The 131,834-nt window shown below is 34.1% G+C and overlaps 8 protein-coding genes and 2 long non-coding RNA genes across 14 annotated transcripts; 4 read left to right on the forward strand and 6 right to left on the reverse strand.

Moving 5' to 3' along the window:
- The first annotated feature begins 8,454 nt into the window (after window positions 1–8,454).
- LOC110804432 (ADP-ribosylation factor-like protein 8c) lies at window positions 8,455–13,930 on the forward strand. Its single transcript, XM_022010027.2, has 6 exons — window positions 8,455–8,688; window positions 12,161–12,242; window positions 12,330–12,362; window positions 12,438–12,559; window positions 13,223–13,384; window positions 13,504–13,930. The coding sequence occupies exons 1-6, from the start codon at window positions 8,651–8,653 to the stop codon at window positions 13,619–13,621; spliced, it is 555 nt and encodes a 184-aa protein (XP_021865719.1). The 5' UTR covers window positions 8,455–8,650; the 3' UTR covers window positions 13,622–13,930.
- A 2,529-nt stretch (window positions 13,931–16,459) lies between these two features.
- Window positions 16,460–19,606, reverse strand: LOC110804421 (probable inactive receptor kinase At3g02880). Its single transcript, XM_022010012.2, has 2 exons — window positions 18,069–19,606; window positions 16,460–17,443 (listed from the first exon to the last, which is right to left on the reverse strand). Exons 1-2 carry the CDS (start codon window positions 19,435–19,437, stop codon window positions 16,812–16,814), a joined length of 2,001 nt encoding a protein of 666 aa, XP_021865704.2. The 5' UTR covers window positions 19,438–19,606; the 3' UTR covers window positions 16,460–16,811.
- A 16,638-nt stretch (window positions 19,607–36,244) lies between these two features.
- On the reverse strand, window positions 36,245–37,636 carry LOC110804426 (15.7 kDa heat shock protein, peroxisomal). Of its 2 annotated transcripts, XR_008928514.1 has the most exons (3): window positions 37,324–37,636; window positions 36,475–36,860; window positions 36,245–36,410 (listed from the first exon to the last, which is right to left on the reverse strand). XR_008928514.1 is itself a non-coding variant. In XM_022010021.2 (2 exons), the coding sequence occupies exons 1-2, from the start codon at window positions 37,487–37,489 to the stop codon at window positions 36,577–36,579; spliced, it is 450 nt and encodes a 149-aa protein (XP_021865713.1). In that variant the 5' UTR covers window positions 37,490–37,636; the 3' UTR covers window positions 36,245–36,576. The 2 variants fall into 2 exon arrangements, 1 of the variants encoding a protein (XP_021865713.1); XM_022010021.2 differs by having other exon boundaries at window positions 36,245–36,860.
- Window positions 37,637–37,754: 118 nt separating this feature from the next.
- LOC110804425 (uncharacterized) lies at window positions 37,755–43,054 on the reverse strand (the record flags this gene model as incomplete). The annotated part of the gene is made up of 4 exons (XM_022010020.2): window positions 37,755–38,405; window positions 40,923–41,141; window positions 42,408–42,530; window positions 42,623–43,054. Coding segments are annotated over 4 exons (1,212 nt in total), but the record flags the coding sequence as incomplete, so codon positions are not given.
- Window positions 43,055–45,682: 2,628 nt separating this feature from the next.
- Window positions 45,683–48,990, reverse strand: LOC130466081 (uncharacterized). 2 transcript variants are annotated; one of them, XR_008926101.1, is made up of 8 exons: window positions 48,699–48,990; window positions 48,179–48,308; window positions 47,360–47,461; window positions 47,113–47,242; window positions 46,900–47,022; window positions 46,713–46,789; window positions 46,371–46,450; window positions 45,683–46,040 (listed from the first exon to the last, which is right to left on the reverse strand). It is a non-coding gene; the product is annotated as an uncharacterized lncRNA (long non-coding RNA). The 2 variants fall into 2 exon arrangements; XR_008926100.1 differs by having other exon boundaries at window positions 46,371–46,789.
- A 7,241-nt stretch (window positions 48,991–56,231) lies between these two features.
- Window positions 56,232–67,853, reverse strand: LOC110804429 (probable inactive purple acid phosphatase 29). Its single transcript, XM_056837835.1, has 3 exons — window positions 67,618–67,853; window positions 65,395–65,764; window positions 56,232–56,587 (listed from the first exon to the last, which is right to left on the reverse strand). The coding sequence occupies exons 2-3, from the start codon at window positions 65,702–65,704 to the stop codon at window positions 56,553–56,555; spliced, it is 345 nt and encodes a 114-aa protein (XP_056693813.1). The 5' UTR covers window positions 65,705–65,764; window positions 67,618–67,853; the 3' UTR covers window positions 56,232–56,552.
- Window positions 67,854–69,270: 1,417 nt separating this feature from the next.
- LOC110804422 (uncharacterized) lies at window positions 69,271–80,126 on the reverse strand. Of its 2 annotated transcripts, none has more exons than XM_022010013.2 (12): window positions 79,654–80,126; window positions 75,731–75,934; window positions 75,479–75,624; window positions 74,804–75,072; window positions 74,448–74,542; window positions 73,282–73,429; window positions 72,778–73,217; window positions 72,160–72,671; window positions 72,003–72,063; window positions 71,625–71,906; window positions 70,918–71,179; window positions 69,271–69,807 (listed from the first exon to the last, which is right to left on the reverse strand). In XM_022010013.2, the coding sequence occupies exons 1-12, from the start codon at window positions 80,014–80,016 to the stop codon at window positions 69,449–69,451; spliced, it is 3,141 nt and encodes a 1,046-aa protein (XP_021865705.1). In that variant the 5' UTR covers window positions 80,017–80,126; the 3' UTR covers window positions 69,271–69,448. The 2 variants fall into 2 exon arrangements, with proteins under 2 accessions (XP_021865705.1, XP_021865706.1); XM_022010014.2 differs by lacking the exon at window positions 79,654–80,126 and adding an exon at window positions 77,128–77,640.
- Window positions 80,127–91,934: 11,808 nt separating this feature from the next.
- Window positions 91,935–94,018, forward strand: LOC110794289 (protein SLOW WALKER 1). Its single transcript, XM_021999232.2, has one exon. It carries the CDS (start codon window positions 92,066–92,068, stop codon window positions 93,644–93,646), a length of 1,581 nt encoding a protein of 526 aa, XP_021854924.2. The 5' UTR covers window positions 91,935–92,065; the 3' UTR covers window positions 93,647–94,018.
- A 3,188-nt stretch (window positions 94,019–97,206) lies between these two features.
- Window positions 97,207–100,534, forward strand: LOC110794335 (uncharacterized). The gene is made up of 2 exons (XR_002534985.2): window positions 97,207–98,588; window positions 99,964–100,534. It is a non-coding gene; the product is annotated as an uncharacterized lncRNA (long non-coding RNA).
- A 2,983-nt stretch (window positions 100,535–103,517) lies between these two features.
- On the forward strand, window positions 103,518–118,494 carry LOC110794290 (dihydrolipoyllysine-residue acetyltransferase component 1 of pyruvate dehydrogenase complex, mitochondrial). 2 transcript variants are annotated; one of them, XM_021999234.2, is made up of 24 exons: window positions 103,518–103,711; window positions 104,707–104,867; window positions 107,992–108,042; window positions 108,782–108,836; window positions 108,949–108,982; window positions 109,885–109,934; window positions 110,038–110,082; window positions 110,489–110,562; window positions 111,094–111,163; window positions 111,497–111,685; window positions 111,832–111,876; window positions 111,951–112,024; window positions 112,993–113,062; window positions 113,286–113,663; window positions 114,122–114,182; window positions 114,281–114,325; window positions 114,408–114,491; window positions 114,726–114,802; window positions 114,879–114,941; window positions 116,932–117,002; window positions 117,108–117,168; window positions 117,305–117,365; window positions 117,453–117,533; window positions 118,185–118,494. In XM_021999234.2, exons 2-24 carry the CDS (start codon window positions 104,767–104,769, stop codon window positions 118,241–118,243), a joined length of 1,899 nt encoding a protein of 632 aa, XP_021854926.2. In that variant the 5' UTR covers window positions 103,518–103,711; window positions 104,707–104,766; the 3' UTR covers window positions 118,244–118,494. The 2 variants fall into 2 exon arrangements, with proteins under 2 accessions (XP_021854926.2, XP_021854925.2); XM_021999233.2 differs by having other exon boundaries at window positions 103,519–103,711; window positions 104,733–104,867.
- Window positions 118,495–131,834: the final 13,340 nt, after the last annotated feature.

The raw sequence follows: 131,834 nt of genomic DNA on the forward strand, positions 1-131,834 counted from the left end.
ATAATTCCTTTGGATCATAAGATCAAACATCCTTTCTTTCCTGGTTTCTTAAAAACAGCATTTTATAAGAAATTCAATCAATCATCATAGCATTTTATAATCAATCATAAAATAAGGAATAATTCCATCAAATCATATTATAATAAATTATTCAATAAAATCATATTTCATTTCCCGCAATTCATAAAACATGTCAAAACATTCATTTAATAAATCAATCATACGTTGTAATTTCATAATCACATTTATAAGGGAATTGCGGGTACTAGCAATAGCCGTTACCTCAACCGTAGTTTTATATTTCCCGTCTGATGGATCGTTCTTCCTGAGCTCCAAGTCCGCTTTCTTTCAAAATATTAAATTTGTTGAATTAGTATTACGACGATAAATAATTTAAAATCAATATTTTATAAATCATAAATTTATAAATAAAGAATTTAATTAACGAATTTTAATAAAAAGTATAATTCCGAAATTTAATGAAAATATTATTATTGAATGAAATTTTAATCGAAATATATATATTTATATTTCATAAAACCGGTTTTCATGAAAATATTATTTAAATTCCGTTTTTAATAAATAAAACTAGTAACTTATTTTCGTAAAATCGATAATAAAACCTGAAAAATAATAAACATTTTATTAGTAATTAATCATTTTATTAAATCATAGGCATTGATATGTTAAAATCTGATAATTATAAATCAACCTTAAATCACCCAAAAAGCCCAAATTGAGAAATGGCCCAACCTAAAATTGGGTTTGAGGGAAGATAAAAGTCAAGGCTATAAAATTAGGAATTGGATTCCTCTTTCTTTTTTTTTTTTTTTGTTCTCGGTTTCCTGGGAAAACAGGCAAGAACAGGGGAGGGAGTGCGAAGCAGGGGCACGAAGGAGAGGAGGAGAGAAGGGAGGGAAGGATGACTGAGCTGGGCGGCGCAGCAGCGCAAATCCGCGCCGGAGGCGACGGTTATGGTGGTTTGTGCGGTGGTGGTACAGGCGAGGGAAGGGGGAGGGAGTGCGAAGCAAAGGGAGGAAGCAGGGGAGGTTGAGGGGAGAGGAGGGTGGCACTGGGTTCGGGTCTTGGGAGGATATAAGGGCGGAGCACCGAGGTTTTGAGACGGAGGTTGGCCGGAGAGAGGAGGAGGGTGACTGGAGGTGGTGGAGCGCGACGGTGGTGGTGCAACGAGGCAGAGGAGGAGGGGAAAGGAACAGGGGAGTGCGGTGCTTCGAGGAGGGGGAAAGGGAAGTGCGGTGAGGTGCGGTGGTGTTTCTGGCTGGCCGAGTGGTGCTGGGGTGGTGGTCGAACAGTGGTGGGAATGGTGGTGGTCGGTGGCTGTTGTGGTGGTTAATGGTGGTGATGGTTCGAAGCAGAGAGGAGGAGGAGAATTGAAAATCAGAATTTGTTTTTGATTGAATTTCCTGAAATGGAAATGCAATTTGTATATCAATATTGAAAAGTTTACTTGGGGTCCAAGGGGTTGAATTTGGACAGAATTGAGGGAAGGAGGGAAGGAAATTTCCTTCCTGGTTTATACGTGGAGAGCAAGGGAAGAGGGAAAAGTGAATTTTTGGTTCCTTGAGGGCATTTTCGTAATTTCACAATATTAGGCAAAAAAATTCAGAAATTGTTGTAATTTTCAGAAATTTATAAAAATAGAAATGTTTAATTAAAATCAAGTTTTAAAATAATTCTTTATAAAAAAAAAATATCCTTAACGAAAAATAAATTTAGTTTCCGAATATAATAAGAACGTTTCGAAATTATTCGATTTTCAAAATAAATTACGAAATAATTAATATTTAAAGAATAGCTCAAGCTCGTAAATTTGAAATTAAATTATAAACTGAAAAAGAAATCGTGTAACAATATTAAAAATTCAAGCGAAATAAAACTTCGTTAATTAAAATAAAGTTCGAATTTAGGACTTAAAATGATTTTAAGTTAAATAAAAATAATTAAGCATAATTAATCGAGTTTTAAAAATTCGGGGTATTACAAAAAATATTATGATCACGTTCAATTAGGTAAACTATTCCCAGAAGTGAATGAGAAATTGTATGACTAAAGATAGCGAAGATAATCTCAATAGTCATGATCGAGTATGTGAAAGTAAAATATAGTATAATCATGGGTGAATAAATGAGTACAAATGTAATTTCAAAATACATATATACACACCAGAAGTGAGATTGTAAATGATGAAAAGCATGTGAAAGTTAATGATGAGAAAATACAAATTCTATATTTTTGGTTGGTTGCAGAGGAAAAATGAACAAATGTTTGGCCCATTACACCAAAGCCTCTTGTTGAGCTTTATTAGCACCCATCAACGGAGAATAAATTGTAGATAAACATGGTGTATGAAGATATTGAAAGAATAAGTCTAGTAGACATTGTAGCGCGCTCTCCGAACTAAATTTATACAGAAATACATGCAAGGATTAGGGGGAGATAGCTTTCAACATAATAAAATTAGTAGTATATGATCAAGATTATAATTCAATTATCTTGAATTTGGTACAAATATGAAATATGTGTTCATATTTTACTCGCTTTATGAGCATGAGTACAAGCATACATTCTGGAGAAGATATTTTTGTTATGTACCAAAATTGTAATGGATACTCCTGAAGAGTACCATCTATCTTCCATAAGTTTTGTTTAGATTGTCTTGCCGTTAAAATTAAGACACCAGTTTGTGTCGTTATATCACATCACAATATGTTCAAATTATAGTATTTTATAACTACAGTGATCACTTTGAGAAGATAACCAGCAGTTATCGAATGAAATATTTTATATGACATTATATACGCATGATGTGATAATCCAGGCCATCCGGGTTTAAGAACACCCGTTATGAGAATTTGAAAATTCTTATCAAATAAAATTTTATGTGCTGACACTCCCTCATATGTTGTATATATATTAAAAGGCAGGACAAAATGATGAGGTTGAGTTGTATTTCAATCGAATAGTTATAATGAATCGATTGAGAAAATAAATACAAGAGATAATAATGATTTTGAAAAAAAAAATTGTATAATGATAGGTGATTTTGAAGTTCACCATGATAGTAAGTGACCTGAAGTTCACCAGAATGATAGTAGCTGATTTGAAGATCACCAATAAGTTTACAAGTATTTTGTGATTGATTTAAGTATCATAAATAAGCATCATAAATCTCTTGATCGGGGCAATCATACGTCAGCACGAAAAGAGAAAATATGAAGAAAACAACTGCATATTATATCTACTCCCCAAAATCAATGTTGATCTCCAGAAGAGAACAAAAGTATGTAATATTTATCAAAATACACGTTGAAAAGTGTATTATTTAGTTGGTGAAATTTTTTATGCCCCATAACATATTGAAAATATTTTCCCAACTTAGGGGGAGACGAGCAAGAATAAGTTGGCAAAATTGAAAGATAATAAATTGATCCCCATATGAGTAAGTGTACATGCCAGCTTTATGTCCTCGAAGTATGTTTGGACATAAATATCTATGACTTAATAATGTTAAGTTTTACAATGTCTAGAGACATAAAGTTGTATGATAGTCATAGTGCTCGATGTTACGTATAGTAAGTGTTGAGAAATATATATCTTGCCAACATTTATTTAAATCTCTACACCTGAAGTGTAGATTATATATACGGTTCCAACATAGTGATTATATGAAAATGATGGCAAGATAATGCAGTTGATGATATTTTTGAAAATAAAGATAACACTATTAATTATATAGTGTATGAAAAACCCTTGAAGTGGTATAGATATCTGAACAATAATAGATGGCCCGTGAGAAAAAATGAATGGTACCTATTGAATAAATATTCAGATATCATTGATGAATAGCATGCAAAATATATGTTGAAGAATTTTGATGATACCGGTAGATGGAACCGAAATATAATGCATATGCGAGAAATAATGGATTTTGAACAGGGGATCGTAAATCTATGTCTGTTTCAATGTACAAGTTATGGATTTGAAATATCCACACTGTACAGTGTTTTGCATTTGAGTGTTACATTCATGCACATGTGTAGTTAATAGTTAAATGCATCATTCATCATACATTTAGTTTGTTTTATGTATTATCATGGTATGATATAGAATTAGCTAGTTATAATTTCATATAACATGTTTCAAAACTATTATTATGTCGTATATGAATATGCATCCAAAGAATGGTGAGATAGATTTGCAACTTTATGAAAAATTTATAAGTGGAGATTCTTACTCCATTGGCTTAATAGTTGTGAAAGAAGTATATATATAATGTTGATTTAATAGCATGTTATGAATCATGCGAATAAGAAGAGTTTCTGAAGAACTATACATGATGTTCTTAAACATCTAGCCTTTTAAGTTTTGCACAATGAATATACAACATTGGTAAGATATTATCAAAACTCTAAAAGAGTATTTTGGAATGTCGTCTCAACCAGTAGTTTGAGTACTTGAGAGTTTTGAAATATACATATTAATTTATTCATGAAAGAATTCTTGTACAAATATGAATCATCTTAAAATATAAGATAAAGGTATGTAATGTCCTTCCAGTGGATATTATGTCATGGTCCAGAAGAACCATAAATAACATTATTATCTACATTATACCTCCAAGTTGGACGATGATATTGTTATTTATCATGTATTGCCATGAAAGTATGACCAAAAAGGGTTTGATCAATATTGATCAAAAACTACAATTTATGACCTCCAGAAGAAGGTATATATGTCCAATATGTATGGATAAGTCTTGTAATATCACATACAAGAAAATGTATCTATCTAAGGTGAAGCTAAAGTATTATGCATCGAGAAACTCGAAAACAAACGTATCGAATGAGATAGAGAAAAACAAATGATCTTACAGGTATTATTTTCGAAGCTTTGGTGATAAAGATATTCACTTCATCTGTTCAAGTAGAGAATTGAAGATTCAAGTTAAACTATGGAGAATCGAGTTTCAAGGAACTCCATGATGCTGCATTTGAAGAGTTACTCAACAATATTGGATTGATTGCACTTAAAGATCTCAAACATTGTATTCATCAGGGGGAGAAATACGCGTTGCACTATTTTTCCCTTAACCAAGGTTTTGTCCCACTGGGTTTTCCTGGTAAGGTTTTTAACGAGGCAACATCTCAAGCGTATTATGAAGAATGATGTACTCTTTTTCCTTCACTAGGTTTTTATCCCACAGGGTTTTCCTAGTAAGGTTTTAACGAGGCATAACCTCCAATAATGGACATCCAAGGGGGAGTGTTATGAATATTATGTGGATGCCCATTATACCCCTAGTATGTTTCCAGAATATTCTAGATCTTAGGGTTTATTGTTTCTCAAGCAAACCCTATTCTATTGTATGTATATATACCCTATTGTTCATGGAATAAGATACACAGTTGTTCTCTCCTAAATTCTCCTCTTTCTCTGTATTTCACAACAAAACTAGCATTGTTAAAAAGTTTTTTCTTCCATAGCTACAGGCCTACAGTCACAATTAAATTTGAATTTCAACTTTAGCATTGAGTAATATTGGGTTTGACGTTCGTAGCATCTTCTTTATCAGATATTTCGCAAAGATTAGTAATTTACCGATTTATATTGCAGAATGAGGAATTTCTAGATTGGTTTCTTGAAAGTTTATCTATAGATCTTTAAAAAATGGCAACAATAGTTAAATATTGTTCGTATTCTAGTCCTTTCTTTAGTCTTTCTCTTTAACTTTATGTACCAAAATTATTTCTACTGAAATATTTATGTAACATTACACACTATTGCTAAATATGAGAAACCATAATTATTCAAAGGGGAGTTTTACCTCATGTTGAAGCCTTTAGGGGCTCAAATAGAGGCGAAAAAATAGAGAGACTGTTATTTAAAATTGAATAAAATAGCAAAAACTAGCCCAAACGGTTAATTGAGCTTCGATCAATTGATTTGTTTTAATAAGAGCAACACTAATCAAATAAATCAACAATTAATTACTCAAGTCACTTTCATAGAGTATGTAACAATGTATTTGTAAAAATGAAGTTGAATAAGTAAAAATAAATTTTAACTAGTAAAATTAGATTTAGTTAATAAATTTATTTTTTGTTTGAAAAGTTAAACAAAATATGTATTAAACTGAGAAAAAAAAACTAAATCAGCTCTTAATAATTTTAGTGTCTACCTAAATACATTTTATTTTAAAATATTTTTTAAAACATTTTTTTTAAAAAAACCAGTAAACCGCGAATCATTTGACCAAACATAATGGACTAGACCATAATTTTGCAAATAGATTGAATTTGTGATCCACATATTGGCCCTGCTTGATTAGGAGTTGTTAGATGTTACCTGTTAGCTGATTAGCTGGTTTGACTAGATGTTAGCTGTTAGCTATTTGTATTAGCTGGTTTGACTAGCTGGTTGAATTAGCTGTTTGTGTAAAAGTGTTTGGTAAATTAGTTGTTAGCTATTTAATATGTGAAATTACCATTAAGGATACTTTATTGTTGGATAATTTATTTCTTATTAGTAATAGACAATTGTTTATTATGTTAATTATCTTCTCTTTATTTTTAAATAAGCATAGAATAAATAAATAAAAAATTATTTTCCCTTTTAAAAATTAAAATAAATAAAACTATTTTTTTTTAAAAAAAATTATTCTTAATTTCAAATTTCATATACATAAATTATTGATATACAAATAGAGAAATGTTAGTAATGACATTACAAGCATGATTGCCATAGTTTTAATTAAGTACTTCAACGTACTAATATAAATTTTATTACAACAAGTAACAAGTAGTAAATGGGGTAAATGAAATAATGTAGAATGCTAAGCTAAGTTGTTAAGTGTTGTAATTTTAGGCAATAGTAGGACAAAATAATAATTTTACATTAACTTTCTCAAACCTTTAATTGCAAAAAGCTCCTATATTGAGCTTCTTGAGAATTAACTTTTTTTTACTCCAAAACTCTCTTCCAAACTTCTCTTAACCAAACACTCCCAATTAGCTTTTTGAATAAGTCAAACCTCTAATTCACCTCATATTTTTTCCTCAAACCTCTCGTAACCAAACACCCCCATTGTCATAGTCTAGTGACTCTAGTCCCTCAAAGAAGAGGTGGTAACACGAGAAATTTCAAAATAATTCCCTTGATTGACATATCTAGTGTCATTCTCGTAATTATAATGAAAAAAATATACAATTTAAAAATTGCAATGTACAATATATTTGATATTTTTAAAAAATAAAAATAAAAGAAAATAATTTTAATATAAAAAGAGATTGTATATTTAAATACGCGTAAATTATATATTTTGACCATTTATTTACGAAAATACCCCTTAATATGTTTTACTTGTCAATCATGGAGATTGACTGAGCGGAGCTCGTGGTAACACACTAAGGGGCGTTTGGTTCGCAAACTGATATGGGGTTGGAATCAGAAATGATATCAAGGTGATATGAGTTTGGAACTTGATTCTTAGTACTTGTGTTTGGTTCGAATTAGGAATGAGTTTTTTTTTTTCTTCTTTTGCTTGATACCTAGAGTAAAGGTATGAGCCATACCCACCTCACCCTAGGTTTCTAAACCCATACCTTGGGGTTTGAGGTATGGGTTTAAAACTCTTAAAAACTCCATCCAATATAAGCCAAAAGGGGAGGGTAATTTTCGTAATCACGCTTTTGGTGTCACATGTAAAATTCTAAAATACCCTTCGTATTTCACACTTACATATTATTGTAAATCTGATTATTTATTATTTTAAAAAACTGATTAATTAGTTTTTTCACGGCAAATAATTACCTACATTAGCTATATAATCTTTGATTTTATTATGTAAATCAATCACGGCAAATAATTACCTTTATTAGCTATATAATCTTTGATTTTTTTATGTAAATCAATCATGACAAATAATTACCTATATTAGCTAGCTAATTATACTCCCGTATATTAGTTGTCAAAGATACTCCTAAAAATCAAGCTTCCATCAATGCGAAACACACAATTTCATTCATTTCTGAAATATGGCTTCATCTTTATGTCATTTTCTTTACGTTAGTACTACAATTTAGATTTTTCGTCATATAATACAATGTATTACATTGTTTCAATATGTAAATTCTTTTTTTATCTAGAAATTATTATAGCTAATTTTTATTCATATGAACATTTTGAACAATTTTTCTAACATATTATTTATTGTGATTAGTTATCATAACGCAATTTTTAATTTTTATATCTCGCACGCATATCGTGCATATAAGACTAGTACAAGATATGGAGTTAGACCATTCTAAACTCATACCTCGTGCCTAGAAACCACGACCCACACAGGCACACACCCCCTGGGTCACTAACACATACTCCGTACGAAGTACCTGGTACAATAATAAAATTAATAATGGCAAGATTGGGAAATGACATTTTTCATAAATGGAAAGCGCCAAATGTGCGAAGTTTCCATTGCTTCCCAACAACGTTTTCTTCCCTCTTTTGTTTTGTTTTTCTTGCTCTCTCCATAAAGTCCTAATTACCAGACTTCCTTTTTTCTGGATTTTATCTTGCTCCTCATCGTATTTCGGATTGCATTTGCTTCCACCAAACCCTAGATTTTGTGGAAATGGGTCTCTGGGATTCCCTCCTCAACTGGCTCCGAAGGTAATTTCTTCTTAATTTTTCTATTTCTTCAGATATTCTTTTGATTTATCATTTCATTCTTTTGTTTAAATTTACTTTAATGTATTTGGGTATTGGATTTGGGTTAGTTTAGTTGATGATATTGAAGTTTTATGCTCAATTTAAGCGTTCATCAATTTTTTGTACTTTTTTGTTTATTACTTATTTTACTGTTGCCGCTATTTGTGAATTGAGGGATTATTTGATTTCTGAAAAGTTTTCGATTTTAAAGAAATAGAAGTTCAATTATGACTGAGAGTAGATATAAGCTAAAAATTTATGTCAAATACTCCTTATGTTCTAAAGCTGTTTTCTTGCAATGTGTCTGATATCAAAATTGGGATAAATCTGTTCTAATAACCAATCCCTTTTTGTTGAGATGGTAATACCAACCTTGAATTCGAATAATTTGTTGCCTGAAATTAGTGTCTCTACACAGAATCAAATAATTCGAAAATGAACTTTTAGAATTCCAAAAGACCTATGGGGAAACTATTCCTGTTTTAGGATACAGAAGGAAAATAATGCTTCGTGTAAGATTACATGGTTACTTGTCTACCTTATTTGTGTGGCTAAAAAGGAATGATCAGAAATTTTTGGGATAGGATTTCAGCATTTATTTCCAGGTGTGATTTTAGGACAGTGTTTCATGACTGGCACATCTTTTTTGTTGATTTGATAGTCCTGAATCTGTAATCAAATGTTTTGCATCAAGAATGTATAGGCTGCCACATATAGTATTGTAGAAGGGGGTTTAATTCGTTGTGGCAGAGGCCTCAGCGATTACTTCAATAAGACATGGGATGGTTGTTGGTTGCGGTGTTGGTCTGTTGGACACTTGGACATGGTAATTGTTTCTGAAAGCTTGAACCTAATAAATGCCATTAATCTCAGGAAGGTTGTTAACTCATGATTAGAGACTTAGAGCTGTAATCTTCCTAATTTCCCATTTTAGTTCTTGTAATTTCCTTCTTGTGAGGAGGGAGGGTAATAGAGTGGATCACGAACTACGTCTTCCAAAGTAGGACTTCGATTACTAATATCTTTGATTATCATTTATCAGTAAATAAAATATTAAAAAAATTGTATTTGGAATACATTGACAGATTCGTACGAGATCGTAGCTATGTTTTACGCATAAATCATTAACGACGGTCAAAGTAGAATAAGTATGAACTGTTTAAATTAAGAAAAAAAAAGTATTTATTACTTATTTTGGAGGAGAGAGTTTGGATTGAGGAGGTCCCAGTATTTATGTCTATGTATTGCAAGACTTGATTCTGGTTAAAAGTTGACTCCTCCTTTGACGACAGGATTGTTTTTTTATTGTTTGTTAGTTCTGATACTCAAGTAACAAATTTAACCATAACTTTTCTTGGCTTAAAGAACTATGCTACTCCAGTAAGTCCATCTGAACTTGCTTGGTTTGTTTTCTTATCTAGCTAGGACTCCATATCTTATTTTCTTTATTTTTATAGATTAAGGTTTTTGTTTGCTTCTAGGAATATACTATAGCAGATTCTATTGAGCAAATTCTTTGGGGTGTTATTTTTATTATGGTTTGCATCATTGATTCGGTGATATCTTTTACTACTAGAAACATGTAGATAGACCTAGAAAATGGGTTGTCTTGATGGGGTTGATTACATTTAGTATGGTTTTGGTTTAGTTTGGGAACTTTCTGCTTGGTTCGAAGTATATATTTTTTGTGGGTAAATAGAGAATTTTTTTAAACCAAAAAATGACAGTTTGTTCAAAGGAAACAAACACAGCAGCCTACAAACACAACGGATAGGCAAAACCAAAAAAACAAAAAAAAAAACAAACACAGCAATGCACTAGACTAATCAACTTAGGAAGTTACAAGCATCTGGGACATCTGGCACAAACCATAATCTGAATATCCTTCACCACAGCATCAGGAGCATGGAGAACTTGATTGAACTTTCTCTGGTTCCTCTCTTTCCACACCAAGGAAATTGTAGTAGCAAACACCATATGATACAACTGATGTCTTCTAGAATTAGACCTGAACTGACAGGCCATTTGCAGCTCATTAACCCACCCAACTATCAGGCGTATCAGCCCTCTTGATACCAATCCACTGCAAAAATAGCCTTCCACACAGCGCTGCATAAACACACTTAAAATACAGATGAGATTACAATTCCCTGTTACAAAGACAGCATTTGAGATCACAATGATTCAACGAATACCTGTCTTATGTATATATTTTCACAAGTAACCATCCTGTTTAGCACAAGCCACATTATGAATGCATTTTGGATTTTTGGTAGTGCAGGATTGTTGCATATCAGCTTCTTCCAACTGATATTAGGAGTGTCTCCTCTCATTTGAACATACATTTTCCTGATGGAGAAATTATGATGATTTGGAACAGAGCTACCATCAGTAATACTACTCAAGTACTCAGGAACTCTAAAAATCTTCCTCACCAGTCACCACCCTTGAAGCTTGGTTCATATTTAGTTCTGATTTCATTCAACTTATTATGAGAAAATAAAGATTGTTATAATCATACTTCTTGGTTCTTCTATCCCTAAACAAACTTCTACTTTACTATCTATGGATGTCGTTAAATCAATTTTTTCTTTCCTTTTAAATAATAATTCAATGGTTAATCTTACATAGTATTTTCCCTTTATCACAAGCCGTCACAAGCATTTTTCTCTCTTTAGTTTTCTCTTACTTTTTATATCTCTCCATGCACTATCAATTATTCTATTTCCATATAATTACTATTCTAAATAAATTGTTCAGAAGTTAACCATGTAATTTATTTTAGGATGGATTGGTTCTTGTCAATATTGGATTATTTTGCATCGTAGTTTGGGTCTGATTTGGTTAATTTGGACTGAGTAATGAGGTAAGATAAGAAATTGCATATTGGTTGTGTGTGTTTACGTAATCTTATGATATATTGATATCTAGCAGATAGCAATGATATGGATCATTTTAAAAATGTTGGGGAAGTCTTATTTTTCTAATCCTTCCTTCTGTTAGGAAGAAGAGCTGTTAAAAAACAAAAACACTAAGGAAGAAAAATGGCACTGAAGTTGCCGATATCTGTAACTTTATCCTTACCAATCTTCAATTTTTTCTTGATATTGTATAAGCCTCGAGTGTTCTTTCTGTTCTACAAGAACTATCATTTGCATGTTTAATTTACATGAAAGTCATTTGCAATGCTAAAATTAAGCTGTCAAGCAGATGTTCTTTTTCTAAAACCCAAAAGTTAGTCACAAGGGGTTAGTTGCTTATAAGAAACCAAGGAAGAATATTTTAGTGTACTCGAGGCATAAAACTTAGATCTCTTTGTGATTTTACTCTACTCTGTTTAAATATTACCGAGAAAAATTGCTCTTGTAGTCTATGGTAAGGAGATATGACTTCTTGAGGCTCATAATTTGTCGTTATTGTGTTTGTTTGTCAGCTTATTTTTTAAACAGGAAATGGAGCTATCCCTTGTTGGCCTTCAAAATGCAGGAAAAACATCCCTTGTTAATACAATTGCTGTGAGTGTTGGCATAACTTTTTGCTTGCTTTTTTTCATTTCATTTTTAGGATTCCTCTGACCATTGTTGTTACTTGTCCGCCAACAGACAGGAGGATACAGTGAAGACATGATTCCAACTGTAGGTATCTTTACAAAGAGAAATTGTTATAAGTGTGTCTCGTCTTACAAATAACAGCTTACACCTTAAAACCAGGTGGGATTTAACATGCGCAAAGTTACTAAGGGCAATGTGACTATAAAGCTTTGGGATCTAGGAGGCCAGAAGAGGTTTCGCTCAATGTGGGAGCGATATTGCCGTGGCGTCACTGCAATTGTGTAATTCTTCTCACTCAATAAACTTGGTGCATAATTTTTCTCTAGCTTCTTTTTGGGATTAGATAATAGATATAGTGTGTGAAAATCAATGGTGGGGCTAGGATTATGCCTCAAGTAAGATATTAATTTGATGTGTAAGTGTTGCCTCAAATCAAATCTCTGCCAAGGGAACAACTTTTCAGGTACAGAGTGACCTTTCAGTCCACCAGTATCTCTAAATTCTCTCTTTCTACCTTGTCACAGCATCAGCGCTTCATCCACAGACATATGTGTATGTGCATGCTTATTTTAGTCCACGAGATTCTGATTGTTTTCTAATCTTTTAAATAACAAAATACTAAACCCTGTATATCCATCCATGTCTCCAAATGAAATGCCTCATTTTTGTGTTTAATGAAAACTTTTTTTTAGCTTTTAAGTTATTTTTTGTCACAGTTATTACACCTAATTAAGGTAATTAGGCATGTGAGCTAGATGAAGTTATTCTTTAATCGTGAGAAAGCTGATCCTTGTCTTCTTTGGTTGATCTTCTGGAATATTTGAGTCTTCCCCAGTTCTTTAATTTCTTTGTCACCAAATTACATTGCAGCCACTTATTTGCTCGGCATGTTCATACCTACTAATTAGCAGAACATTCAGTTTTCTGCTTTATATCTAATGCAGGTACGTAGTAGATGCAGCTGATAGAGACAGTATCCCGATATCCCAAAGTGAGCTACACGAACTTCTGGAAAAGCCATCGTTAACTGGGATTCCTTTGTTAGTTCTCGGCAACAAAATTGACAAATCAGAAGCTATTGCACAACAAGCATTGATGGATCAGCTGTAAGTTCAGTAAAATTGCACTCCTGTTATGGTTTTACTTACCTTAAACTTATTACAGTCTCTAGTTTGTATTAACTTCCTTATGATTGGTTTTCCTGTGTTTATTTTCTGGACCGAAGAGGCTTACAATCAATCACCGATAGAGAAGTTTGCTGTTACATGATCTCATGCAAGGAGTCGGTAAACATAGACATCGTCATAGATTGGCTAATCAAGCATTCAAAAATCGCCAAATGAGCACGATCGAGAAATTAGACAAACGTGGTTTAAACAGCTTAATTGGGATTATGTGAAGAGTGAGTACAATCTGAGGATGGAGGAAGTATGTATGATCCATTTTCCTGGCTGTAGAATCAATTTGCCAGCGTATAGGTAGCTAATGTATTATTATTGTTTTAAGTGTTAGGCTGTTATTTATACTTTAGTTAGTATCATATTTGATTTCTCATGTTCTTCAATAAATGCAATCTTGTACACAATCATTCTCCTTCAACCTTTTCATTATTGGATTAAAAAAAAAAATATATTATTGGATTTTTTTTTTAATTTATTGGATCTTTTAAGCTGTCAATCTATATTCTTCTTTTATATCATTGGATTTGTGATATTCCTTTCTTTAAATAATAAAAAATAAAAATAAAAAACAGTTAAAGATTTAACTTTTACTCCGTATTATATTCATTTATCAATATTCTAAATTAAGAAATTTTAAGGAAATCTTCAAAGGAAAATCTAGTCAATAGGAAGGATCTTATGGGCTTTGGGGAATTGCATAATAAAGTAGAAAATGAGGTACGTTTGCAATTAAATAATCTCATTATAATACTACATCAGAGCTTCTTAGAAGCGATTACTCATTCCTAAAAATAAGCACCAGAAGTCATTAATAAAGGAATCTAGGAGTTTGGTTACATATCAAGTCACCATAGTTATAAGTCCGTTTATGTCAGCATAAAAAAAGATAACTAGGGAGTATATGATTAGAAATTATATCGATTTGATAAGAAATTACAACCATCTAATTTGACTATTTGAGAGTATAGCATAACTATTTCACAATGTTTAATTATTTGATTAAAACGTACAAATTTTAGGTAAAAAAAGTTGGTCTTAAGTCATATATAAGTTTTACATAGTAATATTTAGGATTTTTTCAAAATTACCACCTTATAAAATCCATCATTTTTTAAACCTACCACCTTATAAAATTTTATTTAAAAATTACCACCTTATAAAATCACAAACCTTCAAAGTTATCACCATTTAACGGAAACTGTTAAGTTTTCCAGTAGGGAGGCCCACTTTTTTTTTTTTTTTTTTATATAGTTTTTTTTTGTATTTGCTCCAATTTTTTCACGATTCTTCGTCCTTCCTTCTTTGTTTAGACCTTAAATTTGTTTCCATTTTTTTATAACTATCAGGCATTTCTTTAGAACATATTAGCTCAATGACATTCACTTTTCACTCATTCATGAGGTTTGTGCTTGACTGTTTGATAATGGTACGTACTCATGGAACTAATTTACTACGGATGCCCTCACTTATGAATTTGTTGGACTCATTCTGTTTGTTTTTAAAAAGTGGACTTTAAAGATTTGTGATTTTATAAGGCAGTAATTTATAAATAAAATTTTATAATGTGGTAAGTTTTAAAAAGTGGACTTTATAAGTTGGTAATTTTGAAAAAAATTATAATATCTACACTATTAAGTATATGAACATTACATATTCTTAAACTAATACTTGGTACTTCTGTCGTCTCAATTTATAGTGCCTCTTATCATGACACATGGCTTTGAGTCGAGTTTTGGAGTATGGTTATCAAATACTACTTTATAACTAATTTTGAGCATTAATAATTTTCATCATTCCAAGCTTATGAAAAGTTGCTCTTCAATTCTGTAATGCGCTTACAATCCGCCTGTATATTTTGTTGATGCACATTATCACCAACAATACATTTTTAATTAATCTAACCCACCTAAATGAAATATCAACATTTTAATCAAAATAGATTTTGGGTTACAAATATTTGGATTAGTCCATATTACTCTAAATAACACAAATCAAATTGACCAGGTTAAAGACTCTTAGAATTTTATTAGCTCTCGTAAATGAGGAGAAAAGATGTATTCAATTTTTTTTGCTGTGAAAAGTGGGAGAAGAAAATCTATTAAGTCCATTCATGAATACGAGTACATCTTTTCTCCTCATTTACGAGAGCTAATAAAATTCTAAAAGAATTCTCTATAAAAATGTGGAGTAGTTAACAAGCGCATCAAATTTGCGTCGACAAATCAAACAAACTCAAAACATATTCGAGGTGGAAACATTCAAGAGATTCTATAACTGTTCTAGTAGGTTGTAGAACACTCTAGAGTAGAATATTTTATGGACTCGGGTGCCTATAAATAAGTTGGCTCATCCATTTATACATTCAATAAACATATTTGTAATCATTCTCAAGCGATACAAAAAGTATTCCGAACACTTTTTTTTAATTTGGGTATTAGGGCAAGGGAACGTTGTTAAAGAAGAAGAGAGCCAAAGAGAGGGCCCACAGTGAAGGGTCATATAATAAAGCTAAGTCATAATAATCAACAATAAACACGTTGTCTTAACGTGCAATTAAGTGGGTATCACATCTAAAACCGGCCCTCTTAACACCTGTTTGCAGCTAAACTGGGATCAAACACGGTCTATAACCCTATAAGTGGTAGTAGTTAAATACCACTATTTGTTGAAAAAGAAATCACAATTACTTTTACTTTAAACTATAACGACAACATTCCAGTTGTTCAAATAACTAAATCAACTCCCTTACTTCTTTCAACATCAAAAGAACAAAGTCTTATCTACTTTGTTTTCCCCTTTTGTTGCTACCAAATTAAACTTGCAACAAAAGCAAAAAAAACAACGTACTGGTTAACGCCCGATATCTGGGGATGAAGTTTCCATTTACCCGCTACCACTTACAGTTCCAGTTCCAGTTCCAATATGTTTGTCAATTCTCAGTACCAAATTCAAAGAAAAAAAATATTATATATATACTGGTACAAGTATTAGGAAAGTGCATTGAAAGAAACAATGATTAATGCATTATTCACATTTCAGCTCAAACAATCAACAATAAATAATGTTGAATATAAGTACAAAAACATTGGAATAAAAAAATTACAGGTGAAATAGGAGAGATAAAGGGTTCCTTGATTGAACAAAATTAATGAAGAAAACAAAAAAAGTAAGTACAGAAAGAACCGTAATGAGAAAAGAATCTAAATCAAACAAGGAGAGTTTCAAGAATAAACAAACAATTTTGAGTATTTCTATAAAATTGAGGTAAACAATTGTAAGAATTGGTAGTTTTTTTTTTTTTAATCAATTGAGTCTGTTGGATGGATGTGCGCACCTCAAAAGGATCTAGCTTCTAGCTCGGTCTGGAAGGTGTTTCTGGATCACTAGTGATGTCTCCAAGCGGGTCTTGTGCAGACGTTAATGAAGATTGACAAATTTCTTCGATGCGACTAGTTACATTATCCATTGAAGGACGACTATCTGGGTATTGAGCACAACAATCAATTGCGAGTTGTAAGAGCTTAACCATCTCTTCTTCAACATTTTGATACCGTAGAAGCTCCATGTCAAATACTTCTGCGGCCCATTCTTCTCGAACAATTGACTGCACCCACCGTGGCAAGTCCACCCCTTCCTCGTTCAAAAGAGCATGGGTAGGCGCTTTGCCAGTAAGCAACTCCAATAGGAAAATACCGAAACTGTACACATCGGCCTTTTGAGATACTTTACGAGGATCAGTAATCTCTGGCGCACGATATCCAGCAACCCGATTTGGAGACGCAGTTGGAGTTGCAAGATGCGCCAGGCCACAATCTGATACTCGAGCTTCATAAGAGTCGGAAAGAAGGATGTTAGATGACTTGATGTTTCCATGGGAAGTCGTGGGACTCTTTGAGTGGACGTAAGTAATGCCACGTGCGGCTCCTAGAGCGATTGCAGACCTAGTTTCCCAGTTTAATGGTGTTCTTCCACCTCCTCGGTTGCCTATCGACAATACAGAAAAACAAAATATAAAAAGAGAGTTATTTTTCCTTCAAATCGCAATTTTATTCAATACATCATCAATACATCACAGAACCTTCCGTAGTGCATTATTACATTGTCAACATCAAAATCCTCAAACAATGAAAGTAACTATTGTATGATTGTGAATTTTGAGGGGAAAGTGGGTATAGATTAATCAATGTATCTTTTGTTGTAGGTTACAAACTAAGGCACAAACGAAAATGAAATGACGTCTAAGAAAAAACTTACAGTCCACAACTGTAATAGACCTCACACATGGGAAGTAATGATACATTTAGCGGAAACTTTATTTTCCAGATTTCCAGACACAGTAGAGATCATTACACATGAAACACATGCTACCAACAAGTAATTAGATCATGATTGAAATGATTTTAACATTTCTAACTTGGTTAGATCCAATAAGAACACAAATGCATAGAGTACAACGTATAAAGATCCAGAAATCATGAGCAATGTATAATCATGAAACAAGTAAAAGTTGAAAACAAACATAATAATTCATCCAATCAACCAAATAGCAAAGGGACAATAATAATGAACTAAAATCTGAAAACAAAAAGCAGTAGCAGATTTAACTTACCATGTAACAGAGCAGACAAGCTCCCCATTTGGAAGTAATCATAAACCAGCAGCTTCTCATTAGCACTACAATGGTAAGCTCTAAGACTCACCAAATTCTCATGTTCTAATCTTCCAATCTCCTCGAGTTTCTCCCTGAATTCCTTCTCCGTCACCGTCACATCCTTCAGCCGCTTCACCGCCATGGCGACACCGTTATCCAACGACGCCTTATACGTCGTCCCATAGTTACCTTTCCCTAAAACCTCCGCAGAAGCCCTCAACAAATCATCCAGATCGAAAACTCTAGGCCCATTACCGAAAAACACCAGTGTCTTGTCAACACCACCGCCACTCTTACCACCACTAGATTTAGCAGCGGCAGCTGCTGCAGCGGCACCCACAGCGGCGGAGCTCTCACCGTTCCTCTCCGCCGTTCTCTCTGCCCCCGCCTCCACATCTGATTGCTTACCACCAACAGCACCAGCTGCGGCAACAGCATCTAAGGACCTTGTTCCAGGCTGTTGCTCCGTGTTTTTCTTTCTTTTACAGCAGCAAAAGAAAATCAATAGTAGAATAGCCAGCAATGCAATCACACAACCAATGACAATAGCAGCAATCGCTCCGGCCGACAGCTTACTTTTCTTCTTACCACCACCACCGCCTCCATCGCCACTAGCTGGGGCGGCAGAAGGTCCAGTATTAGCGCAAGGGGAGAGAGAATTCCCTTCAAAAGCCGTGGACGGCATCCCGCAAAACTGCGAAGGGATAGTCCCAGTCAACAAATTATGCGAAACATTGAACTGCTTGAGATTATTAAGCTTCAAATCAGGAATCGGACCCGTCAATTGGTTACTCTGAAGAAACAATGTGGCTAAATTAGATAAATTGTTAAACCCTAACGGGATCCCACCGGAGAATCTATTCCCGGCCAAATCAAGACGGAATAACTCCGGCATCGAGAAAAGAACATCCGGAATCTCGCCGGAAAGGAGATTGTGTTGCAGGTATAGGTACTTGAGCTGCGAGAGTGATGCGAAGTCGGAGGGGATATTCCCGGTGAGCGCATTGTACCGAAGAGAGAGAAAATTAAGAGAAGAAAGGTTTCCTAAGACGTTGTTTGGTATTGGGCCGCCGAATCCAACACCAGGCAAATGTAGCTCGACGACGCGACCTTGTTGGTTACACTGGACCCCTTGCCAGTTACAGGCGTTGGAAGCGGTAGTGTTCCAGCGGCCACGGAGGGAGGATTTGAGTGCGGCGAGGGCGGCGGCGTCGGTGGGATTAGCGTCGGCGGGGTCGGCGGTAGGGAGGAGAGAGAGTGTGAGGGTAATTGTAAGGGTGAGGAGGAGGAGGAATGGTGGCGGTGGGAGTTTGGTGGTTGACTTCATGGTGGGATTTTTGGGGAAGAGAGATCGGAAGGAAAGAGTGGGGGTGGTGTGATGGGGATTCGCTAGTTGTTGGAAACGGTAATACGTTGCATTTTTCCACACGGAGAAAAGAGTGAAAGAGAGAGAGAGAGAGAGAGAGAGAGAGAAGAGACAGTCTAAAAGAAAAAGAAGTGTGAAAGTGGAGAGACAGATAATAATAGGTGATGAAAGATTCAAGAGTTGGGGTTGCGGCGATAATAAAATATTACGCCGGAGTACTACTCTGTGAGTTCTGCCCTGTTTTTGTCCCGTTTAGGGTTAAATATATTCAACTGGGTTAGCCCCCGGTTCTTTCGAACTCAATTGAACTGAAGAGAGAAGTATTTTCGGATATTAGATATGTGCTTGCAAATGCATATTATAGCCAAAGATAAAATAGAAAAAGGGACAAAAAAAAATTAAATGGTACGGAGTATGGAGTACTTTTTTAAACAAAAATTGTTCCTTTTTTTTACAGAATGATATTTTTTTACATGAATGATATTTCCTTTTTTGTCTTTTAGCTATTTGTCTTTTAGCTGATATGTGTGTTGCCACACATATCTAATATCCGAAAAAACAACCTCTTGAACTGAATGTTTCACGAACATTCTTAAAATTACATGTAAATACAAGTGTTGAGAATGTTTATGTAGAAGGTGATTCTATTGTAAAACTCAGGCCTGTTGTTTTGGACTTAATTGCAGTTACGTTCAGTTCATCTCAGTTCATTTCTAACTCTATTCAGTTCAGTTCAGCCAAAAAGGCTCAGGAGAATAAGGTCTTACTATGCTACTCCCTGGATTTCTTAGATTCTTTACGTATTTTGTTTTGCCTGTTTCGTTTTAATCTTTATGTTTGATATTTTTTAATATTACTCCCGCTGTATTTTTTTTAAAAATACACTTTGACCGGCACGTAATTTTAGAAGAGTGAGTTGAATTTATTAAAATAAGATGAAAGTGGGGTAGTGGGTGAATTATTCATTATAGTAAAAGGATTATGTGAGTAAGTGAAGGGATCACAAAAAAGAGAGAAATATTAATATAATTGGAAGTGAGGACCAAAAAATATCAAAAAAGAAAATGTATCTCTTTTTAAAATACGGCTGTTTAAGAAAAATGTATCTATTTTTAAGATACGGAGTGATAACATAAATGCCCCAAATATTCTGTAAAAAATTATGTCAAGTTATTATTTTAATCAATTAAATCTGTTCGGGCCAAGGATGCTAATGAGCCTTGCTAATGAGACGAGTCAAGCTCGAGGTTTGGCTAACCCCAACTCGAACTCGAAATCTCATAGTCAAGCTCGTCTCGACTCGAAATCTCGCAAACTAAAACTGTCATTCTCGACTCGAAAACTCAAACTCGAGCTCAAAATCCGAAACTCAAAAATTCAACCTTGAGCTCGACTTGAATCAAATTCTAATCTTATAAAAAGTAAGTTTATATCAATTTATTCACAAGTCCAAATGGAAGCTCAACGGAAGTGATTTGTACACTTTCACACTCAAAGAGTTATACTTATAACCCTTTCCTTATTTCCTCCCTCACTTTATCACCAACGTGGGAGTAACTGTAGAAGACATTTCGGCTCCCAATTAGCATAATCTAGATGGACGGTTTAGATTTTGTTTTTCCTTAATAATTTACATTTTTAGGAAAAAGATTTTTAGCAAGTGTAGTTTTTGTAAAGGAAGAAAAATTATACAATGAGGAGCAAAAATGATTTTAACAAATCATATTTTAAAAAAAAGAAGTTTATATTATATATGAATGAATCGAGATTCTCACGAGCTTTTCGATTCGAGTATTGAGTTTCTCAACTCGACTCGTTAAATTTTTGAGTCGATCTCAAGCTCGAGACGAACTGATTCGAGTTGAGCTTTGACCGAGTCGAATTAGAGTAGCTCGCTAGTTCTGTGAGCTCATAAGCACCCCTACTTGGGGCATTAAATCTCCTATTTGTCATAAATTTTTAAAGTAAATAGTGACCACATTGAATAAAATACACATGGAGAAGTTTTTTTTTTTAATAAATTCAATGACCAGTTGAATACAACAAAACGTTAATTAGTTTATCTCCTCCCAAGATTAAAATGTACTTTCGAACAAAAATACAAATGTCTAATCATAATTACAAATCAAACGATGTTACAACGAATTTTTAATCAAATCCCCCGAAATTTCGTATAATGCACCATATAACCCAAGTTTCCAAAGCACATCACCTATCCCTAATTTTTCAGAAATTCGATAACTAAAAGCCCCTATAGCATAATCAACCCAAATAAAGATGAATTTAACCTTAATTAATCCTAATTTAACATTAACTGAACCTAATAAACCTAAAGTAAATGAGTTTTACCACCTAATAATCTCAAAGTTGTATATTTCCACAAATCAGCTATTGTATATTCAAAACTTGTCCCCGCCCATAGAAGGGATAACTTGACGAATATCTTTTCTATGACATAGCCCATGTCTTTAGGGAGATACCTTGAAATCTTGTTCTCGTCTTATAAACCCACTAGAAAGGATTTTGCAAATATATTGAAAAATCAAAAGCAAAATTAACTCATGACATGCTAATTATCTCTCCAAAGCGGAGAGAAATATTTTTGTCCAAATTAATCTAGAAGCTCTTCCAGCTTATGTATGCTCTTCTTTTTTATTGCCTCAAACGACATGCCATCATCTGGATTCAATCTACATAAACATTTTTTTGAAAACAAACCTCCCAGACAACTGCAACCCCTCTTATTTCTTGGGCCACTATTTATAAACCTAAGTCGTTGGATGGCCTAGGGTTGCGACGAACAAGGCCTCTTTTGGGCTAAACTGGGTTGAAACTTCTTCAAAATAGCAACAATCTATGGGTCTCAATAATTAGGAAGACATATCTATCAAACACTTCCTTTTTCAAATGCAAACCAAATCAACAACACTCTTAGAATGACATCTTAAAGCAACGAGAGATTCTTTAGAAGGAATTTCGATGGAAAATTGGGAATGGAAATTCTATCAACTTCTAGCTTGATAATTGGGCTATTCAGACTGGCCTCTTGTCTTTTCTTAACAAGAACATAAATACGGAGTAACCTATGTTGATACGAATCTTGTTGTATCTGATTTTATTCTCCAATCTAAAGAGTGGGATATACCCAAACTCTTTATTGTCATTCTCGGAAATTTGGTTCAAAAAAAGCAGGGAATACCTCCCTTCTCGACATAAGTGATACCCCAATTTTGGGGACCCACAACGTCAGGGAATTTCTCACTTAAATCAACATGTTGGTTAACCCATGATATCCCTGTAACACCCCGACAATTCCCTTTTTCTAAAACAACCCTTTTATAAATATAACTATAGAGAATTATCAAGGCATTATCGCCCGTGTGAAAACGTACGGCTTATTCAAAATTTTGCAGCGGAAAACATAAAACTAACTCTTAAGTTCATAAATAATCGATTACATATTAAGTCCAAAACCAATTAACGGAAATAGGGAAATACGAATAGTACGACAACTTTCAAATTTAAGTTAACAAACCAAATCACTTAATAAAACAAATATAACTACAAGCTCTCTAATCCCGATCCCAATGATGCATCATCTTCAAACCTGTAGATGGGCAACGCTTATTGATCCTTAGAGACTGCTCACCAAAGTTGGGTCATCACAGGATCAATAAGGCATAGCCATGATCAACACACACAAACAAAGCACGTAATCAGCAAAGCTGAGTACTACATACTAAAACAATAATAATCCTAACATGATACTATTAAATGAACCATCCTAACATGATACTAATGAACATAAATAAGGGCAGACAAACATGATAATTTGACGACCATACTTGACTAGACTAGGCTAGACTTATAACAATAATATTATTTTAGTTGAAATAGACAATAGACCGAGTTTTCTAGCTAGAGGCTTCACTAAGGAAGACGAGGTACGGGCGCGACTCCGTAACCTCAGTGACCTGCGATATCGAGGAACGTTTGAATAAAAATAGGACACGGTGATCAATCCGGTCCGAATTAAAGGCCATGGGCTACCACCATGAACCCTAACTCCTGTTTGTCCGTCACTTTAGACGTGCACAGTCTAAAGCTATTGCTACTCAGTTTCACTTTACATGATTTGCAAATTGAAACCCTGTTATGACTCAACAATCACATAAGGCATACAAACCACATATATTCACAACTGTTTTTATCTTGGAATTAAGTAAGTATCATAAAGGGATCAAACAAGACTCATTCCAATTAAATCCAACATTTCCTTTAATACTGATTAACCCCTCTATATGGGTATAAGGTTTCAACTTACTAAACAAGGTCCTCGGCCCTCATAAAGTAGTGAAAAGCTAAAAGGGAACAACAATCAACTGATCTGAATCAATATATACAAGTAATCTAGTGTTCCCAATCAAACATGTTTGCATCAATCATCCATACTAACATGTTATAATTCTCATAATGCAATATAGGTTCAATATGTCCATGCAACAGTATTAAACATGCAATTTCAACCTGACTAAGTTCGTCAATAATATCAACATCACCAAGTTCAACAATACTATCAACATAGCCAAGTTCAACAACAAATTCAACATGGTTTCAACAATTAGCACACATTCCAAGCACACAGGTATGTACGTACCTTGTGTAAACAAACTGATAGGCCACTTTAACACTTTCAAAAGTCGCCTAAAGATAATTCTCCGCCTAAAATAACCAACAAATAATTCCAATCAATTTCTAATCATTGGCAACCATAAGCATTCTAAATGCATCCTAAGCATATTTAGAACTTCCCCCAATATCAAAACTTGAATATTTGATTTCCTAGCATAACAACTATTGAATTAGTGATTGAAATTCGTTGATAACTCTTTGCAAACATCGTACTTTAAATTTTCAGCAATATAACTAATTTCAAACTACTCCCAAAACTTTGAAATCATAAAAATGATAACTTTAATAATCTATAATCATCCTACCATGATTTCAAAACTATTAAACCTTAAAAATTCATGTTTTAATAATTAAAATCATTATTTCAATCAAATTGTATAATCTGGAAATTAACAACTTAATTATATAAAACATATAATCTGAAAATTATAATTAAACCATAAAACTATAAATCTAATCCAAGAAAACATGAATTTAAATTAATAAACATAATTAAAGCCCTAACTTAAACATGATTAACAAATCTGAAAATAATTTAGTTTATAATATCAACATATAATTTGAATTCTAAATATAGATTATCAAAATAATAATTTAAACTATGAAAACCTTAATTAAATTATTAAAACATAGTATTACATTAAATAAATAAAAGGTTAAAGAAGTAACCAAAACAAGAAGAGAGAGAGATTGGCCGGTGACAAGGGGCGGCGACAGCAGGTACGGTGCTCGCAGGCTGGGCGGCGCGGCTAGCCGGTACAGTGGGCGGTGGTTGGTGGCGGTAGCACGGTGGCTGCGTGTGAAGCAAGAAACAAGAAGAACAAAGAGGAGAAGAACGCGAGCCTGTAGGCGCGACAACGGCAGTGAAGCGCGGTGCAGCAAGGCGGCGCAGCACGGGGTAGACGCTGCAACAACAACCAGGTGGTGGTGGTGGCTGAGCAAAAACAGAAACAGAGCAACACCGATTAATTGGTGTGCAAGAAACCGAAACCAAAAGAGAAAAAGAGAAGAACGAGGGAGAGGAAGAAGGAGTTACCGGACGGAAGGGGAGGTTGGCGGTGGTCCGACGGTCGTAGGTGGCCGGTGAGTGGCGGCGGCTGGGACAAAGGGACTTGAGCGTTTTTGCAGGTTCACGTGAATGGAGGGTTTCACGTGAAGTGAAGGAGAGGGGGTTTTTTTTTTTCTTTTTCTTTTACGTGAAGTAGGAAGAGAAGGGAGGAAGTAAATTTGGGTTTATTATGTTGGGCTTCATCAAATTGGGCTAGGAGTAGGATTAAGTTTGGTATTTGAATACAACACCGCTTAGGATTGCTTTCTAAATTCCATCGTGTTTTCGTAATTCAAATTCTTTTTAACATAAAATTCTAAAATCATTTTAATTTCATAAATCGTTGAAATATTTAATACGTATAAAAAAATAAATATTCGTTAATTCCATTTTTATTTCTAAAATTCGTAAATTCTATTTAAATATAATTAACTATACGTTAAAATATATTAATAAAATGTATAAAATTACAGGGGATTACAATCTACCCCTCTTAAAAGAAGTTTCGTCCCGAAACTTGACACGAAAATTCACACATTTTTCAAAAGTTTTCAACTTATTCTTATTGGAGAAGTACTTGTGCCACTCATGTGCACTCTTTTGCCAACTTAAAATTGTTTGTGTTAATCATGAACACCTTTTTCTTATGCGTAGAATCTATTTACTTTGCACCAACATGTATAAGTTGCAAAAAATGAGCATAAAATGCATAAAATTGCCATAAAAATGGGTAAAAGCGCGAATTTCTATCGCATTCTACCCCCCTTAAAGAAAACGAGTTACGCCCTCGTAACTCATCTCAGGGAAAACTTTAGATATTTCTCCTTTCACGAATTTTGTCCCCAATACAATATTTTCACTAAAATCATTCCAGTAAGTAGGACTTCTACAATTCTTTCCATACAATGCCGCAAAAGGTGTAATCTTAATTCTCTCATGGTAACTATTGTTGTAAGAAAATTCAACCAGATCTAGGTAGTCTTCCCAATTACCCTTAAAGTCAATAACACAGGCTCTCAACATATATTCCGTTAGTAATCTCAGTTTGTCTATCGGTTGCAGGGTGGAAAGCAGTACTCATTTTCAATGTCGGTTTAAGATTCACTAGACCTTTGTGTCAAAGCTTCAGACTTTTATGGTAAGGATCTCAAATGTTGTCCCATAAAGATAATGTCTCCAAATCATTCAAAGTGAACACAATAACAGCTAACTCTAGGTCATGGGTAGGGTAATTGATTTCATAAGGTTTCAATTGTCGCGACGACAGGTGCAGAGGTCAAACGCTCTTTTAAAATCTAGAAACTTTCTCACATTTCTCACTCCACTCGAAATTCGATTCCTTTTTCATCAAGTTGGTCATTGGTTTTTCTTTGTTCGAAAAGTCTTTCACAAACCCCCTATAATAGACAGCTAGGCCTAGGAAACTTCAAACATCAGACACGTTCCTTTGGAGTAGGTCACTCACTCACAACTTTATTCTTAGTAGGATCTACAGAAACTCCTTCTACTCAGCTTTCCCTTTTTAGTGAACCTCATTACGCCTTTCATGGATGTATAACTCTTGGGCTTAACTCTTAGCACTTTCCCATTCATACATTCCCATCTTTTCAAGACAACAAATGATTTCAAACGATCCTAGACCACTCAAATCTTCTCTTAAATTTATTCCCTTACGTAACGTAGTTTTCAATCAATTTAGTCCTTCACTTTTCCGTCGGTGTCACTTATACACATATGACTTCAAGATTTGTATACTTCATTTAATAAAACTAGATTCTTTCTAAGTGTCTCCAAGTGATCCTCAAGTGTTTGTCATGCTCTTTCTCGTTCTTTGAATAAATCAGGATATCATCAATAACATAATAATGAACTTAATTCGGAATTCATGGAAAATCTTATTCATCAAATCCATAATTATGGCAGGTGCATTGGTTAACCCAAAAGACGTTACTCTAAACCCTAATGACAATAACGAATCCTAATGAGTTCTTAAGTATATTCTTATCAGCTACTCTCAATCGGTGGTACTTTAAACCCAAATCAGTCTTCGAGAACACACTCACCCAATTCAATTGGTCTAATATGTCATCTATCCTAGGCAAGGAATACTTGTTCTTGATGGTGTTTAGCTCCCTAAAATCGATGCATAATTCCATACTCTTATCTTTCTCCTTAACAAACAACACAGGAGCTCCCCACGGTGATGCACTAGGCCTAATATATTCCTTGACCAAACAAGTCTTGCAACTTTGTCTTAATTAGCTCATTTCAGGAGGTGTCATTCTATCTGGTGCTCTAGATATATGCGTCATTCTAGGAACTTAGTCTATAGAGGACTCAACGGCTCTTAGCAAGTTGCATACCTGCAATCTCACTAGGGAACACATCCTTGAATTCATTCACCATTGGAACATCCTCGATCTTCATTCCGACTTCTTAACTCACATCTAGCTCACACAACCGAAAAATAGTTCACAAGGCAAGTTCTTAAACAATTTGGTACACCTTATGGTTACAACAGTAGGAATACTAACGGGTAAATTAATCACCTCAAAATCTACTAACTTCGGACTCTTAATAAGAGATGACGAAACAAAAGAATAAGCTTTCCCTGAATCAAATAACTTTCTAACTAGCACGGAGTTAATAGAAAAGTAACAGAAACTAAGTCAACATGCCGTTCAGCTTCATTTCGACTTATCACAGAAAGTTTACCCGGGGCCTTGTTATGGTTGTTATTCTAGTTAGCAGACTTATGGAGGTTTCCTTGGCTGTTTCGCGACCCTATAGGCTTCGAACTCTAATTTCTTGACTGGTTAAATCACGACTTCACCTGGTTACCACTCTCATTACCATTTTGTTCCTTTTTTTGCTTAGTAAAACACTCATACTTCCTATGCCCCTTTTTCTGACAATGGTTACAGTTCATTAATTCTCCCTTACAATTCCTACCAGGATGGTTGTTATTGCACATCTTACAGTGATACACTCTCTCAGATTGGTTCCTATTGTTGTGCCCCTGTTTGTTCCTTCCTTGAAAGTTTCCATATCCATTCCCATTCCCATCTTCATATTCTCATTCCTATTCCTCTTGGAATTCTCTTGGTTTTACCCATTATTGAAGTCTTTTCTTTTCTCCCCAATAACATATTTCTTGTCCCTTCTGGGCTACAGGCCATAAATGTGAGCAGCTCTCCCATACACAATATCTAAAGACGTAAAGGTTTCCCCACCTAATCCTAAGGTGGCCATGCTATAATTCTGCTATAGTATTCATCGATGGTCATGCTGCCCATACTAAGGTTTATGAATTCCTAAACTTTTTGCTTTCTCATAAAAGGTAGGGTAAAACTTTCCCTTAAGGCAGTAACAATTGAATCCTAATTGAATCTCTCAGCAGTGCTAAGCCTAACTCTATTCTCTCTCCATCATAAATCAGCTTCATCTTTCAAATACATGACAACTTGACACACTCTCATATTCTAAGGATAGTTCACCGGCTCAAACAATTTCTCAAACTCTCTAACCTAGCTCTCTAAAAAGTAAGATCAGTTTCCCCCTTGAAGTATGGTGACTTAACTTTGGCTAGTCTCTCAAACATGTCCCCAGTAGAATCGGGACGCCCAGTTCTCCATTGGATCAACTTTTCCGTCAAGAGGCGAATAACAACAACTAAGTCATTATTGTTGGTCATTCTATAACACGACCTGAAATCCATATACTCTATCTTAGGTTCTAAACATCACTTACATGTCATCCTATATCAAGCAATATTTGATTTGACCATAGAGATCTCCTCAATAAACAATATTCACATAAAATCATTTACGAAGGTGCAACAATCATTGCAAAATAATTCTCCTCGATCATTCGCGAACGACGTTCACATAAAGGACATCCGATCGAGGGAAACAAATCAAATTCAATCATCACAAATAATAATGATAATAATAAAAGAAATTATTACTATTCGCGTGCCCAAACTAAATTATTGACCACTTGGATAATTAAATATTTAACTTTAATTCCTCAAAAGAAACTTGTATTTCCTAAAAGAAACTTTTATTCCTCAAAACAATATTAATAACAATTTCTAAACCATAATAACGTACTTGTCCCAAAATAAAATAAAAGCGCTATGCAATAAATTTAAACTACCGCTGGGCGACTTGTCCCACATTATTCTCACACACAACTAAATATGTAAGCAAAGCTAAAGGGAAACATCATCAGAATTGTCCTTTGATTCGCTATAACCTTGTAGGGTGAATAACTCATATTTAAGTTCATCATCATCATCCATATCAAAAGAATAAGTTTCCTTTCTTGGCCTTGAGGATCTTCGTAGCCTTTGAGACTGAAGTCATCCTCTTCTGCCTCAGTATCACTACATTATAAATATCAACTCTAGTATGCCCTCTAACACAGTCAAACTCACGAATGGCTTCCTCATCCCTATCAGGGTCTCCTGTTCTTAATATATGACGCATAGTGCGTTCAAAGCTGGTATAACTATTAATGTCAGACTCATAATCCATTTCATTCTCATGATCACTTAGTACAATTGAGTTACTATTGAATCCTGGCAAGATATTCACATCTAAACACCACTTTCTTCACAAAAATATCAGTGATCTCTATATCGATCCTTCTCGAGGGATCCTATGTTGGTATACTTAGAAAGAAATATTTTATTTCTGAAATAAACAATTTCAGATCTCACTAATGACTTCCCAACCAAATCATAATCAAAATTCGATAACACAATGAGATTGGTGGAAGTAAACAATTTCTATTATGCACATATAATTACAACATTTAAACAATAAACACTTGCACGTACATAACAATTAATTTCTTATGCTAGCATTAACTAGCTACTAATGCACATATAATTCCTATCCTATATGCCCTTTCCTATATTACCCATCTCTCATAATAAATCATAATAGGTCAAACATTGAAGAATTTAAAGAATAAAACAAGAACGATTAGTAAGAAATAATTTTATTAAACAAATAAATAATAAACGAATAAATAAAATAAAGATTTTTTTTATATTTCGAATATATTTAATTAAATTCGAAAAGAAAAGGAACGTACTTAATTAGAATAAACGAAAAGTTTCAAATAAATAAGTTAATTTCGAACTTAAAAAAGAAATATTAATATGCTTTCAAACAAAATAAAATGAATTTGGTCCCCCCAAAAAAAAAGTACGCATTTTTTGAATGATATAGTGAATAGGAGCTCAATCCTAGAAAATTCGTTTTAGAAAACTAGCTAGTTTAGGCGCCTAAAAATTATTGAATTAAAACCATAAGCTTCTAGATACCACTTTGTAACACCCCGACAATTCCCTTTTTCTAAAACAACCCTTTTATAAATATAACTATAGAGAATTATCAAGGCATTATCGCCCGTGTGAAAACGTACGGCTTATTCAAAATTTTGCAGCGGAAAACATAAAACTAACTCTTAAGTTCATAAATAATCGATTACATATTAAGTCCAAAACCAATTAACGGAAATAGGGAAATACGAATAGTACGACAACTTTCAAATTTAAGTTAACAAACCAAATCACTTAATAAAACAAATATAACTACAAGCTCTCTAATCCCGATCCCAATGATGCATCATCTTCAAACCTGTAGATGGGCAACGCTTATTGATCCTTAGAGACTGCTCACCAAAGTTGGGTCATCACAGGATCAATAAGGCATAGCCATGATCAACACACACAAACAAAGCACGTAATCAGCAAAGCTGAGTACTACATACTAAAACAATAATAATCCTAACATGATACTATTAAATGAACCATCCTAACATGATACTAATGAACATAAATAAGGGCAGACAAACATGATAATTTGACGACCATACTTGACTAGACTAGGCTAGACTTATAACAATAATATTATTTTAGTTGAAATAGACAATGGACCGAGTTTTCTAGCTAGAGGCTTCACTAAGGAAGACGAGGTATGGGCGCGACTCCGTAACCCCAGTGACCTGCGATATCGAGGAACGTTTGAATAAAAATAGGACACGGTGATCAATCCGGTCCGAATTAAAGGCCATGGGCTACCACCATGAACCCCAACTCCTGTTTGTCCGTCACTTTAGACGTGCACAGTCTAAAGCTATTGCTACTCAGTTTCACTTTACATGATTTGCAAATTGAAACCCTGTTATGACTCAACAATCACATAAGGCATACAAACCACATATATTCACAACTGTTCTTATCTTGGAATTAAGTAAGTATCATAAAGGGATCAAACAAGACTCATTCCAATTAAATCCAACATTTCCTTTAATACTGATTAACCCCTCTATATGGGTATAAGGTTTCAACTTACTAAACAAGGTCCTCGGCCCTCATAAAGTAGTGAAAAGCTAAAAGGGAACAACAATCAACTGATCTGAATCAATATATACAAGTAATCTAGTGTTCCCAATCAAACATGTTTGCATCAATCATCCATACTAACATGTTATAATTCTCATAATGCAATATAGGTTCAATATGTCCATGCAACAGTATTAAACATGCAATTTCAACCTGACTAAGTTCGTCAATAATATCAACATCACCAAGTTCAACAATACTATCAACATAGCCAAGTTCAACAACAAATTCAACATGGTTTCAACAATTAGCACACATTCCAAGCACACAGGTATGTACGTACCTTGTGTAAACAAACTGATAGGCCACTTTAACACTTTCAAAAGTCGCCTAAAGATAATTCTCCGCCTAAAATAACCAACAAATAATTCCAATCAATTTCTAATCATTGGCAACCATAAGCATTCTAAATGCATCCTAAGCATATTTAGAACTTCCCCCAATATCAAAACTTGAACATTTGATTTCCTAGCATAACAACTATTGAATTAGTGATTGAAATTCGTTGATAACTCTTTGCAAACATCGTACTTTAAATTTTCAGCAATATAACTAATTTCAAACTACTCCCAAAACTTTGAAATCATAAAAATGATAACTTTAATAATCTATAATCATCCTACCATGATTTCAAAACTATTAAAACCTTAAAAATTCTTGTTTTAATAATTAAAATCATTATTTCAATCAAATTGTATAATCTGAAAATTAACAACTTAATTATATAAAACATATAATCTGAAAGTTATAATTAAACCATAAAACTATAAATCTAATCCAAGAAAACATGAAATTAAATTAATAAACATAATTAAAGGCCTAACTTAAACATGATTAACAAATCTGAAAATAATTTAGTTTATAATATCAACATATAATTTGAATTCTAAATATAGATTATCAAAATAATAATTTAAACTATGAAAACCTTAATTAAATTATTAAAACATAGTATTACATTAAATAAATAAAAGGTTAAAGAAGTAACCAAAACAAGAAGAGAGAGAGATTGGCCGGTGACAAGGGGCGGCGACAGCAGGTACGGTGCTCGCAGGCTGGGCGGCGCGGCTAGCCGGTACAGTGGGCGGTGGTTGGTGGCGGTAGCACGGTGGCTACGTGTGAAGCAAGAAACAAGAAGAACAAAGAGGAGAAGAACGCGAGCCTGTAGGCGCGACAACGGCAGTGAAGCGCGGTGCAGCAAGGCGGCGCAGCACGGGGTAGACGCTGCAACAACAACCAGGTGGTGGTGGTGGCTGAGCAAAAACAGAAACAGAGCAACACCGATTAATTGGTGTGCAAGAAACCGAAACCAAAAGAGAAAAAGAGAAGAACGAAGGAGAGGAGGAAGGAGTTACCGGACGGAAGGGGAGGTTGGCGGTGGTCCGACGGTCGTAGGTGGCCGGTGACTGGGAGGAAGTAAATTTGGGTTTATTATGTTGGGCTTCATCACATTGGGCTAGGAGTAGGATTAAGTTTGGTATTTGAATACAACACCGCTTAGGATTGCTTTCTAAATTCCATCGTGTTTTCGTAATTCAAATTCTTTTTAACATAAAATTCTAAAATCATTTTAATTTCATAAATCGTTGAAATATTTAATACGTATAAAAAATAAATATTCGTTAATTCCATTTTTATTTCTAAAATTCGTAAATTCTATTTAAATATAATTAACTATACGTTAAAATATATTAATAAAATGTATAAAATTACAGGGGATTCCAATCCCGGACAACCTTCCCCAATGAGAATATCATTTGGAAGATTCATCTCCCACGAAAAATTCAGATTTTCCTCTGCCAAATTTGTCATAAAAGTATCCCTACTAAAGACACCCTCTTTAAAAGAAATATTATGCCTTCCGATGTCTGTACGCTTTTACATTGAAACTATTAATCACCTATTTATTCAGTGTCCAACTGTAAAACGGGTTTGATCGCTTGACTATATGCAAAGTGGTTAGATTGTTCTAACTCTCACCATGACTTTTTTTATACCATTCAATATCTAAAAAACAATCAAACAACTCTCTGCAAAAAAAATTCACTATTTAGGCCCGCAAAGAGAGGAATGACTGCATTTTCAACAATAGTATTTTTAATGTTTTTCGATTCTTCTTTAATGCCACTATATCATCCAACAAATAACAGCTTCGAACTAATATTGACCTGCATCAACTTAAGGCTACCCCTCTCACTTCACACACTAACACAACTGTACTCACACTCCTTCGGTTCTAGTTTGTTGTTACCCCCTCCACAAGATACTTTCAAGCTCAACTTTGACGGAGGTTGCAAAACTTCATCAGCTCAGCATTCATACTTACAACCTAGGTATTACGCAAGTTTTTTTGACATAAGCTTGTGCTTTTCACAAAGGACTTTAAAAGCGAAAATACTCACCATTAAGCATTAAAGGGAATAACCTGATGGTCATCAACGCAATAAAATAAACTTAAAAAATCATGTGAAAGCTCCATTTCATCATTCAAGATATTCTCAATTTCTTCGACAATTGAAATATTAAGCACGTCCACTGAGAAGTCAATTGAGCAATAGATTAAATAGCAAATGGTGGTCATTTAATTAGCAAAATTGCGTGTATTGATTCTTGTAATAGTCCCTAGTTACTTTTCATTTTAGACAGTAATTACTCAGGAGTATCCCTCGTGCGAAAGGGCTCCTAACGTACTATTCTTCTGGCCTTTTTTAAAAAAAAAATCTTAATACAAACTTGGGTGAAATACAATTTCCTTCAAACTTGACAGCTTGTTGTCTGCATTATATGGTTTCTCGTAGAGCTGTCAAATCTCAACCCGAACCGTTGAACCCGCTGGGTTAATCCGATTCGTTAAGAACCCGAACGGTTAATAACCCGTTAGTTGGAACCCGAAAACTAACCGAACCGATAACATTCAACCCGAACCCGAACCGTCTCGAAAATATTAAACAGATTAAGACCCGATACCCGATAGCAAACCGTCATGCGTCAACCCGAAACCGTTTCTACCCGAACCGAATGGACCCGAAAACTGTTAATGACCCGATTTATTTCAACCCGAACCGTTTCAACCCGGGGAAAACCCGTTCACAACCCGAACCGTTTACAACCCGAACCGTTTCAACCCGGACCGTTTACAACCCAAACCGTTTACAACCCGAACCGTTTACAACCCGTAACCCGTTTACACCCCGTTTAATTCAAACCGTTCATAACCCGCCTCAAAAATAAGTTTTTACTTGAAATGTTTTCCTTCAAACCAAACAGAGCCGAAATGCTAAGATATCAAATGAAATAATTCGTAAGTAATTGTACTTCTTAAACCTTTATAAACCAAAGATATAATTCAATGTGCGTTGTTCAACCGAGTATTCGAACTGTTGTTTATCAACCGACTAAGTAACTAAACATGTTATCATTTAACATATTGTTCTTTATTAGATGTATTTCCAATATAGCTATATTACTGTATAGTTCTAGTCTTGTATAATTGAATGTGCACTTTTTTATTGACTCGTATTCAACTAACTAATCGTCTAATCGATCATTAAACTAAATTAATCTAATTCAATACCTTATAAGCTTATAAGCTTAATTGTAACCTAAGAACTAATCGAAAAACTATGCTATTTTAATTGAATCGACTTAATTCATTAACAATTGAACTTGTTTGTCTCGTTTCGTTAATAAACATGTTAGTCTCGTTGTTGTTTAAACCAATATGAATATATTACAAACTTGTATTTACAAATTTTACAAATTCATTACGTATTAATTCATCATTATCGATTATTAATTACTACGTTATTAGTATTTAGTTCATCAATACATGTTTCGTAATACTCTGGCATGGTGGAGGAGGGCATAGATGATTTTGATTCCATTTGAATAATTTGATTAGTAAATATTACATGACATAATAAAAGAATTGACTGACTTTTCTTAATTAAGTTTATGAAATTAATTGGATAGTGAACATTACTACATTAGTTGTTCGTCAAAAAAGAAAATAACATTAGTTATAAACCACGTAATCAAATTATATGGCCACTTTTACATGTCACTTTACTTTTATAATGTAGATATTATAGTATAAACATATTGAAAGATGTGATTTTAGTAATAACTCGACATTGTTTGTAATTTGTATCCGAATCGATCTGACTAAACATGAAACCGATCCGATATAAACCCGACCCGATTACAATCCGGCTAAACCCGTTAACAAACCGAACCGAATCGACCTGACCCGGCAACAAACCGACCCGATCTGACCCGACCTGATATGAACCTGAACCGATTTGAACCCGACTTAACCCGTTTATGACCCGACCAAATATGAACCCGACCCGATACGAACCCGTACCACATAACCCGAACTCGAACCGAACCGTTAATTTTTCAACCCGACCCGACCCGAACCGATAGCAAAATGAACCGGTTTCAACCCGAACCGATGAACCCGAACCGATCACCCGATTTGACACCCCTAGTTTCTCGAGTTGTTTACTTGCTCTTTCACATACCCTGCTTAATTGCTTATAGTTCTTGTTTCAAAGAAAACAACTCCAGAAACCAAATCATCAGGAGTAAGATACTTCACTAGAACAATAAAACCATAAAACTTTCCATGCTAATTAATTTGGCTGTTGCAACTCCGTACGACATACATAAGATACAGAGTAAAATTTCCAAACTACGTACGTACAAGTATATATTGACCCGACATGACAAATTAAAAAAACCTATGGCAAAATGAACACACAACAGTAACAACTTACAAGTTGTAATTATAGCTAGACTAGATGATGCATACAATACAACATTGTTAAAGCAAGACTTTTCAAATAACACGTGTGAGTGTTCCGTAACTCCGTAAGATAAGATTATTAAATCACTTTATTTACTGTCGTACAGTTTTAAGGTGAAACCTCGTTTAACTTCAGAGCTTGCTAGAGATGTTAATGGTTCGAACTTTAGAACGTTTGGGATAATTGTCCTTAGGGACGATAATAGTTAACACACCATTTTCCAGGTGAGCTTTTATTTGATCCACTTTTGTATTTACCGGTAACTCTATCCGCCGGTCGAAGTTTCCCTTGCCTCCTCTTTCAGATACATGCCAGACTATGTCTTTTCCCGGTGATTCCTCTTTTCCACCTTCTCCTTTTATAAGGAGAACATTATCTTCATCTACCTCTAACTTTATATTATCCTTGTTGTACCCTGTTTGTTATCAAACAATTCCTTCATCAGATTACCAGATTTTGTACGGCAAAACTTTTCTACCGATCTACCAAACGATTTTTAAGTGAGTCTATGTTCTGTTCACCTTATTTCCACTTATTTTAGGAAGAAAAAAAAGTTCAGATAACTTCAGATAAGTCCAGTTAAGTTCAGATGAAATAAGTTCAGATCAGTTAAGTTCAGATAAGATAAGTTCAGAAAAAATAAAGGTCCATCAAGTACAACTTATAACTAAAATAAGTTTTGATAAATTTTAATAAGCTCAGTTCAGAAAAAATAAGTGAAAATCAAGTGAATAAAACGCACCCTAAACGTATAATTATTTTAAGTCTAATTACATCCTACAATGTTAAATTAAACTATAAACAATCTCTAACAAAAAATTAAACAGACCATTATATCAAATTTAAAAAGGGAACGGATTGGAATTTGGAAGTCGTACCTGGAACATTTAGTTTGAAGAAATGAGCATTTGGAGATTCATACCAATCCAAAAGAGGAGTAGAAGATTCACCATATATTGCAGGACTCCAAATTAGTTGCCTAAATGGATCACCAAACATGCCTTTCGCCATTCTTTTTTTCTTTGGAATTGAAATATAACACATGAAGATGATGTCTTCTTAATTCTTATTATGATTGTCATAAATCACAATGTCCTAGAAGGTTCTACACTTTGACACATAGGTTTTTGTAGTTCTATCTAATTTGGGGGTTTTTTATTTGGGTGTTTTACTGTTTCCTTAATCTTCTAGAAAAATCTGGGAGTGAACAAATGTCCATAATATGCGTGTGTTTGTCCGTATTAAAATTGTACCTGGAAAGTAAATATAGATGATCCTATCATAGAAGATATAATTTGCAACAGAGATCTGCTTGAGTAACCGGTGAAAACCTTCATAGAAGATGTAATCATATACTGTAAATACATTTGTTACAAACACACTCTAGAAGCTGTTGAGCATACACGAGCTGATTGTGAAAGTGATTCTGAAATGTGTATATATTTCACATTATGAAATTTTTGAAAGTTAACCCAGAATTCCAGAAAACACTACATTGGACCTTAACCTACTGATCTCAGAATTAGTAATCCATCTTTGCCTTTTTCCTTGCCAAGAAACGTTCTTTGGCCGCTGCAAGAGCTTCCTGACTTTTCTTATGATGGTCCTGTTTAGGCTGATCAACGAGTTGTGGGTTAGGTGCCGGGTTTGCAGGTGGGTTAGGTGCCGGGTTTGCAGATGGGTCTTGTCTTACCTCAGGAGCAACAGCAGCTGCTTCTCCTTTAACTCTATCATCCAATCTCGAAGGTGAGACTACCGCTGAGCTGGGGGACGGATGGCCCACGACTCTTTCATTTAAGTCTGTTTCCTTTTCTGGGTTCCCCGGTTGTTTGAACTCTTCTCTGGAAGGTGCTGGCTCCTTGTCTTCTCTACTTGACTTCTTGGACTTTTCCTCAGCACCAAATGCCACATTTTTTGATAGGTTGAAATAAAAATCTGCTAGGTCACTCTTCTTGGTCACCTGCAACACGAAGAAGACAAACAATATTAACACAACTACAAAGCCTAGAAAAAGTGATGTTAATATAATTGCATAAACACATAGAAAAATGAGAAAAACAACGTCTTTCTCGCTCTGAATAAACCCCATAAGTATTAAAATCACGCCCTTTTCGCTGTCTCGTCTGTTATGTAACGGTGAAACATTATGTCTATAGAAGTATAATGTTTCAACTCAAAAACCAATTAATTTAGGTAATTTGAAGTTTCAAGCCATGGTGGCCGCAATCTGTCCCAATTACATCTATTACAAATGACGAATGCAACTGCGTCCATGAGTTGTTCTAAATTGATTTAAACGTACATTATCTGAGTTCTAACATAATGTGAGCTCTAATTAAATTAATGTTATGCTGCTAACTTTTCAACATAAAAAACAACAAAAACTAGAGCAAACAGGATTACAGCACATCGCTCTACAGTTTGTTGCTTTTGATGTTGAAATAGTTTTTCTTTATCCATGGACAGAATCACATTTTGGCTAGTTACATCGATATAATAGGATCAAAGCCACAACATTCAAAGGAAACAAATCACTTACAAATACACTTAGAACCCAAGTACCAACAAAGGTACATGGAAAGATACGGGAGTGATTATAGTTTCTGATGGCTGGACAGACAGGCAACAGAGGCCCTTGACTAATCTCGTGGTTACTTCTGGAAGTGGCCCTAAATATCTAAGATGAGAATTGCTATGGTAGTGTTGAGGAAAAACACTAATTTGCTGATCTTAAAGAAATAGTTACCAAGCTGCATATTCCCATTACAGATTGTTCATCCAATATCCACACATCTAAAAGATGGTATTCTTAACCTTGAAAAACATACTTCCCGTTTTTGTTTTTAGTAGCATCCTTTTTTTAAAATTCAATCCCCAAGGACTCCAACACACACCTTTTCCCGTTAATATATGTATTTGCATATTTTAACAAATAAGAAAATATTGAGTACTGATGAAAGTGCATATTGTGGCGAAACTAACAAGATCCCACATGGATGATACTTATATATTGCTTGTACTTCCTCCTTTTCTTATCAATGGACACATTTTGAGTTTAACACTAATCAAATAAGTTGTTTTGACTTCTTCTTGTGATGTCATATGGGGACTTGTTAGATTCGTCTTAATATATATTTATTCAAATATCAAATGTTATAACTTTGCATATTGATAACGAAAGATATTGATGTTGAAATCATGCATTGGACAGCGTGCCTAAAGAAGGTGTCACTAAAATGAAAAGGAGGAAGTATGAAAGTAGAAAGGTACGGTCAAAGTTCACCATGAAAATAGAAATGGTGCAGACAAAAAGAAACAAAGTACGGGGTATGTGCTAAATATACAAGGAGTGTATCAGCAAACATATAATGACTTCCAACAGTCCAATACATAAATAGCTAAGGTTCTCGATAATGAATATTAATTGAAGAACTTTATAATGAATCATTCTACAAGATAGGCCATATTTATACCGAAAAATCCTTTGAAATTGCTTTTGGTTGCTAATACCTACTTTAATTAAGGAATTATTGTATTCTACAGCTTTCTACTCGTCCTAGTCCCATAAAAGTTATCCAATTGGACATTGTGCACCTAAAAACAATGGGTGTTTTCAGATCTAGGGTTTAGATCGAACCCTAAATCTAAAATTGGGGCATGGCTAGACAACTACTGAGCTCAAAAGCTAGGGGTTGAGACAATGGATATAAGGCTACAAGCATTAAGGAAAATTACAGAAATGATGACCAGGCCAAGGCTAGATTTGTAAAATTGAAAGGTCAAAAGAAAAAGTTGGTGGGAGGAGCGGACTGCATCCTTGCTGTTGTTAAAGAGTTCATTCAAGCCATTTGTTTCATATAGGAATAAAAATAAAAAGTTTTTAAGTCATATGTTGTTGGATAAGTGTCATGTGTTGGATAAGTGTCATGTATGTTTTCAAAATACCAAAAATTCATAATATTTACTAACAGATAATTAAAAATAACAACGGTCAAAACCATTCGTTGGCACACATGAAAGTTCAAATGTTGCAATTATAAAAGAACGGAGGAAGTAGTTAACATAGAAAGTTATTTTCAGTTACTTCGCCATTGTAAGCTTATAAATATGATAGGGTACTAAGTTATTATGATTCAGTTTTAACACTGACTGTTTCTTCTGCATTTAATCTTTTAGAATTCATAATAGATTGTTTTATACTTCACCAGTAATACATTGTACTCTTTACAATAAAACTCATAATACAATAAAGTCATATGGGTGGATTAGACAAGGCAATATGTTACTCCTTGAGATTTCAGTACCAACTATAATAAACTACTAAGCTTGTTGTTATGCATTCCATGTGATAACTGATAAGGCATCTTGCATTCTTGCTACCATAATCATTTTGAATGTGGCAAATCAAGTTGGGGTCACAATTTTAACAAGCGCACGTATACTCTACAAAGATCAAAAAGCAAAGACAAAAACTTACATTATCCTTCTCTTCACGTAACTCACGCAAGCGTTCTTCCTCCATCCATTTCTCCTGCTCAGCAAGCTTCCTTTTGTAAGCACCGGTGACAAACTTGTCTTTATCTGCATAAAGGTGATCCTCTTTGTTTCTTTCTTTTGCAAGCTTCCTCTCATAAACAACCTCATGTTCTCTTTCCCGTTTTTTGGCTTTCTCCATCAGCGCTTGTATGTATTTTGGCTAAAATATTTAAATTTAAAGCATCAGAAGAAAGGTCAAAGGTTGAATTTATATTTCAAAATAACCAAGAAATAACAGGTTCATACAAGCAGAGATTGGAGAAGGACAGGTCAAAGATTGGTTAGAAAGAGGGATAGACGGTTAATTGGTGAGTCAAAGGCGGTGTATGAAAAAGCGTGCCTAAAGCGCTGAAGCGCTCGCGATAGGGGGTAAGCGCTTTTTTAGTTCTAGGTGAAGTGCATTCAAAGAAGCACACCTGAGGCGCATGAAGTACACTTAAAGCGCACGAGGGGCATGGGATGAAGCGCAAGTGAAGCGCACCTAGGAGCAACAAGACCCATATCACCTTGATGCGCCTTTAGCTTATTTATATACCGGTCAAAGCAGTAGAGGAAAGATAAAGTTCCAAAAATAAAATATGTAAAACTTGAAGAATCAAGTCAAACAACATCAGAGTTACAAGTTCATTGTGTCTCAATACATCATTCTCTCTAAATGGTTAGACAAGAAAAAGTTAGGGCAAGACTCCCCACCCTATACCCTCAACATAACCAAACATGCCTACTGATTGTGTCAGATGGTGATCCAAGCAAAGCAAGAAAACCAAGTGCTCTACCAGTATGATTAGACATTACAATGAGAATTCCAGTTTAGGTGTAGAGTGCATATAGGGGAATGTAAACAAACATCTTCTAAAATCGAAGTTCTCAAAGATCACATTTTTTACTCAAACGATGGCACCGCTTAAAGTTGTAACAGAATTCTATAAGCCACACAAATATTTTTTAAAAAGAAAAGGCAATGGAAGCAGCGTTATTGCAGAAATTTCCACAGACAATTTCCATGCCCACAATCAACCAAATGACAGCATGATTAACAAACTTCCTACTTATACCTCCACAAAAAGTAACCAACAAAGATATGAGCCCCAGTGTTCAGCCTAACCATTTTCTGAAACAAATGATTTTGGTCTAAACGGAAAACTCAAAGTGCCCCCATACATTAGCTAGACTGCGAGCATCAAACCTAGAACCAAAGGCAAAAGCAAAGTTCATGACAAATAGCAATTACACCACCACAAATGATTAGCTACTAAATAGAGCTTTGTCAAATTATTGATAACGGTTCAACAACACCTACCAAAAGATTGTTCAATGTAACCCAAAAGATTGCATATATCAATTAAAGGTTCAACAACACCTCCCAAACCCTAAACATATAGAATCCAAATTACCAAAAACAATGACTAAATTATTAGACAATTACCTGGCGCTGCTGTCTATCTTCGGCTTTCGGCTGAACCATTTTCGATTTCATATCATCATAAACACCATCATAGTCAAATACGGAAGGGTCTTCTTCTAACGCTTTCTTGTACTGATCCTCAACCTACAAACAAATGATACACTTTTTAACCATTAATTTGCCCCCAATTTTGATAATCACGAAACCCTAAGAAATAAGAGAGGGAGAGAGCTTACCTCTTTGTTGGACTTCTTCTTAGCAGCTTGGCGAGAAATTTCTCTCTCCACATCGTCGTCGTCGTCGTCGTTGAAAGCAGAGGGTTTGGGGACCAATGTTCTGGCTTGCTGCTGCTTTTGCTGGGATTTCGGAACCCTGATTTGCAGTCCGTACTTGTTTGCTTGCATCGTTGTTTGCCTGAATTTCTCTTTCGATTTGTACAGCTTCGAAGGCGGCGGAGGGAAGCCAGGGGCAACGGAAGCTCCTCCGCACAGGGGAGTGGTGCTCTGCAATACCGTCGAGCGAGCGGGCGCGGCGCGGCGCAGCACACTGATCGGAGCTCCGGCAAGGAGAAGAAGCAAGAGCGAAATAGGGAGTTGCCAAATTACCGGAGTGTTGATCCAAATATAAGAAATCGGGTGTTTTGATAGAGTAAGGTGGGAATGGGAGTTTTAATCTCTATTTATGATAAAACAATATTATTGATGGGGAAATATAATGTTGTTTTGTGTTGTAGTTATTTGTGGGCATACGTCTCTATTTATAATACAAACTAGATCTCCTATTTTCCGTAGATTTCTTAATTCATATAGACTTCTATCTTACTAGTATTTTATGCACGCGATGCGTGTGTGAATTTTTAGAATGCATAAAATACAACATTAAGAAATTAGTATTTATTATCGTAAAATGGCTACCTCTTTTTTGATATAATAGAGATTATGATTGAAATAATCATAAAGATAATGTATTTGTCTGACTAATTTGTTTTTGAATTGGAAATCATGATTGATTTAATTCGGGCCAAGGTTATTGTTTTTTTCCAGTATCTAATTTGCTAATCGCTAACTGATGTACCCGGGTACAGCCAGCTCTGGCTGTACCCCCAAAAACGACGCGCTCATATTGTTTGTTCATTCTTGTCGATTGTTTGTTCTTTTTTATTGTACTGTTTGTTCATTCTTATTGTACTGTTTGTTCATTCTTATTGTACTGTTTGTTCTTTCTTGTTGTAATGTTTGTTTTTTCATGTTATTTTTAAAATTCATCATCAAATTTTCATAATTGTTGTATTTTTTGTTCTTTCTTCTGGAATTTTATGTTCTTTTTTATATTGTTTGTTCTTTCTTGTTTATTTGTTTGTTTATAATAATCATATGGTTAATGTTCATAATTAAACTCTTCATTAATCTTTTATTCTTTCTTTTTGTATTGTTTGTTCTTTCTTGTTGTACTGTTTGTTCTTTCTTGTTGTTTTTTAAATTCATTCATCAAATTTATTGTTGTATTGTTTGTTCTTTCATGTTGGCTTTAAAATTCATCATAAAATTGTTCATAATTGTTGTATTGTTTGTTCTTTTTTCTGGAATTTTATGTTCTTTTTTATATTGTTTGTTCTTTTTTGTTGAATTATTTGTTCTTTCTTGTTTATCTGTTTGTTCACAATAAATATATGGTTAATGTTCATAATGAAATTGTTCACTTCATTGATCTTTTATGTTTTTACAAGCGCCTATATTGTTTATTTCCAAATAAATAAATAAATATTCATTTCCCTAATAGTAAATGTTCATTCCAAATAAATAAATAAATGTTCATTTCCGAAATAGTAAATGTTCATTTACGAAATAGTAAATGTTTATTTTTGTAGTTTATTTCCAAATAAATAAATAAATGTTCATTTTCAAAATAGTAAATGTTCATTCCAAATAAATAAATAAATGTTCATTTCCGAAATAGTAAATATTCATTTTTGTACCAGTATTTGTTCTTTCTTGTTGTATTGTTTGTTCTTTCATGTTGGCTTTAAAATTCATCATAAAGTTGTTCATAATTGTTGTATTGGTTGTTCTTTTTTCTGGAATTTTATGTTCTTTTTTATATTGTTTGTTCTTTTTTGTTGAATTATTTGTTCTTTCTTGTTTATTTATTTTGTTCACAATAAATATATGGTTAATGTTCATAAAGAAATTGTTCATTTCATTGGTCTTTTATGTTTTTACAAGCGCCTGTATTGTTTATTTCCAAATAAATAAATAAATGTTCATTTCCAAAATAGTAAATGTTCATTCCAAATAAATTATTAATGTTCATTTCCAAAATAGTAAATGTTCATTTTTGTAGTTTATTTCCAAATAAATAAATAAATGTTCATTTCCAAAATAGTAAATGTTTATTCCAAATAAATAAATAAATGTTCATTTCCGAAATAGTAAATGTTCATTTTTGTACCAGTATATTAATGTTTATTTTAAATAACCCAAAACGACATCGTTTTGGATGGGGGTACAGCCAGCTTTAGCTGTACCCGGGTATAGCCAAAAATTTGCGCTAATTTGCAATTATGCTTTAATTCGTGATTAGTTTGCACAATTACCTTATGTGCAACTAAGTTACGCTATTAGTTTGATTTAGTATTAATTTTTGTTTGATTTGTGCCACTTTCCAATCAAATTGTTGTCAAATGATTATTCTAATAAATTTTAGTTAAACTATTTTAGTTGATTGTATTGTTTTTAATTCATTGTATTTTTATAATTTAATTATTTAATTAATGGTGAAAGTGGGCTTTTTAGACTATTGTATGGGCACTAAACGGTCAATTATATAATAACCTCAAGAGTTTCCTGATAAAATAAAGAATTGCGTTTAACATATGCTAACGTTACCGTTACTTTTAATTAACTAAAATCCACACCAAATTTTTAACAATTTAACGTAATTACTCCGTATAAGAAAGTGATTTTCAACTTTAATACTCCATTTTGCCTCTTATATTGCATTTTATAATTAATGTAGTGGTAATTTAAACTTTGCAATTCATAGTAACATTAGCTAATTAAATTGTGAATTAATTAAGGGTATTATGGAATATTATATAGGGGACACTAAAAGGCCAATTACTAAAATAACCTCATGGGTTCCCGTATATAATAGAGATATTAGACATTTAGACTGATTGGTAAAGTCCTGATATGATACTCCGTAGTTCAGAGTATTGGTGCAGTCAAGGTACACCTGTTAACAATAACATGCACGATTTTGACAATGCAAGAATTAAAGCAAATAAGCTACGGAAAACTTGGTTACATATCCTTAAGAGAACCACCATAGACAAAATGAAGCAAAATAGGGAATCAATAGTTGACAATCAGCAAAAAAAATCAGAAGTGGTAGTAATAGTTGTTCTTCATTTAAGATTGATGACATTAGTCAAGTCCGGAACCATTTTCATTCTTGAGGAAGATTGTTGTAAACGAACAATTGAAGTACTCCAGAAATCCTTGCAGAGCCCATAGTATAACCGGGAACGTTTTCTGGAAGAAAACTAAAATGCTAGACAGGACCAAGGAACATCTCAACATAAAAATAACACCTCCATTGACTAAATGTAATTCCTCACCACATTAGTTGGTGAAGCACTGGTATAATTATAATCTGCACAAAGTTGAAATTAAATCAGCTTCAAGGATCAGTATTCAATGTAGAAGTTAAATTTTTTTAGCAATCCTGTTAATTGCAAGAATGATCAAACAAATAAAACTGATAAAGTGAGAATATTGCAAGATCAATCATGTCCTACACGGCATACATACATTTCTGTTGCCCCGTCAGAAAAATATAATCGTAATAACATCAAAGATACCGCAAAATTGACATGGTTTGTGATAAATAAAGAACATCAAATGCATAAACGCATGAACGCATAAACAGAAAAGGCAACTGGGTATATCAAAGAAAAGCATTCCAAGAATGACATCCACTTACTTTTAGAGGGGGTCGCCATTTGACAACATGAATCTGCGCAGCTGCGCTAACCTATATCAACTGAAAATCAAACTGAAAACCTGTAATTACAACAATTCACTAATATCAATTAGGACAAAATCACCTCACTGATCCACAATCAATATTCAGAAAACTCGAAATTCATCAAATCGTCCAATTTTTAAATTCACAAAATGAAATTCAGTCCAGATGTAACTCATTCTTCACATTGTATAAGCATTAATCAATCCAAAACTTCACAACATGAACGAAATAATACAACGCAAAATCAAATCAAAGCACAGATCCGAGGAGAATGAGACAAAAACCATCCATACGAACTTATTTCATTACGATCGGCGCACTGGCCGCAGGCTCCATTATTACCAGATCGAAGCGTCGAAAAAATTCAAAAGAATCTGCAAAATAAACAAAAAACGTTGATTTGAATTTGGAATTGAATCTCTAACCAAACAACACCCATCAATAACAAAGGCGGTAATTAAGCAGAAAATAAAGAAATGGAGACCTCGTCGTTGAGATCAGAAGAAAGAGTTCTTCGACATTTGACTTTGAATTGTTGTTCTTCATCAACTTGTTTGTCCCAAATAATTGCAACAACTTCCTCAATGCCATTAAAGGTTTCAAAATCCTATTGAAAGACAAAATATTACACGAAAATCTAATAAGATCAAAATAGTGGGTGCTAGATTTTAAACTGAAATTAGTTAAGATGTCATACCATTTGATTTTGCTGATAAATCTAAGCCCCTTGAGAGCTCTGTGAGCGCCAGATCGAGTTCGATTGAGTTGTGCCAGCTGTTTCTGACGATTCCTCGCTGCAGTCGCCGAGTCAACCACTGCGTCATACCCTTTCATGGACGGCGGGTAGTTTCAGAACAATATCACAACAATCACAAACACAAAACTCACAATTTTGAGATTTCTTTAAAAACCCAACACAAAAAAAGTTCCACTGCAGAACTTACAATGCAGAAGAGATAGAGAGTTTTGAATCAAAATCAATGTCTTTTGGATCTACCAAGAAATTGTTGCTGCTTCTCAGTAGCTACTCTGAACATCCAATACACCTGAAATCAAGATCAATCAAAAGTAAGAAAGAGAAAGTTGCAATGGAAAAGATCCAGGAGAGAGAAATGGAGGAACTTGATGATACTAACCAAAGCTATAACATGAGTATCTATAAGAGAAAAGGAATAATTGCATTAACATAAGAGATGATTAATGTTTTCATCCCCACAGGATCACAAAAGCCACATGTTGTTTGACACCACACCCCAAATTCATGAGTCTGTCCTAACTTGGTCCATTCATAGAGTCCCTAGGTTCAAATTCAATACAATTCTTGAATAACATTTTGGTAGATAGTCTATCTTTTTTTATCAATTTACTACTCAATTTCACTTTATTATTCAATTTCCTCGCAAACTGTGTGTTACATACTTGAGTGCCACTAAATTGTTTTCTTTTTTAACGGGGAACTATTGATGAAAGTAACTAACAAATCCCATCAACATTATACGCTAAATCTGAACAACAATTAACATTCAAAATCAATAAATTCTTCAAAATATGAATTAATAAAAAAAATCTACTTCAATTCAATTCTCTTATACTTCCTCTCCCATCACTCACCATGTCAATTTCCTGTACATCACGACAATCCCAGAAAAAATTGAAAAAAAATGCAAATTACACCACTACAAACGATTAGCAACGAAACAGAACGTGTCAAATTATTGATATCCAAATTAACAAACACCATGACTGAATTATTAGACAATTACCTGGCGCTGCTGCTTATCTTCGGCTTTCAGCTGAACCATTTTCGATTTCATATCATCATAAACACCATCATAATCAAATACAGAAGGGTCTTCTTCTAACGCTTTCTTGTACTGATCATTAAATTCCCACCTACAAACAAATGAGACACTTTTCACCATTAAATTCCCACTCCTAAATTCTAATGGCAGAAGGAATCAACATCTAGATAGATTTTAATTTTTTTCCTTATAATCAAAACCCATCATACTAATTTCAATCCTGAACAAATCTCTATTATATTCAAATGCCTTTTCAGCAACAAACATCAAGATATTTGACAGAATTGCAATTACCCAGAAAAAAAACGATATTTTTTTTATCAAATATTACAGTTCTACCCAATTTCACATTGCTTAATTCAAATAAATCTAACAATTTCAAGAACAAACCCACTGCAAAAAAAGAAAAGGTTCCAATTTTTTTTTGAACAATCACCGTCGTCGCAAAACCCGAAGAAATTAAGAGAGGGAGGGAGCTTACCTCTTTGAAAGCGAGAAATTTAGGGTATGTGCTCGCGATGATGTCTGGGCGAGGTCAGCGAACCAAATTTATACTCCAATTAAACTCGAATCAAACTAAAAATTGCAGAAAAACTGGTAAAACAAACGAAACCTTGAATTTGAAAGAAATTAAAATCACAAAATCTGGAAAAAAAATTAAAAAAATATGAGAGAGAAGGAGATCGAACGTTTGAGGGAGATCGAAGATTTGAGGGTTGAGGGTTTGAGGGAGATCGAAGGAGAGAGAAAGACGAAGATTTGAGGGTTGAGGGTTGAGGGGTTGAGGGAGATCGAAGGAGAGAGAAAGAGCACGTGAGAGTGACAGGAAAGCTGTTGTGTATTCAAAGTGGTTTGACCGTAAAATGTAAAGGGTATTTTTGTATTTTTCATGGTGGACACGAAAAGTTAATTTACAAAAATGACCTCAGGAGCTGGCTTATATAATAGAGATATTATATAGCTTAGTTATAACATAAATCTACTACCTACGATATTATATCATATAGGATAACTGCGTTATCCTCAATACCCTCCTGCAATCGGAACGGCAGTTTCACGAACGTTGCGATTGGAGAAATAAAAAAATATGCCATATGTCTATCTTGTCGTGTCAAGGAGTCCTGTCGTTACCGTCGTTTCAAGGAGTCCGGTCGTTTCGTACAAGAGAAAAAATGTTATATGCCTGTCTTGTCGTGTCAAGGAGTCCTGTCGTTACTGTCGTTTCAAGGAGTCCGGTCGTTTCGTACAAGAGAAAAAATGTTATATGCCTGTCTTGTCGTGTCAAGGAGTCCTGTCGTTTCAAGGAGTCCTATCGTTTCAAGGAGTCCTGTCGTTTCTTACAAGGGAAAAAAATATCATATGCCTGCCTTGTCGTTTCAAGGAGTCTTGTTGTTTCGTACAAGGAAAAAAAATTGCCAACATGAAAAACCTCTCTCACGGCAGAGGAGAACCGTCCATGTCTTACGACACATGGAGAACCATAAATTATCAAGAGAATAAAATAGAAGAAACGTAAAAATCACAACGGAAGTATAATAATCAGATAAAAAAACTATTATTCTGGATATAGTATATGAATCCCGCCAGTGGGTTAAAGCCGGTGAGTTTAAGTTTTTAACCCACCGGCAGGGGAAATTTTTGTAAATCGATTCCAAGATCTAACCTGCTCGTGATACCATGATAAAATAATATTATTGATGGGGAAATATAATGTTGTTTCGTGTTGTCATTATTTGTGGGCATACGCCTCTATTTATAATACAAACTAGATCTCCTACTCTCCGTAGGTTTCCTAATTCATATAGACTTCTATCTTATATCATATAGCTTAGTTATAACATAAATCTACTACATACGATATTCTATCATATAGGATAACTGTGTTATCCTCAATAATTTACCAGTCAAGAAAATATAAAAATAAAAATTGTCTTATTACAAATAATTAAAAAAAATCATAGTTAAAATAAAATTGCTCATAAAGTTCTTCTAAAAATAATTAGAACTCGTATTGTTTGCTAATTGCTACTAATTGAAAAAGTGAATACTACATGTGTATAATTTGATGCATTTTAGTAGTTCATATTTGCCTCTAATCTTGAAAGCGAATATGTGTTTTGCCGAATAATTGTTGTCACTAAGTAATCTTGTTTTGGTTTTTTTACCCCAATCTGATTGCTTTCCTTAAGGAAATAACATAAGTACGACCTTACTTGAACATGATCTGTTCCATAGTATTCATACCTCTGTATCTTTGAGCTCTAAAAAGGAAGTAACATAGGTTGTAAATTTGGATTAAACTTCCCTAAATCAATGAAATTAATTATTAGTTTTTTATTTAATACAATTGATTAATTAAATTGTGATTGAGGAACTATAGACTATTCTATAGGACCATAGTTATCAAACGGGGACATTTTTCCGGATATCAGATATGTATGGCAACATACATATCAGCTAAAAGGCAAATAGCTAAAAGACAAAAAATGAAGTATCGTTCTGTAAAAAAAAGTATCACTCTGTATAAAAAAAAGTACCATTTTGGTTTAAAAAAGTACCATTAAATTTCTTTTTTGTTTTTTTTTTTCCTATTTTGTCTTTTGCTATGATATGTATTTGCAAGCACGTATCAGATATCCGAAAATACTTCCTCGTTATCAAACACCTTGGTTTGGTGTTTAGGAGATAGAAGTGAATAAAAAAATAATAAAAGAGGTAGAGAGATGAGTGAGAAAATTAGAGAGAATGAAACCAAAAAAATTTGGTGTTCAAGAACACCAAATGGAAAACCAAAATCTTGTTTGGAGAGAAGGACATGTAATTGTAATATTTATTTATCCATAACAATATCATGAGATACAAATGTAGATGGGGGTATAAATGATGTAGGAGAGAGATGATATTTTTGGTGTTTGATAAATGTTGTTAAATATTGTTGGTGTTGAGTTGAGGTTGTCTAGGCTGCTTACCAGCGACAAAATCATCCATACCCAGGGGTAAAATGGTATTTTCACTCAATGCGTTGAAAAGTCAAACAAAGTACAAAGTATGGATAAAAATGACAGTAGTTAATACAACAATGACAGTATTTCAATATAACAATGACAGCATTTATGCAAACGATGCCACTACTTATATAACACTTCGTAAACATATTTTTACCCATTCATTTAATATGTAACACTTTTACCCATTAATTTAAGTGGTCCCTTTAGTTTTTCTATTTCATTTCATTTCCTTTTTGTTGGGTGATTGTGACAGTATTTTAATACATTAACTAAACATATATACAACAATGACAATATTTATATTACCGATGACAGTATATAACAAGTTAGCAACACTTAAATGAATGGTGGGCCATCTTTTCCAATCTTTTTTTTGGGTGGGTATGGATGATTTTGTCGCTGGTGACCAGCGGCCTAGACAACCTCGTGTTGAGTTTGGTATTGGGGAGAGAAAAATGAAAAAATATTATATTTTATTAGGTTGAAGACCAAAACCAAGGTGTTTGAAAATTATAAGGGGACACCAAAAGGCCATTTACCATAATGACCTCATGAGTTCCCTTATATTATAGAGATTATTGGTTTTTTCACCAAATACACTTAACGTATGGAGAATTGATTTCTAAGGCTTTGTTTGGGTGTACAACATTGGATGTGTCTAAGGTGATCCTCCTATGGAGGATCACCATTGTATAGTACGGAGTATAAACTAAGTCAATATAATTAGAAAAATTATCTCAATTATTCCTTAATAGTCTCAAATCACTAATCAATCATTAATTTTACGAGTTACTAATTTTTACATGATAAAATTTATTAAGGTATATTTAAAGCAAAATATGTTGTAATCGAACATATCAAATTAGACTTAAAACGAGTTACATAATAATATAATTTATCCATTTTTCAACAAACTGGGACAACGTCCGGGGCACTAACTAGTTTAATTTCAAACCGCTGTTAAACTTGGTTCTTAAATAAAAAGGCTTATAAAAAATGAAATACATTTTATGTTTATATTTGGAGAACGTTACCATCTAATTAAAACGGATATTTCATGAAATACCCCCGAGTTTTGAAGTAATTCACCAAATGCCCATCAAGTTTCAATAATTCACCAAATGCCCCTGACAATTGACTTAATGCCCAAAATACCCTTACTTTTAACGGTCCGTTAGTCCGCCGTTAGCCTAGTTTCATAATTCACCAAATACCCCTATTATTAAACTTATTTCACCAAATGCCCCAAACCTAAAAATAGTTATTCTGATGTTCCAACGGCTAGTTTTTTCGTTTGAAAAGTAGATGTTGGTCTTGCTTGGCTATAAAAACCCACTTTCTGAATGTTTCTTGTAATTTAGATGTTGTTTTTCTTTGCTTTGCTAATTGCATTAGATTTGTGTCATGAGTTTTGTTTCATATCATCCACACACAATGAGTCCACATATATTAGAGTACCTAACCAATTTTGATATTGTGATAGGAAATTTGTCATCTGAAGCTCCGATACAACACTCAATCCACAAAGGTTGTACTATATACAAGTGTGATCCTTGCAACAATCTAAGATGGTGCAAGGGAGTAGTTGAGCAAGAAAACAGGGGGCAGCAGCATGAAGGACAATACAGGGGAAGCTTAGACGAAGGAGAAAGTACTGAAAATAGGGGAAACAGTAAGATGCAATAGGACTTGAACCAAATGAAGAAAAAGTTGATACTGTAATGTCAATAGAAGGCATCTTACTTTGATTTTGAAATGAAGAAAGGCTAATCCTATTTATGTCATGGTTTGGGATGGACAGGCAGAACTTAGGACTCAAGAGAGCAAGCAAGTACTTTTAGCAAAGAAAGGTCAAGACTTCGGAGAACTCGTAGCAAAGAAATTGGGAGGCAAACAACATGTGAAAGAAGTCCGAGGGCAGGGTCTTATTATTGGTATAGAGTTGGATGTACAAGTTGGTCCGCTAGTTGATGCTTGTCGAAATTCAGGAATGTTAAATTGTTAATATTAACTGCTGGAAAAGGAAAATAGTGAGATTGGTTCCTCCACTGACCATATTAGAACAGGAACTCGAAACTGGTTTTGAGATTCTACTCAAGTGTTTCCCGTCCCTGGGTTGAAGCAGTGGAGTTGAATTTGTGTACGATGAGTCGATGCTTATCAAATTTCCTTGTAAATTCAATAGATCCAAAGCTCATAATTGGCATCGTAACTGTAAATCAGGAATAAGTTTCCTACTAGCTTCTCTTTGGATTATGCCTTGGGTTTAATGTACAAATTGTCATTTCAAGATATCCACTCGTTAATCAGAACATGATTTTCTTTGTTGCTTGGATTCATTTCATAAGTATCTTTCTCCCTTATTATAAGGCTTAGTTTGTTATTTTGATACCTATAAATTGCGTAGCTTTGTATTGAGTGGAACACACAATCAACATTTTTATTTTCTCTTCGTATTACGTTTGTTCAAAATTAGCCTTTAGATATTATCACGACTTTAGTGGATCAAGAAGGCATAAGCAAACAATAAGCAACGACTAATTTTCAAACGAAAAAACTAGCCGTTGGAACATCAGAATAACTATTTTGAAGGTTGGGGCATTTGGTGAAATAAGTTTAATAATAGGGGTATTTGGTGAAATAATTTTTTTAAAAAGGGGCATTTGGTGAATTATGAAACTAGGCTAACGGCGGACTAACAGACCGTTATCAGTAAGGGTATTTAGGGCATTAAGTCAATTGTCAGGGGTATTTGGTGAATTATTGGAACTTGATGGGCATTTGGTGAATTACTTCAAAACACGGGGGTATTTCATGAAATATCTGTAATTAAAATGTAATTGTATTATAATTCCTCCGTATTTATTTAAGAGATACACTTGGTCGGGCACGGGTATTAAGAAGAACAATTGAATGAAATAAAGTAATAAAGCAAGTGGGGTTAGATAGATATTTTAATAAGTAAAACAAGTGGGGATCATGTCATAGGGGGTGGGGTGTAGTTATGAAATTATTTGTTTATTAGAGTGGTGGGACACATGATATATTAGATAGATTATTCAATTAGATGGTAGAATTGATAAGTTACTAAAAATGACAAGTGTATCTCTTAAATAAATACGGAAAAGACAAGTGTAATACAGAGGGAGTATTTGGAACCAAGTTGTCTGACTAATTAAATTAAAGAAATTATAATTAAACTAAGATTAAAATAAAAAAGAAACATGAAACCACGTCTTATTAACCAATCCAAAAATCCATGTTTATATATATGGTTGATCCAATCTCAATCCCAATCCCAATCCCAATCCCAACATCAACATCAACATCAACATCAACATCCAATTCAAGTTTGCCTCCCAAAATTAAAATGAGTCAGTTTACAAAATATATGGTGGTGTTGATATCCATGGTAATGCTAGCCTATATCGCCTCAGCCACCCGTCCTCTAGCACTGCACGAAGCAGCAAAACCAGACATCAATCATAGAAAACTGGAAGGGATTATTCCTTCCTTTTTCGGAAGCATTTTTGGTAGGGTTACACCTCCACAACAAGTAGTAGTTCAGCAACCGGCATATTATCCGGGTCAACAAGTGGTTTATCCCGGGCAACAGGTCGTTTATCCCGGTGATCCTGTTTATGTCAATGCCCATCAACAAGTTGGACGACCTTGAGTGGTTGAATTTTACTCTCTGTTTTTTAATTAGCTGCAAATTTCAGATGTTGGTTTGAAGGCACATAAAAAGGTTAATATGGTCTTGTTGTAAGTTTGTAACACATACGGTTGTTGGTTGACCGGCATAGCTAGCTCATGTTTATTGTTGCTTCTTTGCTCCTTCCTACACAAACCCTCTCCTATAGCAAATTCTTTCTCCGTTTTTTAATACTCGTATTTGTTAAGACTTTTTACATTATTCACCTATTCTATTTTAACTATTGTTGGCAATTTATACCAAGGTAAATGGTAATTACATGAGATTTTGTTAGATTCGTCTCAATGTGTATTTTCAAAAGATCATATATTTGTATTTTTATTAAAGATAATTAAAAATATTAATGATCAAAGTTGTGCATTGACAAACGTGAAAATGACCAACATTCTGAATAAAAACGAACACAAGAAATCGAATAAGCATACTTTGTACAAAAGTTCTTTCGTGCACCCGATGTAAAATAATTTTATTGTACATCGGTGTAACCTTTTAACATCCTTCGAACATTTTATATTAGAAAATAATTTTGAAGGTGTAACATTTTTTTGAAGGGTTATATGGTTCTCTTATACATTATCGGTAGGTAATTTTATTAAAGAAAAAAAAACTACCATTAAAAGATAAATAACTTTATTAATATATCGAGCTAACTATAATCTTTTTGGGAAAAGATCCGTATTACAGTACTTTTTTTTAAAAAAATGACCATATCATGCACTAATTATCAGTTTGTGTGCTCCGTATGACCATATCATGGCTCAGCTGGCAGATCAGAAAGACTTCGGCTAATGGAGATATGGTGCTAAAAATACGGAGTACAATCAATTCAAACTGTCATTTATTTTCAGAACATGAATACTTGGTATCATTATTAATTAGCTAAAGAAAAAAATCAAACTAATTAACGAACAAATGAAACTAGAAAGTGGAAACCAAGTCTGATTAAACAAAACTAGCTTTTAAGCCTGATCGAAGAACGGGCAATTATATAGTGGTTATTTAGCCGTCTTTTAAAGTGGCTAATTTTATTGTAGGTTTGTGATTTTAGTGGGAATAATATGACTGTAAAGGTGGAAGTTGAAAAAAATAAATTAAATGATGAATTAATATTGAGTGTTAAAGAAGAAGATGAAGTGAAACTGTAGAAGCGGAATTGAAGCTGTAAATTATTTCGTATAATAAACAACAAAAGAAAAATTTTAAAAATAAAAATAAACGTATGGAATAAAGATGGGGTGACATGTGTCATTCAATTATCCATGATTATCCTTTTTAAATACTAGGTATAGAATTATCATGTAAATCATCCAACAACTTGGTATATATAAATGATAATTCAGAAAACTTAGACACTGTAGAGGTTCAAAATGTTGATGTTACAGGCTTACAACCATTCAACACGCCTCAAAACTAAGTAAAAACAAGTTGTAAACAAACATCGTGAACCTTAAACGATACAATATTTGAAACTTCAGGCCCCATAAGAGAGCTTAATGAGACCTTCAATAGATTACATATCCAGAAAACTTCTTTTTTCTGTATCTATATTTCAAGTATACACGTAAACACTATTATTTTTATAACAAGATGAGTATATATGTTGTTTCAAAGTCTAGGCACCATCAATATGCTTTTTCCTACGGGCTCCTGTATCACCAGAAACAGACCAAATGAACAACCAGAAGCAGAACAGATAAATTATACCCATGCATGTTTCCTACTGCATAATAAATAAATAAATAAATCAATCAATCAAGCAAACAAGTATTTGGTATTTATAATAGAATCAACTGAATTGTAACAAAGTGTACGGTATAATTTTACTCATAATATTAACTGTCAAAGTCGAATATTATGTATAAAGAATTAAAGATGCATCTCGAAAACCAAACAAGTAGCACTCACATCCACAAATGTAGGCTGTAATAAGGAGAAATATAAATGAATTAATCAAAATAAAAGCTATGCAATGGGAGGTATACACTATACAGCCATGGACATTCATTCAGCATAATATTCCATACATACGCTAAGTATAGGAATTAATATATTTATTTTATTATTTTATAAAACAGAATATCAGTTAGTTATATTTCTGTTAGAGAGTTTGTTACTTTCTGTTTTGATGAGCTGGCATCATTGCTGTATTTAAGCAGTTGGTTCTGCATTATTTCATTTTGTGCGAGAATATTGATTAATAAAACAAATTCTTCTCCTAATTCTCTCTGTAACTGCTTGAGATTCTATATGGTATCAGAGCAAGTAATCTTGATTCTGAGATTTAGGTTTGCTCATTTGAGTTCTTCTGATCAGCTCTTAGATCAAAACTAGGAGTGTTTGATTTCTGAAATTTTGGTGCGAAATTTCTTGCGATTTGCGTGTGCGATTGCGAAGTTTCTTGCATTTTCTCGAAGTAATTTGATCTTCTGGATCTTCTGAAATGGCGATTATTGATTCTGAAAGTGACAATTCGCACAACAACACCAACAATGGAGGTAATGCTGACAATTCTGATCCATATTTCATTGCCAATTCTGATCATCCTACTTCTTCATTGGTTGCTGTGTTGTTTACTGGTGTGAATTTTGTTAGATGGAGTAGAAATGTTAAACGTGCCTTAGTAGCTAAAAATAAAGAAGGATTCATAAATGGTGAAATAACAAAACCAGCTGTAAATCACAAAGATTATATGAGATGGAAACGAACTGATTTCATGGTGGTTAGCTGGATTTTAAGCTCAATGAATCATGATTTAGCTGATGATTTTGGTTATATTGATAATGCTGTTGATCTGTGGTGTGAATTGAATGAGAGATTTGGACAATCAAATGGTCCATTAGTGTATCAACTAAAGAAAGAAATTGAAAATCTGACACAGCAGAATATGACTATTGTGGCTTATTATGGTAAGCTCAAGAAACTGTGGGATGAAATGCAAAATTTAAGAGCATTTCCTAGCTGTACATGTGGAGCAATGTTGCAATGTAGCTGTCAATTTATGAAAAAGGTTGCTGAGTTTGAGGAAGAAGATAAGATGATGAAATTCTTGCTTGGATTGAATGGAGGTTTTGATAACACTGTGACAAATGTTTTGTCAATGGATCCTTTGCCTAGCATCAACAAGGTTTTTTCAATCACACAACAAATAGAAAAACATAAAGAACTAAGTGGTGCAACTACAGAAAGCAATGCTATGACAAGCAGTGCTATGGCTGCTCAGTCTTACAGAGGAAATCAATCTCAATTACAGAAGTACAATACAGGAACAGGCAAGAAAGATTGGAAAGAAATCAAAAAGGAAAAGATGAATCGTATTTGTACTCATTGCAAAGGAAAAGGACACACAGTTGATCAATGTTTCAAGCTTATTGGCTATCCTGACTGGTACAACACAATTAAGGCTTCCAAGGGGAGTAATTCTACTGGTGGTAGGCTTGCAGCTAATGTCAACTACTCTGCTGATATTGGGGATGAACCTTTGGGAAATACTGATGGTGACAATGGAGTACTGAATAATGATATGCTGAATGCAATTTGCCAAGAAGTTATGAAGGTTATGAATAACAAACAACCTCAAAACACTGATGCAACTAGAGCTACTTGCTCTTATGCCAATTATGCAGGTACTCTTTCTCACTCATTCAACTGTGCTGTAAATAAAATGCATAATGAATGTCTGTGGATTGTTGACTCTGGTGCATGTGATCACATGACCTATGATGAAACTATTTTAACCAATATTAGGATGCTTTTGAGTCCTATTAAAGTTGGACTACCAGATGGTTCTCAATTAGTTGTTGATACTATTGGAGATACTGTCCTCAGTGCTAAATTGGTCCTGCATAATGTTCTTTTGGTTAAAGGTTTCAAGCACAATCTATTATCCATTGGCAGACTTATTGAACACACTGGTGTGAAAGTTGTATTCACTGCTACTGGATATGTTTTCCAGGACCCTGCTAGTTCTGAATTAATTGGTGCTGGAAACAAGACAAATGGCCTGTATTATTTTGTTGCATCCTCAAACAACATATTATCAAGTGTTGCTGACCAAGGTACCCTTCATCAGCAACCATATTGCAATACTGTGTCTAGTATTGCTGATGTAAATAAGCTTGATGAGAATAAGATTGTTTTACCAAACAAAACTGCCACTGGTTTTTCTATGGCTAGGGAGTTGGATTCAAATAAGATACACTTGTTACATGCTAGATTAGGACATCCCTCATTGTCCAAAATGAAACATGTAAATTCTGAGTTTTGTAAAGGTGTTTCTGAATACAATTGCATTGTGTGTTACAAAGCTAAACAACACAAATTGCCTTTTTCTGTCAGTACAAGTAAAGCAAATGCCTGTTTTGATTTGATTCATGTGGATTTGTGGGGTCCCTATAAGGTTAAAAACCTAGATGGAGCCTCTTACTTTCTTACAGTACTTGATGATCACAGTAGGTCAACTTGGACTTATCTCTTACACAATAAACTTCAAATTGAGAATATTGTTTCTGATTTCCTATCCATGGTTGAGACTCAGTTCAACACAAAAGTTAAAAGAATCAGGTCTGACAATGGTACTGAAATTGTGAAAGAGTCATGTAGGAGTCTTTTTGCAAACAAGGGAATTATACATGAAAAAAGTGTTCCATATGTTCCTCAACAAAATGGCAGGGTTGAGAGAAAACACAGGAGCCTTCTTGAAATTGCTAGATCTTTAAGGTTTCATGCAGGTTTGCCAAAAAAATTCTGGGGGGAATGTATACTTGCTGCTACTCACCTAATCAACAAAATTCCTTCCAAACTTTTGGGTTTGAAAACTCCTTTTGAGGTATTATTCAATAAACTTCCTGCATATGATGCCTTAAGGGTGTTTGGTTGTTTGTGTTTTGCTCACAACAATCATATTGGTAGGGACAAATTTGATTCAAGGGCAAAAAGATGTTTGTTTATTGGATATCCTGCTGGCTACAAAGGTTTCAAACTTTATGATCTTGATACTCACAAGGTGTTTATATCCAGGGATGTGATATTTTTTGAGACAATTTTCCCATATGGTCTTAAACCTGATTCTGTTCCTGTCATTAATCCTCCTTCTCTAGTTCATTTTGGTACTGATAATACTGTTATTCTTCCAAATCACATCAATGACTATAATCATTCAGTTAATTCTCCCAACTCTCCTATTATCTCTCAGTCATCTCCAACTCTTTCTAATCACTTTATACATTCTGATTCCCCAAACACAAATTCTTCTCCTTCTCAAAATTCTTCTCCTTCTCTTCCTTCTAATTCTTTAGAATCTGATCATTCTCATCCACCTTCTAATACAATTACTCTACCTTCAAATCCAACTACCAGACAATCTACCAGACAGATCAAACCATCTTCAGTTCTTACTGATTTTGTAGGAGGTTATGTACCTCATAGAACTTCTTTGGCTGCTCCTAATGACAGTGAATCTTTGTCATTTTCTGCTGATTCTATTCTGCCTCATATCACTCATACAGCTTCAACTGAATTTGATTGGTTACTTGATTTAGCTCTTCATAACTTTGATGTTTGGGATTCTCTTGCTTTCTCTATATGCTCCACTTCTTCTGATCCTCAACATTACAATCAAGCTAAGGATGATGAAAATTGGATCTTGGCTATGGACAAGGAAATAGAAGCTCTCGAGAACAATAATACTTGGGATCTTACTGTGCTACCCAAGGACAAAAAAGCTATTGGTTCAAAATGGGTTTATAGAACAAAATTGAATCCAGATTACACAATTGATAAACACAAAGCAAGATTGGTTGCTATTGGATATCAACAAGTTGAGGGGAGGGATTTTACTCAAACTTTCTCTCCAGTTGCTAAATTGGCTACTGTTAGAATTGTAATTGCACTTGCTGCAATGAAGGGGTGGATTCTTTGTCAACTTGATGTCAACAATGCTTTTCTTCATGGTTTTCTTGATGAGGAGGTGTACATGAAACCACCTGCTGGTTACACTAAAGCTAAGCCAGGAGAAGTATGCAGACTCAGAAAATCAATTTATGGTCTTAAACAGGCTTCTAGACAATGGAACAAAGAGTTAAGCAAATTCTTGAAAACCCTCAATTTTCAACAATCCACCCAGGACTATTCTCTCTTTACTAGAACTTTTGATGGTGAATTTTTGGTATTGCTTGTATATGTTGATGATATTTTACTCACTGGCACCTCTTCTTCTCAAATTGAAGCAGTCAAAATAGCCCTTGATCATGCTTTCACAATCAAAGATCTTGGTCAACTGGCTTATTTTTTGGGTATTGAGGTGCACAGGAATAAGAATGGCATTTTTCTTTCTCAAAAGAAATACATTCAAGATATACTTGCTGATGCTGGTATGGAAAACTGTGATTCTGTATCTGCTCCTTTATCTTGTGGCCTTAAACTTTCTACTGATGTGGGTGATCTACTTGCTGAACCTGATATTTACAGAAGATTGATTGGTAGATTGCTTTACCTAGGCATCACCAGACCAGATTTGTCTTACAGTGTTCAGCACTTAAGTCAATTTGTTCACTCTCCTAGAGTTCCCCATTTGCGTGCTGCATTGCATGTTCTAAAGTATCTTAAAGGCACCTTAACTGATGGTATTTGGTATTCAGCTGATGCTGATCCTACTTTATCAGCTTATAGTGATGCTGATTGGAGTTCTTGTCAGTTCAGTAGTAGGTCTCTTAGTGCCTATGCAGTCTTTCTTGGCCCCAACCTCATCTCATGGAAAACCAAGAAGCAAAGAAGTGTTAGCAAATCTTCTGCTGAAGCAGAATACAGAAGTATGTCAGCAGCTGCAAGTGAACTTGTTTGGATTCATGGTTTGCTTGAGGATCTTCAAATCACTGTGCCTTTACCCATTACTTTGCACTGTGACAACATCTCTGCTGAGCACCTGGCCAAGAATCCTGTGTTTCATGATAAAACCAAGCATCTGAAACGTGACATGCACTATGTCAGAGAGCAAGTTGAAGCTGGTTTCATTCACACAGCTCATGTATCTAGTTCTCACCAACTGGCTGATATCCTTACCAAGCCATTGGCTTCCTCTCCTCATAAGCAACTTTCTGCCAAGCTAGGACTTATTTCCAAGGTCCAGCTTGAAGGGGGAGTATAGGAATTAATATATTTATTTTATTATTTTATAAAACAGAATATCAGTTAGTTATATTTCTGTTAGAGAGTTTGTTACTTTCTGTTTTGATGAGCTGGCATCATTGCTGTATTTAAGCAGTTGGTTCTGCATTATTTCATTTTGTGCGAGAATATTGATTAATAAAACAAATTCTTCTCCTAATTCTCTCTGTAACTGCTTGAGATTCTATACTAAGTTACAAGTTATGCAAAGTGGAAACTACGTACTATTTGTGGTTTTCATATTTTGGTTTAAAGTTTGTAAAAAACAGAAAACTAGAAACAAAAAACGATAACGACCAGGCCGGCCCTGTAATTCATGTGTGCATGACTTCTTAGAAAAATGTTAACATATACTCCGTATTGTTGATGAAATTAAGGAAAGAGAAAATAACCAGTTTATCTAAGCATATCTTATGTTATGACTACTTTGTCTACTTGCAATTGATAACAAAAAAGTTGACTCTCAAAATCCAACTTTTTTTGTGTGTGTTAACTTGATTTAATTTTACACAATGGAGAAATCATTGCATCAGAAATAAATGACACGAATGAACGTATTTATTCTACTACTGTATTAGTCCAGAAACACTTACCACCTGAGCTCTTGCTCCAAAGGACCTGAGTGTCAATACAAGTCAAGTCTGCTTACAGCTATTTAAGTCTCAAAAGTTGATTAAATATAATGATATTCCAGTAGGAACACTAACAAGAGGGGGGGTGAATTGTTTCGTTGAACTTAGGGTGTTCCTTTGCGGAATTTAGAAATTAAAGGAACAACTAACAAATTAGTACGAAGAATGTGAAAACTGAGGAAACTTCTTGATCCTTATCAAGAAGCGAAAACCTCAAACTCTTTTATATATTGTAATCGCTCGAATACAACACACTCAATAACTCGAGTTCCACTTGAACACGAGTTCCTCACAGCAATCCCCGTTGATTACTGTGCTTGCTCCTTTCACACTCTCTCGCTGACTTGACTCTAAGTCACTTTAAGGATCACTCAACCCTTACACTCAAAACTCAAGGATCACTTGATCCTTAACCCCACAACTCAAGGATCACTCGATCCTTAACCCCACAATTACAACTCGAATTATGAAAACTCTAGTATTCAATAAAGCTTATGTACAATAAAGGAACTTTAGGAACACGCTCTTTCGCAAACTGACTTTTTATAAAAACTCTTAAGTTCTTTAGAAATATTGCACGTTGTCAGTTGTGATTTGAGAAATGAAAAACCTTTTCCTTTTATAGAAGAACTTTCTTGGTCAGTTTCCCATGTTCCCCTCAACGGCCACTAACAGTTACTGGGAGCAGTAACGTGCACGTTGATTGAGAGAAACAGGGAGACTTCTTCAAACCACTTTTAACACGTTCAATTTTAGAGAAAATAGTGGGAGTAGTTTTAGGAACAAGTAAAAACCTTTTCTTGGAAAACAAGGAATTCTAAATCAGAATCCAATGTTGATTTTCTCAAAATCGTTTTATTTATTTTCCAAAAGATTTTCCTTTATAAAACTTTATTTTATTTACAAAAACTATTTTCTCAAACATATTAAAACACACGTGTTCCTTTTGTTCCATATTATGCATAAACGTTATTAAAATACTTACATAAAATCTAAACATAAACTCATATGTTGTAGCTTCTATGTTGGCACCTTTTGAAGCATCACCTGAATGCTTCATACATTGTTCCTTCTCCGGAACTTTGATGATCTTCATACTATATGAGGAGCACCCTTAATAACTTGCTTTAGGATCAGTCGTTGAGGATCAGCCTGCTTTAGGAGCAACCGTCTTGGGAACAGCCGTCTTAGGAACAGCCGTCGTGGGAACAGCCGTCTTGGGAACAGCCGTCTTAGGAACAGCCGTCGTGGGAACAGTCGTCTTAGGAACAGCTGTTCCCGCTGTCTTGGGAACAGCTGTTCCCGCTGTCTTGGGAACAGCTGTTCCTGCTGTCTCGGGAACAACTGTCTTGGGAACAACCTTCATATGCAGACTTGATCGATTCTTTAGAAATTCCATGCATTGCTTAGTGTTTGTTCCACATGCTTAGTTTGTCCTACTCAGGCACTCCCTAACTTAGCATTCCAAAAACACACTTAAACAACGATTAGGAAGTTTGCGTTGTCATCATCAAAACTCAGAATCAACATATAAGTTGCAATGACGCATACTCTTCTCAAGGAAGATCAAACGTGCACTTAAACTATAGAAGGGCTAGAATGCAATCTAGTGGCTATGGAGTGCAAGCAGAAGAAGGCTAGAAGCAAGGTCATCATGAATTCATGATAGATTATAAAGATGAAGCTCTGATTCTATAATACCAAATACCTGATATGAAACTAACCTAACCGCAGACTAGAAAGCAAAAAAAAGGTAGAAATCCTTTTGCATATATCAGAAATCTAATCCTTTTCTGTACTCCCTTCTCATTGCACAGATGAAGAAGCAAACACTTTTTTCCCCTCTCCCTCCTTTTCTGGGTGCAGTGAACTGCCTTGTAATTTCTAACGAGGAAAGTATATTACGAACCACAAAAGGGAAGCATGTAAAGAACTATGTCATGAAACATCTACAAGTTAAAAGTACATTACCGTTGTCAAAATTGAGTATTAAACACGTAATGTATATATGAGTTTGCAACTAGTCCTTGAATTATTCATTCAAAAGTACAACTAAAACAGGCTATGCTGAAATCACCTATTCCCCGAAACTGTACAGGTATCAGCTTCCCATGAAAATATTCCCACTCAGTTGATATTGGTATCCTAGGAAAATATTTCTGATTACAGCACGCTTTCCCCAAAAACTTACTGATTACTTGATTTCCAGTTTCTGCCATAACAACACTTCTAAAACTTTCCGTGTCGAACCTTTCAATTACCTTACTACGAGTTCCATTTCTACCGTTCCTTCAGTCTCTCCCCGTTCAAGTTCAATTACCATATATCTTCTCTAATTTTCTTTTAACTCTGTCAATTATCAACCTCTCTCCTAACTATCAATTCATATTCATATATACTTCCAATGGTTGCATTTTATGTGGAAAATCAATCGAAAGATCCTATAACAATACCACTTGCATACGAATATATATGACAATTCAATCTGAAGATCCTATAAGACTATAACAGTGTGCATAAGAAAATAATTACTGAAATATCCAAACAGCAAAGATACTTAGGAAAATAATTACTGAAATACTTTTTTCTCCAATTAAAGCAAACAAAATTAATGGGGGAAAAAAGGCTACATGTAATGACATGATGAGCAAGGAGAGGTACCAGTGAAGACAATAAGATCAGGGTTTTCAGCTTTAATCATGCGCTGGATAAAAGCAGTAGTGTTGAGATCAGAACATCCCTTGACCTGATTAGGCAACACATCCAAGCATGGTGTGATCTTTCCATCAGCATAATGCATGTCTGCGACTTGCAAAATCTTAAATGCCCCCTCTTTGTTAAATCTCAATGGTGTTGAAAATGCACAGGTTGGTCCAGTACAGATACAAAGTGTAATCATCACAAACAGGGTCTTCACACCAGAAAATGCACAAACATGTGCTCTCTTATTAAACAGATGAGTCACCATCATTGCCTTTTATCTTTGCTTTTGATTTCGTCCCAATTACCAAAAGAGGCCAGAATTTTTGAGCTGCAAGCAAATTAGTCAGAAACGAAACTCTTTAGTGCGAGTCAGGAAGACCATTAATTGCAACAATATGAAGCATCAAAAGCGAAAGTTCAGTTTGCAATGCCATGAGTAAACTCACTAAATTGAACCACACACATTGCTATTAAGGCTCTATTAGATTGGACTTCAAACACCAAACCACATTGATCATAATCCATGGATTTCCCTCGGGAATAAGACTCTATCAGATTGGATGCAAACAAGAAACAGAAATGCAAAAATTAAACCAATAGATTGATAATTTTTCTTAGAAATCTAAAATTTATTTATTCGTTATTAACCAAAAAAAAATGTATATAAAGAGAGTATACAAATATCAGTTTGTTGCTTGAAGATATTAATATGAAGAGGTCATTATGAAACACCAAATATACTTGAGGGGGAAGAATCTTTCGGGTAAGTTTCAATTGAAATGCCTGAAAAAGTATCCTATCAGTGATATTGACAAACCGGAAAATGAAATTCACATTTCCACCCAACAAATGACACAAGAGAGTGTTTGGAAAACATTTCTATGGAGAAGTGGTTGTCCCAATTTCCACCCTTCACAAACCAAACTAAGGAAATTAGTTTACCTCATTTCCAGTTCCTTTGTTTGGTTTGTGAAGGGTGGAAATTAGTTTTCCCAAGGAACTAAGGAAGGAAATACTTCTCCTATGGGTGAAACAGTATTCTTTCTTCCTATTTCCTCATCGTCCTCTTTATCTCCTTACATCCATCCTTTCCCTCCATTTCCAGTTTACATAATCTTTCTAAATTTTCTGGTTAGGAACAAAACAAAGAAAAAGTAATCGCGTTCTAAAAATGTGTTTTCCATTAAAAAATAAGAAGGTAGTAACTAGTAACTAGAATTTTCCCATCATAACTAGATGAAAGGTGACCAACCTTACATTTAAATCCTAGGCTACGAATGCAGGAAGGATAGTAACTAGAACGGTCAAGTTGGTAGGCGATAAAATATAGAGTTAATGTTCTTTTGGTGTAGCCACAAAGGGAAAATGCAGACGAGGATTCGACAACGGGTCATGAGGACCACCCCCATGACTTTAACCAACAAAGCTAGGTGGCATCCAAGTAAATTGTGTCAATGGTATACTAACATATGAAATCTTATGAGGAATAATGTCCATGGTAATGATCTTCCACTTTTAAAACATCTATTTTCTTTGTAAACAAACCACTCAAGTAAAATGGAATTTACATAAACAAAGAAGATGTTTGGGATGGAGTTCCACAACCACAAACATGGGCACCATTACAAAGTTTTATACAAACTTATTACCATTTCCACCATATTACCACCTATCAAACGGACCAAAAGGGTTCGTTCTAGTAACTAGGAATTACAACAACTTCTTCAGTAGTAATAATATAATTTTCAAACCTCCAAAAGTAAAACTATGACCCAAGCATCTCTTTTTCTTGGTAAAATTTCAAAATCTCTATATTGTAATAAACTAAGACACATGTTTGGGCGCTTGGCAATGGAATTTCATGACCATGATTCTATGAACAAATACATGAGATTTCCTTCACAAAAATTCATACAAATTCATTACTATTACCAGTCCACCATTGATTATCACCTACCAAGCTGACCAAAGAAGGTTATAGTAATAACCAAAAATATCCAATAACTTCTTAAATGATCCTTGAAATTACTAATAATTCCTCAAAAATTCACTTGTAAGATTTGGGATTGCAACTATTTACAGAAATTAATAATTGAAGTTGTCAGATTTGGAATGAAAAATAAGAACAAAAATAAAGCAATAAATGAATGAATAAGAAGAGCAGAGTTAGAGAATAATTACCCAAAATTGGTTGATGTTTATTTGGTGGTGATGAAAATAGAGAGCATTGATTTGATTAGTCTTATTCCATTTGCTACTTGTATTTGGTTGATGTTTATTTTGTGGTGATGAAAATAGAGAGCATTGATTTGATTAGTCTTATTCCATTTGCTACTTGTATTTTGGGTTGGATTGACTGCAAAACTCCAAAAGTAGTCACCATTGAATTCAAGTAAAGACTCACTCAAGTTGTAGAAATCGGTCAAAAAAGGGGGCAAGTCTGAAATTAAATGTTGAACACTTTCCCCTTTCTTTTTTTTTACCGATTCCGGCTAAAATGTCGCCAAAATTTTCAAAACAAGTCATTTATCATAGTAATACTTCTTAAGTTCGTATAAGTTTCCTTCAAAAAAAAAAAAAAAAGTTCGTATAAGTTAGCACAAGTTTATAAAACTTTTCTTCACCTGATTTCAAAAAAAAAATCCTTCTGTCGGACTCGTTCGGTATTATTGTTGGTTTTCATTTCTTCATTTTATGATTTTGAAAGTCCTGGGATTTTGATTGATTCATGAACTTTTAAAAAAAAAAAAAAATCACACTATTATGTAATCATGTTGAATTTGACAACAAAATCTGCAAATACTTGATGAGATTTTCATATTTTATTTTAAGTTTTCTAAAAATCGGAACAGTGGAAGAAAAAAAATATATGCTTGAGCTAGCGATTTTTTTTCCTCAAAATCGCCGACTCATTGACAAACTATTAACAAAAAAACGTGTTAGCACATGGGTGTCGTTGCAATACAAAGCAATTCTCGACGCCCTTAGATGCGATGATCCTAATGTTGTAAAAAAAGAAAAATCGCAACGATAACAAGTGATTTTTGCAACGACTTTTGTCATTGTAAAAAACGAGTTTTCTTGTAAAATCGTCAATTGATTTGGTGGTGTTTTGTGCTAAAGTAAGGTCGGTGATTGAGTTGGTGGTCTTGCTAACTCATTCAAAAAAATTTGTTTTCTTGCTGACGTGGACGTTAGATTGAGAACACTACAAAAAAAAAATTGGTGTATTTCGAAAATTTTGATGTCTTTTAACATTTTAACCGAAAATCGATCATGAATTTTTTAGTTCAATAAATAAAATAAAAATTAGTTATGCAGTAAATTCAAGAAGATAAATATTTCAAACAATTAATTTTAGAATACTCATACATGCACATGACCTAATCTAGTTACTGACATAAAAAGAACACAATTTCCCTTAAGGGAGATAGAAATGCAAGATCAAACAAAAAATGCAGACTGGTGCACAACAATGAAAGCTGGGTGACAAATTCAAGCTGTTCATGCTTGTAGATGCAAGTCATGCAATTTACTTACCATCTGTAATGGATAATCTCTGTTGTTCTTCAAGTCAAATAACAAAAAGAATACACAAATTCTTATTTGTAATGGGTGTACAATAAATATTGTACACCGGAGTAAAAGTTGAATCAAAATGCTTAAAAGTTACATTTATATATGTAAAATTATCTACTTTTTAATGATAAATTTTTTCATTTGAATAAAAAATATTTCTTCAAAATCGTTTTGAAAAAAATAAGTGCCTGTCTCACACGAAGAAAGCGTTGTGACAAGCTATTATAGGTTGGTTATACAAGAAATGGATGATGATACACTGAAGAGGGTAGCTCTAAGCTAATCTGTATACACAATGATAATTAAACATTTCCATTTTATGTAATCGGATAATTTATCTGCAGATTACTTTTCCAACCTAACACACAAAAAACACACCAATAAAATTATGTTAATTTAGATTACAAATGTGTAGGCCTTAGGGAGCATCAGCTCAATGAGCTGATGAGTCAGAAATGTCGGCTTCCTCATCAGAAGTTAAATCTGAGTCTTCTTCCTCTTCTTCTTCTTCTTCTTCTTCCTCTTCAATATCATCACAAGATCTGGTTGAAGTCATCTTTGTCAATGCTGCTGTTTTGCTGGCCCTTTGGGAACGTGCACCTGAACGAACTGTTGAAGGAACAACAACAGATGCAGGTGAAAGTGAAACTTCTTCATCAGAGGAGCTGCTTTCTTCACGCTGCACGCGTTTTCTTGGACGATTTGGTCGAGTAGAGCGTGGGGCTGGGGCTGGGGTTGATGGTATTTCACTTGAGTGATCTTCGCCAACATTATACTCCAGATCCAACATTCCTAGAACACACACAAGCAATGAAGTTAGCAAAAAAAATCTGATGAGAAAAAATGGATAGCAAAAAAAAATCAGAGAGTTGAGTGAACTTTTATGTACAGAACCATGCTCTTTTACACAGTTTAGATATTAGGAAGATTGATGGTTCATGGAAGAAGAATACTAAAATGCTCTTTTAAAGTTTGTTTGCTGTAGAGAAAAGAAACTGAAGATATGCAGCTAAAGAGGACCATTGAGGATATTAAACTTCATTGTTGAATGTTGATCTTTCCAAAGGTGCACAATATTGATGGTGGTAGAGCACAAGTATCATGGAAACATGCTGCTCTTATATAACTAGTTTTACTAATTATAGTATGTAATTTCTGCTTTTCCAATGTCAATAAAATAAAATAATATGTATATAGTTGGAAGGTGAATTTCTAGATAGTCCTTGAAGAAATCAAGTCAAGATACTTTTAGAAGTCATCCTAAGACATTGTTAACCAGATGCTATCACTGTTTCCAAATTAACAGCACCTATAAGTTGCAGTTACTCCCAAAATAATCCAAACCTCGGTCTGAGTACCTGACTATGTGAGTAAAAGGATAGAAACAGCAATAAAAGATTAGTGTTGCAGCAGTAACACACCATCAACACTGAGGGTCTTGAAAATTCTTTTGTTTGCTTCAACTAAATGTTCTTAAACTGGCCAACCCTTCAATGTTTTTAGGCTCCGTTTGTTTCAACGGAAAACAAAAACAATTTTCAAGTGAAAACATAATTGCATAATAGTTTTCTTTTGTATGCTAATCCTAGCCAGCTGGCCAAAATCTGACATTATTCGAATCACAAACAATTATGGAGGATATTCTTTGATAGTCCGTTCTACTAAATTCCTAAATCATAGTTTGTCTCTCATTTACCCAAGGTCCAAGGATGAGCCAAAAGTTCTGCAGACTAGGTATCTCAACAAACTGGGAAGCTGGTGTTTTTTGTCAACTTTTTAATAATTATATTTACACCTAAGTTCCTGGAAAGCAAGAGGTCTTCAGTTGATGTAGCAGACAATATCATTTTGTGTTTTTCATGAGGTATAATAACAGAATCCGGAAAAAGTTCAAGGTTTTACCAAGAATGACTTTAGCCTTATCTCTTGGCAAGTCCTCGTTCGGACTACCATCCAACGCCTTCAAGTGTTTAGCCATGCTAGCCAGCTCTTTTACGAGCTCTTTATCATGTGAGACGGATCCAGCGACACGATTCAGAAGAAGCCGCATCATCTTGATTGCTCCTTGTTCTGCCACTCGGAATTGGAGTAATATTATGGTCTTGCCTAGTGCTGAAATGTAAGATTTATCTGCTGCAGTTTTCTTTGTCGGGAAGGTGGCCACCTTGAGAATGCAAAAGAATGACAATTAGTTATGATGGTGTCATATATAAATTCTTATGTCACCAAATACCATGTCCACTTACAGAAGAGAGTTTCAATTAGCACAGAAGTACTTTCTATTGCTAAAGCATATGCCTCAGCATAAACTCATCCTGCCCACCCACTATGGTATTTATAGGTGTGTTATAAAAGAAACCAACTCCAAACCACTTTTTAAGGGAAAGGATAATAATTATACTAATGCTACTACGAAGTATAACTTAACATTATTCCAATTACTGGGAGAATATAAGCTTGGTCTAATCTGAGAGTCTACACTCCAACAGACCCATGAAAGCATGTTTGTTGAGTTGAATCATGATGATAAATCATAGAGTCCACTATTTTGAAAACAATGTTCCTGGAAAGTTTCATCTTCCTTTAGATGTGTAATTTACAAGTAATACCTCAGTGGCTATGCGTATAGCGAGACCCTCCTCTCCAGCCTCATATTCATCAGTGTGGACAGGGTCCTCAACGGAACCTGCATTTTCCTCTGCCAAATTATTTACATGATTATCAGCTTCTTTCTTATACAGTGTTGACTGCATCATCTGTAGCATAAATCGTGATGCTTGGACTGCACGTTTACGCAGGTTAGATGTCATGGAAGTTGATCCCCCATGATTCCCATTAATTCCAGGCCACATTGCTCGCATTACTGGAATAAAGGCCTTCGAGAGATGTTTCTGAAAATTAGGATCGAACACATGATGTCATGCCACTACAATGTGGAAGAATCAAACAAGCTCAAGATGTCATACAATAGGAAGTATTCCACTTACCTTATGATTAACTGACAGTGAAGGGTAATGCTCAAAAAACACTGATAGACACTGTTTTAACCTGTTAAAAATGCAAGGTATCAAAAAAAAAATTAAAGCTAAGACAAATGTCTCCAAAAGCAGAACAAGAATCATCGGGAAGCTTCTTGTGATGTACCTCTGTAGTTCAATGTTTTCCTCACTAAAATAGAGAGCAATCAACTTGGCCAAGATTAAGGAATGTAAAGAACCAGGTATGCTAGGATAATTCTCACTCAGGAGAAGAATCTTTGCGAAACCCTCCCCAAGAGTAGCTTGGACTGATTCATTCTCCTCATATTCCAGTGTTTGGTCAACAAAATCACTTTCTAATCCAACAGTTAAAAGATCAAGTACTCCAATATTATCACCATCAACTTTATTGCACATTTCAGGAGTAAGATGAAGCCCGTTATCAGGGATTTGTGAAAGAAAATCTTCCCCTATAGATCTGTCAACTTCTTGAGGGCCATGCCACATTACAAGATCTATTAAACCCTTGCCAGCAAGAAGACTGATTGAAGAAGGGCCCTTGACAAATGAAAAGCTTAGTTGTCTCACCACTTCTTCACTTGACCTTCTTTCCAACAGCCCATAAAGGCCTAGACATCTGACGGCAACCCTTTGTACATCCAAGTTAAGATGCTTGGCCTGCATACAGTTTTCATTTCAGTCGTGATCTCCAATAATAAAATAGGGATGGGGTAGGATGAAAAAGTGTAATAGCAAAGTAACTCAGGATTTTCCGATATAATACCCCTGGAAGCAGCAAGGCGTTTAGTAATTCTATAGGTTCAATAGCCTTCCCTTCTAACAACTGTATAGATTTTGTATTTTCCAAGACAAGCCCCATAATAGCCAGGCAATGCAACCACTCCATGAAATCAGCACTTCTTTCCCTGCATGGCCTAGCAAGTTCTTCCACAACCCGAAGAATAACTTCTTCAAACTCTCCATCAGCAGCATGAACTTTCTTGAACAGCCCCGCAACCGCATTGGCCCAGTCCCTTTCGCCACCAAGATTGATGCCATCCCCTATCACAATCTTGTTACCACTGCAGTCTAATTCATATTCAAGTGGCTTATGAAGCAAGTCCTGTACAAATGTGCTGGCAATCCTCCGGATTGTTGAATCAGAGAAGTCAAGCAACGAACCAAGCAACAGCAGTTGCCGTGATGCAAAGCGATAATTTGCTCCTGGAAAGATTTACTTTAGAAGCTGCACTCACAAAATCAGATCAAAATAATGAATTTCCCCTACCTGCTGTGATATGTGCTTGGGCCAATTCCACATAATCGGAAACAGTTGCAGGGAGCACTTTCTCCAGGAGCTCACTGCTGTCAGAAGCTTCTGCTGCATAGACTGCAGCTTCAGTGCCCGTAGTTGCAGCAGCATCAGAGCCTTTCATCTATCAACACACAAAATATTTTAATAAATGTTCATATGTATCATGAGGTTACTCAAGAAAAAATTAATTGCAAACAGAGATGCACTATTTTGTGATGATTGAAACCTTATTAGCAAGGACCTCTTTATGTAGCCACTCATACCTCTAACAATTTGGTTTATTCACTAAAGTTCCTTCTTTATCAATCACCAGAGAGAACTAGAGGTATTTTCCAAGTATCCATCCATTTAAAATTCAAGAAAATTAAGAGGTTCAAAGTCTGTAAGACAGAACTATTACACTATACACTACTGTTATAACAAAAACTACAATTACTCGTCTACAAAGTGTTTGAAACACCTCAAGCACATTAAGGTGATAGGGACCCAAGACTCTTAGATCGCAGGCATTACACGCAAGCGTGAAGTCATACCTCATCGAAAAGAAGGGCAATTCTTAAAATTAAAGATTGTGTAAAACCAGGTTGCAAACATGAAATTAAAACTGCTAGTGTGTCTCAACTTTCTGGATTCAATGAATCAAATTCAGAAACTGAATGGTTTTCATGTAAAAAAGGTCTCTAGCAAACAAACCCTAGGATCTAAGAGAGACCTAGGGGGGAACCTAATTTTTCAGTAGCTGCCTGCAGTGAAACAACAATGTACTAGGAAGTATGAGAAGAGTGTAGAACATGGAGCATTCTCTGATTCGAGAAATTCCCAAGTTTTCCCACAACATAATTGTCATTGTAGTTCTCCATTTCACAAGCTTCACATTATGTTGAGATCAGTGTTTTTACAATGTCAAAAGCTCTAACACTAACATGGTCCTATATTCCAAAATCCCACGCCCCTCAAAAAAGATAACAAAATTGAATGATGCATCCTGGGCACATGGGACAAACCCAACTCAACAAAAAACATTTTCTTTTTTTGTAAAAAGTAAATTTTTCAAGCATCAGGGAGAAAAGGCAGAAAAGAGAAATAAAACAGACCGCAAGAAAGTCCTAAGAATAAGAAAGAAAGGGGAAGATGCCTACCTGCGCCTCTGTATGTAGATGCTGACACACAACTCTCCAATAGAGAGCAACCTCTGGCTCCAATAGTTCAAGGCCTTGGTTCCCATTATCTGTATCTGCAAACAGTAATTCAATCTAAAACAAAATTGCAAAACATACAAATAGCACAAGTATTAAAAAAAACATTTCCCCACGAGCAAAGGTTTTTGTCACGGTTTTTCAGCATTCCTCTGCAGACAATATCTCTGGACTAGAATTGGTATTATAACACATATCAGGAGAAAACTTGCTTTAAACTGAATAGGTTAAAACCAGTATTGTGGGAGAAGTATGTGTGTATTAACATGATATAAAAAGGTGGATATTAATGCTCAAACCTCTAGCTTCGTCACAGGATGTTTCTTTGTACTGCTGTATCCTCTGACTGCCATCAGGCCTACCCATCCCAGCACCTAGGAGAGCCTTCATAACAGAAACACCAACGCACTCATATGTTTCTACATCAAGGTACTTGAGAAGTTCAACAGGATTATTGTTACAACTTTTGCATAACCATTCGTCTTTCATTAGCTTCAGACATTCTTTCACAACTGCTGGAGAACGATCAGATAGTCCTCTCTGAAGAACCAATGCCCGGAGCTTGATGCTGGCAAGAAAATTACAAATGGATCAAAATAAACAAAATACATATAATAAAGGCACAAAGGAACATGTCTGCAGCAGCATTAGCAAAATTTTATTCAAAGTCACGCAAAGTACACCATGCCATGACAAAGTAACGGTAGGTTTTGTGAGGAAATAAAATAGTATCAGAAGCAAATACTAGTCATCCACTAAAAATTGAATAAACAAGGGAGGGAGGGAGGGAGTAAAGAATATACAAACACACAGGATATTTTTTTGATGTTGAATAAAAAATGGAAACAACTCATGTTGCACACAGCTGAATGGCCAAATAGAATCTTTAGAAGTAATTTAAACCGTAAACATTTTCCAAGGTACTCATGGAAGCAAAATGGATAATTATATTGAACAGATAATGTGAATTTTACCTGAGGCTCTGGAGAGGAAATTTATTGGCCAAGATAAAATAAGCAGTTTTGCGAACTGACTCACTAACATCAAGAGTACAATCAATGATCACTGATGATGTTGCATTAGAGGGGGGTAATGATAACAGAATGGTCTTTCTAACATCCTGCATAGTCGCATCACGAAGTTAAATCAGAGTTTTTTTAATCACGGTAGTAAATAAAATGTAATTCCTGAACAGCTTACTACTGCAATTAAGAATTAATACGTACTGCATTTTGCTCTGATTCCAGTGTATGAATGAATAAATCAAGTATATCGCTGTTCTCTGAATCATTCACAAAACGTGAAAGAGCTCTAACTGCAAACGTACGAATTACTGGAATTTTATCTTCCACCCGTGTGATCATGCTCTCTATCACCTCATCCCAGAGCTCATTGCTCACTTCTGCATCATCTGGCAACCGCATTATGATCTACAAAGTAGAAAATAACACAAAGAATAAGAAAAAGAAAAAAATAAGAGACATACGACTTATACAGAATATTAAATCAGAGATTGCTACAACCCTTTGCATAATAAGAAGTATCCACAGTAATCTAAACAAGGTTCTTTTAGAATTTTACTAGACAATAAGCTACGAAAGAAGGAGAGAAAAAAGAAGCCTTCTGTGCTTGAACATTCTAGGACAAGCTTGAACACCCTAAAGAATTCACGAACGAAATCTTCTTCGCACATGAAAGCTTTTCAACAGTACTCATACTGATTGAATTTACTTCAGTAAGCATGAACTAGCCTATCCTATGGTTATTCACCTTGTTTGCCAGCTCGCATACTTTATAGCAATCCCAGAAGAAAGCATATAGACAATGACATTTTCAAGCCTCCAACTTGAGAAGCATTTAAATCATGACAACATGTGGTGTGGTATATATAGCTTGTAGACATCTAGACTTTTTTAGATGAATATAGCGTCTGGCACTATTTCCTTGACAACTTTGTTGCTACACTTGTCCCATAGGACAAGCTTGAACACCCTAAAGAATTCACGAACGAAATCTTCTTCGCACATGAAAGCTTTTCAACAGTACTCATACTGATTGAATTTACTTCAGTAAGCATGAACTAGCCTATCCTATGGTTATTCACCTTGTTTGCCAGCTCGCATACTTTATAGAAATCCCAGAAGAAAGCATATAGACAATGACATTTTCAAGCCTCCAACTTGAGAAGCATTTAAATCATGACAACAATATTATGTGGTGTGGTATATATAGTCTGTAGACATCTAGACTTTTTTAGATGAATATAGCGTCTGGCACTATTTCCTTGACAACTTTGTTGCTACACTTGTCCCATTGTCATCATCAAATATTAGAAATGCGTGAATTAAGCATCAAAATTCAAAATTGAGTAACCTGATGTCAGAAGAGTCAAAATACTTTCACACGGATAGACAAAACAAGAATTTGACAACTGAAATGCACAAGAAAGATAGATGTTTTGTGGCAATGAAAGAATTAAACCATGTGAAAGACAACATTACAATAACTACAAATTGTATCTCTATGAACAAGTACTTGCTATGGAAACTCAGTTTCAATATCTTTTCATAAATAAAATTATTAAAAATATTAAATTCAAAAACTCTTACAATTATTGACTGACCCTGTAAAGTTGTCGACTATTATACATTCTTCTCCAGTTCTCCTTTTTAGTTTTGTTTTCTACAAAGCATTGCAAGTAAAAAGAAACTGACGAAATACATTATAATCCCATTTATCATGCTAAAAGCACAGTAAAATAATTTTATAAGAAAAAGTCTTATGTTAACAGTAGAAAAAAAAATTGTAAAAAAAGGAAAGCAAACAATGAGGGCAAGCTGTCCTGTGATCTGAAATTCAAATTTCAGATTCCCACCATTTTGTTTGTACCCCAAGTCCCCAACCGAACAACTCTTGAAATCCCCACCCCCCTTAGCCCATAACAATACCAAATATGTGGCCTTGTGCCCTTGTTCCACAAATAAAAGACTCAAGTTTCTCTCCAGCCCCACACACACTACATGATATACATGAAAGCATTGCACCGTGACCATTTCTTCTCCATACCTAACCAAACCCCCCTAAAAAAAGATTGCCACCAAACCATATCTTTAAAAGAAAAGCCCAATATTCCTCATGAGCGCAAATAACCTCCAAAGTAACTCAAAAATACATGTGAGCAAGACTCACTATTAGCAGGGGTATATAACTATGTGACTTCCCAGAAATAACTTAGCGGCGACTTTTTTCTCTCATCTTTTCTCCTCCAATTATATCATGTTTACCTTCTGGTCAATAGCAAAGAGATAAACAGTAAAACATGTCCACTCAGTGGATAATACTTACAAACATCATATACTACCTTCCAATAACAACTACAAGATACAAGTTGATCTGCTAACTAATTGACAACCAATAAACAGGACAAACTTAATATGATTCTCCTTGGTTAAACGGACTTCACAAAATCAGGGTGTTAATTTAGAGTCCAAAGGACTTAAACTAAACAATTTGATCAAATGAATCAAACAATAAGCCAAACTAGAAACACCAGTACGGGTGAATAAGCATTTCACCTACTATCTTAGACACCTTGTACGCCAATGATCCTTTTTTCATATCCTTTTCCATCGTACTGTACAATTCTGTAGAATCGAACCATGATGTTGACTTTGAATCTCAACCATAGTTATTCAAATTCACATCAAAACTAGCCAAAGACCCGTTCATTATCATTTTTTGTTTCCAGTTCTCTATTTTTCAGAAAACTAAAAACCAAAATAGGGAAATCTCAAAAGTAGTTTCCATTTTTTTTATCAGTTCTCAAAATCAACATGATTAGCATGGATGTAACTAATTTTATGTTTATGATTCCCCTTAAAGCACATGACATACGAATTCATAAAACCAAAAGCAGATAGTGATACTGAACGTCAATGTTCCTAAAACCAACCAAAAGAACTTTGAAACAAGTTTTTCACATCAACCATCCAATATTGGTCATGTGACATTGTAAGTTTGTAACAAGAGCCTAAACTTTGGTAGCTCGTCTTGTGGAAAGATGGGTTGCGAGTATTACAAATGCTATTGGTGGTTAAATGTGTGGAAAAGAAAAATCAAAGAAATTACTAGTTGACACTTGCTTGATTGTTTTATGAGAAAAACTATTGAAAGGCAAAATAATTTACCTAGTTTTTCACTGTTTCATAAGTTTAATGAGGAAAGTAGTTGAAATTAATAAGAGAATTTTAGAACAAAAGGTCTTGTGCGCACAAGGTGTACATAAATTTATTGTACACCAAGATAACTTTAACCCTTTTTTTTGTAACTTTAACCTAATTTTGATTAATTTTTATATTAGTAAAAAAAATTGATGATAAATATTTTAAAGGGGTCAAATAATTAATTTAATACATTATTAGTTATTTTGAATAAATAAGTTTTACTAAAATGAAAAATTTATCACTGAACTTTTACACATATATGCTTAACTTTTAAGCCTTTTGAGTTAACTTTTACTCCGGTTGTACTATATTTATTGTACACCCATTGTAAATAAGAATTTGTGATTTTAGAATTCTAAGGAAAACTAATAGCTATAACTAACGGATATTTCGACACATTTATTTTTCCATAGTTTTCTCTCCTAGTAAACAAACAAGATAAATTGAGGAATTCATACATTTTACAATTTTACTTTTTCCCCATCAAAATCAAATTACCAAACACAATGTTAATTCTCAATATGTTTGTATCGAATCTTTTCTCCAAAATGGTCCGCCCGATTTTCCCCTCAAGAGAAATAAATTAACCATCCAATTAACAGTCAACTGCAAAAAAGTATTACCTTCAAAATGAAAATTAGGGATTAAATTACTCCGTATACAATTCATCTAAGCAAATCCGACCCAAACCTACTGGCAAAACCCTAAAGACGAAGTGAAATTGCAGGGCCCTAACTACACGATAATTTAACACAAACAAATACATATTTAATTGTTTAATCATAACAAATGCACCAAATTAACGAATTCCAAATTCAAGTAAAAAATAAACTCCGTATATCTAATTGTTGAATCATAACAAATTAACCAAATTAACGAATTCCAAATTCAAGTAAACAAATTGGATGACTTAAAAAAAATTATACCTCAGAAATAATCTGACATGACCTAAACCTTGCCGTTCTATTGCCGGAGGTGACAGCAGAAAGAAGAAACCGCATAAAAGCTTCGAAGAATTCATCATGAATGGAGGAATTTTTGGAGTCAGTTAAACAGACAAAGGTGGAAATGAAGCGGATGATGCGCTCCGCGGAGGCGGTTCGTCGCTGAAAATTGAAAACAGGTAGTATAGCTTTCCGATAGGAATTGAAGAAGGTTTGAGGTGATGAAGATCTGAGATTGGAGAGTTCCTTGAGCTTCCGATTGTGAGTTGCATACGAAGATTTGCTTTCGTCGAGAATTCCAGCAATTTTTCGAGTTAATGGTTGGTCATGCTCGATTTCCGCCATTGTTGTGCCCTCTTCACTTATGGTTGAAGTTGGGGGAGAGAGAAAGGGAAAGTGATGAACTGAAAAGGTTTTGAATTTGAGCGGGATAAATTGAGTAACTGGAATCTTGAACACAATTTTATTATCAATCTTGAGCACTATTTTGAATTTGAACCGAACCCTTGGACCCTCTATTAACTACTCCCTCCGTACCTAAATGTGATTCTCGTTTGTCATTTTATGCGATTATTAAGGAAAAAGAAACATTTTAAGATTGACTATTATTAATCTAGTTTTATGGGGAATTGTTGCTTTTTTATTCCATTTTCACAATAAAACAAAATACTTGAACCAATAGAATTTAAGGAATAAACTCATTAATCCATCCAAACTTAAACCAACCAATGAGACTACAAGGTTTTTTATTGATAAACCAATAGAATTACAAAGTTAAAATTACAAGGAAGAGATTAAAAAGGAAATAAAAGAAATGGGAAGATTATTTTGGGACACTAAAAAAGAAAACGAGAATAACATTTAGATTCGGAGGCGATTTAGATTCGAATGCACACAATGCGTGCGAAATTATATAAAAACTTAAAATTGTGTTATTACAACTAACCACAGCGGATATTATACACTAAAAAATCATTCGTAAAGTTAATATTTTAAAATAGTGGGGGCATACAATACGTCAATCTTGCAATCTAAATAGTGTAACTGTGTAACTCATGCCTTTACATGACAGAAAATCAAAAGCTTAAACATATAAAATAGAGAAGCTTTAATTAATTTGATCACGTGATTCAAACAAACTTAACAGATATCATTTAAATATGCTCGATAAACATATTGATTCATGATGGTAAGAGATAGAAGAAGGGGAAAAAATAGAGATCAATAACTCTTGCTACCATTTAGAGAAGCTTAAGTATTTCATTGAAAGGACAGGCATTTAAATACGGATACATGAGCGTAATTTTTAGCTACTAAGTGATTACAATCTATACAAATAAGGCTAAGAATAAAGATCACAAAATATATACAAAAGCTAATAAGACAAATTAATTTTCTTTGACTTTGTCAATCAATGGAATCACAATTATGATTGACCATGATTTGATTGTGTATGACTTTCCTTAACCGTCATATATTTATCTTCCACCATTATGGCCCATATGGGTTTCCTAATTTGTTACTGCAGTCACTAAATTGTCAAATTTATAATTCAATTAAATTGTAAGATAGAATGGGGGTAGTTTAGTCTTTTGCTTGGTGACACCAAAAGTGTTGTTACGAAAATAACCCTCCCCTCTTGGCTTATATAATAGAGATAAATAATTGCGTGTACGGATTTTTTAGAGTGCAATAAAAACTCTACAATATAGAGTTGGCTAATCATAACCATTCATTCAAATCAATGGTTTTATAAAGTTCTCTTAAAATTGGCGATTCAGTCAATTCCGACGTATTTTATAGGTGTTCACTAGTTTCCAGTTTCTATAACTCAAAGCATCCATTCGGCTATGGTTAGATTTCGGTGGGGACAAAATGACACAAAAAGGAAAACACATTGGAAGAGTTAGGAAGGTATATGCACTCCTAAGAGGTTTGGTGGTATGGGGTTTAAGGACCTCTTTGTGTTCAATGATGCTCTTTTGGGTAGACAAGCATGGCGCCTCATACGGCACCTCGAGTCACTACTTGGATGGGTAATGCAAGCAAAATATTATCCTGATGGGTCTTTTTTGGACACTTCATTAGGTTATTCTTGTAATTTCTCTTGGAAGAGTGTTTGGAGTTCAAATTTCAAAAGTTTTGGTTAAATAAGGGGTGATGCAGAGGGTGGGCGATAAACATTAATGTTTGGCACGAACCTAGGTTAGCGGATGCCGGGTGGCGAAGGAAGATTTGTCACGAGTGAGGTAAGTGAAGGCATTAATAATGTTAGTGACATGATTAATATGGAGAATATGGAGTGGAATATTAAGGTAATGGAGGAGCATTTTAATGAACGTAACCGTAGATGCATGTAACACCCCGACAATTCTCTCTTTTCTAAACTAACCTTTTTATATAAAACGTAGAGAATTATCAAGGCATTATCGCCCGTGTGAAAACGTAACGGCTTATTCAGAATTTTGCAGCGGAAAACATAAAACTAACTTTAGGTTTATAAATATAGATTACAGGTTTAATCCCAAAAACCAATCAACGGAAATAAGGAAATATAAATAGTACGACAAGTTTCAAGTCCAAATTAACAAACCAAGTCCCTTAGCAAACAAAACTAAATACAAGCTCTCTAATCCCGATCCCAATGATGCATCATCTTCAAACCTATAGATGGCAACGCTTATTGATCCTTAGAGATTGCTCACCAAAATAGGTCATCACAGGATCAATAAGGCATAGCCATGATCAACACACACAAACAAAGCACGTAATCAGCAAAGCTGAGTACTACATACTAAATCAATAATAATCCTAACATGATACTATTAAGCGAACAATCCTAACATGATACTAATGAACATAAATAAAGGCAGACCAAACATGTTAATTTGATGACCACACTTGACTAGACAAGGCTAGACTAGACTAGACTTTTATAACAATAATATTATTTTAATTGAAATAGACAATGGACCGAGTTTTCTAGCTAGAAGCTTCACTAAGGAAGACGAGGTACGGGTGCGACTCCGTAACCTCAGTGACCTGCGATATCGAGGAACGTTTGAATAAAAATAGAACACAGTGATCAATCCGGTCCGAAATAAAGGCCATGGGCTACCACCATGAACCCCAACTCCTGTTTGTCCGTCACTTTAGACGTGCACAGTCTAAAGCTATTGCTACTCAGTTTCACTTTACATGATTTACAAATTGAAACCCTGTTATGACTCAACAATCACATAAGGCATACAATCCACATTTACTCACAACTGTTTTTATCTTGGAATTAAGTAAGTGATCACAAAGGTATCAAACAAGACTCATTCCAATTAAATCCAACCTTTCCTTTAATACTGATCAACCCCTCTATATGGGTATAAGGGTTCAACTTACTAAACAAGGTCCTCGGCCCTCATAAAATAGTGAAAATCTAAAAGGGAACAACGATCAATCGATCTGAATCAATATATATAAAACAATCTAGTGTTCCCAATCAAACATGTTTACATCAATCGTCTACTAACATGTTATTATTCTCATAATGAAATATATATATGTTCAACATGTCCATCCAACAATATTAAACATGAAATTCCAACATAATCAAGTCCATCAACAAATTTCAACTTGGTTTCAACAGATAACACACATTCCAAGCACACAGGTATGTACGTACCTTGTGTAAACAAACTAATAGGCCACTTTAACACTTTCAAAAGTCGCCTAGAGAGAATTCTCCGCCTAAAGCAACCAATAAAGATTCCCAATCAACTTCTAATAACTCACAACAATAACAAAGCATTCTAAATACATCCTAAACATATTTAGAACATTCCCTAACATTAAAACTTGAACATTTGATTTTCTTGCATCATAATTATTGAATTAGAGATTGGAATTCGTTGAAAACTCTTTGCAAACATCGTACTTAAATTTTCAGCAACATAAATTCGTTTAACAACTTTTCAAACACAAAATTATCATGCTTAGAGTATAAAAATAATGGTTTAAATCATTCCTAATCATTCTACCACGATTCAACACCATTAAAAACTTAGAATTTCCGCTTTAACAAATTCCAATTCTCGTTTCACTCAAATTATGAAATCTGAAAATTAATAGTTTAGTCATACAATGTTAAAATCTGAAATAAATACATACTTCCTCCATTTTTTTTTAATTGCACCATCTTTGATTTCACGCTTGCCAATGCACTATTTTAACCACTAATATCTCTCATTATACATTTTAAAATATTATAAAAATTTGATGATTTGAAAGTATATTTCAAGACGAATCTAACAAGATCCCACATGAATATATTTTTCTTTTAATATAAATCACAAAAAATAACTATATAAGAATATGTGAATAGTGCTAAAACCAAGATGGTGCAATTATTAAAAAATGGAGGAAGTAAATCGTAAAAATCATAATTTTAATTCAATTCAGCAATATTTAAATTAATACATATGATAAAAGAATTAGCTTTGGGATTTTAGGAGTAAACCGACAAGGGAGGACGACGGTGGCAGGTGGTGAGGCGCGGCCGAAGGTGACAACACTCCTCGACGGCAGCGAGAGGGAAGGTGGCGCGGCTCGGTGGTGCTGCCCGAAAACAGAACGAGAGAGAAGGGAAGCAATCACGATACAACCGATAGGAGAGGACGAAAGAGAGAAAGAACCACGAGGAGGGGAGAGAGTGTTACTGGCGAAGGAGACCGGTGTCGGGTGGTGGCTTGGTCGCCGGCAGGAAACAATGGTGGCAGCTGTGAGAACCGAAACGGGTGAGGAGGAGAATGACAAGAAATTCGAAAGAACAAAGAACAAAGAACAAACAGAGGGGAGAGGGTGTTACCGTCGGCGGCGGTGAGATCAAGACGGTGCGGCAAGGGGACGCAGCAACCGCGTGCAGGTGGTGGTGGTGCGTTGTTGGTGGTGGATGAGCAAAGAGAGGAGCAGTGCTTAGGTTTCCTGGTTCACGTGAGTTCTGCAAGGGGAGGGTTTTGGTTTTGAGTTTTTACGTGAAATAGAAGAAGGGAAAGATTGGGTTTTGGTTTTGTTGTTTGGGCTTTGCCAAGTGGGCCTAGAATTAGGATTTAGTTTTAGGATTTCAATCCAAAACCAATTAGGATCGTTTTCTAAATTCAATCGGTTTTCGTAATTCGATTTCTTTTCAATGCAAAATTCTAAAATTACTTTTGATTTCATAAATTCTTAAAATATTTAAAATGCATTTGAATAAATAAATATACATTAAAACTAAAATTCACCAATGTAATTTAAATATAATTAATTATACGTAAAACTATATTAATAAACTTTATAAATAAACGGGGGATTACAATGCATTCTAGCCATACCCACAAGCTGACAAGGACATGATGATGAGCTCACGTAGGCTTATTCAAATGACGGGATTTACTCCGTTGGGAATTCGTATATGTTGTGAAAGGGGTGTAATTTGGATGCTTTTCACCAAGATTTTGTGGACATTTGGGGATGGATGTAAGCCCGAAGCAAGTCATTTTCTTCTAGAGGTTCCGCACTAATACACTATTGGTGAGAACTGAGAAGCCTAATACAACAATGCCATGTGATTGACAATGCAACATGTCCCTGGTGCCTAGTATAGGAAGAAACGGTGGGACACGTTCTCTTTGATTGTGTAAGATCGAGTGAGCTGTTGGAGGAATGTGAGTGTAGTGCAATGGTAAAGTGGAGAGAAGCAGACTCAACATGTGCACTCGTAGAGGGCTAGAAGGAAATTGATGCCAGGATAAGGCATAGAGGTGCTATCATGGCGTATTTGGGGTGAGAGAAACCAACAAGTCTAGAGAACCAACATCTAGAGAACTAACATCATTAACAACAACCCTATCAGCCTTCGAATCTTCGTCGTCCTCGTCCTCAACTTGTTGTCAATTTCCGTAGACAATTACCATACACATCCATCATCTCTTTTTTAAAAACGCTACGTTATCACCATCAACAGTTCAACACTAACCCTTTCCATACACACAATGACCAGTATCTTCTCCACAAAAAAAAAACATAAAACCCATCACCCAAACTTCAATTCTATTCATTGAAAACCCGGTCATGAGCAAAACGAACACCATCAACATATGATCATGAATCTCAACAACCTCCTCCCGACGATCACCGCATAGGCATGCACTTTTTCCATAAAAAACAATATAGACCACTTTATAAAATAAATAAATAAATAAAACCTAAACCAGACTCGTTTAGTGGGCTTATGCTTTAAAGTCGAACTTTTAGCTAATTTGGTAATCTATACTAATATATTAAAAGGCGTTCTTAAAAACGTATACGTGTCACATATATCTCTCCTTATTACGTCACGTCACCACTAATCAACATCATGACATGTCATTGACAACCAAAAAACATGTAACCAAGGATCGAACACCAGACCTCTTTGTTAAAAGTTCAACATCCAACCATCTTAACCAACTACAACTTGTGTTATATATTCTATATAAACATTTATGATCTTTTCATAATAAATAACCAATTGAATAGAAGTGAATGCAAAAAAAGGGAATGATTATTCAATTTATAAATGCATAGTTATTACTTTTCTAGATTAAATCTCAAAAAAAAAAAAAACTCAGGGTAATAGAACGTCATAAAGAGTAAGTGGTTGAATAATTATAGAACATATTACATGTACTCAGGGTAATAGAGCGTGGAGTTTCAGCTTGGGAAGGTTGTTAATCGGCCACTAATCTTGTGTGTAACCCCATAATTCTATGACGACCCATCATCTAGATGGACACATATTTAAAACAAATAAATCCGAATAAAAGTCAAAACCCGGGGCAACGCCCGGGCCACACACTAGTTAGAATTCAAAAGTAGCCATTTTGATAAACAAAATTGTTAAAGTAGCTAAGTTGGTAAAATATCATCTACAATAACCATTTGGAATTTTTATTATATTTGTCTCAATTTATGTACTAATGATAATATTTAAAGTATAAACTTTTATAATTTTTAATAAAGATAATTAAAGATATAAATGACCAAAATGTTGCGTTGAAAAACGTAAAGTCCTAAGTAACAATGTGTTTGAGAATTCGATTGGAGGAAAAACTATATAAAAAAACTTGAAATAATAACTTCCCATTCGTTTTAATTTGATTGTAAAATCTAATGACAGGTAAAATGTTATAAAAGTACGTAGTTTTTTGTTGTTTGATTAGTTTAATAAGAAAAACTCTTTGCTCCTTCGCTATTGTTTTTTTTATACGTAGTATATAAAATTAAAAACCTCCAAAATGTAGGGCTCGTTCAGTATCATTTTTTGTTTCCAAATTTTTTTTTTTTACAAAACTAAAAACCAAAATTCTGAAAATCACATAAAGTAGTTTCTAGTTTGTTGTTGTCCGTTTTCAAAATCAACATGATTACTATGAGTATGACTATTTTTTAGTTCATGATTAAATCTAAATCATATGATTTTAGTTCTAATTTTTTATTGTCGATTTTCAAAATCAATAAGATAACTATATGTATGACTACATTTTAGTTCATGATTTGGTCTAAATTGTACTTCGTATGACTTTTGGAAACAAAAAATAAAAAACTTACAACTGACAGTGAAACCGAACATGGTAAAATAACATAATTATAACTACGGAGTATAAAAATGTTCACATATTTACACACAATTACTTTTACAATTATTTTACCCCCATTAAAATAAAATTGAGTTTTGTAATTCATACAAATCTACATTTTTTACTTAGTTTTTTATTTATTTAAACTATATTTGTATTAATCTAATATATATATATATATATATATATATATAGAGAGAGAGAGAGAGAGAGAGAGAGAGAGAGAGAGAGAGAGAGAGAGAGAGAGAGAGAGAGAGAGAGAGAGAGAGAGAGAGAGAGAGAGAGAGAGAGAGAGAGAGTGAGTCATGAACTGGTGAGAACCACCCCTGAAGATGAGAACTGATAACTAATCTCAGCCGTCGATCAATTGAATCTAATGGTTGTAAAGCTACCCGAAATTTCTAAATTAGTAAGGGTAAAATGGTAATTGACCCGCGTTGAATGACCTCCTCCAACTCCTCAATTTTCAGAATTTCTTTCTCTCTCTTCCTCCCCTGCGAATTCTCTCATTCTCTCTCTCTTCCAATCTCTTCCTCCTTCTTTCTCATATCTTCTTCTTCTAAATTCATATTCTGGGATTTGTTTTTCGTTTCTTCCGTTGCCCAGGTAATCCCCTTTTCAATTTTTATTTTCGAACAAGTGAAATTAGGGTTTTTAGTTCTTATTCGTTTGTTGATGTTTTGTTTACTTTTTCTGATGTTGTGTTTACTTTTTGTCGATGCTGTGTTTACTTTTCATTATTTTTTTTTACTTTTTCTGATCTTGTGTTTACTTTTTGTCGATGTTGTGTTTACTTTTCATTATTTTTTGTTTACTTTTATCCGATGTTGTGTTTACTTTTTCTGATCTTGTGTTTATTTTATGTCTATATTGTGTTTACTTTTGATTATATTGTGTTTACTTCTACTCGATGTTGTGTTTACTTTTTTTGATCTTGTGTTAACTTTATGTCGATAGTGCGTTTACTTTTGATTATATTGTGTTTACTTTTACTCGATGTTGTGTTTACTTTTTCCGATCTTGCATGTGTTTACTTTCTGTCGATATTATGTTTACTTTTCTTGATCTTATGTTTACTTTCCGTCCGTTTTGTTTTAATCCAACAACTATTAGAGGTTCTCATTATAAGGGAGTTTCTCACCAGAACATGGTCATATATATATATATATATATATATATATATATATATATATATATATATATATATATATATATATATATATATATAGGAAGGCTCATGTGAGAAGCGTTTGTGATCGTCCGATCAACTTAATCTAACGGCCAATATAAATCTCGTGCTATTAACGTTTATAACGCAATTTTATAGCACAAGACATTAAGACCCTGTCCCACGTGATCTACAGTCCCGTTTCATTTTTCTCTCTCCCTCCGTCTTCCCTCTGTTTTCCTTGTGAATTATGAAATGTGAGATGTTGAGCTTGACTACTCGAATTGAACATGGCGTCGGTGGTCCACCCATCTCTTAAAGGAGGCATTTTTGCTGAAATATTAGAGCACCACGTAAGATTACTATTGGTTTCGACCAATGAAAATTAAGATTTACAATTTAATTTTGAATAAAAAAATTTGAGTGCCACCTAATTAATTATGTGCCACATAGATATTTTAATTATTCAATTACTAATATATACAACTCCATCCAAAATCAAACACTCTAATAATTAAAAAATAAATCTAAAATAAAAATCATCAAAAATCAAACACTAATCTAAAATAAAATTCAATTTAAAATCAATCATTATCCCAATATTAGAGCGCCACGCAAGAAATATAATGGTTTCGGCAAATGAAAAATAAGATTTCATAATTATTTTTGAATTAAAAAAGTCGAGTGCCACAAAGATAAATAATTAGGTGCCATGTAGATATTTTTATTAATTAATTATTAATATTACGCATTACAATTTCATCTAAAATCAAACACTCTAATAGTTGAAAAATAAATCTAAAATGAAATTCAATGTAAAATCAAAAACTAATATAATCTACTACGTAATATATAAAATATAGCAATTGGTACATATATGAGTTTTATTTGAACTTAACAATTTAGTAAAAATCGTACATCGCACTGGCTAAAACCTAGTGGTTAATAATTCAAAAGAGACAAATTTTGCTACCGTTATGCCAAGCGTCCTTTTCCCCTTCGTTTCTATTCTTTTTAATAACCACCAAACCTTTCCTCTTAATATTCATTTTTACTACACCATCATGCCCTCATTTTTTGTTTTTAGTTTCACATTCTAAATTCAACTGGAATTTTTTATTTTCATTCCTCATCTCTTTTACGTCTATGTGTGAGGTTTGAACACGAGACCTCAAGTGAAGACAACTTTCATTACCATATTAACCAACCACCAATTGTGTTTTATCTCTTCATATTAATTTATAAATAAATAATTTTTATGGACTATTTTGATATTAGAAAAAATAAATTAAAGCATTAAGACAACCATGAAAAAACAAGATGTCGTAATTCTCATAAACATCAACTATAGAAACTCCCTGGATAGCTGCATACATAATAGGTTCGGTGTTTGTTAATTTGAAACACTTAGTTCCACTAGAAAATAAAATCATACAAATTGTAAGATGAGCAATTGAAAATTATTTGGCATGATAAATGACATAGTTTGTCTTTGTAGTTGATGAATTTAATCTATGCTTTTCACTTTATGAAATACATGTATATTGGTCAAATATTGAGCCAAGAAAATCTAAAATTTTAACTATTCAATGTAGCAACCAGTACATCGTCCAGGTTACACACTAATTTTTAATTAAAAAAACTCTTGCATTATAGGACCAAAAACTAATTATATACCCAACACAATCTTTATTGTGTGAGTTTATTTTAGTAAATTCACTTTTGGTGTCCCCCTTGGATTACTAAAATACCCTTTACACTTATAGAATAGAGAATATAATGAGAACCTACCCAATGGGAAAACCCCCCAAAATTAAGCATTTTAATCAATCTAGCTCCAGCCCCTTAAATAAATTCTTACAATTTTAATCACTTTGTTTATGTGCGTTCGACTCTATTGGCTGTTGGCTGTCGGCTGTTTCAGTTGGCTGGTTTGACTGACTGTTTAAGCTGGCTGCTTTTGTTGGCTGTTTGACTATTAATTGTTTAAAAACATGTTTGGTAAAATCAGTTGTTGGATGTTGGTTGAAACTATGTAAAATGACATTTAAGGACATTTTATGACCTTTTCCCATTTTTTATTAAATGTTATGTACGGAGTAGTACGTAATAACTAATACAGAGTACATAAATTATTAATTAAAACAAATTATTAGTTAAGTATTATTGTTACCATTTATAAATTAATTTGTACCAATTAAAATATAAATTATTAAGTATTTAATATTATTAATTTACTCCCTTTGTTCCATAATGTTCCTCATGTTTACTATTCATATGTCAAAGTTTAAAAACTTTGACCGTAATTAATAGTATGATTATGAGCGGTATCATTGGATTCGTTTCAATATAAATTTTCTACATATCAATTTTTTATAATTTGTACTTATATGAAATTAAAATTATTAACGGTCAAAGTAGTGCATTGGAGACAACGCATAATGGAAAAGTGAGAAACATTTGGAACGGAGGGAGTGTTAATTATCATTTATTATTTATTTATTTATTATTATTATTATTTATTAATTATTAATTATTATTTATTAATATTACTCCATAATCATTTATTATTATTTAGTTATAAATTATAGAATGTTAATTTTAATTTGTTAATTATTAATTATAAATTACAGATTATTAATTGTTAATTATTAATTATTATTTATTAGTTATTAATTACACCCTCTGTTATTGAATATTAGTCTCTTCTGGAATCTTGACACTATTCTCAATTGAAGATAATCTTCTAATTTCTTTCCAATACGTAATTCAAAACATATTCATGTGAGATCTTATTTTGTTCGTCTTAATGTGTAGTTTAACGATATCAAATTTTTATATTTTTCCAACATACGTATTTGGAGATATTTACGTTTAAATATTCTAGTTGAAAAGTCAAAACATGCTTAATATTTAAGAACGGAGGGAGTATTAGTTATTGATTAATGATTGTTAATTATTAGTTAATAATTATTAATGATTCATTATCATTAACTATTAATTATTTATTATCAATTTTTTTATTTAATCAATTATTAATTATTTAGTTGTAGAGTATTACATTATTACAGAGTAATTATTAATTAATTAGTGAAAAACAAGGATATAAAAGTAATTAATTATCATTAATTATTCATTACGGAGTACGGAGTATTAATTATCAATATTTTTCATTTTTGGCGGAAAAGTTGGCTGAAAGCCAGTTACCATACACGATTTTTGGCTGTTTGATCACATAAAATGCCAAAAGCCAATGAAAAAACCAGCAAAAAGTCAGTTACCAAACATGGCATAAGTATTATATAACCCATCAGGCCATCACCATTTAGTGCACGAGTTCAGACCCGTTCGGCTCATCACGAGCAAAAGTACAGGCGTACAGGACCCGTTTTGGGCGGGTGGGTACTGGGTAGACAGTAGCAACAACAACATACGAACTTCTTTCCATTTTTCCCAATTGTCTTAAACCCTACTACGAAAACTTTAAACCCTCCTCCTCTCTCTCCTTCCATTTCTTCCGCCACCGCCTCCCTCCTCCTCCGCCGCCCTCTCTTTCCACTTCCCGTCCGCCATAGCCATGGCAGAGCTTCAAAGCTTCTCTACGAAACCCCGCCTTAAACCCACATCCAAAAAATCCAACAAATCCCCAGAAGCCAAATACTGGAAATCCTTCAAAACCCAAGAAATCTCAGGCCTAGTTTCTTCAATCACCTCCATTGATTTCTCCCCACAATCCCCCCACCACTTCGCCGCCACATACGGTGCTGCTCTCTCCTTTTACAACCCCCACCACCCCTTCTCCCCCTCGGAGCCTGTCTCCACAGTCCGCTCCTTCAAGGACATTTCCTTCTCCGCCTCGTACCGCTCCGATGGCAAGCTTATAGCTGCTGGGTGTCAATCCGGGGTAATCCATGTTTTTGAGGCGAAAACCCGAAATCCGCTTCGACAATTGAAGGGGCATTCTCGGCCTGTGAGGTTAGTTCAGTACCCTAGAGTTGATCGTTTGCATTTGTTTTCTGGTGGTGATGATTCTGTTGTTAAGTACTGGGATGTTGCTACTGAAACCTCTTTGTATAATTTTTTGGGTCATAAGGATTATGTTAGAAGTGGGTCTGCTTCTCCAATCGATGATAATTTGTTTGCCACCGGGTCTTATGATCATACTGTTAGGGTTTGGGATGTTAGGGGTTCGAAATCAGGTTCTTCTGCTATGGTTGTTAATCATGGGAAACCTGTTGAAGATGTTGCATTTTTGCCTTCTGGTGGGTTGATTGCCACTGCTGGAGGGAACATGGTGAAAATTTGGGATGTGATTGGAGGTGGGAAATGTGTGTATTCCATGGAGAGTCATAATAAGACTGTAACATCGATTTGTGTTGGGAAAGTGGGGAGGGATAGTGGAGAAGAATCCGATCAATACCGCCTTTTGACTGTTGGGTTAGACGGGTATTTGAAGGTGCTTGATTACTCAAAGTTGAAAATTACGTTCTCAATGAGGTTCCCTGCTCCCCTGGTGTCGGTTGGGTTCTCCCCTGATTGTTCTACACGAGTTATTGGAACCTCAAATGGAATTATCTATATGGCAAAGAGGAAGAAGGAGAATGTGGAAGAAAACCGTGTTCTAGGAGATTTTCAGATTAGGGAGGAACCGCGAAAGAGGATGTTGAAGCCATCATTCTTTAGGTATTTTCATCGAGGACAAAGTGAGAAGCCTAAAGGAGGTGAATATCTGGTTTTAAGACCCAAGAAGGTTAAGTTGTCCGAACATGACAAACTATTGAAGAAATTCATGCACAAAGATGCTCTTGTAGCTGTCCTTCGTAAGAAGAATCCCGAAAATGTTGTTGCTGTGATGGAAGAATTGGTAGCAAGGAAGAAACTGTTCAGATGTGTGTCAAATTTGGATATAGAGGAGCTTGAGTTGCTGTTGGTGTTCTTGCAGAAGTACACTACTCTTCCGAGGTATGCTGGTTTACTGATGCCGTTTACCAACAAGGTTATTCAAATGCGAGCTGAGGATATTCGAGCTTCTGATGGTCTCAAGGTTCAGCTGAGGAATTTGAAGCGAACCATTCAGGAGGAGTTGCGGATACAACAGTCTTTGCTGGAGATACAAGGAATAATATCTCCCTTGATGAGGATTGCTGGGAAGAGATAGTGCTCGTTGTACTAATATTGCTTTAAGAGTTGTATGTTGATAACTTCTTACCGGCAACCTCTACTTCAAGTAGAGGATAAATTCTTGAGCACATGTTTACTTTTCTACCCATATTTGCTTTTTGTAGGGGATAGAATCTTGAGCACATTTTTAGAAGAGGATAGACTCAAGTGTTGAGGCTACACTTTGGATTCAAGATCTCCTTTGTTCTTGGATATCTTCTTTAAGTTAAATTTTGGTCTCAAGATGACATATTTTCGTGTTTTACTAGTGGCGCTGTAACTTTTTTTTGGGCTTAAATGAGATATCTACTTGGTTTTGTCGGTGTTCTTGTAACTTTTTTTGGGCTTAAATGAGATAACCTTTCACTCCCTCCATTTATTCAACCCTTTTTTGGGTATTTTCAATTAATTTTTCTTTGTTTATAAGTGAAATGTATGTGCAAGTTTAGAATTGATTGTCTTAACCTGAAATGGTGCCGTTTGGTTGATGAAATTTGAACTGTATTGAATGGATTTGTGCCCATTTTAATCTCATTATTTTGATGTTCATGTGTTTTTCTTGAGTATGGTATTCTAGTTTGAATTTATCGAAAGGAGCTGTTTTGTACTCCTAGTTCTTCAGATCAGCTGCAAATATGACGAACTTTTCTTTTTATTCTCGTGTAGTTGTAAGTTTGAGATTTGTGCAACCCCAATAACTACCCTGTTGCACTGCCAGAAGGCCCAGAACTATTTTTCTCTTCTGCCTTTTCAATGGACTTGTGTCAACAATCATTTCTATCTAACTTGCTCTTTTTTATAGTTTGATGCCTTGGTCAATGCCCTGCCACTAGTTGAGGGAGGTGAAGAGGATCAACTGAGAAGAATCGTTGATCTTCAGGTATCATAGTAGCTGATTTTCTGCGAAATGTTCAAGCAATATAGAGCCTGGTAAAGCGGTCTTTCTTGTGTATTTAGTATTTACCAGGCAGAAAATGATGCTGTTGGACAAGAATTGCAGAAGCAACTGGATGCTGCAGGTAATGCCTTGCTCTTTAGTTTTTTTTAATTCAGAGTATGCATTGTCTACTCCTTCCTTTAAATTTTGCCTGCGGGAAACAAATCTCCTATCATAAATAGTACTTGACCCTGAAGGATAACTGTATTTTCATCTTCTGTAGTTTAGTTTCCTACTTGAACCAGGTAATATTCTTGACAATGCTAGCCTAGTGTACCACCCTGACCCTAGATTTGCACACAGCTGCTGTTGCAGTTAATAACTTAATACAACCGTAACTCTGTAAGCACACTTTAAACTTCTCTTCAAGCTATACTCTAGGAAGGGTATAGCAGCGTCATAAAAAATTGCAATTCTTTACGTATGCCTTCTCATCAAATTTCAAACGAGGATTTGGGTCAGTTTGCTTACTCCTTTTCTCCTTGACACACGAGGGTGGCTTATTTATTTGTGTATCACTGTATCGTTTGCGTTAATTCATATTTACTACTGTATCTCGTGAGTAATTACCGAGGTAACCGTCAGTCTATTAGCACTTACTACTACTACTTAAAATCGAAGGATGCTCTGGTTTCGTCAGGGGCATTCTGAAATTCTTGATGGTACTTTTATGTACATGATTAAAGCTATTAATACGGAATATCATAGTTTTACTCATTTTCTTCTTGTTGTCCAGATAAAGAATTAGCGCAAGTCTGTGAATTGTTCAGACAAGCGTCTGATTATTGCTTAAATATGAAGGAACCATATTGAAGATGTTTTGTCTGCGATGACCATATGTTACTGTTGCTCAAGGAAAGAGATTTTGCAGGATATGTCTCTCGTCTTTTCCTGTTGAATTCTTGGGTTTTGTTATAATTTGTGTGTTAATCTTATTTCTAATTGAATACATGGTAATTTGCTGCACTCAATACGTGCTAATCTTTTTGGTTTGTAACACTTTCTACTGATGCAGATTTGAAGGTATTGCACAAACAGCCTTGCGCATGGCTAAACCTCCGGTATTATTTATACCCTTTCGCTTAGAATTTTCTACTGTTTTCTATGTCTGATTATGTGAAGTTTGTAATTAGTTAAGAAAATATGTCTATATATTGGTTATATATTGGCTTTTGCACAGTATCCACCTGATCTGTCTATATATTGCTAACAGGTTAACTTTTATAAACAAAAGCAAGCAAATAACTTAATAAGTTAGGTACGGTTAAGAGTCACTAATGCGTGTAAAGTTGTAAGACAACTGAACTGAACTTTATAGAACCGAACAAAGTGAACAAAACACTTTTGGTAGAACTGCCAACATTACGAAGCAGGAATGAATTGAACTTTATGAAACGCAACAGAACACTTTTGATAGAACTGAACTTTACGAAACAGAACAGAACTGAACTTTATAGAACTGAACTTTTTGAAACTGTACAGAACAGAACAATAACCAATCAGGTATTGTGATGATTTCTTTAGAGAATTTCAGTATCTGCTAATATGTCTAAATCTGGTATTGTGATAGCAGTAAAATCAAATATGTAGAGAGATAAAAGGGGGTACTCAGATAGGCGAAGCATACAACAGCCTAGAAAGTACTGAAGAGAATGATGTTTGGCACAATGCAGGCAACATTAGTAAAACAGCCACGATATAAAGACTGACATCTGAAATGAGGTTATAATGCTCCTCATCCTTGAAGAGACCGGAACATGAGTTTCTGAATCATCACTTTCCCAATCAATTCTAGCAGTCATCGCAACAGATATCTTCTCTTTCTTTAGAAGTTGCCCTCTTTTTGAACATTGCACAGAATTTTCTTATAATTGTATAGGCAGCATAGAGCTGAACTCCTAGTTTATCCTATAATTTTTGCTTTTATAGAATAGTTTGTTGAAGTTAATAATCTGAATCACCATACCTCTATTTAGTTATATCTTGTGTAGTGTTTATCTCTTTACAACTAAGATGCATCTTTACTAAGATGCATCTTTCAGTGTCAAACTTCTGTGGTCTGACCCCGTCTTTCAAACTGATTTTTTTTTTTGATCTTTGCATCAGATACGTGGTAGACCAATTCCCCAATCAAACAAGTGAGAGTCCCTAAATAGTGAAATATCAATAATATGTCTGGCCAAAGAAACTCTGTGAATACAAGATCTCTATGAGCAGAGCATGAGGCTACATCTTCTACCATCCCTTGTTCGACCATTTGATTAGATTTTGCATCTTCTACCTTTCAATTTTAAGTCTTGCAATCTACTTTTTTCGTTTGAAATTCATTCTTTGATACAGAGTATTTTGGGTTTATATTTGTGTAATTAGGGATTTACTTTCTGTTTGGGAGAATTGGCGGCTCAATGTCGACTTGTATAAATTAGTTATCAATATCGGTATGAGTTTAGGTTTTCTAATTGACCAAAGCTTCTCTTTTTTTGCTGTTGTTGTTGATTTAATGTTAACTTGATGAATTCGGCATTTGAACTGTGAATCAGGATTTCAAGAACGACAATTAGGTTCGTAACATATCTCTCCATCTCTGCAATCAGAGTTGCATATCATTTTAGGTACTAATTCTCTCCTTTCAAGATCAAAATTTATCCTGCTTTATGAGTAATTGTTGCGAGTTTGAATATTTATGTTATTAGGTTTATAAGTAGTTCTCCAGCAACATATTTCTGCTCTTGAGTAGTAGATGAAGTACCTGATGCCAAATTTTCTGACTTGAGTTGAAAAGTTTAAATGAATCCTATTGCTTGTTATTGTAAAATACTCAATCCTTGAATTTGCACTGACTATATGAATGAAAATTATTTGCAAATTCTGTAATTTTCAGATTTGAGTATGAACATTTTTTATTGTCTAATGTACGAGGTTTATTGCATTGAGTTTTGCTTTCATAGTGTGTAGTTTAGAGCTAGCATCAAGTGCAATAGTTCTATGTAGTATGTTCTATATATGTAGGTGGACCTCATATAGAAAATATACATTTATATTCCTTTTTTCTTTTGGTGCTGCTAGAGATTTAGGTTCTTGACACATGATTTAGTAAAAGTAGATTATACTTTGTACTCCGTATATGTTTAGCCCTACACTTGGGTAATTACTACTTATCTTTAGAACTCCAGGAATCCTAGTTGTAAATGGTTCCCTTAGAAGCGTCATTGGTGGGACTGCAATCTACAAGAAACGTTTTGAATCATCAGCACTAAGACCCTTTGTTTGTTTAGCTGCCCGGGAGGGCCTTGTCTATGAAACAGGATAGATTGCGGGTGAAATGGGATCGGGAATGAGAGTACCTGACCTCTTGCCTATTCAGCAGTATTTTATATACCGCCGCACTCTTTATAGTCGCGACTGTTGTCATGGAAAAAAAATCGATTTTCTGTCAAAGTCTCGTCTCCTTTCCTCCCAAATAGAAAGATATATCGGGAACCATCCCAAGAATAATTGAAGAGAGTTATCTCCAGTCACCAACATGAAGGATTTTTTCTTTCTTGCAGGAAAGAAACCGGATAAGTATGTTACTAGCTAAGAGAGTTTAAGATTATGTGCTCCGGCCTATTCTAGATATTCTGACTGTTTCAATTTTGCTGGACTGTTGTGTTGGGCTAAGTGGGGATCTGTTTACAGTCACCCACTCACCCCATTATAATTTGAACTTGCTGTCAAATTTTATGTTTTATTGGTTAGAAGTATATAGGTCCACCAGGTATTGGGTTATAGTCTAACTCAAAGTGTAATCTAGTTAGTCATATGAATTTACTTTCATTGTGAAAGCGAAAATTGGGTGCTTCTTGTGCTAGTTGAAGTTATATCATGTTTGTTTAATGATTACATTGGTTAATTGTAAATTGTTATTCTATGTTGTTGTCTCATGGGGTTTGCTGACCATTTCAGGCACAATGAAAGCTTCACTAGTATTTTCAGTTCTAAAACACGTAGTATCAAGCATCAGGTAAATAACTTGACCATTTTCAACATTTTGTTTGCTGTGAACTACAAGTAGTAGCAATTCAATGCATCCCCAATCTACTACCATGTAGTATTCGTTCTGTTCAACAGAAAGAACAAGATTTGGTTGTACATATCTAATCCCATATAGTCTGCCTTAGGAATGAGACTCATGACTAGGGATGTCAGTGGGGTGGGTTTCGCGGGAGACCCGCCCCGCATCCGCCCCAAGTAGGCGGGGATGGAGGTAGGTTTGGCGGGTGATGGGGCGGGGATGGGTATAAAAGTCGTACCCGCCATGGGTGATGGGGCGGGTGTGGATTTTGTGTTGAACCCGCCCCATCCCCGCCCGCCCCGCCCCATCCCCACTCGCTTCGCTTCATACCCGACATTGGTGATGGGGTGAGTTTGAATTTATTTGCATATTTAGTTGATAATATAAATTTAGGTGAGATTTTTATGTTTTTTGTTTCGATTTTTTTGTTATGACAAGTATTTTTTTTATTATATAGGTTACTTTAGTCATAAGGTTATTTTTTTTATATAGTTAACTTTGATTACTCCGAATATATGGCAAATGTTTGCTAAATAAGAACAATTAGGCGGGTATTAGCGCGGGTATGAAGCGGGGATAAGACGGGGATGGATACCCAGTTGGGTGGCGGGGCGGGGATGGATTTTAGCTTACACCCGTTGGGGCGGGGATGGGGATGAATTTTGTACCCGCCATGGGTGATGGGGCGGGGATGGGGATGAAAATTTTAGGTGGGGATGGGGATGGAGGGACCTACATCCGCATCCGCCCCGCCCCATTGACATCCCTACTCATGACATGCATTATGTAAGATATCCCGATTGACCAACTTTAAACTCTATTTCAATTTTGTTGATGCGAAGAAATGGTAGCAGTTTTCATTGGTAGGACTTATTGGAAGAAATGGTATATAAGCAGATTTCTCTTTCCTCCGCATGTTTGCTCTTTATTGTCAACTTGGTCAGGTGGGAATTGGGCGAAGGGTGTGACTCCCTGTTATCTGATTAGTTTTGAAAACGTATTTTTCTTTAAGCATCTTTGTGCTCACTGTCCATTTCCGATGGAGCCAAAGATTCATTTGTTCTTTTGGTTGTGGGATGAAATGGACTAAATCAAAATGACTCTTAATACCTCTTCGCTTCCTTTCCATGAAGTAGAAAATGGTTGTCCCGTTGTTGTCCCGTTATCGCGTTTGGGTCAATTGGAAACAACCTCTCTGCAATTGCAGGGGTAAGGTTGCGTATGTCCGACCCCCCCTTACCCCGCTTCTTGCGGGAGCCTCTTTGAGGCAATGGGGTAATGATAATGATGATCTTTGTGCTCACTGTTCTACTGTTATTTGCAGGTTGATATCTTTTCCCAGCTCCAAAACGCTAGCATAGATGGATTGATCAATTCAGTGGTAGTTGAATTTTGAGTGTCGTTATTTCTCTCTTTACATTTCACTTAATTTGCCTATACACCGTACCGTGGAAGAAGCTATTACTTACAATTTTTTTTAAGGCCCGTGATGAATTTGAAGATTATGGTGATGGAAGAAAGGAATCAAGCTAGGGATGATGCATAGGTTCTTCAACTATGAAGGCAATGAGGCCCACATTATGAATTTTGAACTTATAGCCTTTTGAATAACCTGTGTTTTGTAGATTACATTTTAGAATAATAGGTTGGAATTATAAAGAGAGGATAGATGTTTTAGTTTTAAGTTTGTGTTTATGAGACGATATTAACTAAATAGTTTGGATAATGTGTAAACTTTGTTGATATTTTTTGGACGTATATTGCATACTAGTATTATCTTTCATTGATCGGCGTATTGTCATTTCAGGCGGTTTGATTTTGAGTTTTAGAATGTATTCTCGCTTTGTGCTAATTAAAGAAAAAACAAATAAATTTCTATGTCGCTTTTCTTCGTACTCAAAAATTCCTGCAAAACTTCACTTTAGAATTTTGATACCTCTTTCTTTCTCTTAAATACAATATGATGGTGCAGGGGGTGTGCACAGTGCTCTTGGTGCACTGGTGCCCAAACGACATGCAATAAATATAAAACGCGGATATCTTGTTGAATCCGGAGAAGAAAAGAACAAACGTTGTTTTTTGATAAAAAAAGAACAAACGTTGTTCTTTTGTTAAAAAAAAAAACAAACGTTGTTCTTTTGTTAAAAAAAAAACAAACGTTGTTCTTTTGTTAAAAAAAAGAACAATGACTGCTCTGTCCCTTTTTTTTCGTTCTTTTGTTTTTCACTCTATTTTTCTGGTATATATACCTTCTTTTTTATAATTTTCAAATCAGAATTTGTGAAGAGGGGAGAGAAAAACTATGGAAATGAGAGAGAAACTGTGAAGAGGAGAGGGAAAGTAATGGAAAATTCTCAGATATTGGTTGATATTTCTACTTCAATATCAAATTCTATTGATTTTTCTTCTTCAAATTTGAATTCCTCTGCTGATAATCCGATTTGTGAAGGTAATTTTTCAATTTTTTAAAACGAATTACTTATTTATGATGATTTTGATTTCCATGTTCATTATTTTCATCATTTCAATTTATTTTGATTTTTTTGATCATTTCGATTTCTGCATTTCTCAATAACCTTGATTAATGTGTTTTGATTCTATATTTTGATAATTTTGATGATTAATGTATCTTGATTATATATTTCTGATGATTTTGATTTCTGTTCTTTTTTCGATTTTATATGTTCTTTTAGTCTTATCTTTTGTTCTTTTATATATTGGTTTTCATATATGTATTAAGAGATTGTAATAATACAGAAAATAATTATTGAACATGTTGTTCTTTTTTGCTTTAGGTTGTTGTTCTTAGTTCTTTTTTGCTTTAGCTTGTTGTTCTTTTGATATTACACACTTCAGATCAAATTGTTCTTTTACCGTTTTTGTTGTTCTTTTATCTTTTTTGTTGTTCTTTTTTCACATGGTTAAAATAAGTGTTCTACATGATATGTTCTTTTCTGCTATTTTTAATATTCTTTTTCTTTACTTTATTATGTTCTTTTATGCTCTATTGTTGTTCGTTTTTTTATTGGTAATGTTGTTTTATATGGTTAAAATAAGTGTTCTACATGATATGTTCTTTTCTGTATTTATAATGTTCTTTTTCTTTATTTATAATGTTCTTTTAGGTTCATCCTCTTTTTGTTCTTTTGAGGAATTGCTTTGTTTATTCAGCCTCTCTTCTTGTTCTCTCAGCTGTTTTTGAAGATTTAACATCATTTGTTGCTGGTCAAGTAAAAGCTTCATTTTCTCTTCGATACTGTACTTTTTGAAAAAAGAACAAACATAAAAGAACATTAAGATTTATATCTAATAAACATAAAAGAACAGAACAACAAAACCCAAAAAAAAAAAAAAAAAGCAAGTGCACCGTTCTTATCATGAACATGGCTTGTATTTCTTCTCCTTCCCCCTCTTTTTTTTATTTTTTTTATTTTTCATTTTCTATATATATAATATTTCTCCTATTGGATTCATAACTTCTCATTTTAGAAACACATTCTTGAGAGAGAAAGAGGAGTGCTTTTAGTTTCTCCCAACAAAAGAGAGATTTTATGAGAGAGAAAGTTCAAAACAAATGTTCTCCTCCTTCTTTCTCTGAAATGTGATTTTAATTGAATTACGTTTACAAAAAACTAGTTTATTAAGCGAAATACTATTTCAATTTCGCTATTTTTTCAATTTTTTTATTCATTCAAAGAGGTTTATGCTGTTGATGAAGGTGCATCGGGTGATTAATGTAAATTTTCTCGTTCTTAATTCTATGTTCTTTTTAAATTTTAATGTTCTTTTCTTATAACTTTCTATTTCTGTGGCATCAAAACAGTGTGTTCTTTTTTAGAATCAGCAATTGTTCTTTTTACATATTTATAGTGTTGTTTTCAGATATCTTTTGATAAATAAAATAACGGAATTAGAACATAAATTGGTTGAAAAAGAACATTTCCAGAACTTAAAAGAACAAGAAAAAATATAGATCTGGTTTTAAAGTTCATCAAAGGTTCGTCGTTTTATTTTTTAATTAGAACATACTGTAAATTGGTTGGAAAAGAACATTTACAGAACATAAAAGAACAAGAAAAAATATAACTGCTTTTTATATTTGTACATTTTGTCTGATTTGTCAATATTAGTGTTCTTTTTGTTAGTGTTCTTTTTGTTAATGTTCTTTTGTTAATGTTCTTTTTTTTTTTGCGGTTTTTATTTTTGTTGCGTTTTATTGTTATTTATGTGCGTTTTGGGACAGGTGCACCAAGAGCACCATGCACACCCCTGCACAATCTGAGCGTTGTAACAATGCCGCACATGTTGATAATTCAAGCCATATATTCACAGAATACGCTATCTCCTTCAACCACCACCACCTCCCATTTCTCTTATGCGCCGTCGTCGTTACAACCTTATAGATGCACAACATTCACCACCGTTGACGAAGGGATTGAGATATAGAGGAAACACATGATCAAAGGTTTTTTGATTGATTAATCACAATTTTGTTCTATAATTGAATTTAATTAGGGATTTCTAATTTTGTAGTATAAAATTGAGCAAAGTAACTTTTATTTTTTCTAGTTTTGGTTCGTTACTGATGGTAATAAGCGAAAAAGATTTGATGGATTTGAATGGGCAGCATGAACACGCTACAATCATCATGGTGTGACTTGTCACTTATAATAGATTTGAGGCTAATGAAAAACACTCCTCATAATCGCGTTTCCAAATGAGAGGATTAAGCTCTAAACCGCTCATCTAACCCGCTATTTACCAAACACATGATATAATTGAGTTGACGAATGAATCAACTCATTTTTGAGCCAAAATGCTTAATACCAAAAGGAGGCCAAAGTAAAAAAAAGTAAAAGTAAAAGCAGTGAAAGTAATTATTAGATTCAACAAATAAAAAAAGTGATTATTATTCCATGAAACAAAACCAAGAGAAGCGCAAGTCAAAGAGCGTCCTTCCTTCCTCCTCCTTCCCCAAATTGTAGATTTGAGGATCAAAAAAGAATATTGAAAAGCAAGGATTTCGGGGCCAATTCATACTTTTTCAGAAATTGAATTCACTCACTCTCTAGGTAAATTCAAGTCACTGGATTTCGGATCTTTGATGAATTTTATTTTTCGATTTGTTTCAATTACTGTTGTTATGCGTTTGATTCAGAAATTATGTTTTCATTATAATTGGAAATGCAATTTTTTTTTTCGTTAACAGGAATTGTAAATGCATATTGAAATTGTTAATTCATTTGCAACTTTTCTGAGTATTTTCAGTTTTTTTTTTTCATTTTTATGCAGTTGATTGACTATAAGTGTGCTGTGCTGCATTTATGAATTTCGATTTTACGTGTTTTTTGTGCATCAAATTGGCTTCATAGCATAATAATAGTAGTATACTGTAATGAACTAAATCATCTGAATAATAAAATAACGATGCTGATGGAGATAGATGAGGAAAAAGATTAACACACAACATATTTGCCGGAGTATAGCAGTTAGGATTGTGGTAGGGGATGGGTTGGTATGAGCAGCAATGTAAAATATATGCCAATTTACTCGAGTATGAAAATTGCACAAGCGCGTAGCATGTGAATCTCGGTCTAGTATGTTCTTTTTTTTTGGGTTTAGACCGAACATGAAATTATGTTCTTGCGACTTGGAGACCTGATGATCAACCTCTACTTCCTACCTTTTTTCGAATTGTCTAGGAATGTCTGTCTTTTTCATCGTCTTTATACGGGAAAGTGAGTATGAGTCCCTTGTTAAAGCGAGTATGAGTCCCTTGTTAAAGCGAGTATGAGTCCCTTGTTACAGGGAGTGTTGTTAGATTTTCTAGCTAGTATGACATACATAAATTGCTGTATTTGAGAAAGTAAGATCTTACAAAAGAAAATTCGATTACCATAGCTCAAATTAACAATTCAAATGATAACCAATTATGGATTAATAGATATGTGTACAACTCATACTAATTTTTGTTATTATTTTCTTGCTTGCATTTTCCACCCCACATAATTGGTTGTATTGAATTGCTAATTAAATTGCAGCATTTGACTTTGTGGTATATAAGTAGGTCTTTTTTCTTATTTGGAACCGCAGCCTGCTGGTAGCTTGTGGAAGCCGGACAAAACCGATGGCGCTCTCAAGGCTTCGACAACCTTTGTTATCTCGGGGTCCTTCTCTGCTTAGAGTTCGCCTTCTCTCGTCTTCTATACCATCCACTTCAGTCTCAAGGTACCTTCTTTGCTTCTCTCTCTTCTCTTGGAAAAGTCTCTTGCAATTCAATACTTTTGCTCCTTCAATTGTTTTGTGATCTGGGTTTTTTGAGTTGTGTGGGAATTCTAACGAGGAATTATCTTGCCTAACAACTAGAGAGAGCCACTTTGAGATTTAGATTAGTACGAGGTTTTGCCTTATCCTCATGAGTTTCAGGTTTGGTGAAAAGAATCTCATGTTGCATTTTGAGTTAGAATTTGAATGAAAATAACTTCCCTATAATGGTGGCAGCAACATATATTCCCTTTAGGTGGGAATTTCTTTAAAGGCAATATTGATTTTAGCTTGAAGTTTGTAGTTTGATTTTTTATCCCCAGATGCTAAAAGTATTGCGTCCTATCATCTGAAAGCCTAGTTTGACGGAACTATATTGTTTATCTTGCTGTAATTGGTGGAGAAGTGTTTGGGAATAAAAGAATCATCATCTCATATTATGACATAAATCTAACAAAGCTCTCGTGCAAGATGGGATAAAAGCGAGTTTGTTCCTTAATTTGAAATTGCAACAACTATCAGCTACTTCACCTGTTCAAGCATTAATATATTTTGATATGACTTACTGATTTAGTCCATGATATTCTGAAGTCAACAAGTGCTGGTTCTTTAGGCTTCATGAGCAAAGGGATGCATACTTCTATTGTCTATCAGGATAATCATTCTGACCCATTCTATCAGGATAATCATTCTGACCCATTCTGAGATAGCTGAGTCAATCACAATATCAGCCAGCCAAAAATAATGTAATCAATAAGGTTTGACTCTTGCCTTGTCTGTGTGGTGCTCCATGGTAATACTACACTTTCCAGTAGCCACATTCCATATCTTAACATGTTTGTCTGCACTGGCACTAGCAAGTATATTCCTGGTCTGCAAAGAGTATAGTAGCAAGACACATTTATTTATCTTTTAGCATTCTGCTGTAGAAGGTATAAAAAAGATTAAGAATCGAAAGTAAAGCTCAGACCTGAGCTCTTTGTTACACGCAAGGCCAAGCACTGAGTCAGTGTGGCTTCCCTCTTTGTACGTGATAGATTTCTAACAGAAATAAGCAGGTCAGCTGAAGCAAAAAAAAAAAGCCAGACTTCAGGAACAGTTGATTGAGATTAAAGAACTTTAAAAGTAGGTGGCTGGAGTTTCCATAGACAAGGAAATTGACCTAAAATAGTTTCTGGAATTAGAACACTAAATCTACTTGCAGCCCAGTGATAAATTAGGCATATAATGATTCATATCAGTGTATATCACAAAGAAGTGAAGAACACAACATATACGATTTTTTTTCCATACTTTTCCCTCAGGCATCCAAACTGGGGTGAAGATAAATTTCTTTTCATGTCACATAATTTCATATCTTAACATGTGTATAAAATGAATGTGGTGGAGATGCGCATGTTACGTTGGATGTGTGGGCATACAAGAAAGGATCGATTGAGGAATGAGATTATTAGGAAGAAAGTAGGGGTTGCACGATTGAGTTTAAGATGATGGAAAATCGTTTAAGATGGTTTGGACATGTAAGAAGGAGATCAAGTGATGCTCCGGTTAGGAGGCTAGAAGTGTGGCAAAGTGATAGGGTTGCAAGGGGTAGGGGGAAGACCTAAGAAAACTTGGAGGAAGGTGATTGAGAATGATATGGGCCTACTTGGGATTGAGAAAAATATGACGTTGGATAGGACAAAGTGGAGGGAGAGAATATACGTTATTGACTTGATTTGACGTACGTATCTTCCATTTTGACCCTCTTAGTTCACTTAAGTTTTGCAAACTTTTTCGTTGAACTTTCTTTACATTTTTTTCTAGTTTCTCCCTCTTCCTTGTTTATTCTTTTAACTTGCCGCTCATTTCTTGTTTGATTGGTCACAATGACGATTTCCTATGTCGATTCATGCTAGCCGACCCCAAATCAGTTTGGGACTAAGGCTTTGTTGTTGTTGTTGTTGTCAAATAATCCATGTTCACAATGTGGTTGTGTTATAGTGTCTAGTTTCCGCCAAAAATATGATCTAGTCCCTAATCCCAGATGTTCCCAGCTCAAATACTTGAGAAACTGACTGCAAATTGACTTTCAGAAATATCTTATTTCAAGGCATTTTTCCAATTACTTAAACCATTATATCCGATAAAATCAAAACAAAATAACTGTATAGGAGTCTTTTGATAAAAGTCTTAGCACGTGGGCTAAGCTTCTCAAGGATGGGTGAATCGGCTAGAATTTTTTCAAGCTGCTGTTTTGGCACCTCTATGCGGCTATGCTTACTCATCCGTAAGGATGCTTTAGGTTTCACTTATGTAAGGGTGTAATCTAGTTTCTTCTCCTTATCCCCCCAAAAAAAAATGCGGCTATGCTTAGGCTGGAACTCCTGTACATGTGTTGCTGGTGATTTTTTATTCTAACTTGGCTGGTGTTGGCCTGGTCAATTATTATTTAGCTCAATTGGTTTGTTAGTTTATGATTTAAGGCTTCCAAGAAGTTGAGATTTTCTTTTAGGTGCTGATTTGATTGGTTTTTGTTTCAGTTAGCTTACGCGTGAGTTTATTACATTTTTTTAATTTTTAATCAGTAGCCAGTAGGATAAGATTTAAGCTTTTTTAGGACGAGTGGGACTTAGCTTATGTACAGGGATAAAGGTTATATTTTGTGAGACAATTATATGATGTTGAATATTTTGAGCACTCGTTCTTCGAATTTCTTAGTGAAATTTTATCAAATGTCATAGACATAGTTGGTGCCAAACTGCCATTACATTTGTAGTTGAGGAAAATGCAAAGACTTATGTTTACGAAACTCATTAATGCTGCTGCGGAAGAAATAATAATTCCGGCTGGGAAATGGGAAGTCAACAAATTTACTCTAGCATAAGAATAATTAGGTTAGGACTTAGAAGCGTAGATGACTGATCGTCCTGGCTTTCTGAATGGCTCCTTAACTAGGGTTTCACTGTATTTGTAAAGTAGACTTTCTCATCTAAAAGAGTTGTGTAAAAACTCCTAGGAAATTTCGATGTTAATGTTTTTTTCTTTTTAATATTTTTTTTTGTTAACACTTTTCCTTTGTTCTTCCTTTGTGAATTTTGTTTTCCAGATACGATGTTCATAAAGTTTTATCCACTGATGGAAGTGGGAGCTTACTGAGGTTCGTTTCTATTCACTTTGTTAATAGCTCATGTTTTTTAATTTGTCTCATGCTATTTTCTTCACATTAAAAAGTACACGGCTTTGACTATTTTAGGGGTGTAATCGATTTATAACTGTACTGCAGTGGTTTATGTTAATGTTATCTGGTTTTAATGCTAAAAGTTCCTAACTTTTTCATATGAAAGGTCTCCATCCAATGCTCAACTAGCCCATTAACAGCCCATATGTTGTTTACTATCTGCCTTACCATTCACAGAATTTCCAACGTTCATAGTTGAATTTGTGGTTCATACACTAACGTTTCCTTCTCTATTCTTTCTAGAACCTGATTTTGACATTCTGGACTTCTTAATTGAAAAGCATAATGCCTAAGGCCCATGCTAAGGCTTTACCTAGTGGTCTTGAACTGTGAGAAAATTCTCTTTATTCTGTTTCTTTCTACTATAAATGGTGTCTGAAAATCCAAAGTTTGTTATCCCTTTAAGAGTAGAATTTGTACTTAGTGCTCAAAGAGTGATTGATTTGATAGTGGTCTTGTGATTTTTCACTTAGTGCCTGATGTCCTACTAGCATTATATAGTGTCTGTTACTCTGTTGTATTTGTTTAACTTCATAAAGTGTAAAATCCCCTCTTCCACATTTTCTAGCTTCAATAGGACCCTAGGTACTTATTATATTTTTATTTTTTCTGTTTAATGATTTGAATGTTTATGATGATTTAACTCCATGATTTTTAGGTGTACGTCAGTATCTATGGTTACTGGGTTTTTTGGAGATTTGTCTAAGATCAAGGTTGGTCTCTCGTGAATGATTTGAAGATTGCTTGTATTTCAACATTTCTATATCCCCAACCTTTTAGTCCGGGGAATGATTTTTTTTTTTTTTTGGTGGTTATACCTTGCAGTTTCAGTTTGGGGTTCGGTACATGTCATCAGCAGGTATCTTTTGCTTCTTCGTTTTTATTGTTTGGATTAGTTGGGGAATGATCTATTTTCCGGTGTGTGTATGAGATTTCAAAAAATACGTTTAACTTTAGAATTAATGTAAGATTTTTTAGAATAAACAATGTTATGCAATATGCATTAATAAGAGACGTTTAATACGTGTAGTTTTTGAATTAATATAAGATTTTTTAGAATAAACAATATTGTGCATTAGCGAGAGACGATCTATCAGTATTAAGGTTTTAGTGGCGTAATTATGGGATTGTTAGTTTTCATAAGTAAGTGCAATAGATGACAAGGATAGTGTAATAATTAAAACAATAAAATTACGGAGGGTGTATCATATTTATATGGTGCTATTGAAAATAAGTGTCGCAATTATTTATTTCATTGCATCTTGCTGTTATCAAGTACAAAGGTTTGAATAGTTTGTTATATTTTGTTATGAAAGCCATGGTTGGTTTCTGGTTTGAAATATTGCTGAATTCTCACTTTCTTAAACATGAGGTTATGGGATCGTGACTAATACGAGTGTATGACTAGTGTGCAACATGGCTTCTTACTTTCTTTGATATAATAATGGTAAAGGACTGCACACCCAAGTGAAGGTTATATGGGGTATATGTAGACCAAATGACTATTAATGAACATCTGATGTGCACATGAGACACACTCATTAGTCACAGTGTATGTCTAAACCTATTTTCTAAGCATAGTGAAGTAGTGAGCATCGTGATGAGCATCGTGATGTTCATCACTTGGGAAATTCATGCGTGATGTACATCTTAACATAAAACTGAACACGTAGTGGGACAGTTTAAAAAGATGCAAGACATTTCCAAATCTTTAAATTACTATTGCTTCTGATGTAGCCTCTGATTTTTCTTATATTGCAGATAGCCCTCCACATACAGTCCTTGAAATGCCTGCTCTATCCCCTACTATGGCATGTTTCTGTCTTAATCTCTTAGGCAAAATTTGGCTTCCTCCCTCGTTTTTTTCCCTTTTTCCCTTTTAGAGGAATTAACACCAAGTGCATTTTGGTGCAGAATGAAGGGAACATTGCAAAGTGGTTGAAAAAAGAAGGAGATAAGGTAAGTAGCTAGTACCTTTTTTTAAAAATTATTTTCTTTCCCGTATTTTTCTCCTTTTTATTGTGTGTGTGTGTGTGTTGGGGGGGGGGGGGATGCTATTATTACATCATAGATCCGGGGCCATGATGCGTAGAAATTATGAACATATAATCCAAACATTACGAACATATATGTGCATGATTGCTATGTCCATATATTTGGAATACTCCGTAAATGTTAATGTTTGTTACCGAAGTAAAAATAAAACTATATTCTCGTAATCTTTGAACTATATGTTCATAATTTAGTAAAGAAGAACTATATGTTCGTAATATTTGAACTATATATTCAAGGTTTTGAACTATATGTTTGTTTGATGTCAATGCTTCACATCTTTGTTTCACTTACTATTACCTTCATCTTCCAGATAGCCGTGGGTGATGTTCTATGTGAAATAGAAACTGATAAAGCTACTGTGGAGTTGGAAAGCCAAGAAGAAGGGTAATTTATATCTTAGTAACTTATGTTAAGCGAGTTTTTCATTACCTATTATTCCTCCGTCCCTAAAAGATTGCCCCAAATGCTTTTGTGCACTTAATTAAGAAATGGTTGTATTCAAAAGTAAATGGTAGGTAGATTTGTCTTTTAGTTAGATTAAATAATGGTGTGTGAGGAGAAACATGTAGGGACCATAAACCAAATAAGGTATGGAGCAAACAAATAGGGACATCCATTTATGTATATGGGCAATCTTTATGTATAGATACGCCGGCTAGAAGGCTGGAAGAGTAGAAAAGAGGGTGATGGTTCCTTGTGATGGTCTATGTTAGCGACCCCAAATCATCATTTTTGGACTAAGGCTTTGTTGTTGTTAGAAATAAAGTCACTGATACCTAACTTAAAGTAATTTTTTTGACTGTATTACCAAATGTTGCAATGTATTTACGGCGCTTTCATGCTAGTTTTGCATTTCTTTCTTGTATCCAATATTGTGAGCTTTTGTGATTAATGTCCAAGTTGATACTTCTGCAGTTATCTAGCGAAGATTCTGGTATCTGAAGGTTCAAAAGATATACCTGTAGGACAGGCTATTGCTGTAACGGTAAAATCTACTAATTTTCGATTACCTTCTTCTGTTGAAGCTAGTCGTGATTGTGTCTATGTCGTGGTTTTTACAATCTTTTATGACAAAAATATATCATATAACTTCCCATGTCACAATGTTTCATCAATCAATTATCTGTAAAAGAGAGACTCAACTTCTATGAAAAAAAAAAATGGTACTAGAATTGTAAAAGAATATTGAGTGGTGAGATACGCATGTCTACCCCTGAAGGTTAAAAGTTACAGCGATATGGAGATTATTTGCTGCACACATATCTAATCACTCTTATCACTGTAACATTTATACGAGACACATGTCTACTCTTTGAAGGTTGAGGAACTTGATGATATACCAAAAGTCCCTGCTATTGGTTGTGGGTCAGAAGTTAAAGAAGCAAAGTCAGCTCCACAAGATGTTTCAATTCATGATAAGGAGATGGAAACCGGTGCTGTTAAGATTGACACCTCAGAGCTCCCTCCTCACGCTGTTCTTGATATGCCAGCATTATCGCCAACAATGGTAAGAATGCATGATACAGATAATGGCCAATGCCTTTATATGTCTATTTTTAAAACTTTTTTACCCAGTGGTAGTTTTCTTGCCAATCTTCTTTTTATCTATTTCTGACTATTGGAAGCTTGATGTTTGTTATTTTTCTTTTTTAGGACCAGGGGAACATTGCAAAATGGAGAAAGAAAGAAGGGGACAAGGTTAGTTCTTGTAAACCTTGGTTTGAGCCAACTATTTTCTTATTGCTTTTTAATCAGCTTAAATGAATTTGCAGATAGAAGTTGGTGATATTCTGTGTGAAATAGAAACAGATAAAGCTACACTTGAGTATGAAAGTCTTGAAGAGGGGTAAGCCCTCTTGCTTAAAATAGCTATCCTCTTTTGGCACACATATATTAGCTAATATGTCTTGTACAGCAGCAATACAACTTAATTGATAGTTTAAGAATTCATAACAACATCAGATATTGTCGTAAATCTAGGTGATCGTACATGACTTGTATGTTGCTTCCCAAAAGGGTTCAGCTGGCTGTCAAAAAAAAAGGGGGGTTCAGCTGAGAGTGTAGAGTCTCATTGTGAATCCAATTGTGTTTGATACCTTAAACATTGCTGTATATCTAATTATCTAGTGTTTCTGTACTGGGAATTCATAACTAAATCGTTAATGATGCATGTGTGAAAGGAAAAAGGTTTACCTTTGATTTTCTAGAGTTAAGGTTGAATGTAAAGTATTGTGTCTTCTTCTGGTAACTTGATGTTTGTAAATAATTTTTGTTTTTGGACCTATAGACTTAGCCACCTTTCCTTTAATAACATAAATAAGGGTTACCAAACATCTGAAACAGGAATACTTCGTTTAGAGGAGTCAAAATAATGCTTCCTTGAAGGTGGCCCTTTCTTGTAAGATGCTTATGGCATAACAATCTCGTGTGGCACCTTTACTAAGAATCTCAAGCCTCAATAGGTATTCTCTACCGTTCATGAATCGAAGAAGGTGTTTGTTGCTAAGGTTAATCTTTTGTGTAAAATTGATTATGTGAGGGGGATTGTTTTCTAAGACCCTTTAGGAGACCTGATTGAATATTGTGTAACAAATGTTGGTTTCCTCTTATTTATCACCTTGTTAAATGTCTTGTGGAAGCAAAGTCATGCTCAACCTGGGCCCTTCTGACTAGTTGGCAGCCTCGATTTTTACAAATTGACCAACTACTTTATCTGTTGCAAAATTTACTTGCTAACTTTTCTGGTGCAGAAAGGCCTAAAATATGCAGTTTAATTTTGTGACTTATCTTGTTGCTCCTGAACAACTGATGCAGGTATCTTGCAGTAATAGTGGCACCTGATGGTTCGAAAGATATTGCTGTTAACCAACCAATTGCAGTTACTGTATGTTCTTCTAGTGTGATATTTTCTGTTTATTTATGGGGGGTGGGGGTCTAGATTTAAAGTTCTTCTATTTTTTCTTGAATGCTCACTTTCTTATCCCAGTAATCCCATCCTGAAATGCTATCTTAGATCTACTTTTTTTTTAAAAAAAAATTTATATATATTTTTTCTCGGTGTTTCCATCAACTTGTGACTTTGTGTTAGATAATATTTGCATTTCTAGGTGGAAGCCTTAGAGGATATTGAAGCCGTAAAGGCATCATACAACTCTAAATCTGTAGCAAAAGAAGAAAAGTCAACAACCCTGCCAAAGAAATCTGAACTCAAAGAGCAGCGAAGCAACATTAACAGAATTAGTCCGTCTGCAAAGCTTCTAATTTCGGAGTTTGGTCTTGATTCATCGTTGCTTAACCCATCAGGGCCTCGTGGTACTTTGCTAAAAGGAGATGTTTTGGCTGCAATAAAATCAGGGAGGGGCTCATCTAAAACTGCTGCACCAAAGGAGCAGTCACCATCACCGTCAATCAAGTTGCAAAGTAAACCTTCTAGTACTCCAGAGTCAGTTTCATACGAGGATTTGTCAAATAGCCAAATTCGGAAGGTTGGTTACCTTGTTGCATGACATTTTATGGACAATCTTCTAATATTAAAGTTTTCATATGGGGCATTGTGAAAGTTGTTTGAAATTTTCCACCATATTCTCTTGTCAGACTCAGATTATGCCTACTTCTGGCCTGAGAAGGGGTAAAGTTGAAGGTTGCGCAACTTAGTTTGTGAAGTCCACAGCCTAATATGTCTTATATGAGATGGTTGAGTTTTTGAACTTTGTTTATATATTTTCTATAACATGTAAATAAGTGTGCTATTTTCCATGTATATTTGTTCTGCAGTGTGTATACTTGTATGATGCACAATATGCCTATATTTCATTTTTTGATGTAGGTTGTAGTAATGTACTATTTTTCAGAGGGGGGAAAGTTCATTTACTCGTTTCCAATTTTTTCTTTCGGATGTGTAGTAGCTTCTGAGCGGATTTTGGAATATGTCATTTGATTATAGGTTATTGCAAGACGTTTGTTGGAATCAAAACAAAGCACACCACATCTTTACCTATCTACAGGTTTGAAAATCCTCTCGTCCTCTAATGTCCTGCCCCTACTCTGAGCTTTATTTTTTTATAATACAAAAAACATTTATGATGTGGTATTTATTATGCAGATGTTGTACTAGATCCTCTGCTATCATTCAGAAAGGATCTTATCGGTATTGGGCCTCCTTATGTGCTACTTATGCTGTGTCATTACATTTTGTTTTGTAGCTTAATGTTCCCTTTTTGTGTATCCAGAGAAGCATAATGTCAAGGTTTCAGTGAATGACATCGTCATCAAAGCTGTTGCTGTTGCTCTACGTAATGTGCCAGATGCAAATGGTAATAATTTTTTAAATTACTGTTGTACTGATCTGGGGTAGGTATCACCTTGAACTTGGATGTTGTACAGGTGATATAGTAATTCTATTTGTTTTTTTCTTAATGGAATCATTTGATTTATTGCTGTAGTGAATTTTGTTCCTATTTGGTCTTGAAAAATAATTCGGATTGAAGTTGTCAATACTGAACATTTGGTTGTTCTGCATGATCTGTACTGACATAGACTTATTTTAGGCTTTTGGGATGCTGAGAAGGGTAAAACAATCTTCAATGATTCAGTTGATATATCAATTGCAGTGGCTACAGAGAAGGTCTCTTTGCTGATTCAATTATTTTCTTAAAAGTTCTATGATGGCCTTTCCTTAATATGATGTTCCTTGACTATAGGGTTTGATGACTCCTATCATTAGGAATGCTGACCAGAAGACCATATCTGCGATATCTGCGGAGGTAACGTATCACCAAAGCCTGACTCTTTGTGTTACGAATTCATGAAGGTCAAATTACATGTGCTGAAAAAGGGACTTCCAATATGCGTAAATTGTTAATGGGTTTATCTAATGGGGTGACTACCCAAATGGTATCTAAAAAGGACCCTTTTACCACATTGCTACGTTAAAGAATTCGGATGACTTAAGTACTCTTTTTGTTCCTTAATGTTCTATTCACTTTCCATTTTTGGTGTCCTAATGTTCTATTCACCTCTATGTTATTCTATTTTTGGCAAACTATTACCATCTTACCCCCTTTTCCCCAAAATATTTACACCTTTCGACCCACTCTACTTTATCAACCTTTTTTCTTGAACCCGCATGCCTTTTCACTTCACTTCTCTTACTTTATCCGCCTTTTTCTTACACCCACACATTTTTTGAACTTTCCTGGAAACAATAGTCTACTATAAGCGAGTCAAACATTGAGGAACTAAAATAGTACTACAAAAATCGACATTTTATTTTTTATTTTTAGGATTTACACACTAAAAAGATAAACATAAATGGGGAAGGTTTTTGGCAAACAGAAGGGAAGGGGAGCTTAAAGTGCACCCTTATCCATCTATAACCTATTATAATTTTAAAAGTTAAACTTTCTTTCACAAACATTCAAAACCTATGTGCAGGTACTTTTGGTATTCATTTTATTTTAGTTTTGTTTATGTTCCTTCCCTCAATGCTTGTGAAACTTGAAAAAAAGAAAAGATTTGTTTTGTGCCAAAATCACTTAAAAAATACTCACCATTGCACTAATATGAAATGTTCTGAAACAAAGATGTTAGATGTGTGAAGTAATATTTTATCCACACATAGAAGAGTAGAAAAATTAAAACAAGAGGCAGTGGAGTAAATGGGAGGAAAGAGAAATAATAAAAGAATAGGAAATGAAGTGAGTGGAAGGAGAGAGAAAGAATAAAATATTAGTTAGAGTTGTCATAAAAGAAAAGTGTTGCACTTATTCTGAAACGGTCAGATAAGTAAAGTGTTACACTTATTTTGAAACGGATGGAGTAAGAAATAGGTAGCAGAATTACTTTAAGGTAAACTTGTATTTAGTTCCGTAGTATCAATTATCTTAGTTTAGTTTTTCTAGTAGCCTAAGGTCTTTTGGGTTTACTCTGTTCCCTTCATCCCTTAAATTATTATGAGCACAAGCTTGCCCATAAAGACATGTCTTAAATTTCTCAAATGGTTACTCTCTTCGTCCCAATTTAGAGTGCCGCCTTATCATGACATATAGCTTTAGGTAGAGTTTTGGAGTGTGGTTATCAAATATTATTTTCTGAAAAAGTAGGTAGAATGAAGGATAGTGGGGTATCTTTTTAATTGAACGAGAGAGAGTGTGAGACCCTAGGTTTTAATAGTGAGAAGAGAGAAGTAATAAAGTACTCCCTCTGTATTTTTTATGGGATACACTTGCCTTTTCCGGCCGTATTTATTTAAGAGATACACTTGCCATTTTTAGTAACTTATCAACCCCATCATCTAATTAAATAATACATCTAATATACCCTATCACCCACCATCCTATTAAACAAATATTTTCATAAACCCATCCCACCCTCCACCCACCAAAATGACATGGTTCCCACATATTTAATTATTAAAATATCTATACAACCCCACTTGCTTTATTATTTTATTTCATTCAATTATTCTTCTTAATACCCGTGCCCGGCCAAGTGTATCTCTTAAAAAAATACGGAGGGAGTAATAGTTGGTCCTTGCCAAAAATAGGAAGTGGCAAATTAAAGTGGGACGGATGAAAAAGAAAGGGAGCACCCTAAATTGGGACGGAAGGAGTAACACTTAAGAAAAATCTGTTATTGCTTGTTAAGATATTCATTAAGAGTTTAAGACCGGTATTGTTTTGATTAGTTTTTTGATCACTGATTCTCTATTAGCAAACCATTACATGAATATCCCTCAGCAGTCACTCATTGCAGGTTAAAGAATTGGCTGAAAAGGCTAGGGCCGGGAAGCTGAAGCCCGCAGAGTTTCAAGGTGGAACATTTAGGTTAGTGTTTCATACGCGTTTTTTATGTGTTGTAACTTGTCATACTTAAAGTAGAAATTTCGGAGCAGATACCACTGAGACCTTTTTTTTTTAATGTATTTGCAGCATCTCAAATCTAGGAATGTTCCCAGTGGACCACTTCTGTGCAATTATCAACCCTCCGCAGGTAACTGTTTGTTTCCTTCTGTATATGTTGTCAGTAACACTTCACATGAATGATCACATCAGGTGAATAAATAGTCATATGTTTTCTCTTACTAGTAGTTAACATTTACCATCCTTGGTTTGTCTCGTTGTTATAGGCTGGGATTCTTGCAGTTGGCAGAGGGAACAAGGTTGTTGAACCCGTGGTTGGGAGCAATGGTGCGTTATCACTTTTTTGTACTTCTGATCGGTTTCTTTTTTATGACTTTTGCCGTGAATTCTGTTCATATCTTCACTCACATTCAGGAACTGAGGAACCTGCTATTGTTACAAAAATGAACTTGACACTATCTGCTGATCATCGTGTTTTTGATGGTAAAGTTGGAGGTGAGTGAAGTCCCTTGATTTTTCTTAGTTTATGAGACATGACGTCATATTCATGTTATGATCTTCTTATTTGGTGAAACTAAAAAAAGTGAAGGTTTTTAGCAAAAACTTGTAGTTATCATCCCCCAGTCCCTCAAAGAACTTCCTATTTCTGTAAGACACAGGTTGGTGTCCAGGTGTGTCCAACTCGACTATTTTGTGAAATTTTCATAGCCTAAAATAAAGTGTATAAGTGTCCAAACTCATGCAAGAGTGTTGACGATCGGATGCGGGTACTTGACATCAAATGAAGAGTCTGAGTAACTTAGCTCACAAAAATGTTGTCCCAAATAAGCTTTTCATTTCTGATTTGGGTTGGGAGTAATGTTTTCAATTCTCTCACCTTCTATGAACTGGCTGGTACCCTCGTTCTCCCACCTCCCTTAAAACATAAAACCATACTAACTACCCTAAGTATTTATTCACCTTTAATGAATAAAATCCCGCTACAATTTATTTCCTTAATAATTGTGCCTAATTCAAATGGGGGCGAAGTCAGTAGCACTTTTAGAAACTTTACAGGATAGTGTAGAGAATCTAAATTTTGCTCTCATGTTATATGTTGCTGGTGTTTTAACTAATTATGCCACTTTTTGCTGATCTTCCTTTCAGGGGATTTCCTTACCGCTGTACGAATGAATTTTAGTGACATGAGAAGGTTGCTTTTGTAATACAAGATACCCTCAACAAGTCAAAACGAGAAACATAAGATGTGATTATTTGTTAATTTCATCAACAGGGTCTTAAGCCGTCTAACTGACAGGAAGAGCCAACTTCACAATTTTGGTTGATTGTTTTCGTTTACAATAAGTTTTGGAAATCCTCCATTGAGGTTGTATTAAATATACCAGAGAACAATGTGCATAAGAGAATGGAACATTTCATTACATCATTTAATCAATAAAGTGCCATTTTTCTCAAAGACGAGGGCGTATGTAAGTGTGTGATTTCTACATGTCCATCAGAGGCTTGTAAATTTACCGGGACAAAATGTGCACAAGAGAACAGAGCATTACATTGCACAGGAGTAATTTACACTGTTTAGCTTTCTCAAGGGCAGTAGATATTGAAATACTGTTACTTTTAAATTAGAAAGTTTGACAATCTTAGGGGGGTGCCAAACTTATCTCTTTACTATAGCAACACCCATATCCCCTCATTTTTCCCTTCATTATAAATAACCTATTCGGCTATTTCTTATCAGCACGTTTCCTGTCAGGCGGCCTGACGGCCACGCGACTGTCAGTCCGCTGACTCCCCACGCGCGCGTGGGCTTCACGCGCTATATAAAAGCGGTTCCCATACTTTTCTCTCTCCTTCCTCCTTCCTCCTCCCTTCTTCGACAACAGCGAAATTCTTCAAACCCTAATCTAATTTCGCGAAATTGTTCAGCTTGCTCCGCCGCAATCACCGCCAACAACTTTCAGATCCGACATGGGAGACGGCGGCTATGAGCAATTTCAACCACCAATACCATTATTTCCACCACAATCGCCGCCGACAACTTTCAACAACCAACTTTCAGACATGGCCGACGGCTTTCAACCACCACCACCATTATTTCCACCACAATTTCAACAACCAACACAGATATTTCCGCCACAATTTCAACCACCGAGTTTTCAACCTCGCCACCTTCAACATTCTCCTCGATTTCTAACACCACCGAATTTTCAACCTCGCCACCTTCAACATCCTCGATTTCTACCACCACCGATTTTTCAACCTCGCGACCGTCATCCTCCTCCTCGTTTTCAACCTCCTGCGCGATTTGATAACCCTAATCAAAGCGACCTTCATCCTCCTCCTCGATTTCAACCTGCTGCCCGATTTGATAACCATAATCAAAGGGACCTTCATCCTCCTTCTCGATTTCAACTTCCTGCGCGATTTGATAACCCTAATCAAAGGGCTTTTACAACAATGCAGCAAGTAACTACTGAAACAAGTTCTGGAACAAAGGAAAATACATCTGAAACAAGTTCTGCAACAACAGGAGAAACAACCTCAGCTTATTTTTCAGGTTTTAAAATTAATTTAATGAATATAGTTAACTAATTGATTACTTATCGTAACTAATTGGATTGTGCAATTAACTAAGTGGCTAAAAAACTAAACAAATTGGTTTAAAATAAAGTAATGAATGTCAAAGTATAACTAATTCCTTTGAAAGAATCACTAACTGGTAAAAATAGTTAACTAATTGGATAATTAATATCAATACAAAACTAATTTTTTTTAGTAAAAAAAGTTAACTAATTGTTGTAAAAAGTTAACTAATTTCTGTAAAAAGTTAACTAATTGCTGTAAAAAGTTAACTAATTGCAGTAAAAAGTTAACTAAATAAAATTTATTAACTTGAGGTTGCAAAAAGTTGTTAAAAAGTTAACTATAAAACGATAACTAATTGATGAAACAAGATAACTAATTGATGGGACAAGTTAACTAATAGATGGAAAAAGTTAACTAATTATTGTAAAAAGCTTAATGGATGCAAAAGGTAAACTAATTAATGTAAAAAGTTAACTAACTGAAAAAAGGTTAACTAATTTTTTTTAATGCTACTTTTCAAATTTCATTTTTCACTAAGTTAACCTTTACCATCAATTAGTTAACATTTTCCACCGATTAGTTAACTTTTATCATCAATTAGTTAACTTTTATCATCAATTAGTTAACTTGTACCATCAATTAGTTAACTTTTAATCAAAAAACATTGTAGTTCAATTGGTTAACTAACTTCCTCAATTATGTAACTAATTAGTTTCTTTTGTTAACTATTACTTTTGTTCATTTTACAGGTTCAAAAGATATTTGGAACGATTTAACAGAGGATGATATTAGAGGACCTTTGACTGGATATACTGGCACAGTGGATGAACTACATGAACTTTATGACAAACATTCAATACTTCTTGGATTTTCAATAAGAAAAAATACATTAAGGAGAGATCAAAAAACGGGAGAGATAAAGGAAAGATACTTTTGTTGTTCAAAGGAAGGAAAGAGAAAGGAAAACACAAAGAACACAAAAAAAGAAGAAGCAACTGTATCAAGTGACAGCAAACAGAAAGGGCAGTCAAAGAACCCAAGGCAGCAAAATCTTACTAGAACAGGGTGCAACGCATCTATACGATTGAAGTTACAAAACGATGGAAAGTTTATAGTCTTTCATCATGTTATAGAACACAATCATGCCTTAACAAGAGAGTCACTGCAAAACTTTGAAAGGTAACTTAACTTTTTTCATAAATTAGTTAACCTTTTCCATGCATTAGTTAACTTTTTAAAACATTTAGTTAACGTTTTGCATCAATCAGTTTACTTTTTGCCTCAATTACTTACTTTCTAAAACCATTAATTAACTTTTTCATCAATTAGTTAACTTTTTCAATCAATTAGTTACGTTTTTTCATGAATTAGGTAACTTTTACAACAAATAGTTAACTTTTTGCATATATTAGTTAACTTTTTACAACAATTAGTTAACTTTATTCATCAATTAGTTAACTTTACCATCAATTAGTTAACTTTTTACTGCATAGATTAGTTAACTTTTGGCATATATTAGTTAACTTTTTACAACAATTAGTTAACTTTTTGCATCATTTCCAGATCACAAAGAAAAATTGATGAAGAAAAGGGAAAAGTAATTGAAGGACTCACACTATCAGGAATAACTCCAGCAGATTCCTATAGATATATGTGTAATGAAGCTGGCGACGCAAGGGTGGTTGGACACACATTAGTTGACCACATGAATTTCACAAGTAGATTGAAAATGAAAAGACTAGAAGGAAAAGATACACAAGCAGTTGTGAACATGTTAATTAAGAGAGGAGAAGAAGATCCAACATTTTATTTCCGAGTAAAGGTTAACGAAGAAAACCAAGTAATTAGCATGTTTTGGAGAGATGGCATGATGAGAGAAGATTATGACATATACGGTGATGTCTGTGTCTTTGACACGACTTTTAGAACAAACAAATACAATTTAGTTTGTGCGCCATTTGTAGGTGTCAACAACCATTGGAGTAATGTGATGTTTGGTTGTGCTTTTATTGCCGATGAGAAGACACACACTTTTGTGTGGCTATTGGAAACATTTCTGGAGTCTATGGGAGGAAAAGCACCTATAACTATCTTTACAGATCAAGATCAAGCAATGGCAAATGCTATTGAACAAGTAAGAGTGTATTAACTATTTGGGTTTTATAATTAACTAATTGCTAAAAATTGTTAACTATTTGCTACTGGTCTTTAACTAATCAGTTGAAAAGTTTAACTAAATTGATAACCATTGATCAGTTACTTTTTCCATCAATTAGTTATCCTATTACATACATTAGTTATAAAATAATTAGTTAACTTTCTGCATCAATTAGTGTACTTTTTGCCTCAATTACTTACTTTCTAAAACAATTAGTTAACTTTTTGAATCAATTAGTTAACTTTTGCAATGAATTAGATAAGTTTTTCCATGAACTAGTTAACTTTTGTTTTAATAATATATTAGTTACTTACCTTTTTACAACAATTAGTTAACTTTTTGCATGAATTAGTTAACTTTTTGCATGAATTAGTTAACTTTTTACAACAATTAGTTAACTTTTTGCATCATTTTCAGATCACCTAACTAATACAGAATTCTGTTCTGACTTAACAAATAGTTTAAATTCTTAACTAATACATTCATCAAAAAAAATTGCAGGTGTTTCCTAATACCAGACATAGATTATGCTTATGGCACTTACAAAAGAATGCTGTGTCAAGATTTGGAGACTTAAAAGCTGATAATACCTTCAAAGACACATTCAAGAAGTGCTTATATCGTTGTTACAATGAAGAAGAATTTGAAACCACTTGGTTTGACATGATTACTAAGTATAACCTTCAAAATCATGATTGGTTTACAAATCTCTATACAATAAAAGAAAAATGGTGTACGGCTTTGAACAAAGATTTTTTCTCAGCTGGAATATTGTCTTCACAAAGGTAAATGCTAAACTAATTTTTTTAATGCTAAACTAATTGCTCGGAATAGTTCACTAATTGCTATGAATACTTCACTAATTGCTATGAATACTTCACTAATTGCTTTAAATACTTTACAGTGTTTAACTAATTGTTTCATCTACTTAACTAATTCTTTTACCTTGCCTGCTTAACTAATTAATCAGAAAGATTAACTAATTAAAGAAAATGTTTAACTAATTGTTTCACCTTCTTAACTAGTTCCTTTGTTTGCTTAACTAATTCCTCTACCTGCTTAACTAATTCTATAGAATGTTTAACTAATTGAATAATAATCTTGTTACACAGGAGTGAGAGTACTAACAATGCAATTGGATTTAAAGGGAACAAATCAACTTCACTAACAGAATTCTTTCACATTTTTGGAGCAACAGTGGATCGTTGGAGATATCAAGAAGATCAAAATGAATATGATTGTGGAAATGCTTTGCCTAAATCTGATTTTCCGATGGTCGGAATGATAAAACATGCAGCAAATGTTTACACACTTACATTGTTTAGAGACTTTGAAAAAGAATTCAAGTATGCAATGGGTTGCATCTCAAATGTCAACTACATCAATGGAAATTTCTTTGGTTACAAAGTGCAACATGAATCTTGGCCAGAACATACTGCCCATTATGTAGCATTTGATCCAACAACAAATTCCATTAAATGCACTTGTAGGAACTTCGAAGAATCATGTTAGTTAATGCTCTTAACTAATTGCATTTTTACATACACTATTTGGTATAAAAACTTAACTAATTGCTTCTAAAATGTAACTAATTGAATTGAGATTTTACATGAACAAATAATATGTTTAACATGTTCAATTAATAAAAGTTACCTTTCTATAAAAATTAGTTAACTTGTTCCATCAATTAGTTACCTTTCTATAAAACTTAGTTAACTTTTTCCATCAATTAGTTACCTTTCTATAAAAATTAGTTAACTTGTTCCCTCAATTAGTTAACTTTTTTCCTCAATTAGTTAACTTTTTTCATCAATTAGTTAACTTGTTCCCTCAATTAGTTAACTAATTGATTTCATTTTCAAAATTTAAGTTACTGTAATTATTGTTGATGTCACAATATGCAGGATGACTATGTTTAACTAATATTGTTAACCTAAAAGTAGTTAACTTTTTGCATCAATTAGTTAAACTTACCATCCCTTAGTTAACCTTTACAATCAATTAGTTAACCTTTACAATCAATTAGTTAACCTTTTCGACCAAATAGTTAACTTTATGCAGCAATTAGTTAACTATTTTAATTAATCAGTTTTCGTCACTAATTCATTGTCTAATGCCTCACTAATTGGTTAACTTTTTTAATGAATTAGTTAACTTGTACCATCAATTAGTTAACTAATTAATTGAAATATTTTGATGTCACAATATGCAGGATGGCTATGTTTCCATGCAATACGAGTTCTACATATACATTCTATAGTCAACATTCCAGAGCAATACATTTCAAAAAGGTGGACAAAGTTTGCAAAAAGTGAAGTATGGAAGAGAATGGAACATAGAGAAGATAATGGAACAGAAAAGACAAAAATTACTCCATGGCGTTATGAGATGGCAAGAAATTTGTACAACTTGGTTATTAAATGTCAAGGGAGTGATGCAGCTAAAAAGGTTTTTTACTAACTATTATTTAACTAATACATAACAATAAATACTAAATACTTCAAAAGTCTAACTAGTTTGCTTTAAATCTTAACTAATAGGTTCTTAAAGAGGCTTATGCTCATGCTAACGAAAGCATAAATAATGTTCTAGAAAAAGAAAAAGCAGCAGAAAAGGAGGCAACACAAAAGGCACAAGACGATGTTGAAGCACAACAAACCACAATCAACATAGCACCGTCTACATCATCATCATCATCAAATGCACCACAAATAATAGTTGAAAATCCACCACTAGTGAAGACAAAAGGAAGAAGTAAAAGAAAAAAAGGATTCTTTGAGATAAGGACATCGTCAACAGCACCTACAGAATTTGGAACTTTTACACCAAAAGAACAACTTTTTTAGTGACATTGGATTGAATTTAGTGTTTATCAAATTAGTTAACTTGTACCAGCAATTAGTTAACTTGTTCCCTCAATTAGTTAACTTCTTCCCTCAATTATTTAATATTGTTAACCTTACAATACATTAGTTAACGTTTTCCATCAATTAGTTAACTTTTTTCAGCAATTAATTAGTTTACCTTTTGCATCCATTAAGCTTTTAACAATAATTAGTTAACTTTTTTCATCTATTAGTTAACTTGTCCCATCAATTAGTTATCTTTTTCATCAATTAGTTATTGTTTTAACTTTTTAACAACTTTTTCTATCAAGTAGTTAATCAATTTAGGTAACTTTTTACTGCAATTAGTTAACTTTTTACTACAATTAGTTAACTTTTTACAGCAATTAGTTAACTTTGTATAGCAATTAGTTAACTTCTTCCCTCAATTATTTAATATTGTTAACCTTACAATGCATTAGTTAACCTTTTCCATCAATTAGTTAACTTTTTCCATCAATTAGTTAACTTTTTTCATCAATTAGTTAACTTTTTGCAGCAATTAGTTAACTATTTTCATTAATAAGTTTTAACTAATTGAATTTGATATTTCACTAATTGAATTTAATGCTTAATAATATATTGAATTAGATTGACTGACTTATGAAATATACCAAGTAAATAATTCAAAATAAGCTTCCTCAATTAGTTAACGTTTTCCCTCAAATAGTTACCTTTTTGTAAAAATTAGTTAACTTTTATCATCAATTAGTTACCTTTTTCTTAAAATTAGTTAACTTTTATCATCAATAAGTTAACTTGTACCATCTATTAATTAACTTGTTCCCTCAATTAGTTAACTTTTTCATCAATTAGTTAAATTATTCCATCAATTAGTTAACTTGTTCCCTCAATTAGTTTATAGTATTATTAGTTAACTTTTGCTACCAATTAGTTAACTTTTTCTATCAATTAGTGAACTTTTTCTATCAATTAGTTAGCCTTTTCCATGAATTAGTTATTCTATTAAGGTACCTAGTTTTGTATTCACTTCAGTTAGTTTGTTGTACGATTAGTTAACTTTTTCTATCAATTAGTGAACTTTTTCTATGAATTAGTTAGCCTTTTCCATGAATTAGTTATTCTATTGAGGTACCTAGTTTTGTATTCACTTCAGTTAGTTTGTTGTACAATTAGTTAACTTTTTTCATTAATTAGTGAACTTGTACCATCAATTAGTTAACTTGTTCCCTTAATAAGTTAACAAATTGATTTTATTTTCAAAAGTTTAACTAATATTGTTAACCTAAAAGTAGTCAACTTTTTGCATCAATTAGTTAACCTTTACAATCTATAAGTTAAGCTTTTCCATCAATTAGTTAATTTTTTGCATCAATTAGTTAACTATTTGAATTTGATATTTAACTAATTGAATTTAATACTTATGAAATATATCAAGTAAATAATTCAAAATAAGCTCCTACTAAATATATATATACCAAAAGAGCTACTTGCCCAAAATATTCAAAGATTAAATTTCTGTTTTAAAGCACCTATTCTCAAAATATATCAACCAAACAAAGCAGTTAATAAAAATATTCACATATAAATTGTTTACTAAATAACAACTAAAAACAACCTGATAGAATTAACTGGAAGGTGGCTTATGATGAACAACTTTTGCTCTCTTTGGTTTCGGTGCAACAGAAGCTTTGTTTTGATCCATATCAGAGAATGGCACTGCTTCTACTGTTGGAACTGCTTCAGCTGCTACCACTGGTTCGTTGTTCTTGGCAATTCGCCTTGATGACTTGTATGTTCTCAAAGGAGCATTGTCATTTCCTTCTGGCTTCTCTTGGGCTGCTGCTTTTCTTTTTGCAATTGTTTCTAACCTTTTCCTTGTAGTTTCAGCCTTTTTTAAATCAGCCTGCTGTTTCAACTTTGCAGCCTCTTCTTCTTCTAGCTTCTTCTTTGCTTCTGCTTCTTTTTTCTGTCTTTCTTCTTCTTCTTTCTTTTTCTTTCGACGATCACGAACAGCATGGGAAATACCAACTTTAATCATGTTGAATGATTCCATTTCCTCCAGCACACCAGCCCGAATTTCATTCATATCAGAAAGGACTAAGGTTGAACAAATCTTAGCCCGTAACATTGTCCTTGTACCGCGCTGAAATAAAAACATAATATATAAGGTAATGTATGTGTACTAAATACTGATTGTATGAAACAAAAAATAGGTTTATTAATAGATTAAAAAAGTTAACTAGTTGCTGTAAAAAGTTCACTAATAAATTTAAAAGTTAACTAATTGCTGTTAAAAGTTAACTAATTGCTATTAAAAGTTAACTAATTGCTATTAAAAGTTAACTAATTGCAGTAAAAAGTTAACTAATTGTTGTAAAAAGTTAACTAATTGCTGTAAAAAGTTTACTAATTGCTGTAAAAAGTTAACTAATTGTTATAAAAAGTTAACTAATGGCTGTAAAAAGTTAACTTATTGCAGTAAAAAGTTAACTAATTGATGTTAAAAGTTAACTAATTGCTATAAAAAGTTAACTAATTGCAGTAAAAAGTTAACTAATTGTTGTAAAAAGTTAACTAATTGCTGTAAAAAGCTAACTAATTGCTGTAAAAAGTTAACTAATTGCAGTAAAAAGTTAACTAATTGCAGTAAAAAGTTATCTAAATTGATTAACTACTTGATAGAAAAAGTTGTTAAAAAGTTAAAACAATAACTAATTGATGAAAAAGATAACTAATTGATGGGACAAGTTAACTAATAGATGGAAAACGTTAACTAATTATTGTTAAAAGCTTAATGGATGCAAAAGGTAAACTAATTAATGTAAAAAGTAAACTAAGTGAAAAAAGGTTAACTATTTGAAATAATAAGTTAACTAATTGAAGAAAAAGGTTACCTAATTCATGAAATACTTAATTTGAAACTATTGAAACTAGAAAAGATAAACTAATTGCTTGAAAATCTTAACTAAAGTAGACTTACATAGGAAAGGTCCATGGGAATATTTTTGCCATTAAAGTACTGCATTGCTGTCATCAAAAAAATTCCGCAATCTACATGATCAGGGTTATCTGATCTCCCAGCAAAGTCCAGAATTGACATTTCAAAATTTAAGCAATCAGCAGCAGCCGCATGGCCAATCTCTAGCAGAAACTGTGCAAATGCTTCAATAAGCAATGACACCATTGCCATATAATCATCATGAATCTTCTTATTCCAAATTATGTTGTCAACATAGACAAGACTTCTCTGATTTATGTTGACAATCAACAGAGAGAGGTGTTCTTGGTAAATAATGGGAAAGAAAAACTGCAAATGAATCAAGGGAAAAAAGTAAGAAAAATCAAACTAAAATATATAAAAACTTAACTATTTAATATCACAAATTAACTATTACATATAAAGGCATAACTACCAAAATACCAACTTACCATTCCCACATTTTTCAGATTGAATCTGTGGTCATTGATTTGCACCCAATATTTCCAACTATTGATAAGTTCATCAATAATTTGATTTAGAGATTCAGCTGACTTCGTCTTAAGAGCACCTTCAAGCTTCCTCTGGCATAAGCAAAAAACCAAATTTAATTAGAAAACAGTATAAACAAATTAACTGAACTGAATACAAAACTAGGTACTTTCATGTGTAACTAATTGATGGAAAAGGATAACTAATTCATGGAAAAAGTTAACTAGTTGATAGAAATAGTTAACTATTTGATTGCAAAAGTTAACTAATTGATAGCAAAAGTTAACTAATTGATAGAAAAAGTTAACTAATTGTACAACAAACTAACTGAAGTAAATACGAAACTAGGTACCTTAATAGTATAACTAATTCATGGAAAAGGCTAACTAATTGATTGAAAAAGTTCACTAATTGATAAAAAAGTTCACTAATTGATAGAAAAGGTTAACTAATTGATAGAAAAAGTTTACTAAATGTACAACAAACTACCTGAAATGAATACAAACCTAGGTACCTTAATAGAATAACTAATTCATGGGAAACTAATTGATAGAAAAAGTTCACTAATTGATAGAAAAAGTTCACTAATTGATAAAAAAAATTAACTAATTGATAGAAAAAGTTAACTAATTGATAGAAAAAGTTCACTAATTGATAGAAAAAGTTCACTAATTGATAGCAAAAATTAACTAATAATACCACAAACTAATTGAAATGAATACAAAACTAGTTACTTTACAGTGTAGGTAATTGATGGAAAAACTTAACTAATTGTTTGAAAAGGTTAACTAATTGTCAGAACAAGTTAACTAAATGATTTAAAAAGTTAAAAAGTTAACTACTTAATGGAAAATGTTAACTAATTGATGTAAAAAAATAAGTAACTCATTATTTAAACGATACAACATAAAAAAGTAAAGGACATTAATTAAAAAAATAACATAAAATAGAAACTAACCGTGTACTCAACACCAAAATAGAAATTGTTTTGTTCTTTATTCAACATGAACTGATTTTTGTTCAAGAGAATAGACCAAATCTCAACAATGTTGGATAAGATATATTCCTCAGGAATCAAACATTGCATTTCCTCCCTATTTATTTTGTGGAGCATCCCAAAAATAAAAACATCAGCCCTGTTACACAAAAATTAAAACAAATAAATAAGGAAAATATTAAATTATGTAAAAATCTCAACTAAATGACATATATAGTTAACTAATTGTTAACTTACTGTTGATCAAGTGCCTCATCATCCAAGAAACAGAAGTCAATTACTTCTTTTTCCAGTCTCCTCAGACGACCGAGGGTCTTCGGAAATCTCTCCATTAACTCAGATAAGCAGAAGACTTCTTCTGTAGCAGAACCAATGGGAAGACTGCTATAGAAACTCCTAGCTTCTCGTTCAGGTTCAGCATCTTGGGGAGCAACATTTCCAGAACCTTCAACATTTTTCTCAATTGGCCCTTTATCACCAGGTCCATTATCACCAGAACCCTTGTCAGCAGCACCAACATTCTCCTGAATTGGCCCCTTGTCAGCAGCACCATCAACAGCTTGAGAAGGAGCATTATCATCAACAACATTATTTTCATTTCTCAAGTGTTCAGCATAGGCAACAATTGAGTCAATTATCTCCAAAAACACAGGATCACTGTATCCTGGACTGTCTGATAATTCTTGTCGCCGACTCTTTAACAAATTTATACCGTCCTTATGGAAACTGGACACAACATATAAATCGCGACAATATATTCTCATTGCCAATTGCAACTCCTTCACACAAAAAAAAAAAGAAAAATAATAAGAAAAGAAAACAACAGCAAAATAATTAACTAATTGAATTATCTAAACAATTATATAATTCATGGAAAAAGATAACTATTTGATGGAATACATTAACTAATTGCTGTATAAAGTTAACTAATTAAAGGAAAAGGTTAACTATTCGATGAAATAAATTAACTAATTGATGGAATGATGAAACCATTGGAAAAATTCATTAAAAAATAAGTTCACTTATAGAGAAAAATAGTTAACTAATTGATGAAATAAGATAACTAATTGCTGAAATAGGTTAACTAATTCATAAAACAAGTAACACTTGGTTAACTACTTAATGGAAAAAGTTGACTAATTGCAGTAAAAACTTAACTAATTTAAGCAAAAGGTTAACTATTGTGAGATAGGTTAACTAATTGAATAAAAAGGTTTACTAATTCATAAAAAGGTTAACTAATTGATGGTACAGGTTAACTAATTGAATAAAAAGGTTTACTAATTCATAACAAAAGTTAACTAATTGACAAAATAGGTTAACTATTAAAAAGATTCATTAAATATGAACAAAAATAAATATGAACATTATCATGACTTACATCATCGCAGGTAGCTTGAATTTCGGCATCTGTTTGAGCACTTTCCGGAATTTGAAACTCAATAATCCTGCTTCGATCAACTTGGAAATTACCCGGTGCACCTTCCGAAGCTTTAGCAGAAGCAGCAGGAGCACCAGAAGCAGCACGAGCAGCAGAAGCAGAAGGAGCAGGAGAAGCAGAAGGAGCAGCAGAAGCTTCAGGAGCAGCAGAAGCTTCAGGAACCTCGAGTTTAATAGGGTTAAGACCCCCTAACAAATCAGCAAAAGTCTTAGACACGGGATAGCTGGTTATATCAACCAAAGCTACCCCAAAACCCATCTTCTCTTCGGAAACCAGACGTTCAGTCACTTGTTCATCATTCCAATGTTGAACAAGTGGGATTTCCTTAGGGGGGGACTACACCCCGAAATAACGATCTTTGGAGATAAATTATCTCCAAAAATAGAACACAGCCACCAACCTTGTCATTTTTTACACTCGCTCTCCACCTCTCAACAGCAAACCCAAGCTGGTTTAACACGTATTTACACCAATTTTGTTTCACAATCTGTGAAACATCCTCAACAGCCTTCAAAACCTTGATGTCTAACAACCGGTTAGACGTAGGAGCCAAAAATACACCTATAAAAACAATAAGATAATTACAGAAATCAATAAGATAATATATTAACTAATTCATAAAAATAGTTCACTAATTAATGTAAAAAGTTAACTAAATGATGAAGAAAGTTAACTAAATGTAAAATAGGTTAAATGATTGATGAAAACAGTAACTAATGGATAAAAAAGGTAAACTAATTATTAAAATGAACTAATTAATGAAAAAAGAAGAATAATTAATAAAAAAAGGTAAACTAATTAATGTAAATAGTGAACTATATACTTGCTGTTAAAGGTAAATAACTTGAGCATGATTAATTTAGAAATTTTTACCTAAAACATATACCACAAAGGCACGTTTAAAATCATCTCCACATTCATCTGTTTTCAAAAAAGATTCCAACTCCGTCAAGGTGGGTGCCTGAACAGTTGGTTTCTTGTGGAACTTCTCATTCCATCTTTGAATCATTTCATGGTTGGCATCTCCTTCAACCCGCTTTCTTGGCGTCTCTTGAACATCAAAATCCTTGTTCCATGGCAAGCCAAAGACGTCATAGACATCATAATCATATAACTGAACATTTTGTGTTTCTCCAAACTGGAGCATATGACCAACACAATTAAAATGTTGAAGCAGCCATGGAACAAGGCGTGTGTTGACTTCATGAAGTCGAACACTCAACAAACCACCAAAACCTATCTCTTTAATGGCTTTCACTTTGTTTTCATTCTTCTTTATAGAATTAAGAAGATTAA

This window comes from Spinacia oleracea, chromosome 1 (assembly GCF_020520425.1).
Source record: "Spinacia oleracea cultivar Varoflay chromosome 1, BTI_SOV_V1, whole genome shotgun sequence".
NCBI classification, from domain to species: Eukaryota; Viridiplantae; Streptophyta; class Magnoliopsida; order Caryophyllales; family Amaranthaceae; genus Spinacia; species Spinacia oleracea.

Bases quoted from the DNA above. Each gene is read 5' to 3' on its own strand.
- LOC110804421 (XM_022010012.2), bottom strand. From the start codon at position 19,437: ATGAAGTCAACCACCAAACTCCCACCGCCACCATTCCTCCTCCTCCTC. The intron at 17,444-18,068 runs GTAAGTTAAATC...TATTGTCGATAG, and splicing joins CTTGTCTGCTCTGTTACATG to GCAACCGAGGAGGTGGAAGA.
- LOC110804426 (XM_022010021.2), bottom strand. From the start codon at position 37,489: ATGTGTTATATTTCAATTCCAAAGAAAAAAAGAATGGCGAAAGGCATG. The intron at 36,861-37,323 runs GTACGACTTCCA...GATAACAAACAG, and splicing joins CTTCAAACTAAATGTTCCAG to GGTACAACAAGGATAATATA.
- LOC110794290 (XM_021999234.2), top strand. From the start codon at position 104,767: ATGGCGCTCTCAAGGCTTCGACAACCTTTGTTATCTCGGGGTCCTTCT. The intron at 113,063-113,285 runs GTATGTTCTTCT...TTGCATTTCTAG, and splicing joins ACCAACCAATTGCAGTTACT to GTGGAAGCCTTAGAGGATAT. The intron at 114,803-114,878 runs GTCTCTTTGCTG...CCTTGACTATAG, and splicing joins TTGCAGTGGCTACAGAGAAG to GGTTTGATGACTCCTATCAT.
- LOC110804432 (XM_022010027.2), top strand. From the start codon at position 8,651: ATGGGTCTCTGGGATTCCCTCCTCAACTGGCTCCGAAG. The intron at 8,689-12,160 runs GTAATTTCTTCT...TTTGTTTGTCAG, and splicing joins CTCCTCAACTGGCTCCGAAG to CTTATTTTTTAAACAGGAAA. The intron at 13,385-13,503 runs GTAAGTTCAGTA...TCTGGACCGAAG, and splicing joins CAAGCATTGATGGATCAGCT to AGGCTTACAATCAATCACCG.
- LOC110804422 (XM_022010013.2), bottom strand. From the start codon at position 80,016: ATGGCGGAAATCGAGCATGACCAACCATTAACTCGAAAAATTGCTGGA. The intron at 74,543-74,803 runs GTTTGAGCATTA...TACTGTTTGCAG, and splicing joins ATCCTGTGACGAAGCTAGAG to ATACAGATAATGGGAACCAA. The intron at 72,064-72,159 runs GTACATCACAAG...CATTTTTAACAG, and splicing joins GAAAACATTGAACTACAGAG to GTTAAAACAGTGTCTATCAG.
- LOC110794289 (XM_021999232.2), top strand. From the start codon at position 92,066: ATGGCAGAGCTTCAAAGCTTCTCTACGAAACCCCGCCTTAAACCCACA.
- LOC110804429 (XM_056837835.1), bottom strand. From the start codon at position 65,704: ATGATGGTGACTCATCTGTTTAATAAGAGAGCACATGTTTGTGCATTT. The intron at 56,588-65,394 runs GTACCTCTCCTT...CTGGTGATACAG, and splicing joins TGATCTTATTGTCTTCACTG to GAGCCCGTAGGAAAAAGCAT.